Here is a 121,896-nt window from a genome sequence, read left to right as displayed (position 1 = left end):
TTGTAGTGTTTAAAGGAATCTGCTGAAAAGATGTAAGCCCTTTCATAATTTTTTAACTGAACTTGCTCGACGCCTGACTTAAACAAACTCAAAAAGCAGCAGTCCAATACATGGACTACAGCACTTTATGTGGCACTTGTCCCTAATCTGCACCCAGGGCCATCCTACGTTAAATTGAGGCCCGAAGCATCATTTTATTTGGAGCGGGTTATAAGGCGCACTGTCGATGTTTGAAAAAATTAACAAATTTTATGTGCGCCTTCTCGTCAAAAAATATGGTAGTGTTTATTTTTGTAATCAGCCCGAGCTGACCTGACCTAAGCATTGATAATAATCTTTGTGATTAACACAGTTTCATATTATTTCATAAGGAGTATCATGCTGACATGTAAGTAGGTTAGCTATAATTATTGAATACGATTAAATTCAAGAGTAAGATTGGTAGTTCAGTGTTAATATTTGAGTAGACCCCGGGCCACTCTGTTGTGGGAAAGTTGGGCCGTGGTTAGGAACCCCTGCTATAGGTTATAACGCCAGACAAGGGTGTTAAAATATTTTTTTAAACGGCAGACATGTATCCTTGAAAATATGGAGAAGCTGCTGATGGTACATTTGGCAAATAAGCAGCTCGCAGGAAATCCTGTAAAAATCTGCTCTTCAAATACCACTACTAAAAACAACGATTTGTAGATGTAGTACATTCTATTATGATGTTTTTTTTTAAACGAAATTAGTTGTCTTGAGGCAGCACGGTGGAAGAGGGGTTAGTGCATCTGCCTCACAATACGAAGGTCCTGAGTAGTCTTGGGTTCAATCCCGGGCTCGGGATCTTTCTGTGTGGAGTTTGCATGTTCTCCCCGTGACTGCGTGGGTTCCCTCCGGGTACTCCGGCTTCCTCCCACCTCCAAAGACATGCACCTGGGGATAGGTTGATTGGCAACATTAAATTGGCCCTAGTGTGTGAATGTTGTCTGTCTATCTGTGTTGGCCCTGCGATGAGGTGGCGACTTGTCCAGGGTGTACCCCGCCTTCCGCCGGATTGTAGCTGAGATAGGCTCCAGCGCCCCCCGCGACCCCAAAGGGAATAAGCGGTAGAAAATGGATGGATGGATAGTTGTCTTGAAGTTTGTTTTTATTATTAAAAAAAGATAAATGTTAAAATTGTGGCGTTTTGAGGGGCCCCCAAAACCGCTCAATAATAACGTAGAATTTCTGTATCAAATTTAGGAACGTCCATCCATCCATTTTCTACCGCTTATTCCCTTTGGGGTTGCGGGGGGCAACTGGAGTCTATCTCAGCTACAATCGGGCGGAAGGCGGTGTACACCCTGGACAAGTCGCCACCTCATCGCAGGGCCAACGCAGATAGACAGACAACATTCACACTCACATTCACACACTAGGGCCAATTTAGTGTTGCCAATCAACCTATCCCCAGGTGCATGTCTTTGGAGGTGGGAGGAAGCCGGAGTACCCGGAGGGAACCCACGCAGTCACGGGGAGAACATGCAAACTCCACACAGAAAGATCCCGAGCCCGGGATTGAACCCAGGACTACTCAGGACCTTCGTATTGTGAGGCAGATGCACTAACCCCTCTTCCACCGTGCTGCCCAATTTAGGAACGTGAAATACTTAATTCAATAACTATACTTCAGAAAAGAGCTGTACGCATCATCAACAAGGTTGGATATCTGGACCATACTCACTCACTATCCTTACAGTCAAAAATATTGAAATTGAATGATATAATTTCGTATCAAACTGCACAAATAATGTATAAAGCCAAAATAAATAAACTCCCAGGAAGCATTCAAAAATTGTTCAGCACACGAGAGGAGGGTTACAATTTAAGGGGGAATTTAAATTTCAAAATGCTTAGTTATAGAACGACCATTAAAAGTTTTTGTATTTCACTTTGTGGAGTGAAATGATGGAATGGTTTGAATGTGGAGTTAAAGCAATGTCCAAACATAAACCAGTTTAAAAAGAAGTATAGGTACATGGTATTCCAGAGGTACAGAGATGAAGAAGGGCTTTGATATTGGGTTGTTTAAGTTACAGAAGAGTGTGGGGCTGCCCATTGAGGCAGTGGTGCTGCTGTGGTGGCATGATACCATTTCCATGATCACTAGTGGTAATGGTGTGGCTATGTATGTGTGTAGTGTGCATATGTATGTATATATCTATAATTTATGTGTATACAAGTTCATTAAGTTTGTACATAGAGTGAACAGGTAGTTCTAGCTCAGAGTAATTTATGATTTAAAGAAAATGGGTGGGATTAAATAAGTGTAAACTTCTTCTCACTCCTTTTCAAATATGTAAAAAAAAATAAAAAAAATAAAAAATAAAAAATAAAAGTCCAATGCTCATTTGTTTCCGTTTTTTATTCTCCATTGTTTTCATTTTGTTATAATGGCTGTTAAGGCTATAGCACTGTATTGGATCAGGCTTGCTCTTGTTTTTATGCATATTTGAAATAAAAATATATCAATCAATCAATCACTGTGAACGAAATGGAACCCCCTAATAATAGGGCAGGGGATTCTTTGTTCAGTGCAAACATGGATCAAATACTTGCCTGTAGAGCCAACATGAAAAGGTCTGCAGGCTCCCTGGAGGAAACCTCATCAGGTGGGTGTCTTCTGGTTTGATGCGCCACCAAATAAAGCTGTGAAACACTAAATACAGCTGTGAAATCCACACTCGCCGAAGCTTCCCTTCCCCCCCATCAAAAGATGATTTTTTGTTGTGCGTGTGTAAGCGTGTGATGTTGAGTGCAGTGTGGGGTTGGCTTTAGCCCACAGAGGAGTGGGAGCCTCCACTCTGGTTGGCTCTCACTCGGCTAACTCCATTTTGGAACAACAGCTGTTGGAAGACACAACCTTTCGCCGTTGTTTGCTGACGGTACCGAAGGGAAGACGTCGGGGTTGTTTTTTTTACACTGCTTCGCCACCTTTCTTCGCTTTCGTCCGACTTCGGCCAGCTTCGTATTTTGTTCCAGCGCCAGGAAACTTAACCAGGGATCCATGGTGTTAAATCTCAATTGTAACAAGTGGATGAGAGGAACCGAGCGGATCAAGGTTGGTGACGGTTTCTTTAGCGCATATGTTTTTGTGGCGAATGATATTTATTGACCAAATGAACGTGTTAAATGTGTCCGTGGAAGTGGATTCGTGTCGCCACGACGATGGCTTTCCAAGGCGGTTATGGTTAGGCTCTGGCGATTTTTCCAGACCAGACAATAAACTGTCCTTCGCCTTCGTTGTCATTAGGAACATGTTCCGCGTACTGGGTGGCAATGATTAATCACGACAATGGATTACATTTGTTCACATTTCGTATTCGGCTTGCAGTCATCATGCATCATGCTAGCTGCCTCTGCGTCGCATGCACGTCCTTCCCAGACATTAGCCTGTGTGGACTATAGTTAGCTCATGATTACATGGAACACACACACACAACACACGTATTTCTTACCTTCTTGAGACCTCCGAAAAAAGCCTACCTCTTTAGGACCACCCTTTCTAGATATATAAATATATGTATTTACAAAATGAATAATATATACATACTATGCCAATATAAAAAAAGCTTTTTGTGAAAAATGAGTTGAAATTTCACAAGAAAAAGGTCACAATTTCACAAGAAAAACTTCGAATTTTGGCAGTATTACAATAAAAGTCGTCATTTTACTCGACGCAAGTCAAAATTTTACAAGAAAAACTGAACATTTGTGCAATATTGTGACAAAAGTTGGAATTTTACTCAATAACGGTCACAATTTTACAAGAAAAAGCTTAACATTTTGGCAATTTTATGAAGAGTCGTAATTTTAATCGACAAAAGTCACAATCTTATAAGAAAACTTCACAATTTTGGCAATATTGTGATAAAAGTCTGAATTATATACGACAAATGTCACCATTTTGCATTAAAAAGTAATAATTTTACATAAGAAAGTAATAGTTTTACAAGAAAATATTGCACTATTACAGAAACAGAAAGAATATGAGAAATTGTTCCCAATTTTATAAGAAAAAAGTCGACACATTGTGAGAAAAAGACTGCTTTTAGTAAATTTTTTATTATTTTTTATTATTTATTTACTTCAAGTTATTACAGTTTGTCTCTATAAACATATTTATTTTATTTTTGTAATTCATTTTGGCCAAAGGGGGCGCATATCAATTTCTTACACCCACTTGTTATTTCATATGTTGACCAGATGGGGAGCACTTTTAAAACCGACACACAGTCAATTTGAAAAATCCCTTCATTTTTGGACCACCCTAATTTTGATAGATTTCACCACCAGGGGTGCAAATGAGACATACTCTATTAGAGGCAATGGTTTTCCGTATTGGGACCATGATTTCGGTCCTAACTTGTTCACCGGTCCTCATATGGAAGGTACTTTTCCTTGTTGATGTCTCAAGAAGGGTAGAAATACAAGAACACACACACACACACACACACACACATACACACACACACACACACACACACACACACACACACACACACACACACACACACGTATTTCTTACCTTCTTTAGACCTCCGAAAAAAGCCTACCTCTTTAGGACCACCCTTTCTAGATATATAAGTATATGTATTTACAAAATTAATCATATATACATACTATGCCAATATAAAAAAAGCTTGTTGTGAAAAATGAGTTGAAATTTCACAAGAAAAAGGTCACAATTTCACAAGAAAAACTTCGAATTTTGGCAGTATTACAATAAAAGTCGTCATTTTACTCGACGCAAGTCAAAATTTTACAAGAAAAACTGAACATTTGTGCAATATTATGACAAAAGTTGGAATTTTACTCTAACAGTCACAATTTTACAAGAAAAAGCTTCACATTTTGGCAATTTTATGAAGAGTCGTAATTGTAATCGACAAAAGTCACAATCTTATAAGAAAACTTTACAATTTTGGCAATATTGTGATAAAATTCTGAATTTTATACGACAAATGTCACCATTTTGCATTAAAAGGTAATAATTGTACATAAAAAAGTAATAGTTTTACAAGAACATATTGTTCCCAATTTTGTAAGAAAAAATTTGACACATTGTGAGAAAGACTGCTTTTAGTTAATTTTTTATTATTTTTTGTTATTTATTTACTTCAAGTTATTACAGTTTGTCTATATAAACATATTTATTTTATTTTTGTAATTAATTTTGGCCAAATGGGGCGCATTTCAATTTCTTACACCCACTTGTTATTTCATATGTTGACCAGATGGGGATCACTTTTAAAACCGACACACAGTCAATTTGAAAAATCCCTTCATTTTGGGACCACCCTAATTTTGATGGATTTCACCACCAGGGGTGCAAATGAGACATTCTCTATTAGATGCAATGGTTTTCCATTTTGGGACCATGATTTTGGTCCTAACTTGTTCACCGGTCCTCATATGGAAGATACCGGTACTTTTCCTTGTTGATGTCTCAAGAAGGGTAGAAATACAAGAACACACACACACACACACACACACACACACACACACACACACACACACACACACACACACGTATTTCTTACCTTCTTTAGACCTCCGAAAAAAGCCTACCTCTTTAGGACCACCCTTTCTAGATATATAAATATATGTATTTACAAAATGTATCATATATACATACTATGCCAATATAAAAAAGCTTGTTGTGAAAAATGAATTGAAATTTTACAAGAAAAAGGTCACAATTTCACTGGAAAAACTTTGAATTTCGGCAGTATTATAATAAAAGTCGTCATTTTACTCAACGCAAGTCAAAATTTTACAAGAAAAACTGAACATTTGTGCAATATTATGACAGAAGTTGGAATTTTACTCTAACGGTCACAATTTTACAAGAAAAAGCTTAACACTTTGGCAATTTTTTGAAGAGTCGTAATTTTAATCAACAAAAGTCACAATTTTATGAGAAAACTTTACAATTTTGGCAATATTGTGATAAAATTCTGAATTTTATACGACAAATGTCACCATTGTGCATTAAAAAGTAATACTTTTACATAAAAAAGTAATAGTTTTACAATAAAATATTGCACTATTACAGAAACAGAAAGAATATGAGAAATTGTTCCCAATTTTGTAAGAAAAAAGTCGACACATTGTGAGAAAAAGACTGCTTTTTGTTAATTTTTTATTATTTATTATTTATTTATTTACTTCATGTTATTATAGTTTGTCTCTATAAACATATTTATTTTATTTTTGTAATTAATTTTGGCCAAATGGGGCACATTTCAATTTCTTACACCCACTTGTTATTTCATATGTTGACCAGATGGGGAGCACTTTTAAAACCGACACACAGTCAATTTGAAAAATTCCTTCACTTTGGGACCACCCTAATTTTGATAGGTTTCACCACCAGGGGTGCAAATGAGACATTCTCTTTAGATGCAATGGTTTTCCGTATTGGGACCATGATTTCGGTCCTAACTTGTTCACCGGTCCTCATATGGAAGGTACTTTTCCTTGTTGATGTCTCAAGAAGGGTAGAAATACAAGATCACACACACACACACACACACACACACACACACACACACACACACACACACACACACACACACACACACACACACACACACACACACACACACACACACACACACACACACACACGCACACAAACACACACTTCTTATCCTGATGGTACTGAACTGTCCACACAGCTGCTTTGCATGCATTACTGCAATGAACAACAAGCACGTTGCTCTGTAATTGCACAGAACAATGACAGCTAAAGGGAGATTTCGGGCAGCAGGCTGGTGGGGAGCCACCAGGGACCCCCGCTTTGGTGGAGTGTTGCTGGGCAAGTGCCAGCATCATAAGGCATGAGCATGAGTGAAGATAAACACTGGCTTCTTGCCTGTCTATGGTCTTTTTCTCTACTGTTGCCTCACTTGCTGTAACCCAAACAGTCATCTGGTCATGAAATGTATATTGAAAGAATAAATAGCAGTCCATCAATAGTTTCCTTAAGGGGATATGTTTTGGTTTGAATAAAAACTGGTTGAAAAATATATTGCTGTTAGAGGATTGTGCATGGCTTGGCCTGGGGAAACTGTTGCACATCATCAATAGAGATTTTGTTTCACATTGAGGACAACAAGGGAGGCAAAGTTAACCTGCTTCTGCTAGTCAAAAGATTTATACTACAGATAATGTGGCGTCAACAAGGTCATGCCATTTGGTAAATGTGTCCAAACAAGTTGCCAATTAGGGATATACCAATGTTTATATATTTGTTTATAATATCTAAATCAACCTAGATTTAAAATGCAATGTAAGCTTTGGTGTCCAACATGTATTTTGTGAATGGTTACTCTCCACTCTGTATTCTTGCTTTTGTGTGTTTTAAACCAATGAGCCAAACACGTCTGTTCTTCTTCAAATGGCTCGTAAGGAAAACTGCTGTCACATAAAAGACATTCATGTCTTGTTGACCTTGAACAGGACCCTGCATAACCTGCCTCCCTGACTTTTGATTATATCTAATGGAAGACATAACTCATTAAAACATCTCCTTGGTTACTATTACTACTATGCCTACGTGTGCTCATGTTGTGATCATACAGTATGAAGGCACACTGTCAATATGTTGTACTGTATGTTGGTGTGCATTGCACTGCTGATGATTTACACTTAAGTATTCAGTGAGTGGAAGGCATATAGTTTCCTGCGGAGCACTGCCCACAATACTACCATTACCATGAGAGCTTTTGGACCCATTTATACTATGGCAGGGGTGTCCACATTTTTTCCACCGGATATGCACACTGAAAAATCAAAGGATGCAGGGGACATTTTGATATATTTTAACATTTTCAAAGCCAATACTATATATGTAGACTTTTTGAAAAAAAAACAGCCTGCGTGTCAACTTTTTGTTATTAGTAAGGGTGCATTTATGAATACGGGAGAGATATTTATTGTGCCAATAGATATGAGGAATTATGATATCACAATGTTTAAAAAAACACTCCAATGTGCGGGATTAATTGCACTGTGCTGAAGGTGTGTCATTTTAGGCATACGCGGCGCATTAATTTAAAAGAAAGCATCACAATATCATGTAGGGCTTATTTACGCCCTAGTGATCTGAAAATGTTTAAAACATCACTTTTCACATAGAGCTGCAACAATACATGGAGATAGTAATTTGCAAACCATTATTAACTATGCGGGTAGCACGGTGGTAAAGGGGTTAGTGCGTCTGCCTCACAATACAAAGGTCCTGGGTTCGATCCTGCGCTCAGGATCTTTCTGTGTGGAGTTTGCATGTTATCCCCGTGACTGCGTGGGTTCCCTCCGGGTACTCCGGCTTCCTCCCACCTCCAAAGACATGCACCTGGGGATAGGTTGATTGGCAACACTAAAATTGGCCCTAGTGTGTGAATGTGAGTGTGAATGTTGTCTGTCTATCTGTGTTGGCCCTGTGATGAGGTGTCCCCCCCCGCCTTCCGCCCGATTGTAGCTGAGATAGGCTCCAGCACCCCCCGCGACCCCGAAAGGGATAAGCGGTAGAAAATGGATGGATGGATGTTAACTATGCAATTAGGGCCTGATCTACTAAGATCCAAATACCACATGCTAAGCAGCACATGGTAACTATAAAATTGCGTGTACTATTAGTTGGCATGTTGTGTGTAATCTACTAAGACTGTGTGTGCAATTGAAAAGCGGTGCATATCGCTTTATTTAAATTATGTTTTTGTGTGTGCTATGTGGGGCTTTCACCAAGGAGACACTCGACCATTTACTGCACATTCATATACATGTGGCGTTTTGCAGACATGTACTACTTTTTATGGCCATTTTAGAAGCAGTCCTGCAGTGCATCTACAACGGAAACCATTTTTTTTAGTTTACTGAATGTGCGCTCATTGGAGAGACTGTGGCACGAACTGCAAATGTTAACAAGATTATGCAAAAAAAGGCATATTGCAATCTTTTTTTTTTTAGCATAAGAGATATGTTAAAGGGGACTTTCATTTTTTGGGGAATTTTGCCGATCATTCACAATACCTATGTGAGACAAGCACACATATGTTTATTTTTTTTATTTTCTATGTATTCTAACTAGTTAATAAACATTACTGTAGCAGAAGTCAGCCAACAATGAACACAATGGCAGTCGCTTTATTTCTGCCTAAAAGATGCTCTAAAAAACCTCCAAAGTTTTATATAGATGCTGTAAGTGTATATGTAATTTAGCAACAGGCACATTGATAATAGCATGTAATACTTACGTATTTGGGTGCAATGGCTGCAATGACATCGTGACTTCATTAGCTCAATCGTTAGCTGACTTTGCCAGGGTTTATTTACGAGTTAAAATGATGTAAAAAATATACATATGCGTTCTTGTCTTACATAAAGTAAAGTGCAGTTCCCCTATAATAATATATATTCTATATGAAAAAACAAATGTCATTAAAAACACCAGCTGACATAAAAAAGCATCAATTAAATTTGTTTTAAGTCACAGAGCAGCGATAAAAATATAAAATGATTTTGCTGATTACACATTATGTGTGATATTTTTTATTTTTGACAGTCCATGTACATTATATTGCCAAAAGTATTTGACCACCCATCCAAATGATCAGAATCAGGTGTCCTAATCACTTGTATACTGGTGTATAAAATCAAGCACTTAGGCATGGAGACTGTTTCTACAAACATTTGTGAAAGAATGGGTCGCTCTCAGGAGCTCAGTGATTTCCAGCGTGGAACTGTCATAGGATGCCACCTGTGCAATAAATCCAGTCGTGAAATTTCCTCTCTCCTAAATATTCCAAAGTCAACTGTCGCCTTTATTATAAGAAAATGGAAGAGTTTGGGAACAACAGCAACTCAGCCACCAAGTGGTAGGCCACGTAAACTGACAGAGAGGGGTCAGCGGATTCTGAAGCGCATAGTGCAAAGAGACTTTCTGCACAGTCAGTTGCTACAGAGCTCCAAACTTCATGTGACCTTCCAATTAGCCCACGTACAGTACGCAGAGAGCTTCATGGAATGGGTTTCCATAACCAAGCAGGTGCATCTAAGCCATACATCACCAAGTCCAATGTAAAGCGTCGGATGCAGGGGTGTGAAGCACGTCGCCACTGGATTCTAGAGCAGTGGAGACACGTTCTCTGGAGTGATGAATCATGGTTTTCCATTTGGCAATCTGATGGATGAGTCTGGGTTTGGAGGTTGCCAGGAGAACGGTACATTGTGGACTGCATTGTGCCGAGTGTGAAATTTGGTGAAGGAGGAATTATGGTGTGGGGTTGTTTTTCAGTCGTTGGGCTTGGCCCCTTAGTTCCAGTGAAAGGAACTTTGAATGCTCCAGGATACCAAAACATTTCAGACAATTCCATGCTCCCAACCTTGTGGGAAAAGTTTGGAGTGGGCCCCTTCCTCTTCCAACATGACTGTGCACCAGTACACAAAGCAAGGTCCATAAAGACATGGATGACAGAGTCTGGTGTGGATTAACTTGACTGTCATGCACAGAGTCCTGACCTGAACACGATAGAACACCTTTGGGATGAATTCAAACAGAGACTGAGAGCCAGGCCTTCTCAACCAACATCACTGTGTGACCTCACCAATGCGCTTTTGGAAGAATGTTCAAAAAGTCCTATAAACACACTCCGCAACCTTGTAGACAGCCTTCCCAGAGGAGTTGAAGCTGTAATAGCAGCAAAAGGTGGACTGACATCTTATTGAACCCTATGGGTTAGGAATGGGATGGGATGGCACTTCAAGTTCATATGTGAGTCAAGGCAGGTGGCCAAATACTTTTGGCAATATACATAGTGTATGTTGACAAGCATACGTAGGATGGAGCTGCTTTGCAATCGCCTCCTTTCTCACAGCCATGTCTGTAAGTGCGTCAGTTGCACATACTTTTCAGACATGCTGAATAAAGTTGCAAAATAGCGCTCGCAGTTGAGTTTTTGTCTTGATAAATCAAACTGCTTGTGCAGAATAATCGTATTTGCATCCTCTCCTCCCAGTATTGTGGGCGTTTTGATATTCAGTATATATTCTACATGTTCATGAAGACCGAGACGCTTAATGGATTACACTCCTTAATCTGGTCACTTAAGAGACGCTAGGTTTAGTAGAGCAGCTCTGCGTGTGCTATCAAGTTTGCACGTGTATTAGTACACAAACCTTTAGACTTTTAGTCACATCTTTAAGTGCATTTCTTATCTCTGCCAGGAGATTATGTAATCTCTGTTGTTTGTCTGTTAATGAGTTAAAGGCCCTTCCATTTTCTACCGCTACCGCTTGTCCCTTTCGGGGTCGCGGGGGGGTGCTGGAGCCTATCTCAGTTGTATTCGGAGATATGAGTACCAATTAGAGCCATGAAGATTTTTTCAAATTGTTAGATGTGAGAAAGAATCGGTGCTTGCGCTGCTAAGGCAGACGATTGACAGAGGATCCTCTGTTAATCGAGTGTGTCAACAGATTTTTGATGGTCTGTCAAAACAACATACTTTTATAAGTTCATGGCTGCATGGTGGTGACTCAAGGGGCAGATTAAAACAAATTTGTTTTGGTGTCTGCTGCCGTTTTTTTTAATGCTGTTCGTTTTTTTTAAATTATCCATCATCCATCCATTTTCTACCGCTTGTCCCTGTGCTGGAGCCTATCTCAGCTGCGTTCGGGCGGAAGGTGGGGTACACCCTGGACAAGTCGCCACCTCATCGCAGGACCAACACAGAAAGACAGACAACATTCACACTCGCATTCACACACTAGGGCCAATTTAGTGTTGCCAATCAACCTATCCCCAGGTGCATAAAGGCCTGCATGATAAATCTATTTTTTAGTAAATTCAAGGTTTTTTTTAAATTGTTTACACAAATTGTTTTATAATCACAAAAATCTTTTGTTATTTTTGTATCCAAACAACAGAAGAACAAGTGTAGTAGAAGTGTAGCTAGAACATGTTAAAACAGAAAGTACCATATTTTCTAGACCATAGGGCGCACCGAATTATAAATCGCATTAAAGGAGTCATATATATACAGTATATATATATTTATTAAAAAAAAAAAATTGAAAACACTTCCTTGTGGTCTACATAACATGTAATGGTGGTTCTTTGGTCAAAATGTTGCATAGATTATGTTTTACAGATCATCTTCAAGCCGCTTTCTGACAGTATCTTCAGGATGTATTTACGCTTTAGCAATATTGCCAATAGTTTCATACTTACAAAATTCAAAATGTGACCAAAACAGAGTTTGTATGCTTAAAGACATCTAATGACAAGTGCGCATATGAGAAAGAAAAGGCTCTATTTTCAATATTAGTTCTTGTTAGCAAACATGCCAATTTTCCAATCCACTATTGTCAGCCAAACTACAGCCCAGTAGAGACTGAGAGTTACTGAATCAATGCATGCAGTAAATTAGCCTGATTTCTCATATTCGTTTTTTCTGTTTTCACACCTACATATGAAGTCCCAGTGTCCATGCACAATCTCTAATGTGACTATTGGTGATACACCATGTGCTTCCCGTAAACTGGGGGGTGGGGGGGGCTTATTTCCTTTTAGCGCAGATTAATGTATTGCTTTTCTGGTTCACCTATGACGTCACACTGAAACAAGGCATTGTTGCAACTCTTTACGGGTCAACAGATCAGTTCTTGTTATAGTATCTGATGTCCACTAATATTACGTCTCTAATTGCTATGCTGATGTTAAATAGCAAACAGCATCAAGAAAGGATCCAAGATTGAAAAAGACAGCGCAGCGCAACAAACTTACTTGCTGTATTTGAAACCGAAGCCTCCAGTCGGTAATACCACCGTTTAACAAACTCCGGGCTAAAAAGCAGTTTATTGTGGTGGATTCATTCATGATGATACTATGTATGATGAAAAAGAAGCACATTGCAGAGAGCGATCACGAAAGTACCGGTAGTCGCTCTGCATATCGCCAAGATGTGTGAATGAGAAAGCCTGCATTTATCCACTCACTGAAACAAACTAGTCTAGTGCTGGACGATTATGACAAAATTAATAATCACAATTATTTTGATTGATTTTGTAATCACGATTAATTACACGATTATTCATTGATTTAAAAAAAAAAAAAGAAGTAAATATTGTACCAATAAAACTCAACTTTAAATATAGTTTTAAAAAACTTGGATATGATTTAGTAAATTACAAACAGTAAAATAATAACAATAGCAAAAACAATACATTTTATTAAAAATTTCAATAAAAAACAATACAATTCAGTTTTTCCTTTTTAATTGTTTTTAATTCATTTGTTTACCTTTTACTTCTATTTTACCACCATAGAGTGTGTGCTTAATGTGCGAAATAAAATGTTTGTTAATTAAATGCAAAACATCCTCACATTTATTGGTACAATACATCTTTGGACAATTTCTACCATTATTTTAGGTCAAAGCATAATAATTTTGTAAATGTATCAATAAGTGCTTCAAATACATAATGTTTTTGTAAGGTACAGCAACACAAGCAGATGAGATGTGTTGTGGTTGTATGGGTTGTTCTCGCTAGCTTTAGCTTGGTAGTTTAGTTGCTGTTTCAATTGGCCGTGTCGACATTGTTTAGTTCAGCACAGTGCGGTTGAGTTTGTCGGGGATGAATGAGTGGTACCATACACATTATTTTTCCAAGCAAATGTTTTTTCTCCTCACAATGACAGTATTTCGCTCACATTTATGTCGATTTCCCTGATATTCTGTGTTTAACGTTATTGGCCAATTATGTGACTCTGTCCATGGTTACGTCAATGCGGAAATCAAATATGCCTTACCTTTTTTATTGAGTTTAGTGATTATTGATTAGGTATACTATAGCGCTGTGTCAAATAAAAAGTAACAACCTTGGAGACATCCCAAACTTCTAGTAGACGTGCACTTTTTTTCACTCATTTGCTCATCATCTGTTTCACCCTCATAAGGTTCGGAATGTGCATGCACGTTGCATGACCCATTTATTGTTTTTTGTTCATTATTATGCTTCCATAAGCGTGAGAAGCCATAATCGAAATTACAATTTGATTAATTGACCAGCCATAGTCCTCTCAATGTTTTACTTGATTATTTATTTGCATACTTTGTATAATACTACATTTTTATTTACGGAAATATTTTATTCAAGACAGAAGTTTTAAATGTGCACTTTATTGATCTCAATAATGGAGAGTATTATTTATTTGCATGCAATGTCCAATGCTACATTTTTGTTAACAAAGGTATGATTTTCAAGTCAGAAGTATTGCTTACCAAAGGAAGCTCTTAATTTAGTTTTAAGAAAATTATTCCATTAAAAGTATATTTTTTCTGGTCTGAAAAGAACAACATTATTCAAATTAGAATTCTGCTAAGGGTAAGCTGCAGTATATCATTTCCAAACGTTTTTGATCAAATGAACCAAAAACTTGTTTTGAATTATCTTTGTCTTTTGTGATAAATGGTTTCCTTTAAAAAGTAGGGAAAAAAATCGGACAAAATCATGAATCAAATTTTTTATGAAAAAATCAGAGATTTTATTTTTAGGCCATATTGCCTAGGCCTAATATGATGTTTCCATGGGTTGTAGCATGTTTTTTGAGCCAAATTATTTAAGAAATCTGACTTATTTAATGCATATAAACATAGTCAATGCTGAGCTTGAACAGTGCAAGAAAAAAGGCCATTTGTGAAGCTTTCCCTACAATGTATTTATAGTAGGGCTGGACAATCATGGAAAAAATATGAATCACAATTATTTTTGATATTGTAATCACGATTAATTACACAATTTTTTATCCATCTATCCATCCATCTTCTTTCGCTTATCCGAGGTCGGGATGTGGGTGGAGCAGCCTAAGCAGAGAAGCCCAGACTTTCCTTTCCCAAGCCACTTCGTTCAGGGAATCCCGAGGGCTTTCCCAGGCCAGCCGGGAGACTTAGTCTCCCCAACATGTCCTTGGTCCTCCCTGTGGCCTTCTACCGGTCGGGCGTGTCTTAAACACATCCCCAGGACAATAAAATTAAGTTTTTTAGTTTTGTTTTTAATTAATGTTTTTACCTAATCCTCTTTTAAACCCTTTTTTTTGCTATCATTGGGTGTGTGCTTTTTGTGTAAAATAAAATGTTACAAAAGTTTTGTTAATTAAATGCAAAAATCCTCACATTTATTGGTGAAATAGATCTTTGGACACATTCGACCAGTATTTTAGGTCAACGCATCATCATTTTATAAATGTATCAATGGTGTTTTAAGTGCATTATGCTTGTGCAACATACTTTTCTGAAACCTTTATTTTGTTGGCGCAGTCAGAACGGATGTGGCGCATCACACTATTATTGAGAAGGGGGAAGTGTGCTGTGCTGTTGTTCTCAGCATGACAAGTAAAGAGGCGACTCACGCTGTTAAAAAAAGAGAGTGCCTTTCAAGTTGCCACCACTATTTGTGCATTGATGTTACATCGATGATGTCGTTCACAACAACACAAGCAGATGAAATGGATTGTTCTTGCTAGCTTTAGATTCCTAGTTTAGTCGCTGTTTCACATGACCGTCTCAACATTGTTTAGCGCTACGGACACATTATTTTCCCAAACAAATGTTCCTTCTCCTCACAATGACATTTCAGTTAAATTTATGGCAATTTCCCTGATATTTTTTTGCATTTATCAGTGGATTCCATTTCATTGGTCAATTACGTGACGCCGTCTGTGGTTACATGAACGCAGAAATCATATTCATTACTTTTTTGTTGAGTTCAGTGTTTATTGATTAGGCATACCAGCGTCAAATAAAAGTAGCAACCCAAACATCTAAAATTTCTCGTAGACATGGTCTTTTTCATTCATTCGCACCTCATCTGTTTCATGGTCACAAGTTCCGAAATTTGCATGCACGTTGCACGGCACATTATTGGTCTTTTTTACCGATTATCATGCTTTCACAATCGTGAGAAGCCATAATCGAAATCAAAATTAAAGTTCAATTAATTATCCAGCCCTAATGTGTAGCAACCTATATGACATCTTACAGTATGTGGACATTGTGTTTTTGTTCTAAACCACCAATCCTAAAGACCAGTTGGGCACAATTATATTCTGTTTATAGGTGAATCTAACAATTTGAAAAAATCTTCATGGCTCTCTAATTGGTTCTCATATCTCCAAATGCAACTCCAGCATCCCCCGTTACCCCGAAAGGGACAAGCGGTAGGAAATGGATGGATGGATGGATCTCCTCCCACAGTTCAAAAACGTCCATCCATCCATCCATCCATCTTCTTCCGCTTATCCAAGGTCGGGTCGCGTGGGCAGCAGCCTAAGCAGTGAAGCCCAGACTTCCCTCTCCCCAGCCACTTCGTTTAGCTCTTCCCAGGGGATCCCGAGGCGTTCCCAGGCCAGCCGGGAGATATAGTCTTCCCAACGTGTCTTGGGTCTTCCCCGTGGCCTTGTACCGGTTGGACGTGCCCTAAACACCTCCCGAGGGAGGCATTCAGGTGGCATCCTGGTCGCATGCCGTGTCGAATGATAAATAACTGACATATTGGGCTAACTGTTAGAATTGTTTCTATTACTAAAGAGGATTGTGTTGGCTTCAGGACAAGTTCTGCATTATGTGCTTTATTTTAAATACAATGATAATCACAATCTCACTTCTATGGAGAAATCTATCGGATAATCAACATTTTAGGATTGGATGTGAGGAAAAAACTCACGTGTGTCAAGAAATAATCATTTAAAAAAATCACACCTATTGGAGAAATCTATAGGTTGGGCAACATTTAGGACAATAAGGACAAACCCTCTCATGTGTTTTAAGCAACACAGTCTTAGTCAAAACCCCATATTGAACATTTTGTAAACAATTGTCTTGTTTGTAATCTTAGAATAAATAAATAGAAAAAAAGTCCTTATTTAGATTGTAGATTTTTTTTAAACCAACCATTCGATACTGAAAAATAAAATTATAGAAACTAAATAAATGATAATACAGTCAAATTGCTCAGCAACATTAACTTAGGAGCACAATATATAAAAAAATTTAACCTACAAAACAAAAATGTATAAAAGAATTTGTGATGTTTTTTTATTGTAGTGCACAGTTTTTCGAAGTGGTCTTTGAAGCATGATATTGATTCCCCAGGGTCACACGCGCCCCCTCTGGCATTCCACCGTGCCCCCCCATGGGGGCCCCAACCCATTATTTGAGAACAACTGATGTAGGGTTTCACGGTGGCAGAGGGGTTAGTGCATCTGCCTCACAATACGAAGGTCCTGAGTAGTCTTGGGTTCAATCCCGGGCTCGGGAACTTTCTGTGTGGGTTTCCTCCGGGTACTCCGGCTTCCTCCCACCTCCAAAGACATGCACCTGGGGATAAGTTGATTGGCAACACTAAATTGGCCCTAGTGTGTGGATGTGAGTGTGAATGTTGTCTGTCTATCTGTGTTGGCCCTGCGATGAGGTGGCGACTTGTCCAGGGTGTACCCCGCCTTCCGCCCGATTGTAGCTGAGATAGGCTCCAGCGCCCCCCGCGACCCCAAAGGGAATAAGCGGTAGAAAATGGATGGATGGATGGATGATGTAGGGTTGTACGGTATGAGCGAGAATCTGTCAAGGGAGAACGAAGCGTCTACTAATACATGATCATTCAGCTCCGTGAAATGTGTCTATCCCGACGCTCAACAGTAGCACCGCATCCCCCATCTTTTCATTCGCACCTCCTGTGGTCTCTCCACACAGACTCAGGTGTGGCAGAGAGGCAGCAGCTGGTCTCAGGTGCAAACATGGCCATGGCTAAAAGATTCCCACAGGCAGATCCAAAAGTTCTCAAAAATGCACCGCAAAAGTCACTCAAGTGCCATCGCTTGTTGCGCAGTCCCAAAAGCGCTTGAACCAAAAGGCGAACCTTGAACTCACCGTAAAAAATGTTTCGTATTCTTCGGATTATAAAACGATCACTTGTTCTAGAAGAGCACAGTTTGTGGGTTCAAATACGTTAATGTTTCTTGTTTTATTGTTTGCATTTAAGCTAGCAAGTTGGTGTCAAATCAGTCCATGAGTTTTTTAAAAGTGCAGTTATAAATAACAGTAGTTCGATAATTTGAAGTTGAAACTAACCGTCTGTATTTTTACCACAGTTTATAATCAATACTGGTAACATCCTCAATTCATAGTTTAATCGCTAATTTAGTTGCCCATTTTTGATTTGAATGCATCAATCTGACTCTCAATCAGTGAACTTAAGTTTTTAATCAGAAGTATCTGTACGACACATAACGCTGAGGTAGTCTGCAAAAAAGGTATTTGTTAAACGTCTATGCTTGTCAATATTATTTTTAAAGAATTAGTTTTAGAATGGAGTATCTAGATGGTAAATAGCACAACAAATGTTAAGAGTTTGGGTACACATGAATATCGGGCGGATGTTGGGGGACGGCCGTGCCAGCAACTTAAGGGTTCCAGGTTTGATCCCAGTTTCCGCCAACCTAGTCACGGCCGTTGTGTCCTTGGGCAAGACACTTCACCCTTGCTCCTGATGGTTCGTGGTTAGGGCCTTGCATGGCAGCTCCCGCTATCAGTGTGTAGATGTGTTTATGAATGTGGAAATAGTGTCAAAGCGTTTTGAGTACCTTGAAGGTAGAAAAGCACTATACAAGTATAACCCTTTTTTTTTTTTAACCATTTATAGGGCCAATATCAGTAATTATGACATCATACCGATAATCCTGATAACATTAAAAAACTGTTTCATAAAAAGAGAGCCACAAACAAATGAGGCGAGATTACCCGTACTGTGCTGTTGGTGTGTTAAAGTGAGCACGTCAAGCACTCCTTTTCTCCTACCTACTGTAGGGTAGCTGATCTCAGCTTGTTGTAAACAGCTTGTCACTGTGAACAAATATGACGTTGTTCATGTGGGACTTCGTCACTATTTCAGAGGAAGACATTTTGCGTTCTATTTTCACCAGACGTTCTTCAAACATTCTGTGAGCGGGTTAAAACAATTGAACTTCAACACATCAAACCTTATCAGCCCCCTAAAACGCCAGCATCGCTACATCTGTGTTTTGAAAGCCTAAAAATACGCCTGCCCTGCTAAAGAAGCTGCCGCAAAGCAAGCCTCAAATATGCCCCAAAGCGAGGGCCAACGAAAGATGTCCACAAACCACAGTTAAATCGAAATCTTTTAAAAGAATAGCTATAAATAAGTTATGTGACAGTCTTGAGAAGCAGGAAGTTATGTTTATTGGTATTAGGGACAAGCGGTAGAAAATGGATAGATGGATGGATGGTATTGGCTTAAAAAAATGTGATCCTTAGATAAACGCATATTGTAATAAAACATGTTTTAATTGGCCATTTGCTGCACACATGGATAGCTGACATAGCTGACAAAGAGCACTGTAATGTGAGAAATAACTGTACAATGCATTGCGGTATTGATATATTGTCCCTAAACAAGTGTGTAGATGACTAATAAAGAGGTTACATTATTTAGTGTAGGTGGGTTGCATATGACGTCACATCCGTTTTTCTTCTTCGAGGCTTAATTCATACGATGATCAAGCATGTTGAGTGTAGCATTAAAACGAGTGAGTGTGGAGTTTGATCAGAAAATGCCGTATTGCTGTTCTGTTCTTTGTTGTTCCAGTCGTTCAAATAGAGAGATAAGAAATAGCTTCCATAGAGTCCCGAAAGAAGTGATTCATAAAGGTAATAAACACTGGCCAAGATTGATAACCTTATGCATATTTTTTTAGCATCATGCCAGCTAACTAAATGTAGCATACCCAGTTAGTTATGCCGTGTGTTCTTTCTGCAGAACATATTGGCATACATTTCACAGACAGGGTCTAAGAGTGGAATAATAACAGCTTTATATCTATTTGCTGTAAGGGGTTTTCATCCATGTAAATTGATTTGGAAGTAAAATAAATGTGTCCCTTTTTTGGACTTGCAGGTCAGTCTAAAATAATTAGATGCAAGTATTCTTAAAGAAAAAAATAAAATGTGCATGAATTATTGTGATTGCATTGATCTATTTGAAAATCATTGTGATGTGAATAAAGTACCAAAATGACAGAGCATTCAAATTGATGAAATGGAAAGTGTGTGAATGTGAGTGTGAATGTTGTCTGTCTATCTGTGTTGGCCCTGCGATGAGGTGGCGACTTGTCCAGGGTGTACCCCGCCTTCCGCCCGATTGTAGCTGAGATAGGCTCCAGCGCCCCCCGCGACCCCGAAGGGAATAAGCGGTAGAAAATGGATGGATGGATGGAAAAATGCCGAAGGGTACGAGGAGCAGTTAACTGTAAGACAGGAAGTAATTGGCTTGTGATCTGCTTTGTGCTTTGTATTCATCCACCTTGGGAATTTTCAGGACGGGTCTGCCTTAAACTGTACCATTGTTTTCTTGAGATTGCTTGTATTTTAAATCTCAGAGGATACTTGATTGATACTGGAATACTCAAAGAAACTAGAGAGCAAAATTGTTTGCTTTGTGTATGACAGAATATAATGTTTACTTAAAACATGCACATACGTAATGTTTCAGTATTTGTTTTACCCTTGTTTAATTAATGTTGTAAACATGCTCCCCCACAACACACCACCACAACAAAGCACCTTGTTTTGCTGCTTTTAGTGTCTTCTAGGAATTGACTGGCTGTCATTGTAAATTAGAAATGGTTCAGCCTGCACCCATAGGTGTTCCTAAATTTTCCCCCCCGTAAAATGATTAATCAATTTTTTTATGTCTCTCACCTATATGTATAAATACTGCTGCGGGGGGGAAAACAATAGTGTGTTTGGTTGTCTGTGTTAACACCCAACTAAACCCTTTGGTCAAATGAACAAAAATGACTACTGTGCACACGTTCCCCGTTTTTTCATATAAATAATGTGCATCTCCTTTTTTCAGACCATTTTTTCGGAGCAACTCTGTTAGGAATAGGGCATACAATAGGCCTTGCAATGAATCTCTTAAATGGACATTCATGCGGTGTGATGGCAACCTGAATCCTTATGTAAAATAGAAAGTATTGTCTGCAAAGATGCCAAATGGTCAGCGTTCAGCGTACAACTACTGTGGGGAGTGCTGGCATTGCTTCAATTTCCATTGCAGTACATTTCATTTGTCTGTTTTTGCTGTTAGAAACCGGAGTGTTAAATTGGTATTTTTTCCCCTGGCCTATTAGCTAACTTCCTGGTATTCCTTTTAAAGTTGTCGCCTTCATTAAGATTTAAATTTAGCATGTTTGCATGTGCAGTGTACGACATGTTTGCTGTTTATTTTATTTTCTATTATAAAGATTGTATTATTTTGGTCCAAGGAAAGTGCTTATTGAGTTTCCTCAAGGGGCAAGGCTTGTGTTGTCCCCTTTAGCACTGCAAATCCAATCACATGACACTTCTTTCTTCTACGACATGCTAAGTGATCATGCAGCTGAGTGAAATTACTTGATGCGGCATAACAGACGATGGAGGTTAAACTAATCATGTTTCTGGCTTAATGGGTTTTCTGGCATAGTTTGTCATTGTATTAGCAAATCCAGAGTAGTATCCTGCAACCAGATTTGGGCAAGTGGCAAATAGACTGAGGGAAAACCTAGTTAGCTGTTGTCTTTTGTCAGTTTCTTGTTACTCATCCTCTTCACACCCATCACCCTTTCCCTTTTCTCCCCCCTAATCAGGCCAAGTAGCCAAGCTCATGTGTGTGCTTTTGCGAGTGTAGAGCCTGGGAGAAGAATTGGGCATAAACAACACAGCCAAACAAGCCACCTGCTTCCTGCTGAGGTCTCTTGTTATTATATGTGGACAGAAATAGAAATGGGCAACTTTTCTACATAATTAAAGTAAAAATGATGGCCAGGTAGAAGAACATCCCATTGTGTTTTTATATGTAAATATTAATTAGGATACTATATTATATGTATTGTTTAATATAGTGCATTTCCAAGTGACTTAAGTACAGGTCTTGCATGATTTGTAAACTCATTCCCGTAAAAGTTTACATTTATAAAAAAAAATGGTACTAATGCAAGTATAAATCTACAGATTGAATCTACAGATTGCTCATTGATAGAAATACTTGCTGGCATCTGGGGGTGAAACAATTTCTTAAATACTTTGAATAAATCCATTACAAAATAATTTGAGTAGTTTTCTCTTGCTTAAGGAATTATTTATTTAATTGTAAAGCTAATAGCATGAACAATTTTAATGTTGTCCACCTCCACTCACGTAAGAAAGGAGGAAACAGAAGCAGTTTTTCCCATTATTTATTTGAGGTGGTTATGCACTACCAAATGAAATAAAAATGTGTATTTGCCGCTTCCGATTGCGCTAGCTCATTAACAACGTATAATGAAAGTGTCACGACATGCATCGGAACTGTACTTTTACAACACACCTCATATACTGTACACCTGCTTTGTCAGAGATGTAGCCGAAAAGATCTATGCTTCCAACTTATTGACTTTGTCACTTCTTACTAAGTTGTTTCAATGGACCCTGTTTGTCATAAAGCATCTCGAAGGTGTTAAAAAAATACCATATGCATCATCTACATCATTTTCACTGTAGACATTGTCCCAACTCTGTTTTGTCAGATCATTTTTGAGAGCTGTCAGACTTTGTTCTGTACATATTCTTCGAAAAGTCTTTTTGTCATCCATGTTCCTCTTCTTGTAGTTTTCGTCGTAGATTATGAAAACTGGCAGATGATCACTGACGTCGGATATTAGCAGGCCACTCGTGGTATTGTTATCAAAATCATTAGTAAAAATATTATCAATTAGTGTGGCGCTGTGTCCTGAGATTCTGCTTAGCCAACATCTCCTATGAGTTTACGCTTCCCTAGTTCAACAACAATCATTCCTGGAGTGCTTTGTAAAGGGCCAGTGTTGCTAGATGGGAAATGATAAATGGGGAATGATATGACTTTGCTACAGTAAAACATTACCCCGGTCCATGAATTGTAGAGCCAATGTACCACTGTAGCTATGTTTTGAAGGGAGTCAAATTATAGTGCAATATGGGATTTTTTTTAATTACTGATTTTTCATTGACCCCACCTACCACTCAAATGCAGCTGAAATAGGCTCTAGCACCCCCGTGACCTCAAAAGGGACAAGCGGTAGAAAATGGATGGATGGATGATTTTTCATTGTACAAAGTGTGAAATTATCATGTTTATATGTTAATTGTTGTATGCCAGGCAATGCTGATGATGGCTAATGCCAAGGGGCTGTTTCTATGGCTTGTCTGATATTTTGCAAAGTTTTCATTCAATGAAATAAAATATTAAATTGTAAAGCAGCAGACACCTTTTCAATTTGGTTTAAGTTAGTGTAAATGTATTTTGACTTTTGAGAACAGATTTAAAGTGATACAAGCCGTTAGTTTGTCTGGGTTGTGTGAAAGCATATGGCATAGCAGAATTGGTGGTCCCCAGGATGTCTCTTCCTGGAATATTAAATCTAATAGCAATGTAAATTAAAAAAAAGGGGGGAAAAATTAAAAGATGCACAATATAAAATCGGGTAAAAAGCTTACACGCTCTGAGAACAACATGGAGAGTGGATGAACCGTCAACTCATAGTGGCAAAAGTTTCACAGTACTGTATGGCCTCTCACCTGTCAACCTCATTGCTGTTCAACTGTTTGAGCAACTTTGTGTAGGTCCATTGCCGTTGCTGTCACCCTGCTTCTTTGTGGCTCCAGCTAGTCAGCGTTAAACAATTCCAAAGCGTCAAATCATAAGGTTGATGGGCTGTTCAAGGGCGTGAGCTTGCACACCGTTTTGGATGCTTCTGATAGCTATATTTTGGAGTCTTTTTTTTCCATTAGGCCATTTGTGACATCACCGATTGACATTTGCTGTGTCGGCAAGCCTCCTCCCCCTCTGCTGAGCTGACACAGGCGAGACTGCTGCATGAAGCTTCTGTGTCATTCCTTCCTGTTTAATGCCCTCCCGCCTGCTCTGATATGTATAAAATAAGTATGTCCGGGTTCTTTTGTCACTACATTTTACACATGACTGCTTTGTCAAGATGGGCCACTATGTCATTAGATTAACCGCTAAACTCCGACGGAAAAAAGACAGGGGCATTATGATTTAGTTTGAGAAAATACAAGAGAAGGTATGATAATGTCTTATTTTCATCCGATCTTGGCATGCACCCAATAACACCAATGTGCAACATGCAGTAAGATAAATGCTGGTAAAACAGCTTTTGTTTAAACCGCTCTGTATTGATTGGGGAGTGGGCAGGTGTACTAGTGTTGTGACCAGGGAATCTATATACTCTTTAGAGGTTTATTTTCGACCATGTCTGGAAAAAAAATAGAGATGACGTTCATCTTCAAGGTATATATTTAACATTGTGCATTTCCAAACATTTTGATACTTTTGGAAATGGTAGGTCAAGGAGAGTTTCAATTGCAATCTAAAGTGAACCCCTCCACAAACGAACTGTTTGCAGATATACTCAAAAAGAGGATGATAGGTGTGTTATTTACATTAGATGGAATGGATTAGAATCGTCATAGCTCCCTCTTTAAACATAAACTTAGTGTGTCCAGCTTTATAATAGTGACACTACAGGGGTCTCCACTAGGTCACTGGTGAGACAACAGTAACTTACCAAAGGGTCAATGAATATTTGCTTAAACTTTTGGTATTTTTCTAACCGTTCAATTCAGACATTATGTTTCTATTTAATGACAAATTGCCACAAGATAGCATAAAGACAATGATCACACAGTTTGGGTGAACATTTGCTTTGTAAAAAACCCCAAAACAATTTAAATGTTGCCAGTCATATAAATACAACTAATTTACTGACCTCTCCTTTTGTCAAAGTAGCAAATTGTTTAATTTGGAGACCCTGCTCTATCAATAACACGAGTATCAAACTTTCTAATCACATTTATAAGTCAGAAAAGATTTAATTAATCATTGGTCCCCTTTAAGCATGACATAGTTGTGTTAAAGGGAAACTACACTTTTTTGGAATTTTGCTTATCATTCATAATCCTTATGTAAGACAAGAACACATTTGTTTTTCTTTATTGTATGCATTCTAACCAGTAAATAAATGTGAGCATAAGTCCACTTACAATGGAGCGCATGGGAGTCACTCTATTCTGCCTATAAAGAGCATAAAACATCCAAACACCTCAATTAAGGTTTTATAAATGCTGTAAGTATATATGTAATGTAATAACAGGCACCTTTACAATAACATGTAATATTTACCTATTTTGCTCATTTTAAGCCGGCGCATTGGTTTCACAAACACATCAAAATGTTTGCTTTTTCCTTTGACAACATCTCTGAGTACTACTCACTGGAGAGTTCATGAGTCATTTACTACATGTAAGCGGACTTTTATTTACGAGATGGAATGCTTTAAAAAAACTACATCTGTCTTCTTGTCTCTCATAATTATTTTCCAATTAAATTAAAAAAAAAATGCAGTTCCCTTAAAGAAATATTTTCATTTGTATTCTGTTAAGCAGAAAATATTTCTTCCCTAAGAAAAATACATATTTCATTCTGTTCATTTTATTTTCCACTAAAAACATTATATGGAACAACTTTTATGGTAAAAAATATATATACAAAAGAAGTTGGGAACTAATGACATTGGTAAATGTGTCTTATTTATTTCTTTGTAGAGCAACACACACTCGTAATAAAATTGTTTTTCATCAACAAAAAATTCTTAACATATGTATTTGAAATGTTTCCCTTTTTTTAAAGAATAATGTATTGAGAGTATTTCATACCGTATCGTGAGTTTACTATTTTGTTAAACCCCTAAAATTGAATGATCTTTAAACATTGTATACTGCATGAAGACCTGCAAATGAGCCAACACAATTGTATCGTTTTACTGATCTAATAACTCAAAATTAGAGCAACAGAGTACAGTGGTATTATGCTCCTCCCTGTCCCCCCATTTTAAGCAATCAATTTGTAGTTGATCTCTGAATCTCAGAGTTCTAAACTAGTGGCAATCTGTCTAAGCAATATTGATTACATTGTGCTGTAGCATTTTGAAGAAGCAGCCTTTTGTCGAACACATTAGATCACTTAAGTCATTTCCACAGTAGCTGATGCTAATAGATTTGGTCAGCCTTCTTACCTCGTGGTCCTCAGCTGTTCAATATGCCTTCATGCGGGGGAGCTCTGTATGCTCATTTAGGATGGCAGTAAAGCTAGGCTGGTTGCAATAATCTCACTTTCCCAGCAAAAGGAGCATTGAGTATTCAGTGTTATCAATGTCTGACAGACAAAATGCTGACTTAACAGGAGGTGCAAGCTTGGTTTTAAAACACGTCATGAATTCCAGATTATTTTGTCTGCACTCTTTCCAGTGGTTCTGTGCATAAGTGGGTACTGTTGGTTTGCTAACCAGCTCTTAGCTCTTATTTAGGTTTGGATTAGGAAGTAACGATAAACCATAATAATGATAACTGCGATAAAATTCCCGACGGTTAATATCACCCTTTTAAATTAAACTTATCAAAATACATGAATGATACCTGCACTTTTATAAACTCAAACTGACTCGCGCCAGCTCACTACCTTAAATGCTCATGTGGAAAACAAGATACATTTACACCTTGTTCCATTTAAATAGATAAAACACAATTAAGCATAAGAAATGCAAAACATTCAAAATAGTGGATTTTCTAACGTGTCTATTTGAGTTTTTTTTTTTAACTCGGTTAAAAGATTACAATGTATTTATGTGTACTTTTTGAGCACATTCAACAATACCGCGATTGTAACGATAACCATGATGATTATAGTCACAATAACTGAGATATGAAATTGTCATATTGTTACACACCTTGTTTGAACAACCAGTCATGATCCCATAATAACAAGGATGATTGGAGGTAAACATGCACCCCATCACAGCTAAATGGACTTTGAATTATTTATCAGAGGAAGACTAGCGAACAACAACAATCCCAACAAGGAAGTACAGCTCCCTTGTGTTTAATTTTGGCTCTTTTATCAGCCAAGCAGCTACTAACTTTATAGCCTGTGCCCTGGCCACATTTGATGGTGGCTTAATAGGCAACATGCTAAAGGACAAAGAGCTGCCATGCATAATTAAAGTTAAAGTACCAATGATTGTCACACACACACGAGGTGTGGCGAAATTATTCTCTGCATTTGACCCATCACCCTTGATCACCCACTGGGAGGTAAGCAGAGCAGTGAGCAGCAGCGGTGGCCATGCCCGGGAATAATTTTTGGTGATTTAACTCCCAATTCCAACCCTTGATGCTGAGTGCCAAGCAGGTAGGTAATGGGTCTAGGGCTGCAACAACTAATCGATTAAATCGATTAAAATCGATTATAAGAATAGTTGCCGATTAATTTAGTCATCGATTCGTTGGATCTATGCTATGCGCATGCGCAGAGGCAATTTTATTTATTTTTTAATTTAATTTAATTTAATTTAATTTAATTTTATTTTATTTTATTTTATAAACCTTTATTTATAAACTGCAACATGTACAAACAATAATCAAAATAAGTATGGTGCCAGTATGCTGTTTTCTTTCTTCAATAAAATACTGGAAAGGATAGAAATGTAGTTTGTCTCTTTTATCCGATTATTAATCGATTAATCGAAGTAATAATCGACAGATTAATCGATTACCAAATTAATCGTTAGTTGCAGCCCTAAATGGGTCCCATTTTTATAGTCTTTGGTATGACTCGGCCGGGGTTCGAACTCACAACCTACCGATCTCAGGGCGGACACTCTAACAATTATAATGGCCCGGTCAGTGTTAGTTGATGGTACACCTCTTACCAAGAACAATTAACCAGCAACAACAAAATCATGTTTTTGTATATCCATTTGAATGCTTGTCTGTCAATCTTCTTTGGCCACGCAATGAGGTGGCGATTTGTCCAGGTTTTACCCTGCTTTCTGTCCTAGTGCAGCTGGTATAGGCTCTAGCACCTTACGACCCCGAGAGGGAAGAGCAGTAGAAACATAGATGGATATAATTTGTTTGTGTTCTTAACTATAAGCATTGGAAGCTGTGTTGGTTAATTGGTATACTGAAGTATTAATAATGGTCAATTGTCTACGTTGGCCAGCGACAAAATGTTTGGCTTGTGATAGGGACTTTATTTTACCAATTAAGTGTCATCATTTACCTCAATTAGTAATCTTTGGATAGTGACATGCATATACAGTCGTGGTCAAACGTTTACATACACTTGTAAAGAACATAATGTCATGGCTGTCTTGAGTTTCCAATTATATTTACAACTCTTATTTTTTGTGATAGAGTGATTGGAGCACATTAGCCACAACACAACCAGGCTTATATTTAATATGCCACAAATTAATACCGCATAACAAACACCTCCCCCCTCCCGTCCATATAACCCGCCAATACAACTCAAACACCTGCACAACACACTCAATCCCACAGCCCAAAGTACCGTTCACCTCTCCAAAGTTCATACAGCACATATATTTCCCCAAGGTCCCCAAAGTTACGTACGTGACATGCACATAGCGGCACGCATGTATGGGCAAGCGATCAAATGTTTGGAAGCCGCAGCTGCATGCGTACTCACGGTACCGTGTCTGCGTATCCAACTCAAAGTCCTCCTGGTAAGAGTCTCTGTTGTCCAAGTTCTCCACAGGCCAATGGTAAAGCTTGACTGTCATCTTCCGGGAATGTAAACAATGAAACACCGGCTGTGTTATCCGGCACACCAGTCAAGGGGTGCATTCTACGGCGGGGGTGCGTTATCCAGCACAACACCTGCCGCAATACACCGCTTTCCACCTACAGCTTTCTTCTTTGCTGTCTCCATTGTTCATTGAACAAATTGCAAAAGATTCACCAACACAGATGTCCAGAATACTGTGGAATTTTGCGATGAAAACAGACAACTTAATAGCTGGCCACCATGCTGTCCCAAAATGTCCTCCACAATCCGTGACGTCACGCGCTGACGTCATCATACCGAGACGTTTTCAGCAGGATATTTCGCGCGAAATTTAAAATTGCACTTTAGTAAGCTAACCCGGCCGTATTGGCATGTGTTGCAATGTTAAGATTTCATCATTGATATATAAACTATCAGACTGTGTGGTCGGTAGTAGTGGGTTTCAGTAGGCCTTTAATCAATTTTAAATTGTTATTCAGTTATGATGAGTTTAGATAAAAAGCATATCGTTAAATCAATTTTATTCTCTATCATGTCTTGCGCCTCCAAGCCACCTTATGGCTCCTTTTTCTTCAGGAACGCTCTCCAGTCTGCATAGACATATGGTGCTCCGCACACATGTCAATGTTTTTTATTACATAAAAAAGTAATTAATTGTAGTTACTCATTACTTAAAAAAAATAAAATAATTGTATTACTTACAAAATTGCTCTTTTATACTTAATTCATATTAGAAGTAATTATTGTGTTACTTAAAAAAAAAAAAAAATCAAATATCATAAGCAGTTGTGATGTTTCATGAGGCCAGTGTGTGTATATGCTTTTTATAAGGCGGTACCTTTTGCAAAGTGACGAGTGACACCAGTGCCCGGACAGAGCAGCTTTAGCTCAGCTGTGTTTGTTAGCTCAGACTCACAGTTTGTGAACAGTGACGGCAGCTCTGTTGAATGTTTTCCCTGGTTTCTTTTAGCGCTAGTTAATGAAAAAATTAAATGTGCTTTGATGGCTGTAGTCTCGATGTTCTTCTCTATCACGTCTTGCGCCTCAAAGCTAGGCTCCTTCTTCCTGCGAGGGTGCTCCCCACTTCAGTCTGCATACACATGTGCCCCCCTCCATTTATTGTAATTTCCAGACGATTGAGTGCATTTGTGTTTATGCTGCCCCACCACATTTTTACACATATTAGCCGCACCGGACCATAAGCTGCAGATATATACCAGTACACAAGATTTTTGAAATGATTTACATATCTTAATTGTTTCCAAATGGTGCCTGTAACACGGGAGTAAAACAGCTAATGAAACAAAACAGAAGTCATCGTCATGGACCCACTAGCCGTGGAAGCTAGCTCTCCAATTAACTAAGGAATCAATAAAGTACTATCTATCTAAACAGACTCAATAACTTTACGATGAAGTTTTGGTGAATTTACGAAATTAAACAATACAAAAACAATGTCATTGTAAGTTAATAACACCAACACAGACACTGATAGACATGTGTACATTACAATGGCACGTACAAATATGCAGGAACATACCAAAATACTCCACACATGGGAACATTTAGTAAGTATGAATTGTTTTAAAACTTTGCTTTGAGTAATGAATGAAGAATCCTTTCAAGCAGAAATGCTATGGATCAATATACTTCCGCCACATAAGAGGAAGTATGTTGTCAACCCACTGCACCAGCACTGAGAGAACTCGTCCAAAGGATGGCGCCATACCACAAACCTCCACTTTCACCTCCACCTGAATATAAAACATTGTGGCCGTTAGCGAAGAAAAATCCATAAATTAGCTGCAACGTTTCATAAGCTGCAGCGTTCAATGAGTTGGAAAAAAAGTAGCGGCTTATACACAGGAAATTAAGGTATTCATTTATTTGTGGCCACAATTAAATTCACAAATGCAGATTTGTCGCTTCCAAGTTCGCTCTTCTCATAAGCAAATTTAAATAGAAGTGTGGCAAATGTATCAATCAATCAATCAAAGTTTACTTATATAGCCCTTAATCACAAATGTCTCAAAGGGCTGCACAAACCACAAGGACATCCTCGGCTCAGATCCAACATCAGGGCAATAAAACCCTCAACCCAATTGGAACAATGTGAAGCCCTGGAAGGGACTGCAGATGTGGGGGACCCCCCCACGCTCTTTGACCGGTGCAATGGATGCCAAATGGATGTATCGTCATACCACATCACAAAATCTCATATACACATGCTTTGCCAATAAGACGCAGCTGAAGAGTTCTGTGGTACCCATTTTGCGACTTTGAAGTTATATTTAGTGAAGAAAGGTATGCATTAAAAGTGAAAAAGAGGAGTGTGTCTTTATGTTGTGCATTTATTCGGTTTTCAAATATACGGTCATGAAAGGCAAAGTAGTCGCCACACATGCACAGATCCTCCACCACACCAAGCATACAACCGCGTACAAAGTGTGCAGAATGTTATATTTGTTGCTTATATCAATAACGCACAGTGTTGGGACTAACGCGTTACTTTGTAACGCCGTTATTTTCGGCGGTAACTAGTAGTCTAACGCGTTATTTTTTATATTCAGTAACTCAGTTACCGTTACTACATGATGCGTTACCATACTTGCCAACCCTCCCGATTTTCCCGGGAGACTCCGGAATTTCAGTGCCCCTCCCGAAAATCTCCCGGGGCAACCATTCTCCCGAATTTCTCCCGATTTCCACCCGGACAACAATATTGGGGGAATGCTGTAAAGGCACTGCCTTTAGCGTCATCTACAACCTGTCATCACGTCCGCTTTTCCTCCATACAAACAGTGTGCCGGCCCAGTGACATTATGTATGCGGCTTTTACACACACATAAGTGAATGCATACTTGATCAACAGCCATACAGGTCACACTGAGGGTGGCCGTATAAACAACTTTAACACTGTTACAAATATGCGCCACACTGTGAACCCACACCAAACAAGAATGACAAACACGTTTCGGGAGAACATCCGCACCGTAACAAAACATAAACACAACAGAACAAATACCCAGAACCCCTTGCAGGACTAACTCTTCCGGGACGCTACAATATACACCCCCCGCTACAACCAAACCACCCCCCACCCCCCTCCTATGTCCCGAATTCAGAGGTCTCAAGGTTGGCAAGTATGTGCGTTACTGCGTTATTTTTTATATAGTATCGGCTAGAAACTGAGAAGATCTGAGTGTGTTTTATTGGAGAGCTGCGGTGTCATCCTTCTGATTCTTCCTGTGTCACAAGGAAGAGAAGTGGCGCGGTGCGGGGGGGCGGGCGTGTCTGTGTTTACTACCAAGACATCATGGCGTAGCCGAAGCCGAGTTTCTTAACATGGAGATATTCTCACTACTTTTATTTTGTCGAGCACAAAGAAAAGAACATTTTAGTTAAATGTAAGTTGTGTCTTGGATCAAAGATCCTATCTACTGGCCAAAACAGCAATTCAAATCTGCTGAAACAGCTACAAAAGCAACATGCTTCAACGAAGCTAGTAAAGAGAGACACAGACTCCGATGCCACTTCCACCTCCACTTCCACCTAAGGATTTTAACGGAGGGACTGCTAGCCAGGACAACATTGATAGAGCCATTGCAGCGTATGTGCTAGAAGACATGCAGGCTATTTCTACAGTGGGGTCACTCGCTTTCAGGCAGCTAATTAGCATGATAGCGGGCGTCAAACGGCAAATGGCACGAAAACATTTTCCAAGTTCCTGCACACAGTGAGCACATAAAAATGGAAAGCAAGCTAAAGAAGACACTCCAAACTCTGCCTCTGCTCATCATTCAGCACTGAAGGTACACACACTCTGTCAATTCTGTTATATACTCTTTCATTCTAGAGTGTTTGATTATCACATCACTCTAAATGTATAGACTATAAAGTTCACAAACATAAAGAGGGATCTAGTGGACCAGGCCAATCTTTCCTTTTCTCTAAACTAAAATTGGGCTTCAGTACAGTGTTGATCTCCTGAAGACATGATTTTATTTCACAATTCCTTGAGAGAAAAAAACGCCTGGTTAGGCGTGTGTATAGCAAAATGTGTGCTGTACATAGTGACATGACATATAATCATGTAATGTGTGCCTTCCTTGGGTGAAACCAGGTTTACAGCTCTGTTGTGACATGTTGTTATTATGCGGTTTGTTACTTATGTATGTTATGTTGCAGTTATTTAGAATAGTTTTGTCAATTTGTTCTGGCCCAAAATAAATTGTCCCTTTGAAACATATATTTGTCTTTGTGTGTTGTATGTAGACCACATGGCTTAGCAGAGTTCAGTGATGCAAATGCATTCAAGTTGATTCAACAGATTGTATTATTCTCCAGTGCAATAACAGTACTGAAATGAAGGCTAAAAGGGCATTAATGGGAGCCTTATTTTATTATTTTTTTAATAAGTAACTAAATAGTTACTTTTCACAGTAACACATTACTTTTTGGTGTAAGTAACTGAGTTAGTAACTGAGTTACTTTTGAAAAAAAGTAACTAGTAACTAACTAGTTACTGGTTTACAGTAACTACCGTATTTTCCGCACTATAAGGCGCACCGGATTATTAGCCGCACCTTCTATGAATTACATATTTCATAATTTTGTCCACCAATAAGCCGCCCCGGACTAAAAGCCGCGCCTACGCTGCGCTAAAGTGAATGTCAAAAAAACGCTGCGCTAAAGTGAATGTCAAAAAAACAGTCAGATAGTTCAGTCAAACTTTAATAATATATTGAAAACCAGCGTTCTAACAACTCTGTCCCAAAATGTACGCAAATGTGCAATCACAAACATAGTAAAATTCAAAATGGTGTAGAACAATAGCAACATAATGTTGCTTTAACGTTAATGTCACAACACACAAAATAAACATAGCGCTCACCTTCTGAAGTTATTCTTCATTCGTAAATCCTTCGAATTCTTCGTCTTCGGTGTCCGAATTGAAAAGTTGGGCGAATACGGGATCCAAAATGGCCGGTTCCGTCTCGTAGAAGTCATCGGGAGTCAGTGTCGCTGTTGTTCTGTGAATCCTGCCTTCCGGAAAGCTCGGACCACAGTTGTGACCGAAATATCTGCCCAAGCATTTACGATCCACTGGCAAATGTTGGCGTATGTCGTCCGAGGCTGTCTGCCCGTCTTAGTGAAGGTGTGTTCGCCTTCGGAGCTGTGTGAAAAAAGCCACCCGGCCTCTTCGCGTAAACTTCCCTTAACCACTCGCTCATCTTTTCTTCATCCATCCATCCCTTCGAGTTAGCTTTTATGATGACGCCGGCTGGAAAGGTCTCTTTTGGCAAGGTCTTCCTTTTGAATATCACCATGAGTGGAAGTTAGCATGGCAAGCTAGAACCACAGTGAAGGATGACTTCATTCCCTGTGGTGCGAATATTCACCGTACGTGCTCCCGTTCCACAGTGCGGTTCACAGGAATATCAGTTGCTGTGAAATACGGTAGTAATCCGTGTGCGGATGGAGAGATTGCGTCTTTTTATGAACCGGATCGCTTATTAGGAGCCATTTTGTGGTCTTTACAGATGTAAACAGGAAATGAAACGTACGGTGATATCCGCGCGTTTTTTCTTCTTCTTCCGGGGGCGGGTGAAGCGCTTCCTTTTCTATGGGGGCGGGTGAAGCGCTTCCTGTTCTATGGGGGCGGGTGCTTTCCTTGGCGGTTGCTTGCGTAGAAGAAGAAGCGCTTCCTGTTCTACCGGGAAAAAAGATGGCGGCTGTTTACCGAAGTTGCGAGACCGAAACTTTATGAAAATGAATCGTAATAAAGCGCACCGGGTTATTAGGCGCACTGTCAGCTTTTGAGAAAAATTGTGGTTTTTAGGTGCGCCTTATAGTGCGGAAAATACGGTAACCCAACACTGATAACGCAACTTTTTCTACAACTCTACAGGATACTCCTTACATGCTCCAATCTCTGCTAGTATTTCTATACTTCTTACTCTGCTCTACCGCTAGACTTCTGGGTAATGTAATAATACTAAAACACAGAAAACCTCCAGAAGCAACATAACCTTTTTCACTTCCATAAGTCCTAAGAACTACAATAGTAACGTAGATTATGACAGATTCGACAATATTAAGTAATATACTCATGCATTGAGTATCACCAATGAGTTAGTATTCACCTTTCTTCCTTTCAGACAGGAAGCTAAGTCATTTTAAACATAACAAAGTTTTGTTATGAACAAACTAGCAGTAAAAGACATGCAGAAAAAGTAGTATTAAATATAAGCTTTGCTTCTAACTACTCCTTTTCAGATATGTTGACATGTGCAAATGTAATACGTCAGGTTCGTTAATATAACTTGTTAAACATGTCTGAAATAAATAAATCATAATCAAATCATTCCAAGACGCAGCTTAGAGACTATTTTTCATCATTTGGCAACACTTTGCTTTCCTGGTGAAATATTTAATCAGTCAAGCATTTTCAAAGTGAGGAACGCAGCTTTTCTATGGACCCGTATAGCACATTGTAACAATAAAATCCATCAAATGTCTGAAATGTTGATGCAGCTAATAAATAAAGACACAAATATGTGTCTTTAAATTAGCCTTTTTATTTGCCTTTTTCAATACAAATTACATACTGTATGTCGGCAACCCCACCACTATGTTGTAGTTTGTACCAAAGAAATTGAAATCGCAAATGAAATTTGAGTTTGAGAAAAAAATCTGGATTTAATTTTTGGCCAATATCCTGCAACTCTAATACAACAGCATTCAAAGTTTGTAGAATGTTATGGTATTTTTGTTGCTTGTTTCAATAACGCAGAAACTCGGCAGGCTACTCATACGTGCTTGTCGTATGTCTGCTCGCACTATCGTCTATACTTCTAGTTTTGCAATACCTGTAAGACTTCTGGGTAATGTAGCTCCTTTACACATACCAAAATAGAAAAATCCTCCAGAAGCAACCTAACCATCATCACTTATAAGCAGTGTTGGGTTAGTTACTGAAAACCAGTAACTAGTTACAGTTACTAGTTACTTTATTTCAAAAGTAACTCAGTTACTAACTCAGTTACTTACACCAAAAAGTAATGCGTTACTGTGAAAAGTAACTATTTAGTTACTTATTTTTTTCTCCTTTTTTTTAAGGCTCCCATTAATGCCTTTTTAGCCTTTGTTTCAGTACTGTTATTGCACTGGAGAATAATACAATGTGTTGATCAACTTGACATGCATTTGCATCACTGAACTCTGCTAAGCAATGTGGTCTACATACAACACACAAAGACAAAGATATGTTTCAAAGGGCCAATTTATTTCAGGCCACAACAAATTGACAAAACTATTTGAAATAGCTGCAACATACATAAGTAACAAACCGCATAATAACAACATAGCTGTAAAGCTGGCTTCACCCAAGGAAGGCACACATGACATACACAAAGCCTAATCAGGCATTTTTTTTCTCTCAAGGAATTGTGAAATAAAATCATGTATTCAGGAGATCAACACTGTAGTGAAGCCCAGAAGACTCTACACATTTCCCCAGTTTTAGTTTAGAGAAAATGAAAGATTGGCCTGGCCCACTAGCATCCCTCTTTATGTTTGTGAACTTTATAGTCTATACATTTAGAGTGATGTGATAATCAAACACTCTAGAAGTCTAGAATGAAATAGTATATACGAGAATTGACAGTGTGTACCTTCAATGATGAGCAGAGGCAGAGTTTGGAGTGTTTTCTTTAGCTCGCTTTCCATGTTTATGTACTCACTGTCCAGGTACTTGGAACATATTTTCTGTGCCATTTGTTGTTTGACGCCGGTATCATGCTATTTAGCTGCCAGAAAACGGGTGACTCCACTGTAGAAATAGCCTGCATGTCTTCTAGCACATACGCTGCAATGGCTCTATCAATGTTGTCCTGGCTAGCATTGCCTCCGTTAAAATCCTTAGGTGGAGGTGAAGTGGCATCGGAGTCTGTGTCTCTCTTTACTAGCTTCGTCAAAGCATGTTGCTTATGTGGCGTGGCGAAGTTGGGAGAGTGGCCGTGCCAGCAATCTGAGGGTTACTGGTTCAATCCCCACCTTCTACCATCCTAGTCACGTCCGTTGTGTCCTTGAGCAAGACACTTCAACCTTGCTCCTGATGAGTCCTGGTTAGTGCCTTGCATGGCAGCTCCCGCCATCAGTGTGTGAATGTGTGTGTGAATGGGTGAATGTGGAAATAGTGTCAAAGCGCTTTGAGTTCCTGAAAAAGGTAGAAAAGCTATACAAGTATAACCCATTTACATTTATGTAGCTGTTTCAGCAGATTTGAATTGCTGTTTTGGGCAGTATTCCCGGGTGCGGTCACTGTTGCTACTCACTGCTCCCCTCACCTCCCAGGGGGTGATCAAGGGTGATGGGTCAAATGCAGAGAATAATTTCACCACACCTAGTGTGTGTGTGACAATCATTGTCACTTTACCTTTAAGTAGATGGGATCTTTGATGCAAGACACAACTTACATTTAACTAAAATGTTATTTTCTTTGTGCTCGACAAAAGAAAAGTAGTGACAATGTATCCATGTTAAGAACCTCGACTTCTGGCTTCGCCATGATGTCTTTTTAGTTGTTATAAGAGTAGCGTGTGTGTGTGTGCGTGTGGCCCTTTAAGAAATGACAGCATGTGAGGTGAGTGACGTCAGTGAGTGAGTGGGCGAGAGAGGTGAGGGAGCGCAACAGTGGATGCGTGCAGGTGCTCTAGCTTGGTGGATGGCTACGTGCAAGACACCAATAAAGTCACAAAATTGCAACAAACCGCCGGCCTCGTCATTCACCCTCGAGTCCGGAGCTGTAAAGACCCACTGCCGGGTAAAGTGAAGGGTGTTAGCCCCGAAGTACATAGGCCCTGGAGGAACGTCTCCCCTGCGCTCCGCTCCTCGGTTGAGGAAAGCACGCCTTTTCTTTTCCTTGTGAGACAGAAGGACGACACTTCTTCTGTTTCTAGCCGATACTACATTAAAAAATAACGTAAAATAACGCAGTAACGCATCATGTAGTAACGGTAACTGAGTTACTGGATATAAAAAAATAACGCGTTAGATTACTAGTTACCGCCGAAACTAACGGCGTTACAGTAACGCGTTACTTAGTAACGCGTTAGTCCCAACACTGCTTATAAGTGCTAAGAACTCGAAGACACAATTTAGCGACACTCTTTCCTCTTTTGGACACACACTGTCCTCTTGGTGAAATATTTAAACCATTGGTGTTCAAAGTGTGGCCCAGGGGCGATTAATGGAACACAGCTTATTTTATGGACCCGTAACACATTGTAGAAATAAAATAAATAAAATGCCCCTCAAAAATGGAAACATAAAGAAGTAAAAATAATGAGAAAAAGATTCATCGTTGATGAACAGTAATGAATACAGACAAGGATTTGTCTTTCAATATAATAAGGATGTTTCTTTAGCCTTTTTATTAGTCTATATATTTACAAATAACACAAACACTTCTGAATTCCCCACCTCTCTGATGGCTTTTGTAGTTTTTACCAAGAAATTGTAATCAATAATCGAGTTTTCAGAGAGAAAAAATCTGGATTATATTTGGTCAAAATCAAACCCTCTCGTATTAATAATACAATAATATTTTCTATTTTTGCACATTCGTTTTCTTCTAATTCCACTGTTTTCTGATTCCTTTTTTGAACGCACTTCAAGTTTATCTAGCTCCTCTCTATCACTATTGCTCCACACAATACTATAATTTGGTATGAGTTAGTTAGTTTAAAGTGTTTGATAATGCAAATTCAAAAATTTTTCTTGTGTCCTGGTGTTGTTCTTTTGTGACAGATACTTTATCAATAACTTGAATTAAACAGGCAATGCGTAGAACTATGTGCACACCTACACTGATATTTGTTGTTCTGAAATGCAGTGTCATTACAATAAACTTTCTTACTCACACACAGATACACAACTGTACATAAAAATGCATTCACCAAGTCTCGAGTCCATTTTGTCCATTTAGATGACTGGAATAGCATCATAAGCTGACTGCAAACTCATTCTGACACCTCTGTAGACTTATTAGTAGGCTGGGATGCAAAACATTAAAATGTTTTTTATTTCCAATTGTCTGTATCCCGCACAAGGTATTTTAGATGTTACACAATTATATCAGTGTGTGTAAGGCAATAACTTAAACATGTTTTGTTGCTAAATTGAATTTATATCAATTAGATTGCTTAGCACAGTTGAAAAGGACACAGGACAAACCTGTGTGTGCGTGTGGACAAATGGCCCAAACACAGAAAAAATATCTATGTACTTGTCGACATGACCTAAGTTTAGCCCAGTAATAGCCCTCGGGCACTGGCATCGTTTTCACACGACAGTGACTCACTGTTGTCTTAGGGAGAAAATGGTATTAAAAGATAGACAAGATAATGCTAAACAAAGCTTAAAAGTATTATATAAATTACAGATGACATCATACAAATTGTCGCATTTGATTGTCGTAAACAACCAAGTTTACTAAATTGTTGCAAATGAATAGTTTTATGGTCATTAATGTGAAGGCATTTTTCTTTATTGATTTTATCAGAAGTACTGGTTGAAAGAATAAGATGGCCTGTTAGTAGACCCTCAAGTGAGTACCTAGAAGCAAGAAGCCACTCTGTGTTGATTAATCCTGATAAACAGATCTTTATTACCGTATTTTCCGCACTATAAGGCGCACCGGATTATTAGCCGCACCTTCAATGAATGGCATATTTCATAACTTTGTCCACCAATAAGCCGCCCCGGACTATAAGCCGCGCCTACGCTGCGCTAAAGGGAATGTCAAAAAAACAGTCAGATAGGTCAGTCAAACTTTAATAATATATTAAAAACCAGCGTTCTAACAACTCTGTTCACTCCCAAAATGTACGCAAATGTGCAATCACAAACATAGTAAAATTCAAAATAGTGCAGAGCAATAGCAACATAATGTTGCTCGAACGTTAATGTCACAACACACAAAATAAACATAGCGCTCACTTTCTGAAGTTATTCTTCATTCGTAAATCCTTCGTCTTCGGTGTCCGAAGTGAAAAGTTGGGCAAATGTGAGATCCAAAATGGCCGGTTCCGTCTCGTCGAAGTCATCGGAGTCAGTGTCACTGTTATCCAGCAGTTCTGTGAATCCTGCCTTCCGGAAAGCTCGGACCACAGTTGTGACCGAAATATCTGCCCAGGCATTTACGATCCACTGGCAGATGTTGGCGTCGTCTGGCGCTGCCTCCCTGTCTTAGTGAAGGTGTGTTCGCCTTCTGTCATCCATTGTTCCCACGCAGTTAGCAGTCTAGCTTCGAATGCCCTGTTGACACCAATATCTAGCGGCTGGAGGTCTTTTGTCAATCCACCCGGAATGACGGCGAGTATTGAATTAAGCGCGTAAGCGTGTCTCTTAATGTGATGTTATGAGCTAGCAAATATAACAACTACACTACCCAGCATGCAACGATAGTTACGAGCATGCGCGGTAGCCCTGAGAAGCGTTGTATGCTGGGAGTTAGAATGTGGTTATGAGCACGCTGTGAGTAAACGTTGAGAACTCAGTTAACACGCCTCGTCTGCATTATTTATAATTAGACAGACAACACACTTAATAGGAGCCATTTTGGGGTCTTTACATAAACACACAAATGGAAATGAAACGTCACATATCCCAGCATGCACCGCGCTTCTTCTTCTTCCGGGGGCGGGTGGTTGCTTACAGTACAAGAAGAAGCGCTTCCTGTTCTATGGGGGCGGGTGCTTACCTTGGCGGTTGCTTGCGTAGAAGAAGAAGCGCTTCCTGCTCTACCGGGAAAAAAGATGGCGGCTGTTTACCGAAGTTGCGAGAACGAAACTTTATGAAAATGAATCTTAATATTTATCCATATATAAAGCGCACCGGGTTAAAAGCCGCACTGTCAGCTTTTGAGTAAATTTGTGGTTTTTAGGTGCGGCTAATGGTGCGGAAAATACGGTACACATAAATCAGACATAAAAGTCTGCGTTGGGATGGTAGTCAGCCTTCCTGTCTAATGACCTTAGTAACCACAATTGATTTATACAGTTCCATTGTGATTACCCCACTTTAAGTGTAGAGCATTTGGTGCTTTCATGTACAAACCCCGTTTCCATATGAGTTGGGAAATTGTGTTAGATGTAAATATAAACGGAATACAATGATTTGCAAATCTTTTCAACCCATATTCAATTGAATGCACTACAAAGACAAGATAGTTGATGTTCAAACTCATAAACTTTATTTTTTTTTTGCAAATAATAATTAACTTAGAATTTGATGCCAGCAACATGTGACAAAGAAGTTGGGAAAGGTGGCAATAAATACTGATAATGTTGAGGAATGCTTATCAAACACTTATTTGGAACATCCCACAGGTGTGCAGGCTAATTGGGAACAGTTGGGTGCCATGATTGGATATAAAAGTAGCTTCCATGAAATGCTCAGTCTTTCACAAACAAGGATGGGGCGAGGGTCACCACTTTGTCAACAAATGCGTGAGCAAATTGTTGAACAGTTTAAGAACAACATTTTCAACCAGCTATTGCAAGGAATTTAGATATTTCACCATCTAAGGTCCGTAATATCATCAAAGGGTTCAGAGAATCTGGAGAAATCACTGCACGTAAGCAGCTAAGCCTGTGACCTTCGATCCCTCAGGCTGTACTGCATCAACAAGCGACATCAGTGTGTAAAGGATATCACCACTTGGGCTCAGGAAGACTTCAGAAACCCACTGTCAGTAACTACAGTTGGTCGCTACATCTGTAAGTGCAAGTTAAAACTCTACTATGCAAGGCGAAAACCGTTTATCAACAACACCCAGAAACGCCGTCGTCTTCGCTGGGCCTGAGCTCATCTAAGATGGACTGATACAAAGTGGAAAAGTGTTCTGTGGTCTGACGAGTCCACATTTCAAATTGTTTTTGGAAACTGTGGACGTCGTGTCCTCCAGGCCAAAGAGGAAAAGAACCATCCGGATTGTTATAGGCACAAAGTTGAAAAGCCAGCATGTGTGATGGTATGGGGGTGTATTAGTGCCCAAGACTTGGGTAACTTACACATCTGTGAAGGCACCATTAATGCTGAAAGGTACATACAGGTTTTGGAGCAACATATGTTGCCATCCAAGCAACGTTACCATGGACGCCCCTGCTTATTTCAGCAAGACAATGCCAAACCACGTGTTACATCAACGTGACTTCATAGTAAAAGAGTGCGGGTACTAGACTGGCCTGCCTGTAGTCCAGACCTGTCTCCCATTGAAAATGTGTGGCGCATTATGAAGCCTAAAATACCACAACGGAGACCCCCGGACTGTTGAACAACTTAAGCTGTACATCAAGCAAGAATGGGAAAGAATTCCACCTGAGAAGCTTAAAAATGTGTCTCCTCAGTTCCCAATCGTTTACTGAGTGTTGTTAAAAGGAAAGGCCATGTAACACAGTGGTGAATATGCCCTTTCCCAACTACTTTGGCACGTGTTGCAGCCATGAAATTCTAAGTTAATTATTATTTGCAAAAAAAAAATTAAGTTTATGAGTTTGAACATCAACTATCTTGTCTTTGTAGTGCATTCAATTGAATATGGGTTGAAAAGATTTGCAAATCATTGTATTCCGTTTATATTTACATCTAACACAATTTCCCAACTCGTATGGAAACGGGGTTTGTACACGTATGTTATCTTTTCTTCAGATATTTTTAATAAAGCATTTTTTTGCCCTTGGTGCAACAAGATCGGTATCAAGGTAAGTGCTCTGATAGTCAGGTGGAAAATAGTGTAACCACATACTTTACTTACTTTAAATGGCAGAGCATTGTTATCATGGTCTTTACTTTTCCTTGGAAACCTGCTAATGAGCTCATGCTCGGATTTGATCTACATGAGCAGGCAAGCCGACTAATTGTGTACACAGATCGTAATTAGATGGGAACTTGTATGAGCAATGTACTAACTGCGCCAGTGAAATAGAAAAGATTAAGACCGTAGGCTGTTTGCTGGTGTTGCTTGAGTATGTTAGTATATTAGCATTGCAGTTAAGGAAGTCTATTAGACCAGGGGTCCCCAACCTTTTTCCCACCAGGGACCGGTTTAATGTATGCATTATTTTCACGGACCAGCTTTCCATGTGTGTCAGATAAAAACAGCAAAAAAATGAGCATGAAAAATCTATTCACTATAATACTGAAGTAGTGGGAGCCCTGGGCGTGTTTCTCTGCGAAGAGATGGTCCCCGGTACGTTGATGGCATACTGTATACTATATACCAGTGTTTCTTAACCATAGGGTTGGGCCGCGAGCGCCCCCTATAATGTATGTGTTTTTCAGCTGTGGTCTGTATAGGCAGCAGCGGTACTCAGTTGTAATACACGTTTCCAACACTTGTGGCAGTAATGACAATATAAAACAAACAAAAGAAGTCTGGCGCTAATGTCATAGAGACATTTTTTATGCGCAAAAAATATGACTAAAGTGGTTAAACTGTATTTTCATTTGCACTTTAATTTTATTGACAGTTTAGTAAAGAAACATATTTATTCTTAGTTAAGTTTACCTCGATGAAGAACACAAACGAAGGACCCAGATTTCCCTCGCCCGGATGCGGGTCACCGGGGCCCCCCTCTGGAGCCAGGCCCGGAGGTGGGGCACGATGGCGAGCGCCTGGTGGCCGGGCCTGTCCCCATGGGGCCCGGCCGGGCACAGCCCGAAGAGGCAACGTGGGTCCCCCCTCCAATGGGCTCACCACCCATAGCAGGGGCCATAGAGGTCGGGTGCAGTGTGAGCTGGGCGGCAGCCGAGGGCAGGGCACTTGGCGGTCCGATCCTCGGCTACATAAGCTGGCTCTTGGGACGTGGAACGTCACTTCGCTGGGGGGGAAGGAGCCTGAGCTAGTGCGTGAGGTGGAGAAGTTCCGGCTAGATATAGTCGGACTCACTTCGACGCACAGCAAGGGCTCTGGAACCACTCTTCTTGAGAGGGGCTGGACTCTTTTCCACTGTGAGAGGCGACGGGCTGGGGTGGCAATTCTTGTTGCCCCTCGGCTCAAAGCCTGCACGTTGGAGTTCAACCCGGTGGACGAGAGGGTAGCTTCCCTCCGCCTTCGGGTGGGGGGACGGGTCCTGACTGTTGTTTGCGTTTACCCACCCTTTTTGGATTCACTCGAGGGAGTACTGGAGAGTGCTCCCCTGGGTGATTCCCTCGTTCTACTGGGGGACTTCAACGCTCATGTTGGCAGCGACAGTGAAACCTGGAGAGGTGTGATTGGGAAGAATGGCCGCCCGGAACTGAACCCGAGTGGTGTTCTGTTATTGGACTTTTGTGCTCGTCACAGATTGTCGATAACAAACACCATGTTCAAACATAAGGGTGTCCATATGTGCACTTGGCACCAGGACACCCTAGGCCGCAGTTCCATGATCGACTTTGTAGTTGTGTCATCGGATTTGCGGTCTCATGTTTTGGACACTCGGGTGAAGAGAGGGGCGGAGCTTTCTACCGATCACCACCTGGTGGTGAGTTGGCTGCGATGGTGGGGGAGGATGCCGGACAGACCTGGCAGGCCCAAACGCATTGTGAGGGTTTGCTGGGAACGCCTGGCAGAGTCTCCTGTCAGAGAGAGTTTCAATTCCCACCTCCGGAAGAACTTTGAACATGTCACGAGGGAGGTGCTGAACATTGAGTCCGAGTGGACGATGTTCCGTACCTCTGTTGTCGAGGCGGCCGATTGGAACTGTGGCCGCAAGGTAGTTGGTGCCTGTCGTGGCGGTAATCCTAGAACCCGTTGGTGGACGCCGGCGGTGAGGGATGCCGTCAGGCTGAAGAAGGAGTCCTATCGGGTTCTTTTGGCTCATGGGACTTCTGAGGCAGCAGACAGGTACCGACAGGCCAAGCGGTGTGCGGCTTCAGCGGTCGCGGAGGCAAAAACTCGGACATGGGAGGAGTTCGGGGAGGCCATGGAAAAAGACTTCCGGACGGCTTCGAAGCAATTCTGGACCACCATCCGCCGCCTCAGGAAGGGGAAGCAGTGCAGTGTCAACACCGTGTATGGTGGGGATGGTGCTCTGCTGACCTCGACTGCGGATGTTGTGGATTGGTGGAGGGAATACTTCGAAGACCTCCTCAATCCTACCAGCACGTCTTCCTATGAGGAAGCAGGGCCTGGGGAATCTGTGGTGGGCTCTCCTATTTCTGGGCTGAGGTTGCCGAGGTAGTTAAAAAGCTCCTCGGTGGCAAGGCCCCGGGGGTGGATGAGATCCGCCCGGAGTTCCTTAAGGCTCTGGATGTTGTGGGGATGTCTTGGTTGACAAGACTCTGCAACATCGCGTGGACATCGGGGGCGGTACCTCTGGATTGGCAGACCGGGGTGGTGGTTCCTCTCTTTAAGAAGGGGAACCGGAGGGTGTGTTCCAACTATCGTGGGATCACACTCCTCAGCCTTCCCGGTAAGGTCTATTCAGGTGTACTGGAGAGGAGGCTACGCCGGATAGTCGAACCTCGGATTCAGGAGGAACAGTGTGGTTTTCGTCCTGGTCGTGGAACTGTGGACCAGCGCTATACTCTCGGCAGGGTCCTTGAGGGTGCATGGGAGTTTGCCCAACCAGTCTACATGTGCTTTGTGGACTTGGAGAAGGCATTCGACCGTGTACCCCGGGAAGTCCTGTGGGGAGTGCTCAGAGAGTATGGGGTAACGGACTGTCTTATTGTGGCAGTTTGCTCCCTGTATAATCAGTGTCAGAGCTTGGTCCGCATTGCCGGCAGTAAGTCGGACACGTTTCCAGTGAGGGTTGGACTCCGCCAAGGCTGCCCTTTGTCACCGATTCTGTTCATAACCTTTATGGACAGAATTTCTAGGCGCAGTCAGGGCGTTGAGGGGATCTGGTTTGGTGGCTGCAGGATTAGGTCTCTGCTATTTGCAGATGATGTGGTCCTGATGGCTTCCTCCGGCCAAGATCTTCAGCTCTCACTGGATCGGTTCGCAGCCGAGTGTGAAGCGACTGGGATGGGAATCAGCACCTCCAAGTCCGAGTCCATGGTTCTCTCCCGGAAAAGGGTGGAGTGCCATCTCCGGGTTGGGGAGGAGATCTTGCCCCAAGTGGAGGAGTTCAAGTACCTCGGAGTCTTGTTCACGAGTGGGGGAAGAGTGGATCGTGAGATCGACAGGCGGATCGGTGCGGCGTCTTCAGTAATGCGGACGCTGTATCGATCCGTTGTGGTGAAGAAGGAGCTGAGCCGGAAGGCAAAGCTCTCGATTTACCGGTCGATCTACGTTCCCATCCTCACCTATGGTCATGAGTTTTGGGTCATGACCGAAAGGACAAGATCACGGGTACAAGCGGCCGAAAAGAGTTTCCTCCGCCGAGTGGCGGGGCTCTCCCTTAGAGATAGGGTGAGAAGCTCTGTCATCCGGGAGGAGCTCAAAGTAAAGCCGCTGCTCCTCCACATCGAGAGGAGCCAGATGAGGTGGTTCGGGCATCTGGTCAGGATGCCACCCGAACGCCTCCCTAGGAAGGTGTTTCGGGCACGTCCGACCGGTAGGAGGCCACGGGGAAGACCCAGGACACGTTGGGAAGACTATGTCTTTCGGCTGCCCTGGGAACGCCTCGGGATCCCCCGGGAGGAGCTGGACGAAGTGGCTGGGGAGAGGGAAGTCTGAGCTTCCCTGCTTAAGCTGCTGCCCCCGCGACCCGACCTCGGATAAGCGGAAGAAGATGGATGGATGGATTGATGGATGGTTAAGTTTATTTATTTTAGCACAACATAATACATATTGTTTATCAATGTATTGTTTATTTGGTTAGTAATTCTTCTTCTAATTAGCCTGACCTGAGCCTAAGGTTTATTTGTTGAATTAGTCATGTAATCTTTGTGATTAACACATGCTTTTATATAATTTGACAAGGTAGTAAACTGTAAGTAGTTTGGATATAATTATTAAATATGATCAAAAACAAGAATAAGATTACTAATTCAGTGTTAATATAGGAGTGGTACCCGGGCTCATCTGTAGTGGAAAAGTTGGGTCCTGAAGTCAAAAGCATCAAGAACCCCTGCTATATACAATGACCCTGCAGGGCACTGCAGATGGAAATTAGCCTTTGGCTACCATCTGGCACATTAACATTTTATATGTCCATTAATGTGCATTGTCCCATGTACTGTAACAAAGGTGTTGTACATCTATTAACAAGCATATTTGTGTGTTTAGTGGGACAGGCGAAAGTTAAGGCGGAGAAAATGTGGTAGTTTATAAATTAATTAATGTTTCTGTGCGGCCCGGTAGCAATTTGTATTTACCGGTCCCTGGGACGGTAGTTGGGGACCACTGTATTAGACGGTATGCCCTTTCCCCCAAAAAAAGATGGATGATGACATGAACTGTTTGAGTAAGAAAAAAAAATCTGAGATATGCTTATTTTACGAGAGAGCATCAATCAACTGTGAAAATTATGTCTTAGACCTAGACTGAAGATGCATACAAAGCCAGCTTACCAATGTTCTAAACTCCTGATCACCCCCTGCTGGCTGGGTTACTGTGAAGTTTATGCATCCAGTGAATCCACAGTTGTTAGGGTGGGAAGCTTGTGGGGAAAAAAATTATGAACCTGTGAGACTGTGATTCATCTCACCAGTACAACGTGTCTGTTGTGGTGACTAACAGATGATCACACTACATTAGCATTCCAAATTCTGAGTCCTTTTGTAGAGTGGTGTGGCCTAAAAATAAAATCTCAGATTCCCCCCCCCCAAAAAGTTAGATTTACAATTTTTTTTCTTTCCCCCTACTTTTTACAGAAACCATTGAATACAAATGACAAGGATAATTCAAAACGTTACTATAACTAGTTGTTTGAAATGACACTGCATGCACTGCGTCTTTCCCTTAGCAAAATTCTAATTTAAATATTGTTCTTTTTAAACCAGATACAATGTTTTACTTTTTATCGATTTTTTTTTAAAAGAATTAAAGAGCTTCTTCTAAGAAGCAATACTTCTGTCTTGAATAATATACTTTTGTTAACAAAAATGTAGCATTGCACATTGCATGCAAAAAAATTATCTCCAAATTGAGATTATCAAAGTGCAAAATTTAAATTCTTCTTAAATAAAGTACTTCTGTACACAAAATTGTTGTGCAAATTTCTGTCTGAATAAAATAATTATGTAAATACAAATGTAGTACTTTGTATTGTATGCAAATAGATAATCCAGTAAAACATTGAGATGACTATAGTTTTACTAAGTGCATAAATGCAGGCTTTTCCATTAAGTATTCTGGGCTCCTTATTAGTGTGTATGGAATGTTAAAATGTAGTAATCTACATTGTATGCAAATAAATAATCAAGTAAAGAAAGACTTTTTCATTCACACATCTTGGCGGTGATCACTGCTTCAGTGATCGTATTTTATTGTGCTTCTTTTTCATTAGACATGGTATCATCATGCATACCTTTTGTAAATGATTCCACCATAGTAAGCTGCTTTTAACCAGTAGTTTGTTAATAATAATGGATTAGATTTTATATAGCGCTTTTTCTATTATTAGATACTCAAAGCGCTCACAGAGAAGTGAGAACCCATCATTAATTCACACCTGGTGGTGGTAAGCTACATTTGCAGCCACAGCTGACCTGGGGTAGACTGACGGAAGCGAGGCTGCCAATTTGCACCTACGGCCTCTTTGACCACCACCGATCATTCATTCATCATTCATTCACCAGTATGAGCGGCACCGGGGGCAAGGGTGAAGTGTCCTGCCCAAGGACACAACGGCAGCGATTTGGATGTCAAGAGGCGGGGAGCGAACCTGCAACCCTCAGGTTTCTGCCACGGCCGCTCTACCCACTACGCCTGTTTGTTGTCACAGCCTTGTAAAGAGTTGTATTTCCCGCACTCGACTGAGGGTTCGAGTTCAGATGAGAGAGAGGTGTATGGTCAGAGAGTGTTTGTGTGTTTGTGTGTTGTGTGTGTGTGTGTGTGTGTGTGTGTGTGTGTGTGTGTGTGTGTGTGTGTGTGTGTGTGTGTGTGTGTGTGTGTGTGTGTGTGTGTGTGTGTGTGCGTGCGTGCGTGCGTGCGTGTGTGTGTGTTTTTTGTCTCATCTTGTCTTGTCTCACAGTAACAGTGGTACTATTGTATTGTTAGTGTACAGGAGCTCTTCTTGTTTTTGTTTGTATAGTATTGTTCTTGTATTATATTGTTTATGTTAAATGTGGAGTGAGTGAGAGGGGTTGGGATATTATAAGCATTTGTTTCATCCAACCCCTTTTCAAGCCTTGCATAAATGTCACTGCCAAAATGTAAAAAAAAAAAAAAAAATGTGTGTTGTTGTACTGTGCAGGTTTGAAATAAATAATTCAATCAATCAATCAATAAGTTTGTTGTGCTGCTTCCATTTTTTAAACTAACTTTACAGCATGCAGTTATTTGTTACACTTTTATAACCAATAAACCAAAGAACTGACAACAGTTTTCTTTTCTTTGGAACAAACGTCTCGCTCTCGTTACCGTTAGCATCAGACATGTTTTTCTAGGTGTGCCGCTAAGGAAGTATGGGGGACGGTGCAAGTTACAAAAGTATGCGAGAGGAGAGAAAAAATATATTTAAAAAAAATGTTTATATTGTCTGTAACTAAAATCTCGAATATATCAATAACATCGATATATTGCCCAGGCCTAGTACCTCCAGTGCAAAACATTTCAGTTTGCTAAAGAATGCGGCATTCATTTTTGTGACTTTAGTGAGAGTGACCCTAAGGCTTTCTTTTTGGCACAGTGCTCACATACTGAACATTGGAGAAACAAAACGGCATGGATGGTTTAATGTTACAAAAGGAATGTGAGTTAAAGCGTCTGGGAACGGACTGACCCGAGGTCAGTGTCTTGTAACTGTGCCTGCCAGCTCATTTTTATTCCCCCCCAATTCCTTTCCTTTGAGACTCAATAATGTTTGTCACCGATTAATCTCTGCTCAGCTGTTGAGTCACGGCTTGTTGCATGTTTTATTCCAGTGGCCAACTGTGAAGCTGTCAGAGGTCACGCCTCCCTTTCGCTCGATGAGGACATCTTCAGAGACTGAAGCCCACAGGGCGACTGTCTCGAGCCACTTTGCCACTTATCCCTGGGTAGTTGGTCCCATCACTGCCCCCTCACATCTCCAAATGCAAGCTAATCATGCAAAGCGTCAGGGAAAGACAGCTTTATGAAGGAGGATCAGCTGTGACAGTGTTTGAACACAGTTTCTGTCATCTTTCTCGACTGGTCTTTTTTTGCGCTTCCTCTTAGGAGTTAACAGCTGTATAGTGTGGTGGTGCTTGGCAGGTTCCTGACCTACTTTAATATAGACTGAGAACAGGAAACAGAATGGGAATGAATGGCGAGGGGGTGGGGGGGTTCTTCTAACCCCACCTCTCCTTGTCCTTTGAATAGTTTCAAGCTCTTTTACATAGACCAGTGGTTCTTAACCTGGGTTCGATCAAACCCTAGGGGTTCGGTGAGTCTGCTTCAGGGGTTCGGCGGAGCCTCCACCACGAAGGTAAAGAGACATCCGACTTATCGTGTAAATAAAAACTTGTCCCTATCAGCGTATTATGGATACCCCCAAACAATGTTCCCTCTAATTTTCCATCTGATTTGCAGGTTTTTTGATTGATTGATTGAAACTTTTACTAGCAGATTGCAAAGGAATAGAATACATTATATGAAACAGTGCAGTTTACACAGTACAGTACATATTCCGTACAATTGACCACTAAATGGTAACACCCCAATAAGTTTTTCAACTTGTTTAAGTCCACGTTAATCAATTCATGGTAATGTGTGTAAGGTGTGTAATTTGTTGTGAGTTCATGCACTGTGTTGGTTTTGTTCTTTGAACAAGGTGATGTTCATGCACGGTTCATTTTGTGCACCAGTAAAAACATATAACTTTGCCTTGAATTTGAAAAAAAAAAACATTTTATTTTTCACTAAAAAGGGTTCGGTGAATGCGCATATGAAACTGGTGGGATTCAGTACCTCCAACAAGGTTAAGAACCACTGACTTAGACTGTTCATATTCATCAGGGCTTCTCCAGTGCCGCCTTTTTCTTCTGAGGACGGACAAATGGACCCATGCTTAGTGGTACAATTGTTCATGCAGAAAGCCGTCAGAGATTTGAAGAACTTTTTGTTTTGTTTTGTTGCAATTAGGACATTTATTTAGCACGCATGTCTACAGTATAAATCAATTATTCCCATGCAGAAATAACAATACAAATTTAGGGAACATTGTTACTTTTGCCATTAAATGCCAACAAATATCATTAGTAATGTATTAGTAGTAGATTTTAAAGTTTCTGCTCTTCTTTATCCTAAGTGATTAGCATTGTGTGAATAAGCTTTGCTGCTAACCAAAAAAAAAGAGTACAACAGTTTTTCTACCGAGGGATAAAAAAAACTATGGCTTTTAAAAATCATGTGTCAACATGAGACTAGACAGATGTAGATAGATTGTTTATTTTTATATAATAGCATATTTTTACGAAAAGGTAAATCTATCACCCTGCACAGCTGATCATGTAGCCGAGTCGACTCTTAAAACCGTCTGACCTCCACCCTCTTCCTTCTGATACAGGTGTAATGAGAACGCTGGTCATGGACAGATGATGGACGTGGAGGCGTCGTACTCCGATTTCATCAACTGTGATCGCAGCGGCCGTAGGAATGCAGTGCCAGACATCGCAGGAGAGGAGAAAGTAGCAGCCAGCACCAGTGACGTCACTAAAGACTTGGCAGGGATGGAGCTGAAGGATGCAGGTCGGTACTGAATCTGATACTTTTTTGGTACCAACTGAATCCTGCCAGTCCTGCCGGGCACCGTTTCATGTAAAATCTGTGTCATTGTACCTTGAGTTTTCATTGAATGCAGAACGGCTGCGGAATGGCGGCGCTATCGCGGTGAACTCTTCCCGTCTCCAGTCTAGTCAATGTGAACAGAGCAGCCATGTCGGTGCAGTACCGCATCCCTGCGCTAAATATGCACAGAGCTTCTAATTGTTTCTCCTCGCAACACGCCGGACCAATTTAGCTAAGATTTGCTTGTGTCGGACAGGAAGTCATGCACAAACACAAAATAAATTATCCAGTTTACTTTCACAATAGGACTTGAACATGTACATGAAAACGCAATGTATTGTGGGTCTTGCTGGCATCTAAATAGCTATTTACATGGTTGAATGCAAGACACTGTCCTAAAGTTTTTTCTTTTCTTTAACAAGTTTGAAACATGGTGCAAATGTGCTTCATCAATAACTGCTGCAATGGTTGTCATAATTACTTATAAAAAGAAATAATAAACGATTTGGGGAGATGTGTCTCATTTCCAACGTAGAAGCAAGGCCAAGGATGTCGGGTTAGTAAGCTAATTAAAAAACAGCGAATGGCCTGGATACCAGCCATGACACGACCAAACATCACCCGACACATTTTGGAGTGTTCACGTAATTTTCAGACTAGTAAGTTTGAATCTACGCATGTTTGATTCAGTTTCATACGTACCATTAAGTAGGCTAAGCTAGCTGCGGGCTACAAACAACTGACAGTATTTTGGGAAAAAAAAGCAATACCTCTATTCATAGATCAAAAAAATCAGTCTAAGCCTGGGCCCCTGGAGAGGGGGTCCAAACTGAGGCCAAGGGGGAAAAACATCATAACCATAGCACACATAAACATATGTGTAAGAAGGAAACATCAAAGAACACAAAGGACATTAAAGACATTAAAAGAGCAGAGCTAAGGCAACCAGCCACTTCTACACAGCCACAAAAGTTAAAAAATAAATAAATAATAAAACATAGACTGTGGTGGCCTCTGCGGTGTACCACGCCATCGTCTGCTGGGGTGGGGGAGCATGGCCAGAGACAGGAGCAGACCAAACAAAGCAACCAACTCTCGGCCAGTGTCTAGTCCGCATGGATGAGCGAGGATGCGTCTAAGGAGACTGAGGTGTCCAATACCTGCTCATTCAGCAAGGAAACTGTGAAACTCCGCAGCCCTGTCTCTTCATCCGCATCTCCTCCAGTCTCTCCAAACAGACTCTGATGTGGCAGAGACTCAGCAGCTGGTCTCCATGGCCAAAAGGCTCCTGGGAGGCAGATCCAGAAGTTCACAAAAAAGCACCGCAGAAGTCACGAAAGTGCCACCTCTTGTCACACAGTCCCAAAGGGTCCCGAACCAAAAAGCAAAACAAAAAAAAACATGAAAACAAAAAGGGAAACATCAGGAACACCAAAGGATGACAGAAGAGCACAGAGCTCCTGCCACCAGCAGCCACTACAGCGGCGCCAGTGCTTGTTTGCGTGTGTATGCACGACGCTCGTCAGGGAAGATGTTACTGTTGTGTTGTTACTTGCTACTAGTGCTGCAACTAACGATTATTTTGATAGTTGATTAGTCAACAATTATCTTAAACATTAGTCGGATACTAAAGCCTACACATTTAATGGCTCAAATTTTTCCATCGACTTCTAAATGCAGCTTAAGTTATTTTAGGCATGTGCTTACTAACAACAAAGATGACTTATTCATTCAGAAATATTAATTTGTCCTGTAACTGTGCTGCTCAATTAGCTGTTACAAAAATGAATATGAGAAAGAAAGTTTAGCTGGCTGACATTGGCTAAATTGATAGTTATTTTTTACATGACTTTATCTCACACTTGACCATACTTGCCAACCCTCCCGGATTTTCCGGGAGACTCCCGAAATTCAGCGCCTCTCCCGAAAACCTCCCGGGACAAATTTTCTCCCGAAAATCTCCCAAAATTCAGGCGGAGCTGGAGGCCACGACCCCTCCAGCTCCATGCGGACCTGAGTGACGTGTCGACAGCCTGTTTTCACGTCCGCTTTGCCACAATATAAACAGCATGCCTGCCCAATCACGTTATAACTGTTGAATGGTCGAGAGCGAGTTCTTGGTTTCTTATGTGGGTTTATTGTTAGGCAGTTTCATTAACGTCCTCCCAGCGCGGTAACAACACACAACAACAGCAGTCACGTTTTCGTCTACCGTAAAGCAGTTTGTCTGCCGTAAACAGCAATGTTGTGACACTCTTAAACAGGACAATACTGCCATCTACTGTACATGCGTATGTGACAATAACATCTAGGGCTTTTAGAGAGTGCTGTGCACAACTGCGCACACAACAAGGAGACGAAGCAGAATGCATCATCAGAGAGGGTGTTCAGCATGGTTAGAAAAATAGTGACAGAGAACAGAACAACCCTTAACTCAACAATGAGTAGATGAGTGTTATGTGTAAATAAATGAACACTGAAATTCAAGTATTTCTCTTATATATATATATAGCTAGAATTCACTGAAAGTCAAGTATTTCTTATACATATATATATATATATATATATATATATATATATATATGTATATGAAATACTTGACTTGGTGAATTCTAGCTGTAAATATACTCATCCCCTCTTAACCACGCCCCCAACCAAGTCGCCAAACATGGAAATGGAAAAAACAACTATTGCACACTCACATTCATACCTATGGACAATTTAGAGTTTGCAATGAACCTAAAACACATATTTTTGAAATGTAGGACAAAGCCAGGAGTGCCCGAAGAAAACCGACACACGCACAGGAGGAACATGTAAACTCCACACAGAGATGTTAAAACGGAGATTCAAAGACGTAAATGGCACAAAGTTAGACGTTACCGCCGGTACTAATGTCAAATTGTGGGTAGTTCTTACAGGCTTGAACAAGAAATGCATTATTTAAGTTGAAATACCCTTTTCTGCCAACTTTGTTCCAGGGTTTATCAGGTGCGCGACCAGCTGTAGCGCTTATTATAACAGCCGATTCAGGAGCATGTTTTCTTAAAATAATAAAAAGTGTTATGATATTTGAACCAGCAAACAGAAAACGAGGAACTAGGAGACAGCAAGCTGCAAACAGCTATCAGCAACCAGCAAACAGGAACAGCTCACAGCAAACAATACTCCAGCACTAACTGGAGGGTGAGGCAGGTATAAATAAGTAGCCTGATTGGCAATTGCCACCAGGTGTGCTAGACTGCCAATCAGGTACAGGTGAGGGAAACAAGCGCTCAGGTAACGTGCAGGAAAAGAAACCAAAATAAGAGCGCTGACAGAAAATAAAACACAAACACAGAGGAAAAACCAAAACATAACCAAACTGTCAGTGACAAGCCTGACAACAATATGCTACTTAAATGTGTTTTCATGTTAAAAAAAACAACTATTTTTTTTAAGGTGTAGCGGCATTTCTTTTGCTGTGGCAGCTTTTCTTTTGCTGTGGCAGCTTTTATTTTGCTGTGGAGGGGGAATAACATGTAGGGGAAACCCTAGATATTTAAGTTCCCGTGACATAAGAACCAGTTTCACTGATCACACTCCCATTGTTGGTGTGGCAAAGTCTTTCATTTGGATTTCCAATTGTCATATTGTCACCAGAGGAAGTATTTCCTTCCGCAATGCCTCTTTGTTCCTCGTAACCCTGTGAACATATTTATTTCCTGCAGCACTGAATGATTTATCATTCTACAGCTTGTGTATATATTGTGTTATACTGAACCCTGCTCAATTATTTGCCTGTGTTTCCTTCCTTAAGGGGAGCCTGGGGCCTCTCCAGCCCCTGAGGCTGAGGGCTCCACCAGTGAAGATGCCCAAGGAGGCGAAGGTCCGTCCTAAAATGTGCCACACACTGAAGGTGGGCCAGAGGCAAAGAGACAGCAGTAGAGAGTGGAGGGAGATGGAGGCAGCATCTCTCACCGATGGCTTGTTAGGAGCCTGCCGGCACCAGTTGCATGGGATGGTATGATTACAACCAGTAAGAAGTAGAACTGCTTCTCTTCTGCTTTGGACTCTGTTAGTCCCTTTATATTCCTGATAGGACAAGAAAGCAAAGACACTTTGGATTTATGTGAAGACTGAGCGGACACCATTTTGATTGGTCGAAACATTTTCCCAGCCTAATGTGGAGCTCTATCATGGAGGGTGACCTCATAACCATCTGTCATTTTCTTTCTCTCTATGTGTTTGTGACCCTCTCGAACTGTTGCATTATCGAGTGTCGCCAGTTTTTAGTATGAAACCTAGTCGCCATTATACCATCGTGTATGGACTTGGTATTTATTGCTAAATGTTCAGTGATAACTTTGTGATAGCGACTTTTCTTTATGTAATAAAATACTTATGACTCTATGGTAACGTTGGTGTTTTATGGATCCACAGAAGTCAGTTAGCAAGTTTGTGCTGAAGACGGCATATGGAACAGCCCAAGCAAGATTGAACACCTCTTTAGTGCAGTTCTCCACAGACATAAATATTATTGAATGCAGCTTTTGTGTACATAAGGTGGCAACATTTCCACTCAGCATTGCCTCCTTTGTTCCCATGGTTCCACCATACACAAACAAAAGATGACACTGCAGTTTCTCTGCAAAGCTGTGTAGGGTTTTCCTTTTTCACCCATTTCCCTTGCTAAGCTCTGTTCTGCCTGACTAAATATTTCACAATGAAGACAAATTGAGGACGCATAAAGAAATACGCTGCAGGCAAGTTTCTTAACAGCTTTATTTTAGTCAAAGGTGTGTTGTCTTAAATGTGGCAGTAATAAATGGAAGTGCTTTTTATTATTGAAATTACTAAACAAATGTTTTTAAATAAATACATACACCACAAGTGATTGAAAGTTGATTCTGAAAAAAACGAAATGGTTTGCGTGGCTCTATGACAGTAGTACGCTACCTAATAATCAAATGTAAGACTTTGGGTTTTGAATTGTTTTACCTGATAAATCCTGCATCCATGTTGGTCTGACATTGGATCTTTTTAACTACTTTTTCACAGTGATGTCTCCTTTTTTAATATACCTTAGCTTGCATTTCCTCTTCACCACAATCTTCCCATAGCCATAGAATAAAAGAACATTGTACCTTTTGGAATTGCAGAGTGTTTCTGTACAACGTTCTGTACTCCTGACATGTCCACTGATGTAAACACAAAGAATGCTAGTTGTAAATATTGCATAACACTGTTTATAAATCGTCTCCCTTTCAAAGGGCAGCACCAGCAGACAGCTGCTCTTTAAACTGAGGTACATGAGCATTAACACCTGGAAATAACATAAAGTGATGGCAGTGATATGAAAGACATATTTCATATAGTGTCCAGAAGCAGGCAGGAGAGGATCAATACATTATTTTGTGTCTGCTGTGGAGGTAAAGGTTACAGAGCAGCATCGCGTCAGGGTTCAAAAGGCAGTGCTCTGTATCATACCATAGGCCTGGTACAGTTTGACCAGCAGCTCCTTCTTTTCCACTTCAGGTAAGAAGCAAGACTCCGCTGAACAAATGTTCTACAAAACAAACCCAAAAAAGCAAATTTTTACTGCACACATTTGATTTTAGGTAGTACAATTAATTTCACAAATCTATTTGACTAATTGTACACCCACACACACAATCGATTTACTTAAATAGATACATAGTTTACATGGTATTCCACCTACGTAACACTAGGTGGCGCTGGACTACCGTGTGAATCTGGGAGAAGTTGGGAGGTGCTAGTGCTAGTGCTAGCCAGTATTAGTAGCACACCTGTTAGGTTTGTGTAAAGTGTCAAAATACATTGTGTTTTTTATTTTATTTTAGAAATCACACTGCTCTTGGTAAAGCCGACAGATAGTGAAACCTGTAGTTCATATTGGTGAGAAAAATTGTATAATTACTGTGACTCAGTGGCGGGCCGTGCGTTTCCCACCTAGGCCTTCAGTGATCTTTGACTGCAATGATTACCTCTCAAAAAATATAATTAATGTCACCACATAATCATTGGAGAAATACTATACAGGAAGACATTTACACCCTACTGGTCATTGAATCACATCAACAGTATACAAAACGGGTTATTTTCTGGCGCATTTAAAAATAAATTATAACGCATCAGCAATTAAAACATATACCGTAAATGTATCTGCTTGGCTTATGCAACTTTTCGGTCAATAAAGTTTGATTCAAAGTACACACTTCTCAAAGATATATCAACTGCCCTGACCACATGCCCTAACAATGTTAATTAAATGACAAGCATGACACACTTAAACAACAAGAGTTTACAACATTTAGTTGTAACAGAACAGCTACTGTCAACAACTTGTGATCTGATTGGCTATCGCAACTATCTCTCAACTCTATGTGTTCTCAAATTTATCCGCTAACAGTCCCGATGAGTATCCAATCACAGGACGCGTAAATGTCACTTTCAACGTGAGGCCGTCTAGAAGGCCTTACTGACAACAACTCGTGATCTGATTGGCTATCGCAACTGTCCGTCAACTGTATGTCCCCGATCGCCTAGAGCAGTGGTTCTCAACCTTTTTTCAGTGATGTACCCCCTGTGAATTTTTTTTTAATTCAAGTACCCCCTAATCAGAGCAAAGCATTTTTGGTTGAAAAAAAGAGATGAAGTAAAATACAGCACTATGTCATCAGTTTCTGATTTATTAAATTGTATAACAGTGCAAAATATTGCTAATTTGTAGTGGTCTTTCTTGAACTATTTGGAAAAAAAGATAGGTTTTTATTTATATTTATAAAGGATTTTTGAATTGTTGCTATTTTTAGAATATTTAAAAAAAATCTCACGTACCCCTTGGCATACCTTCAAGTACCCCCAGGGGTACGCGTACCCCCATTTGAGAACCACTGGCCTAGAGTGCACGAACGCTCACATTGTTGATTCTGAAGGCAGATTTGGTACAGCATGGCAACATAAGCTAGCTAAATTCTGATTGGATACAAACTAAAACTAAAACCAACAGCACTGGAACGTGCATAATATGACATGAAAAGAATATGAATACTTTTAGATATTTAGGGTGCCGGTAAGTAAATTTAAAAATAATTGTATCTTTAATTATGATCATGATTTCTGGTTATGTTAGGCCAGCAGAGAAAGCCTTGCTGGCCCTGACGGCACACCACTGCTGTGACTAATATTTTTATGAGCAGCCATATTAAAACAAGCTGGCTTGTTATGTCTTGTGTTTGTAATGCTAATGTAATGTGGCCTTGTGGTTAGAGTGTCCGCCCTGAGATCGGTAGGTCGTGAGTTCAAACCCTGGCCGAGTCATACCAAAAACTATAAAAATGGGACCCATTACCTCCCTGCTTGGCACTCAGCATCAAGGGTTGAATTGGGGGTTAAATCACCAAAAATGATTCCTGAGTGCGGCCACTGCTGCTGCACACTGCTCCCCTCACCTCCCAGGTGAACAAGGGGATGGGTCAAATGCAGAGGACACATTTCACCACACCTAGTGAGTGTGTGACAATCATCGGTACTTTAACTTTTACTTTAACAAGAACACAGTTAACTGTAGTAAAATGGGTAAGGTGCCTTGCTCATTGGCTGCTTAACAAGTTTAGCCAACAGTTTTCCAACAGCATCACACAATCAGTTCATTCCTTTACACATTCATGTTTTTGTTGTGATCTATCGGAGCAATAAATGAGAACCTTGCCCCAAGCATCTGGGCAGCTGATTGTTAAAGAGAACGTCAAAAACAACCTAACTCAGGTCCAAGTGACTGCAGGAGGAAAAGATGGCCGAAACTGCTTAGACTTCAGTTGTTGTCCATCGATTACTTCCATACAGTAACATAGACACATGTGGCGCTTAGATGGTGGAAAAAATGACCTGTGAATGAAAACTGCTTTAAATTTGACCTCACCAGTCTTTTAAATTCCTCCTGGGTGAAGCCCATATGCTCCTGAGCGGTACTGTAGTCAAGGTTCAGGGTAGAGTTGAAGATCATCGGGTCGTCAGTGTTTAGGGAGTAGTTGGCTTTGTCCTTTCTGAAACTGCATCAACAAATGTGTGTATAGATTGTATATGGTTTCCTCAGGTTGGGCATGTTACTTCAGAAATATAAAATATTTTACATAATCTGTTATTGTAATGTGGAAGTACCGAAGTTTCCGGACTATAAGCTGCATGGATATTTAAGCGGCAGCCAGTAATCTTCGTAAAAAATATATTTTCATACATTAGCTGCACTGGACTTTAACCCACAGATATACACCGGTATGTTGTGAAATTGGATATTTACGTACCTTAATTGTTTCCAAACGGCTAATCAAACATAACAGAAAAGTCATTGATGTGTTGATTCATCCTTTATGAGATAAATACGATTGTGTCCATTTTTAATAAGGTACAATACAGGTAAAAGCCAGTAAATTAGAATATTTTGAAAAACTTGATTTATTTCAGTAATTGCATTCAAAAGGTGTAACTTGTACATTATATTTATTCATTGCACACAGACTGATGCATTCAAATGTTTATTTCATTTAATTTTGATGATTTGAAGTGGCAACAAATGAAAATCCAAAATTCCGTGTGTCACAAAATTAGAATATTACTTAAGGCTAATACAAAAAAGGGATTTTTAGAAATGTTGGCCAACTGAAAAGTATGAAAATGAAAAATATGAGCATGTACAATACTCAATACTTGGTTGGAGCTCCTTTTGCCTCAATTACTGCGTTAATGCGGCGTGGCATGGAGTCGATGAGTTTCTGGCACTGCTCAGGTGTTATGAGAGCCCAGGTTGCTCTGATAGTGGCCTTCAACTCTTCTGCGTTTTTGGGTCTGGCATTCTGCATCTTCCTTTTCACAATACCCCACAGATTTTCTATGGGGCTAAGGTCAGGGGAGTTGGCGGGCCAATTTAGAACAGAAATACCATGGTCCGTAAACCAGGCACGGGTAGATTTTGCGCTGTGTGCAGGCGCCAAGTCCTGTTGGAACTTGAAATCTCCATCTCCATAGAGCAGGTCAGCAGCAGGAAGCATGAAGTGCTCTAAAACTTGCTGGTAGACGGCTGCGTTGACCCTGGATCTCAGGAAACAGAGTGGACCGACACCAGCAGATGACATGGCACCCCAAACCATCACTGATGGTGGAAACTTTACACTAGACTTCAGGCAACGTGGATCCTGTGCCTCTCCTGTCTTCCTCCAGACTCTGGGACCTCGATTTCCAAAGGAAATGCAAAATTTGCATGGTTGGGTGATGGTTTGGGGTGCCATGTCATCTGCTGGTGTCGGTCCACTCTGTTTCCTGAGATCCAGGGTCAACGCAGCCGTCTACCAGCAAGTTTTAGAGCACTTCATGCTTCCTGCTGCTGACCTGCTCTATGGAGATGGAGATTTCAAGTTCCAACAGGACTTGGCGCCTGCACACAGCGCAAAATCTACCCGTGCCTGGTTTACGGACCATGGTATTTCTGTTCTAAATTGGCCCGCCAACTCCCCTGACCTTAGCCCCATAGAAAATCTGTGGGGTATTGTGAAAAGGAAGATGCAGAATGCCAGACCCAAAAACGCAGAAGAGTTGAAGGCCACTATCAGAGCAACCTGGGCTCTCATAACACCTGAGCAGTGCCAGAAACTCATCGACTCCATGCCACGCCGCATTAACGCAGTAATTGAGGCAAAAGGAGCTCCAACCAAGTATTGAGTATTGTACATGCTCATATTTTTCATTTTCATACTTTTCAGTTGGCCAACATTTCTAAAAATCCCTTTTTTGTATTAGCCTTAAGTAATATTCTAATTTTGTGACACACGGAATTTTGGATTTTCATTTGTTGCCACTTCAAATCATCAAAATTAAATGAAATAAACATTTGAATGCATCAGTCTGTGTGCAATGAATAAATACAATGTACAAGTTACACCTTTTGAATGCAATTACTGAAATAAATCAAGTTTTTCAAAATATTCTAATTTACTGGCTTTTACCTGTATATTGGCCCTACGATGAGGTGGTGACTTGTCCAGGGTGTACATCGCCTTCCGCCCGAAAGCAGCTGAGATAGGTTCCAGCACCCCCCGCGATCCCAAAAGGGACAAGCGGTAGAAAATGGATGGATGGATGTTTATGAGGATTCTTCTTCCTTGTACTTTGTAAACACTTTGAGCTTGAACAGTTTCTTAAAGTGGATCACTTTAGTACACCGTTTGATATATTTGCTTAATCCATTCCAGAATTTAGCCGTTAGCAAAGAACAATGCATAGACTAGCCCAGGGGTCGGCAACCCGCGGCTCTAGAGCCGCATGCAGCTCTTTAGCGCCGCCCTAGTGGCTCTCTGGAGCTTTTTCAGAAATGTATGAAAAATGGAAAAAGATGAGGGGAAAACAATCTATTTTTTGTTTTAATATGGTTTCTGTAGGAGGACAAACATGACACAAACCTCCCTAATTGTTATAAAGCACACTGTTTGTATTAAACATGCTTCACTGATTCGAGTATTTGTCGAGCGCTGTTTTGTCCTCCTAATTTTGGCGGTCCTTGAACTCACCGTAGTTTGTTTACATGTATAACTTTCTCCGACTTTCTAGGACGTGTTTTATGCCACTTCTTTTTCTGTCTCATTTTGTCCACCAAACTTTTAATGTTGTGCATGAAAGGTGAGTTTTGTTGATGTTATTGACTTGTTGGAGTGCTAATCAGCAGAGGTGTGGACTCGAGTCACATGACTTGGACTCGAGTCAGACTCGAGTCATGAATTTGATAACTTTAGACTCGACTTGACAAAATGTAAAAAGACTTGCAACTCGACTTAGACTTTAACATCAATGACTTGTGACTTCACTTGGACTTGAGCCTTTTGAATTGACATGACTTGACATGACTTGCTACTTTCCCCAAAACCCAAAGATGAAAAAGTTATTCGGGAGCGCTCCGTATTTTTCATTGTGTACTTGTCTATCAGCGTTGCGTGTGTCAGCATGTGTGCTCTCAGTACAACAGCCAATCAAATTAGATCTACTTTGTTTTCATCACACAGCATTCATCCAATCAAATTGCAGGACAACCAACGAAGAAGACATGTCCAAACCACACGCCAGTGAACAAAAAATGATACCTAAAATAATTTCGTTTGGGTATAAAAATTACGAGGTGGTCAACACAAAACGGTTTGCAGTATGCAGCACATGCGGTTCGAAAATTACTGATGGAGAGGCAACAACTTCCAACTTCGTCCGGCATTTGAAGTTGCACAAAGAACGGTAAGTTTTGAATGTAAGATAACGTTTATTGGCTAAGTAACGTGACTTTTATTTGCTGTGTAGTTAAATCAGTGAGGCTGTAAACTCACTGCTAACGTTATAACGTTATTGCAAACACGGGAATCTGTTGCAGTTCACTACCTTATTCATACTTTTTGTTCAGTGATTTTTTTTAAGCAGGGTTACGTTAGTCAATATATCACACGTAACGTTAGACGGCGGTCAGCAGCACCGCGTATTTTAGCCACCTAAAAAAAGACAAAAATAGTAAAATAAAGGTCAGTTAAAATGTATACTATATTATGAATATGTGTACCGTTTTAGCTAGCTTTCTGACATACTGTTGGTTGTTTACCTCAGTGGTCCCCAACCACCGGGCCGCGGCCCGGTACTGGTCCGTGGATCGATTGGTATCGGGCCGCACAAGAAATAATTTTTATTTTTTTTATTAAATCAACATAAAAAACACAAGATACACTTACAAGTAGTGCACCAACCCAAAACAACTCTCTCCCCCCTTTTGTTCTGGGCATTGAACATGAAGACTCTTCCTTCACTGTTCCGAGTGGCCATGAGAGTCTTGGCAGTGCCTGCCTCCAGTGCTCCAGTGGAGCGAGTTTTCAGCCATGGTGGCAGCATACTACGTCCCCATCGTGCACAAATGACTGACAGACTCTTGGCTAATTTGGTGTTTTGCAAATGCAATGCAGCATAGGGCCCTGACATATAAAAAGTACAACTTTTTTGTTATGTTCACGTATATGTCATGTTTTTTCAATGTTAACACTTTTGTACAAATAAGTACATTTGCACTTTATTTTTCAATTTGTTTGTTCTGTAAAGGAATGAGTTAATGTTTAAAATGACTGGTTAATAGTGCTATCATAAAGTGCAATGTCAGCACAATTTTCTTTCCTGCAATTTAAAATGCACTTGTTTTAATAAATAAATACAGCGTTTGAAAAGCATACACAATCTGTGTTAATATATTAGTCTGTGGTTAAAAGGACTTGAAAGGACTCGAAACCCAAAATGCAGGACTTAGGACTTGACTTGAGACTTTCCAGTCTTGACTTTGGACTTGACTCGGGGCTTGCCTGTCTTGACTCGGGACTTGACTCGGACTTGAGGGCAAAGACTTGAGACTTACTTGTGACTTGCAAAACAATGACTTGGTCCCACCTCTGCTAATCAGACATATTTGGCCACTGCATGACTGCAAGCTAATCGATGCTAACATGCTATTTAGGCTAGCTATATGTACATATTGCATCATAATGCCTCATTTGTAGCTATATTTGAGGTCATTTAGTTTCCTTTAAGTCCTCTTAATTCAATTTATATCTCATGACACACTACCTGTATGTAATATGGCTTTTAATTTTTTGCGGCTCCAGACAGATTTTTTTTTGTATTTTTGGTCCAATATGGCTCTTTCAACATTTTGGGTTGCCGACCCCTGGACTAGCTGTACCTTTGTATTGTATAAGCCGCAAAAAAGTAGCAGTTTGTAGTCCGAAAAGTATGGTAATTACCTATATTACAATTATTGAATTTGAATGTAAATGTAAAAATACACTACTTGTGTGTTGAATTGAATTACTTTCACTCATTCTAGAGAAGGACTTGAAAACACCAATGGACTGAGTACCGGTATGTCTCTCTATTTAACATCGGGCCATGTATTTGCCAAATGCTCCATGCTTAACATGCGCGCCCACACATACACACACACTGAGTAATACAACAAATCAGTGGTATTGAAGTGCAAAGCCATCCAAGTCTGACAGTATAGGAAGGCGGGATTGAAACAGAAACCTAACTCACAGTGGGAGAAAGAAACACATGCAGACTGACTTGATGGAATTGCAAAATTATTAAAAATCCGAGCAGGGCACTTTAGTGTAACAAAAAAGACATAGCAAAAATGGATCACACACTGACTTTCGTGCTAAATTGGGAAAAGCTTACGTGATGACAGGGTGCTTGGTGAAGTCTGGGTTGCAGGCACCTGTTAGCTTGCTAGAGATGGGACACACCTGGAAGTAAAGAAGCAGTGGTAGGACAGTCCTCTTATTCTCCGCTGGGGGGCAGTGTATGGCAACATGGGAGGGAAATCTTCTTCCATAATACATTAGGATGCCTCCTCACCTCAAAGTGCATGTTTTGAGCCAATAGTTGTTTGTAAAGCGCTGTGTCCTCCAGGGTCCTGTAACCGTGTCCTACTCGTTCAGCCTTCAGCACCTCTACAGCCTAAAATATCAGACAGGGGCCATGATGATGTGTACATAGTATACAATCCCCCCCCCCATTTTTTGTATATATTGTTTTTCAAATCACCTGACATGTATACTGTGTATATCAGGGGTCACCAACCTTTTTGAAACCAAGAGCTACTTCTTGGGTACTGATTAATGCGAAGGGCTACCATTTTCCATCCATCCATTTTCTACCGCTTATTCCCTTTGGGGTCGCGGGGACGCTGGAGCCTATCTCAGCTACAATCGGGCGGAAGGCGGGGTACACCCTGGACAAGTAGCCACCTCATCGCAAGGGCTACCAGTTTGATACAGACTTAAATAAATTGCCAGAAATAGCCAATTTGCTCAATTTACCTTTAACTCTATGTTATTATTAATAATAATTGATATTTATCTTTGTGGAAACACTGATCATCTTAATGATTTCTCACAATATATATATATATATATATATATATATATATATATATATATATAGAAACAGATAAATATCAATATGCAACACTTTATTTTTATATTTTCTCTAAGTGCACATTTCTCAAATTGAACATTTTCAAATGATCACTTCTAAGACAGTCTTGTGAAATCACAATATCCCATTTTAACTAGCTAGCCACTAACATTTTTTAACAAATCATGAATTACTTTGCACCATGTTTCTACAAATAATAACTCATGTAAAATACAAAAGTCAACTCTGAAATGTTTAAATAAATCATGTCACACTTTGAACTGGACACCACATCTGTTATCTGTTTCTTTGTCAGTTAGTGAAGACCAAGTCTTTAAAATATTTTCTTGGATTTTCAAATTCTATTTGAGTTTTGTCTCTCTTAGAATTAAAAATGTCGAGCAAAGCGAAAACAGCTTGCTAGTAAATAAATAAAATTAAAAAAATAGAGGCAGCTCACTGGTAAGTGCTGCTATTTGAGCTATTTTTAGAACAGGCCAGCGGGCTACTCATCTGGTCCTTATGGGCGACCTGGTGCCCGCGGGCACCGCGTTGGTGACCCTTGGTGTATATGTACATAATTTATCAATATTTTAACATATTTTTTTACATACACGTTACAGGTTATATATCTTTTATTATTGAATGTATCAAATGTGATGAACATTTATTGGACCACAATGGAAACAAACCTTTTGGCTTTTTGTGACATCCATTTGCCTTTTTAAAGCATTACATGGATTAAATTCTTTAAGATGTCAATAAACTTCTCAATCAATCAATCAAAAGTAGAAGTGACTAAATCCTGTCATTAGATACATTTCAGACAAACCTGGCAATGTGAAGTGTGTGCTACCCTGGACACTTTCAACAACAATATACAGTACACTCAGTAATATATCCAACTAAACAGTTCTACATTGTACGGTGCTGCGTCTTTTAACACATGGTCTCACACGTTTGTCAACTGCAGCTTCATCAATATATGTTAGGAATGTCTCATGTTATTGTCCTACCTCCTTCACCACAGAGGCCGGTCCCACCTCTCCTGCATGGACTGTTCTGTGGATCCCACAACGCACCGCTTCCTGTCAACAAAGACCAGCAGAGAAAATATCAGTAAAATCTACCCGAGAATACGCCACACTTTCGCAAAACAACGGTCAGTTAGCACAGCACCCTAAGTTAAGTTTGCTTTGTAAGATGCATTGCTTTGCATATTTGACAAGAGGATCTGAAACCAAAGCCCTTGTTTGAGTTCCTTTTTGTACACTCTAGGTCTAGGTCTATCCTGAGGCCAGCTGCTCACTGTGTGAGAAAAGTTTCAATATTATGCTGGCTTTACAACCACCCTAATAAATAGATATAAAGCTATATTGACCCTTTTTTATCAAGGAGATCCGATTGCTGGTTCAACTAGTTAGTTACTCAATCTGATTAATGGTTTTAGGAGTCAAGAAACAAGTCAAGAATGTTTCTGGTAATAGAATTATGACCCACTTAAACATTTTCAGAACATCCATCCATCCATTTTCTACCGCTTATTCCCTTTGGGGTCGCGGGGGCGCTGGAGCCTATCTCAGCTACAATCGGGCAGAAGGTGGGGTACACCCTGGACAAGTCGCCACCTCATCGCAGGGCCAACACAGATAGACAGACAACATTCACACTCACATTCACATACTAGGGCCAATTTAGTGTTGCCAATCAACCTATCCCCAGGTGCATGTCTTTGGAGGTGGGAGGAAGCCGGAGTACCCGGAGGGAACCCACGCAGTCATGGGGAGGACATGCAAACTCCACACAGAAAGATCCCGAGCCCGAGATTGAACCCAGGACTACTCAGGACCTTCGTATTGTGAGGCAGACGCACTAACCCCTCTTCCACCTTGCTGCCCTCATTTTCAGAACAATGACCACCAATTAAAGCCACATTGAGCAACATTAACATAATGTACATTCTATGTACTCCCTTTAAAAGATCAAATAGTCACACCCAAAGACCAACACCTCTTCACAGATCACATAATATACCATCTTAAACATGGTGATAAGGGAAAAACTTGCATTTTTAAAAAACATTTTGAATGATGAATGCTCTCTCTTTTGCTAGTCTTCGTCATCTCTGATTAGTTAGATTTGTGCCTTAAAGTGGATGTGCGCAATAACGTACAATTTTATGACTATGTTTATTTATTTACAGACCAGTTATATGCCTATTCTGAATTGTGTTTCGTTTTATTACATGTCATTATCATGGTGACGGTTACAAGAACAAGCCTCCACTATTGCAACCTTATGAATTAGAGGTTCTCTTTGTGGTAACGTAAAATGTCTCATAGAGGAACAGGGCCAGATATACAGTAGTAGTGGTTTTGACAGTTGTGTGAAAACATTGAAACTCAAGCGGAGTGCTTCGGACAAGGTTTTTATATCTACAATTAGGTGAGGTTCACCAGAAATTACATACATACAAACCCCGTTTCCATATGAGTTGGGAAATTGTGTTAGATGTAAATATAAACGGAATACAATGATTTGCAAATCCTTTTCAACCCATATTCAATTGAATGCACTACAAAGACAAGATATTTGATGTTTAAACTCATAAACTTTTTTTTTTTTTTTCAAATAATAATTCACTTAGAATTTTATGGCTGCAACACGTGCCAAAGTAGTTGGAAAAGGGCATGTTCACCACTGTGTTACATGGCCTTTCCTTTTAACAACACTCAGTAAACGTTTGGAAACTGAGGAGACACATTTGTTAAGCTTCTCAGGTGGAATTCTTTCCCATTCTTGCTTGATGTACAGCTTAAGTTATTCAACAGTCCGGGGGTCTCCGTTGTGGTATTTTAGGCTTCATAATGCGCCACACATTTTCAATGGGAGACCGGTCTGGACTACAGGCAGGCCAGTCTAGTACCCGCACTCTTTTACTATGAAGCCACGTTGATGTAACACGTGGCTTGACATTGTCTTGCTGAAATAAGCAGGGTCGTCCATGGTAACGTTGCTTGGATGGCAACATATGTTGCTCCAAAACCTGTATGTACCTTTCAGCATTAATGGAGCCTTCACAGATGTGTAAGTTACCCCTGTCTTGGGCACTAATACACCCCCATACCATCACAGATGCTGGCTTTTCAACTTTGCGCCTATAACAATCCGGATGGTTCTTTTCCTCTTTGGTCCGGAGGACATGACGTCCACAGTTTCCAAAAACAATTTGAAATGTGGACTCGTCAGACCACAGAACACTTTTCCACTTTGTATCAGTCCATCTTAGATGAGCTGAGGCTCATCTAAGATAAACGGTTTTCGCCTTGCATAGGAGAGTTTTAACTTGCACTTACAGACGTAGCAACCAACTGTAGTTACTGACAGTGGGTTTCTGAAGTGTTCCTGAGCCCATGTGGTGATATCCTTTACACACTGATGTCGCTTGTTGATGCAGTACAGCCTGAGGGATCGAAGGTCACGGGCTTAGCTGCTTACGTGCAGTGATTTCTCCAGATTCTCTTAACCCTTTGATGATATTACGGACCGTAGATGGTGAAATCCCTAAATTCTTTGCAATAGCTGGTTGAGAAAGGTTTTTCTTAAACTGTTCAACAATTTGCTCACGCATTTGTTGACAAAGCGGTGACCCTTGCCCCATCCTTGTTTGTGAATGACTGAGCATTTCATGGAATCTACTTTTATACCCAATCATGGCACCCACCTGTTCCCAATTTGCCTGTTCACCTGTGGGATGTTCCAAATAAGTGTTTGATGAGCATTCCTCAACTTTATCAGTATTTATTGCCACCTTTCCCAACTTCTTTGTCACGTGTTGCTAGCATCAAATTCTAAAGTTAATGATTATTTGCAAAAAAAAAAAAAAGTTTATCAGTTTGAACATCAAATATGTTGTCTTTGTAGCATATTCAACTGAATATGGGTTGAAAATGATTTGAAAATCATTGTATTCCGTTTATATTTACATCTAACACAATTTCCCAACTCATATGGAAACAGGGTTTGTAATTACGGTTACTGATGCTTTCTGTTGTCTGTATTTCTTGAGGCAGACGCTCACCTCATAGGCTTTGCGGTGTCCTGGATAGGCCTCACAGTTGAGTGACTCGTCACCCGCCAAGTCGATGGCTACCACTCCTTCGTTGCGAAACTTCTTACACAGATCCACAACATCTGCGGACCAGCCTGCACACATACAAAACACATACAGGTAAGTAGATCAAAATGCATTATCACTTGATATGAACAGCCAAAATGTGTAAGCATGAACTTTGAGACATTCTACTGTTTTAGGTAAGATGACTCAAATGCAGATGTGTGTAGAGTACCCAAAAATGTTACTCAAGTAAGAGTACTGTTACTTTAGAATAATAGGACTCAAGTAAATGTAAAAAATAGTCATCGAAATAATTATTTAAATAAGTATTCTGTAAAAAAAAAAAATTCAAGTATTGAGTAATTTGTGATTAACTTCTGATTAATTTAGTAGTTATTTTTTAAGGTTCTTGGACAACAATTGTAGTTGGCGTGTGTGTCTGTAAAACATAAAATGTATTTACTATTTACTTCAACATGTTTTCTCTAGTTGGAAGTAGAATTATTGAAATGTGAACATTTCTACTGACACACATGACAACACATGGTCTAAATGTTCTTTTTACTAGCTTAAAAGTTATCATTGATTTGGATTTTTTTTCTGCCTTGTCTGACGTCATGTCACTTTTTACAGTCAGTACATTTCTATGTACTAAATTAGTCTGATTTGTAAATTAATGCAGTTTCTTCTATTTTCACAACTGTATGTGAAGTTTTAGTTTCCCTGCTCTTCTCTCTAATGTGACTGTTGGCCATACACAGTGTGCCTTTCGTACACTAGGGGGCGATTGTGGTCATTTCAGCTTGTTTAGCTATGTTAGATGTAAATACAGTAGAAGAAGATAATGCTACATGCTAATGAGCTAGTTACTTTGAAGCTACGGATCTAACAAATAGGTACAACTTTCCACTGCTTTTTAATGTTGTTGGTAATGTTTTAATGTGCTTAATGATGCTTGTGGTTATTAGGATCATCAAAGACATACAAAAAGATTGCTTTTTAGTCAACTGTTTTAGGAGGTTTCTGACCCCGAGAGGGACAAACGGTAAAAAATGATTGGATGGATGGATGGATGTTCAGCAGTTCTCTCAAACAGCTGGGATGTGCTCGGGTCATGTCATGCAATTAAGGTGTCTTCTTTGGGAACATTCTGACACTTATTAAACCAGTAAAAAGGTCTCTATTTTATCATATACTTTAAAAATACTGACCTATTTCAGCTTCCTATAGCTATACTTTGTGCTTGTTTGATTTGTGAAATGGAATTAAACTTCACTACTGCTTACGTTGGATTGGCCAAACAGAGTCATGGGACAGTGCCTGCCGGAAGCAGGGTCACTGACATAAGAATGTGTCTTTGCAAGCCATGATTGATCATTATAAATAATTGTTATATAAATAAATGTAATGATCGAAATTAAACTCAATGTAACAGAGTAACAGTAATATTTCTTCTTCGCAAAAATACTCAAGTAAAAGTAAAAACTACTCTTGACATATACAATTTATCCAAAAAGTTACTTAAGTAAATGTAATGGAGTAAATGTTGCCCGTTACTACCCACTAATGCTCAAATGTTGCAATGAATGACGTAGAAGTAAATGTTCTTGGTGGGGTTTTAGTGCTACTAATTGGTGGAAACTATATACAACAGTTGTTTAACTTTTAACAGCTGGGGTAAACTGATATTTTACTACACCTCATATTAACACCCACAACACAAGTTGTGTTGCCCTCACTGTACCCTCGAGTCTTCCCTACTGTATGTTATCATTGCAAACCACCTGCTTGTGCTATCAAGACACAAGAGGCAACTGTTGGTGTATCTAATGTTCTGTAGCAAATCAATAAAGGGATATATAATAAGCACAATTTACAATACTGCATTTTGTATACAAATATTACTCAAATCCGCTAAATTAAAATTAAAAGGGATGATTCTTTATACTGTTCAGCAGGCCATACGAAGTATAACAGCACAGGTCATGCAAGGACAATGACATCTTGTATAATGACCAAAGCAGACATTCAGTAAACTGCTAAAAAAAAAAAGAAAAAAAGGCAGTGCTGTGGACAGGAAGCAGCTGCAGAGTTCACATGTGTACTATCCGATATGAGCTATTGCTCATGTTTCCAGTTTCATGTTCATTTATGCACTACAATGAGCTTCTGCTGATGTTTTTGCTCCTATTTCATCTAAAACTGTTCCCATTATACAATTGATCAACATTTTTGTAAAAGGAACAATTCAATGAATTCTATGCGCCAAGCGTTGTGGAGTGTTTGATGAGGCAATTTAAGAGATCCCCAAGTTGTATATTCATTAGAAAAATGGTCAGTAACTTATGGGCAGTTGGTTTTGCTTGATGGTGGCCATGTTTTTTCAACCAATTTTGTTCAAACATGACACCTGACATTCACGCCAAAAAGTTAAATCTTTGTCTCATCAGATCAGAGAATTCTGTTTCTCATAATCTGAGAGTTTTTCAAGTGCATGTTCGCAAACTTTTTACTAAGAAATGGTTTCCGTCTGGCAACTATACCATACAGGCCTGATAGGCATACTTGCCAACCTTGAGACCTCCGAATTCGGGAAATGGGTGGGGGAGGCGGGGTAGGGGGGGGGGGGTTGGTAATAGCGGGGGTGTATATTGTAGCGTCCCGGAAGAGTTAGTGCTGCAAGGGGTTCTGGGTATTTGTTCTGTTGTTATTATGTTGTGTTACGGTGCATGTTCTCCCGAAATGTGTTTGTCATTCTTGTTTGACGTGACGACAGGTTGTAGAGGACGCTAAAGGCAGTGCCTTTAAGGCACACCCCCAATATTGTTGTCCGTGTGGAAATCGGGAGAAATTCGTGAGAATGGTTGCCCCGGGAGATTTTCGGGAGGGGCACTGAAATTCGGGAGTCTCCCGGGAAAATCGGGAGGGTTGGCAAGTATGCTGATAGGTAGATTGCTGCAGAGATGGTTGTCATTCTGTAAGGTTCTCCTCCCTACAGAGGAATATTGTAGCTCTCACAGAGTGACACATCAAGTTCTTGGTCATCTCCCTGACTAGACTATAATGAATTCAGCAATGTACAGCAACATCCTGGAAGAAAACCAACGCTTCCCATCCAACCCGATTGAGGTTGAGAAGCGCTGCAAAGAGGAATGGACAAACTGCCCAAAGATAAGTGTGCCGAGATTGTGGCATCCATCCATCCGTCCATCCATCCATCCATTTTCTACCGCTTATTCCCTTCGGAGTCGCGGGGGGGCGCTGGAGCCTATCTCAGCTACAATCGGGCGTAAGGCGGGGTACACCCTGGACAAGTCGCCACCTCATCGCAGGGCCAACACAGATAGACAGACAACATTCACACTCACATTCACACACTAGGGTCAATTTAGTGTTGCCAATCAACCTATCCCCAGGTGCATGTCTTTGGTGGTGGGAGGAAGCCGGAGTACCCTTAGGGAACCCACGCAGTCACAGGGAGAACATGCAAACTCCACACAGAAAGATCCCGAGCCCGAGATTGAACCCAGGACTACTCAGGACCGTCGTATTGTGAGGCAGACGCACTAACCCCTCTACCACCGTGCTGCCTGAGATTGTGGCATCTTTTTCAAAAAGACTTGAGGCTGTAATTGCTGCCAAAGGTGCATCAACAAAGTATTGAGCAAAGGCGGTGAATACGTACATATGATTTTTATATTGAATACATTTTCATTTTTAAAATATTATTTAAAAAAATCACATTGTATTGTGTGTAGAATTTTGAAGGCAAAAATGGATTTATTCCATTTTAGGAAAAGGCTGTGACGTAACAAAATGTGGAAAAAGTGAAGCACTCTGAATACTTTCCGGATGCACTGTATTTGTCAGAAAGATGATAGCACAGGTAATGCACAAGGGATGCATGTTTTGACATAGTTTACCCTTTTGTATAAAGCTGTTCAGGAATAGAGGGAGTTAGCTTCCAGAAAAAAAACCATTAATTTTTTAGAAGTTAGTATTTTGCCACTGAATTATTTTGAGCTGAGCAATATTATATATTTCTGAATTTTGATCTGTGTGGTGCTCCTGCGTATTATCTAATCATTGCAGTAGAGAGCCTTATCTTACAAGGCTTTTTGGGCTGACGGGCGCGTGAGCAGTTCATTACTTGGCATGTGGCGCATGCAGCATAGAATGGACCTGGCTTTGACATTGAAGGCCCTCTCCCCCTCGCTGAGGCCCTCGTTGACAAGTCGTACCACCTCATCTGGGCTCACGTTGCCCCTGTGTTGAAGAGCAATAGTGGGAAAAAAAACATACAGTTAGCTCTGATGTCAACTCTGTGATAATGTGGTTGAAGTTAGTACATACTCTTCCTGGTTCCATGGGATGGGCTCCACCTTAGTATTGGCTAGCAAGTGCGGGCTGTATCTGACCTCCACGTAAATCACTCCTTCTTTTGCTTTATCCTCCACAAACTCATATGCTATCCTCTTTATGGCATCTCGGTCTCCACTGGAAAAAAAACAACTAATAAACCACTTTGCCCTTTGGTGCTGATAATCTTATCACATTGACTCAAAAACCCTCACCAGCTACTACTTTTGAAATGCAATGAGTTGTTAGAGGAGTTTGTCTGTTTAAACTCCTCATCTATCTTCTGTTCATACCTACCAGGTTCTTGAATGCAATATTGGATGCAATGATTTTTAATGATTATTTACAGTACATTCAATTAAATACAAAATGTGAACATGTTCTTTACACACAAAATGATTGGTTATTTTTGTGAGGGAAAATTAGGGAATTGTGAATGTATTATCTAACAACAGAGCTAATAGGTTTAAAGTAATGAAAAAAATGTTGAAATGTTGCCCCTAAAAAATGGAATGCATTATGAATATTTTTTTCAAGCTGATACTGATGCAAATTGCTTTCTGCTTTCCAAGTCCGATACCGATAACCAATTGCCTCATTTATAACTATTAATTTGTAATGATGATTTAACTGTAGTTAGTGCACCCCTTCCTTTGCGGCTATGTTTTCTTTAATAGCAGGCGTCTTTGTAGGCTTTCAAAATACCGTCGGAGCAACGATAGCGTTTCAGGTGGCTGATAAGGTTAGATGTGTTGTTTTTTCCTCTTTGTGGAATGTTTGCATAACATTTGGTGCAAATGTATTTCATGAAACAATGAAGAAGTCCTACACGATCAACGCCATGTTTGTTCACAATCAGCTCAGGGGGATTTTACAACAGACGAGCAGGAAAACAGGAGCGCCTGATTCAACCCACCTTCAGTACAGTCCGGGTAATTTATTTTAATGTTATTTGACTTATTGGTAGGATGTCATAATTCCTTATATCGGCACAGTAAATATCTGTTAGATATTTATCATGCATCCCTACTAATAACGCAAAGCTGCCATGCAGACTTTTTCTTAAAAAAATCTATATATTGTATTGGCTTGAAAACTAAAATATATCAATATGGCCCACACATCCTTTAAAGGCCTACTGAAATGAAATGTTTTTATTTAAACGGGGATAGCAGATCCATTCTATGTGTCATACTTGATCATTTCACGATATTGCCATATTTTTGCTGAAAGGATTTAGTAGAGAACATCGACGATAAAGTTTGCAACTTTTGGTCGCTGATAAAAAAAAGCCTTGTCTGTACCGGAAGTAGCGTGACATCACAAGTTGAAAGTCTCCTCACATTTCCCCATTGTTTACACCAGCAGCGAGAGCGATTCGAACCGAGAAAGCGACGATTACCCCATTAATTTGAGCGAGGATGAAAGATTTGTGGATGAAAAACGTGAGAGTGAAGGACTAGAGTGCAGTGCAGGACGTATCTTTTTTCGCTCTGACCGTAACTTAGGTACAAGGGCTCATTGGATTCCACACTCTCTCTTTTTTCTATTGTGGATCACGGATTTGTATTTTAAACCACCTCGGATACTATATCCTCTTGAAAATGAGAGTCGAGAACGCAAAATGGACATTCACAGTGACTTGTATCTCCACGACAATACATCAGCGAAGCACTTTAGCTACGGAGCTAACGTGATAGCATTGTGCTTAACTGCAGATAGAAACAAAAGAAATAAGCCCCTGACTAGAAGGATAGACAGAATATCAACAATACTACCAAACTCTGGACCTGTAACCACACGGTTAATGCTGTACCGCCTGACGAAGCCTAGCTAACGACGCCATTGAAGCTAACTTAGCTACGGGACCTCGATAGATCTATGCTAATAACATTAGCTCTCCACCTACGCCAGCTCTCATCTGCTCATCAACACCAGTGCTCACCTGCGTTCCAGCGATCGACGGCGCGACGAAGGACTTCACCCGATCATCGATGCAGTCGGCGGCTAGCGTCGGATAGCGCGTCTGCTATCCAAGTCAAAGTCCTCCTGGTTGTGTTGCTGTAGCCAGACGCTAATACACCGATCGCACCTACAGGTTTCTTCTTTGCAGTCTCCATTGTTCATTAAACAAATTGCAAAAGATTCACCAACACAGATGTCCAGAATACTGTGGAATTTAGCGATGAAAAAAGACGATTTAAGCTGGCGACCGACCTATTCCAAAATGTCTGATTCAACTACTGACGTCACGCGCATACGTCATCATACCTAGACGTTTTCAACCGGAAGTTTAAAATTGCACTTTATAAGTTAACCCGGCCGTATTGGCATGTGTTGCAATGTTAAGATTTCATCATTGATATATAAACTATCAGACTGCCTGGTCGGTAGTAGTGGGTTTCAGTAGGCCTTTAATTTTCAGTGTGCGGCTCTCAGTGGAAAGGGTTTGGACACCACTGATTTAATCCAATGTGTCTTGATGAGACGCCGTCAAAAATAATATAAGTACAGGTGCCTTAAAGTGCTGATAACATGAACATCTATTAGTGATATCATTCTAGTACCAAATGCAAGTTGGAAAACCAAAGATTATAAAGAGCAAGCCTTAGCCATTTCAACCTGCTTGACAAAAGTACACACCCTATTATTTAGTATTGAGGAAAGACACAGTTTACATTTCCTTTACACTCTTACAGTAATGATGTCACGTCACATGACAAAGAGCAACAAAGCTTCCAGCATTTGCACTGCGTTCTCTCAATGAGGGCCCAAACGCACTCTGACACAACATCCACGAGCTCACACAGCATTTCTCCATGAGCTACACTCAACTAGCATGTTCCCTATATTATTATCCCAACCATACTGAGGCTCAGGAGTCTCCACACACAGGGTTCCATTCAACATGGCAACATTGTATTGTTGTGAGCTTTCATCGTTTTGTGAACAATTAAGCCCTGAAATGTGGTGATCCCACGTCTCTGGTTGCCATGGTGACTGAATTAATCAGATGCTGCAGACCATGTCCTGTATTTCATTTCAACTAAACCCTCTTCCCACATCTTATATTCCAGCTGTCACTGGGTCTCCAGAACAGCCCTGTTGAAAAAAAGATTTATGGAAGCACATGCACAATAACAATCGAAATGAGTTAAGTTTGACCCACACTACACACACTAAAGAGGTGGACCCTGACTCTTGAGCACATACACACCGCACACAGAGGAAATGACTCATTATGAAGCTTTATCAACACAGGCGACTTGTAACCACTTACGCAACAACGTGCATGTACTCCGCAAACTTCCCCAGGAACTCTGTAAGATTGGTCGGCTTTTGGACAATAATAATCTGCCTCAGCTCCTCCACCGTGTTGACCGTCAGAGCGATGCCGCGTCTCCTGGAGAGACAAGGCAAGATTCAGGTGACTTTATTAATGCCTGTGGGTCATATTGTTTTGCTGTCCTACGATGACGTCCATTCAGCCACACCATTATAAACATGTGTAGAATTAAATAATTAGTAGAACATCAAATCATAAAGTTGAAACATTTCAAAATGCTCAAGTATCCACCAATCAGGACTTGAGAGAGCAATAACTGAATTAGATTTAGAGCCTCATTTCCACCTAATAATGCATGTGTGTTTTTAATGATTACTGTTCAGTTACTACTATCATAAACCAACAGACAGCCGCTGATTATTTACTTTTAATTTTCAACAGGTTGTAAATTTTTCTCAGCCAAGTGTTGTTTTACAAATCAGGTTACACCATAAAGTTACTAAATTGTGTGTGAATTGTCATTGTTAGCAATCTATGTGCCCCAATTATAACTTAACTAGTTCAGGGATTCTCATTAAAGACGATATTAGGGACTTTGTGTACTTTTTTAAAGCAATCTCAGTCCCAACCCCATTGTGGATGCTATCACACAATACAGTATGTGATAAAACATGGTGAGGCAGGTGAGGTCAAAGTTTGACTCAATGTTTTTCCTTTCTATTGTGTTTTTAATGAGGTGTCTCTACATTCAGTGATTTAATGCACTGTTTTTGGATTATTTTTTATACTACAGTAATATCTTCGTTCACAATTGGTTCTGTGAAGAAGTTCTTAATTGAAAACACTTGTATCTCAAGTCAAAGTCGCCTATTGAAATTAATTGAAATCAATTTAATTGGTTTATAGCCCTCGAAAAATGCACAATTTTAACATTTAACATGCCTTTTAAAAAGAAAACCTAACTTTTAGATAGAAGTAGAAAAACTAGGACTGCCAACGTTACCGCATTAACGCATGTGATTAATTTAAAAAGATTTTGCGTTATCGTAAATTAATCGAGATTAATCACACTATTTGTTATGGCCGCACGTAAACCCGGAAGTTGGCGCTTATTGTGACACGGTGCAAAGATGAGTGATGAGAGGCGGCCAATGTCACAACACACTCCAATGGAATTTTAGATTAAACTGAGGTCATTTGTTGGCATTGCAGTGACAAACTTTCTCATCATCAGCGCACAAGTTTAAAATAGCATCTTAAAGCAAAGCACATACGTGAGGATGACGCTAGCGTGAGTGCTACATCGACACCAACTTGACTACGCAAAGAACGATAAACAACTTCAACGCTGGTGGAGTTTACCCGCGTCAATGTTGTCAACAAAAGTATCACAGATAAGTCATACACAACCTTCACTAAATAGACAGCAAGCACATGTACGCTACTTAACATCGGTGAAGACAAAGTGCTGCAAAAAGATGTCATTAATATCAACACAGCTGATAGTATTGTACCAAAAAAAGAGATCAACACTGTCATCTGAAAGGGTCCATAAGCTAAGGGTACACACACACACACACACACAAACACACAAACTATCCATCCATCCATCCATTTTCTACCGCTTATTCCCTTCGGGGTCGCGCTGGAGCCTATCTCAGCTACAATCGGGTGGAAGGCGGGGTACACCCTGGACAAGTCGCCACCTCATCGCAGGGCCAACACAGATAGACAGACAACATTCACACTCACATTCACACACTAGGACCAATTTAGTGTTGCCAATCAACGTATCCCCTGGTGCATGTCTTTGGAGGTGGGAGGAAGCCGGAGTACCCAAAGGGAACCCACGCAGTCACGGGGAGAACATGCAAACTCCACACAGAAAGATCCCGAGGCCGGGATTGAACTCACGACTACTCAGGACCTTCGTATTACTAGCGCTACACATTACATTAAACTGCGCCAACAAAATTAAAACTGGCTTACATATGTGGAAAGGGGAATTGCACTTTAAAAAAAAATTGCCTATGATTCTCTACCATTATGTAAGACAAGAACATATGGTTTTTATTTTTTTGTACATTTTAAACAGTAAATAAATGTGATCAAAAGTCCACTTATAATAGAGCCTATGGGAGTCACTCTATTCTGCCTATAAAGCAGACACTTTCCTAACACCTCATTGAGGTTTTATATATATATATATATATATATATATATATATATATATATATATATATATATATATATATATATATATATATATATATATATATATATATATATTTTATTTTTATATATATATATATATATATATATATATATATACAGGTAAAAGCCAGTAAATTAGAATATTTTGAAAAACTTGATTTATTTCAGTAATTGCATTCAAAAGGTGTAACTTGTACATTATATTTATTCATTGCACACAGACTGATGCATTCAAATGTTTATTTCATTTAATTTTGATGATTTGAAGTGGCAACAAATGAAAATCCAAAATTCCGTGTGTCACAAAATTAGAATATTACTTAAGGCTAATACAAAAAAGGGATTTTTAGAAATGTTGGCCAACTGAAAAGTATGAAAATGAAAAATATGAGCATGTACAATACTCAATACTTGGTTGGAGCTCCTTTTGCCTCAATTACTGCGTTAATGCGGCGTGGCATGGAGTCGATGAGTTTCTGGCACTGCTCAGGTGTTATGAGAGCCCAGGTTGCTCTGATAGTGGCCTTCAACTCTTCTGCGTTTTTGGGTCTGGCATTCTGCATCTTCCTTTTCACAATACCCCACAGATTTTCTATGGGGCTAAGGTCAGGGGAGTTGGCGGGCCAATTTAGAACAGAAATACCATGCTCCGTAAACCAGGCACGGGTAGATTTTGCGCTGTGTGCAGGCGCCAAGTCCTGTTGGAACTTGAAATCTCCATCTCCATAGAGCAGGTCAGCAGCAGGAAGCATGAAGTGCTCTAAAACTTGCTGGTAGACGGCTGCGTTGACCCTGGATCTCAGGAAACAGAGTGGACCGACACCAGCAGATGACATGGCACCCCAAACCATCACCCAACCATGCAAATTTTGCATTTCCTTTGGAAATCGAGGTCCCAGAGTCTGGAGGAAGACAGGAGAGGCACAGGATCCACGTTGCCTGAAGTCTAGTGTAAAGTTTCCACCATCAGTGATGGTTTGGGGTGCCATGTCATCTGCTGGTGTCGGTCCACTCTGTTTCCTGAGATCCAGGGTCAACGCAGCCGTCTACCAGCAAGTTTTAGAGCACTTCATGCTTCCTGCTGCTGACCTGCTCTATGGAGATGGAGATTTCAAGTTCCAACAGGACTTGGCGCCTGCACACAGCGCAAAATCTACCCGTGCCTGGTTTACGGACCATGGTATTTCTGTTCTAAATTGGCCCGCCAACTCCCCTGACCTTAGCCCCATAGAAAATCTGTGGGGTATTGTGAAAAGGAAGATGCAGAATGCCAGACCCAAAAACGCAGAAGAGTTGAAGGCCACTATCAGAGCAACCTGGGCTCTCATAACACCTGAGCAGTGCCAGAAACTCATCGACTCCATGCCACGCCGCATTAACGCAGTAATTGAGGCAAAAGGAGCTCCAACCAAGTATTGAGTATTGTACATGCTCATATTTTTCATTTTCATACTTTTCAGTTGGCCAACATTTCTAAAAATCCCTTTTTTGTATTAGCCTTAAGTAATATTCTAATTTTGTGACACACGGAATTTTGGATTTTCATTTGTTGCCACTTCAAATCATCAAAATTAAATGAAATAAACATTTGAATGCATCAGTCTGTGTGCAATGAATAAATATAATGTACAAGTTACACCTTTTGAATGCAATTACTGAAATAAATCAAGTTTTTCAAAATATTCTAATTTACTGGCTTTTACCTGTATATATACATATACAGTATATATATATATATATATATATATATATATATATATATATATATATATATATATATACTATATGTATATATATACATATATAATATTATATCTATATATATATATAATATTATATACATTGATTGATTGATTGAAACTTTTATTAGTAGATTGCACGGGAAGAGAATACATTATATGAAACAGTACAGTTTACACAGTACAGTACATATTCCGTACAATTGACCACTAAATGGTAACACCCGAATAAGTTTTCAACTTGTTTAAGTCGGGGTATACTGTATACATATATATATATATATATATATACAGGCCCGGCCCTAACCAATGTGGCGCCCTAGGCAAGATTTTAGGTGGCGCCCCCCCACATCGGCAGTGAAGTGTATATACTCACAAGAAACCGAATAGCTTTGTCTTTGACCTTTTTTTTACTCACAACTATACCTAATATATAAAGGGGTGGAAAAGTGACTATTACCTGCAGGGCAAACATTAGCTAACCAAAAGGCAATAACAATGTAAACAAAAAACACCTGCTTAAAAGATCTAATACAAATGTCCCTAAGGAATGTAAGGTGGGAGTACTGTAATTACCTAACGTTACATTATTATTTTCCATAACAATTTAGCCCCCTCCACAATATTAACCCGACGTTAAAACAGAACTAGCTATTTATTGATTAGCAATTGCCGAATCATGTAACATTAGCTTAATGCTAAAAAGCCAGGTTACTTCACATTCTGTAACAGACAAATAATTTCATGTAGGCTAACGTTACCTACCTGCTACCTCTGTCTTTTCTCGTTTCTCCTCCTCTTCTTTTCTCTTTTTTCTTCCCTGGGCACCTGACAGTTTTGGCCGTTTTGACATCTTGTGTTGATTTTTTGATGTGGTGACGTCCAAAAAGAGTCATGATACGGGAAGGGAGGGGGCGCACCGTGCGGGGGCAGGGGGGGGCGTAATGTTGTTACGAATAATATTTCTATTAAATAGGCTTTACTTTCCATTTTAATTAACGTGGGATTAGGGAATAAGCGGTAGAAAATGGATGGATGGATGGATTATTTTTTGTATTTAGAAATAATAGTACCAACTTTTTTTTTTTTTTTTTTTCTCCAATATTTGTGGCACTGGCGTGGCGCCCCCTGATGGACGGCGCCCTTAGCATTTGCCTATACGGCCTATGCCACGGGCCGGCCCTGTATATATATATATATACAGGGCCTACTCAGTGGCCTAGTGGTTAGAGTGTCCGCCCTGAGATCGGTAGGTCGTGAGTTCAAATCCCGGCCGAGTCATACCAAAGACTATAAAAATGGGACCCATTACCTCCCTGCTTGACACTCAGGATCAAGGGTTGGAATTGGGGGTTAAATCACCAAAAATGATTCCCGGGCGCGGCCACCGCTGCTGCCCACTGCTCCCCTCACCTCCCAGGGGGTGATCAAGGGTGATGGGTCAAATGCAGAGAATAATTTCGCCACACCTAGTGTGTGTGTGACAATCATTGGTACTTTAACTTTAACTTTAACTTTATATATATATATATATATATATATATATATATATATATATATATATATATATATATATATATATACATATATATATATATATATATATATATATATATATATATATGTAATGTAGTAACTGGTGGACTTTGTTCTTTAAAATACAGTCGTTGTCATGATTTTTATAATGATTGTGAACGATGGGCAAAATTCCCAAAAAAGTGCAGTTCCCCTTCAAACAACATGCAGATGTAAATGGTGCACTATGTAATGTTGTTAAATGGTGTGTTTACTATCTGTACCTTGTTTGCTATGTTATAGCAAATACTTTGAAAATGTGCATTTAATTCTTACTATATTTATTGTCACCAAGTTTTGAGCAAATCAGAGTCGTGTATAAATAGAGTATGGCCAACTAAACAACAGGCGTCATGACTGCTACCAAGGATGTGTGCGGCTGTCTTTTTCTGACGAAATAAACCAAAAATAATATGTCTATTTCGACTTCCAAACATACTTCAGCTCATAAACTTACAATAAAACATGCTTTTATTTTATGAAATTATGATTTTGCAGCCGCATTTAATGCACTCTGCTGCTACATTCCTGCAGTGTTTAGTGACCAGCAGGCACTCTAAAGCGCACTCGACATCTCAAATAACGTAAAAAAAAATACACAGGACGACCAAAAAAATAATTTATTACCCTCATTTTGCCAAAATCTTCATTACTTTTGGATCAAAAATCACAGACAAATTGTGACTTTTGTGTGAAGTATGTCAACTGTGGTGGTTGCCTCCAATGTATTCGTAATCAGTCTATGTATCACTCATCATGTATTATTATAGTTGATCTTTTTTTTTTGTAACATGATAAGTGAATAAGTGTACTTTTGTACTTATTTACCCATATTTCTGCACAATAATTTACATACAGTATGGTGACACTGGCAAGCTTTAGAGGATATGGAGTGATTTTTGGTCCAGAACATACTTTGCTTTATTCATTATTGACGTATTTCTAGACACTTTATGTTGTATATTTTTATGAGATTTCTAGGTATTTTTATAATCTATTAGTACAACCAAGATTTTATTTATTTTATTCTTTCAGTGTCTGTCTATTTGTATTTGTGTTTGACTTTCTCTTCTACTGTTACCGCCTTGCATTATTTTAGTTTTACAGAGTCGTTTTATTTTCTCTTAAATTCATAAATTTCTTCTGTTATTATTTATATTAGCTTCTGTGGGTTTTCTCCTGGAAAAAACGCAGATGTTGTGTTGTGTGTTTACCTCGCAGAAGTCGCTGTGTTGTTCGTGAACCTTCACTTCCCATACTTGTCTTCTTTCCGGTAAAAGCTTTTTACAATTGTCGTGGGTGGAGCAACCCCATGCTGATCAACAGGGCATTTTTACACGTCGAAAAAGTAACAAAGAAGCGCCATGAACACATTGCATCAGCTCCAAATTAGTAGCAGTCATGGTGCTCTATAGCAGACCTGGGCATTCTGCGGCCCGCGGGCCACATCCGGTCCTTTGTGCGTCACTGTCTGGCCCGCGTGAGGCCAATCATAAATTACAAAATTAATTTTAAAAAGTATCTATGTCGAGTGTGCAATACAATGGTGCTGCTTTTGTTTTGAAAAGCGTTATTTGTATTACTTCCGTGTGGACGTATGCGCGTGAGTGAATGTGAACAGCTGCAATCACAAATTACAAAATAAAGTTTAAAAAACATCTGTGTCGTGCGCGCAATACAACTGTGCTGCTTTTATTTTGAAAAGTGTTATTTATGAACGTATGTCCGGGTGTAACCTGTCAGTGAAGGTGCACAGCGACAAGTGATGCACGGTTTACACCCGAGACGCTAAAAAGAGAAAAGTTGATGACGAATGCCGTGTTTTCAACAAGACATGGACTGCCAAGCAACGTTCCCTCTAAGGTGCGCGCCTGCGCAATTGCGCACTGCTCAAGCGTCCTTTGCGCACAGCAAATATATGCCGCGCACCAAATCAATTCCCATCTGAATTCTAAACAAAATAAACACATTTATTCTGTGTAATTTTGCAATGCAACTCTGAGTGACAGTGACAACAAGCGGCCCGAACGGTGTTCGTCAACACCGTTCAATTGAACACCGTTCAATTATTGTAACGTCTATCGAGATGCTTCGAGGACAGGAATTATATCGATCACTTTATTGAGCAAAACTGGTTATATTCGGCCATAACCACAACAAAAACATGAGTAAAAAACTTCTCTATCGAAAAACTAGTCATTTTGGCCAAAAGCAACTTGTCATCTGTCACCAACACGCATACCACTAAGCCACTGGTGCGTTTATGGTCACACAAAAAGTCGGACAACTCAAACACCACACAAAGTTACACTATGACTCCTCAGTCATACGTGTGCTTATTCTACTGCAGTGGTTCTTAACGTGGGTTCGATCGAACCCTAGGGGTTCGGTGAGTCGGCCTCAGGGGTTCGGCGGAGCCTCCGCCACGGAGTTAAAGACACATCCGACTTATCGTGTAAATAAAAACTTCTCCCTATCGGCGTATTATGGATACCCCCAAACAATGTTCCCTCTAATTTTCCATCTGATTTGCAGGTTGTTTGATTGATCGATTGAAACTTTTACTAGCAGATTGCAAAGGAAGAGAATACATTATATGAAACAGTACAGTTTATACAGTACAGTACATATTCCGTACAATTGACCACTAAATGGTAGCACCCGAATACGTTTTTCAACTTGTTTAAGTCGGGGTGCACGTTAATCAATTCATGTTAATGTGTGTAAGGTGTGTAATTTGTTGTGAGTTCATGCACTGTGTTGGTTTTGTTCTTTGAACAAGGTGATGTTCATGCACGGTTCATTTTGTGCACTAGTAAAAAAATATATAACTTTTTCTTGAATTGAAAAAAACATTTTATTTTTCACTAAAGAAGGGTTCAGTGAATGCGCATATGAAACTGGTGGGGTTCGGTACCTCCAACAAGGTTAAGAACCGCTGTTCTACTGTCATTTATTATTAATGTTAATTTATTTATATTACTCATGGAATGCTGTTACTAGCGAAAGTTACAGGAATGCATACTTCATCCTATGCTTACATTTCATTGTGCAACATGAGGATGTTTAAGGGGAACCAAATGTGATCTCTGAAAGCGTTACAAATGATTTCCAAAGCAGGACCCCCACCCAGACATATTGTACAATACTAATCCATAGCTTATGAAAAACAAGATTTCCTTTATTTTCAATACAAGTGGGCCAAATCACTAATATTACAAAATAATCTCATGAAAATGACTCCTCTCATTTGAGTGTTATTATAAAAGATTGGTTTGAGACAGGTGTGCTGCTGGTATTGCCACGTGTGATGTTGCTCACATGTGCTCCACTGAATGCTCAGGGAGTTTTTGTGTTTGCTCACACACATGAACAATTAGAGGGAACATTGCTGCAAAGTATTTATTTACAGAAAATAAAGGTAAAACCGTGTGCTTAATTTGTGGTACACAGCTTGCTGTGTTTAAAGAATATAATTTGAATCGCCACTACATGACGAAGCACGAGGAAAAATACCGGAATCTGTCCGATGAAGAGCGCGCAAGGGAGGCTGATGCGTTGATGGTAAAACGGCAAACCCAACAAGGACTTTTTGCCATATTTCACAACCCCAGAATGCAGCCGTCAGGACAAGTTTCGTCATTTCTCCCAAAATCGCCAGAAAAAGTAAGGCGTTTTCTGACGGAGTTTATTAAGGAGTGCTTATTGGACTCTGTTGCACTAATATGTCCGGAAACTTGGAGCTTCAGCTGAAGAACAGAACGGCCGACTTTGACTGTTTTTCGCTGGCTTTGGATGAGAGCTGTTATGTACGTGACACCGCCCAGCTGCTCATCTTCTTACGTGGGATAACTGCTGACTTTCAAATCACGGAGGAGCTGGCAGCCATGCAGTCAATTAAAAGGGACAACCACAGGTAATGACTTGTTCACATAGGTAAATGCGTGTTTGGACATGTTAGGACTGAAATGGGACAAGCTGGCAGGTGTGACAACAGATGGTTGTCCAAATTTGACGGGGAAAAATGTTGGACTTTTAAAGAGGATGCAGGATAAACTTTAAATTAACCCTGTGCAGAAATTGACATTTTTGCATTGTATTATACATCAGGAAGTGTAGTATAAGACAGTGTTAAAAATAAAACCATCAAAAGCAATCTGCTTTTGTATAAAGTTAAGTTAGGTTAAATGAAAGTATTATTATTAATTATTATTAGTATTATTATTATTTATCTTATGGTATATCAAAAATAATATTGAGCAAAATTTAATTGAAATATTGTCGATGTGGCCCTCCAGCAGTGCTCGGGTTGCTCATGCGGCCCCCGGTAAAAATTAATTGCCCACCCCTGCTCTATAGTCATGTGAGTGCCTTTTGACCAATCATTGAGGAGATTGCCTGAAACCGAGTTGGTCATACTCTCTTTATACCCGACTCTGGAGCAAATCAATGACTTGCAGTTAAGTGAAATGTTGAAAAACATCCCTGGATTACATTCTGACAACAAAATTGTATTTGTGTCCAAATATTAGGGTCTTTTCTAAAGCAAATTGTAATCATGCAAGTGAGTAATAACCTGTGATTAATCATGATGAATCACAATTCAAGAGCGTGAATAATCTGATTTAAAAATTTTTACCACTTTACAGCCCTAATAAAAACAATACATTATACTACGGTAGTTTTATGAAGTACACAGGAGCCACATTGGCTTTTGAAATTTGACAAGACGGGCCAGCCGAACACATGATGCATTTCAAAGCATATATCTGTTGGAATTAAGAGTAGTAGACTTTCCAAACATGGGTTAGACATCTACAAACGTTTGTATTTTTAAAAATGTCATATCAGAACTTCAAAGAAACAACAAAAATGGTATCACAGGGTTAACACTTACATTCTCCTTCAGTGGCAGCAGTGTTGTTTATCACCCTTTTTTGCCAATGCGTCAACGTCTAGTATCAGTTTTGTTGTGGCAATTCTCACAACAGATATTTGCCTAATTTTGTTCTAAAATTTGGCGGGCCGGATTAAAAAGACCAATGGGCCGGATGTGGCCCCAAAGGCCGTAGTTTGCCCATCCTTGATGTATTTTAATAATGTACAGCATTTACTTTGGAGTGTGGACTTATACATTAACTCCTTCAAGATTATTCTTATTCAAACACACCATCAGCAGATTCTCCATATTTTAATGAGTAAATGACCAACGTTTAGATTTTATGTTAACATCATTCTGCTTCAGTATGGTGCAGACTTGCAGTGACACACTTAAACTGCTTTGCCAATTTGGCTGCACGCTCTATCATGTTTTTGATTATTTATTTCTTTAATTCAATGAATATCATCAACGTATCAGCGTATAGCCATAGCATAAGTTGAAGATAAACACTTTCTGAAATGAATTTGTTATGTTAGGTAATTTAACTGACTAGTTTAAAGAAATTTAAGCATTTAATTAATTTACCTGGCAACATCGAGAATTGTTTCCACCCGGATAGCTCCGTCAAGGTGAACATGGAGCTCGATCTGTGGACAAGACAAACACAATACAATTGAATAAGCTTGTAAATAACAAATAGTAATAAATATTTTTATTACAGTGTCCGAAAAGTTGTTACTCAGAAGTATTTTGATGGTTGACTACAGTAGATGTGCAAGAAAGAAGTGGTGAAGAAGTCATTTGAGCAAGGGAGGAGTCAGGGAGGACAGTTGTCCTTTCTGTATGCTGAGTGCTCAAATTCATCACAACAGGTGACAAGGACAGACGTTTAAGTTCAAAGGGTACTCAATCTAATGAGATCCAATACAAGCAGTGTGTCCCTCTCATTGATAACAATGCTCAGATATGTATTTTTACTGATGCTGTAGTCTGCAGTGATGTGCAACTGCATATTATAATACTGTGAGTCAGGGCCGGCCCGTGGCATAGGCCGTATAGGCAAATGCTAAGGGCGCCGTCCATCAGGGGGCGCCACGCAAGTGCCACAAATGTTGGAGAGAAAAAAAAAAAAAAAGAGAAAAAAAGGTGGTACTATTATTTCTAAATACAAAAAAATAATCCCACGTTAATTAAAATGCAAAGTAAAGCCTATTTAATAGAAATATTATTTGTTACAACCCCCCCCCGCACGGTGCGCCCCCTCTCTTCCCGTATCTTGACTCTTTTTGGACGTCCCCACATCAAAAAATCAACACAAGATGTCAAAACGGCCAAAACTGTCAGGTGCCCAGGGAAGAAAAAAGGGAAAAGAAGAGGAGGAGAAACGAGAAAAGACAGAGGTAGCAGGTAGGTAATGTTAGCCTACATGAAATTATTTGTCTGTCACAGAATGTGATAGTAGCTGGCTTTTTAGCATTAAGCTAATGTTACATGATTCGGCAATTGCTAATCAATAAATAGCTAGTTCTGTTTTAACGTCGGGTTAATATTGTGGAGGGGGCTAAATTTTTATGGAAAATAATAATGTAACGTTAGGTAATTACAGTACTCCCTACATTCCTCTGGGACATTTGTATTAGATATTTTAAGCAGGTGTTTTTTGTTTACATTGTTATTGCCTTCTGGTTAGCTAATGTTTGCCCTGCAGGTAATAGTCACTTTTCCACCCCTTTATATATTAGGTATAATTGTAAGTAAAAAAAAAAAAGGTCAAAGACAAAGCTATTCGGTTTCTTGTGAGTATATACACTTCACTGCCGATGTGGGGGGGGGGGGGGGGGGGGGGGGCGCCACCTAAAATCTTGCCTAGGGCGCCAGATTGGTTAGGGCCGGGCCTGCTGTGAGTTGTTTATATCATTTTGCCTCATTGTGTAGCAAAATTGACGTGTTTGTCATCCCACATTGTGTTCTCCCGTTGTTTTTTTAATACTAGACTAAACATCTCCAGTGTTCTCGTTCCTTTTGTTGATTTACACTTTTACAGTTTGGTTGTGTTATTATCATGCCGTATATGCTTGCGTGATAATGATCTTTTTTCTTCTTCTTTTGATTGTAAATAAAATGAATTATATTATGATTATTCTTGTGTTCCAGCTCCACAAACCTACAGCAGTGGCAGCTCTGAGACCATCTTGTAATAGGATGACAGCACCAAGAATGGACGGTGTACCAAGGACCGCAGCAATTTATTTTTAATGAGTTTAACTCTGCTTGCCCCTGCGCGTCCCCAGCAGGTTTGTCGTTTTACACTTGCCCTGGGCATGCGCAGTTGACCCACTCCAAAGGGCACATGTGCAGTGAAAGTACAGTAGCAGGAAACACAAAACATTACAGTTGTAGTTGTAATGTCCCTACAAGTATCAAATATGAATAACACAACTCTACATGAATAGTTACTATTGAAACACACGTTGAACATAAAAACGAGTTCGTTTGCTAAATGAAAAGTGTGATGACAGTTAAGAGATGCGGCTGTGTTCTTCTTTGTAATTACAATGAAACGGAAGAAAGAGCGTATTGTTTCATTTTCTAGACATTCGAGTTGTTTGACATCGTGCGTAAAAAATAAAAAAGGCAGGAAAAAAGCGCGCCTCGCAGAGGTCCTCTGCGCTCTCAGACGTCATCTTGGGGTGACTTGACGTACCTTGGGCTTGGTGAACGCGTCCTGCCGGGCACACAGCTGAGACATGTTAGCGGAGTAGTGGAGCAGTGGGGCGCAGAGGCGCAATGCAGCGCGACTCGCTAATATAAGCATTCCCACTGACACGCCTTCACACAATACCGCACACTGCCGCTACGTACACAACGCACTGTAGCACATATACACGCGATTGAATGGAAACGCCTTTTCTGCGTCTCTATGGCCGTGGACGGATTAACTGCACCAGCTTTGTGACGTCATGTGATGAGCCTAATTATCTTAAACCCGAGTAGGACATTTAAGCGACTACAAGTGGGGCAAGTGCGTCCCTAGATCCAGGAGATGGTGCTCAAGTGTGCATTTTTATTTTGGACTCTTTTCATCACGGTTATAATACATTAAAGGGGAACATTATCACAATTTCAGAAGGGTTAAAACCATTAAAAATCAGTTCCCAGTGGCTTGTTTTATTTTTGGAAGTTTTTTTCAAAATTGTACCCATCACGCAATATCCCTAAAAAAAGCTTCAAAGTGCCTGATTTTAACCATCGTTATATACACCCAGAGTTAAAGTGCCCATGATTGTCACACACACACACTAGGTGTGGCGAAATTATCCTCTGCGTTTGACCCATCACACTTGATTACCCCCTGGGCGGTGAGGGGAGCAGTGGGCCGCAGCGGTGGCCGCGCCCGAAAATCATTTTTGGTGATTTAACCCCCAATTCCAACCCTTGATGCTGAGTGTCAGGCAGGGAGGTAAGGGGTCCCATTTTATAGTTTAGTTTAGTTTTTTAAGGATCCCCATTAGTCTACACCGTAGTGGAGACTATTCTTCCTGGGGTCCAGGCAAAAAACATCACACAATCACAAAACAAAAGATTACAATGCAGTACAACATGATCAATAATATAATGTTGTAATACAAAAATAGCAACAACAAAAAACAAAAAAAAACAATAACTTCAAGTTGACATAATAATGTTCATACCAAAGATAAAAAGAGCAATATAAAAAAATATATATATATATATTTTTGCAAAAATAAAACAAAGAACCAATGGCCTATATAGTCTTTGGTATGACTCGGCAGGGGTTTGAACTCACGACCTACCGGTCTCAGGGCGGACACTCTAACTGTGAAACAGTGCTCGTTAACAAACGTGTGTTATTATTGTTAAAGTGTGTTTCTTGTGTGTTGGGCAGCAGGGGCAGCGTTAGATGGTGGCTACTTGGGCTCAAGCCCCTGGATGTTTTCTGAAAAGGCCTGAATTTACTTTTGAATCCAGAGTCGGGTATAAAACCAACTTTTCTTATTAATTGGTGTTTATGTGTTTGGTATCTGTTTAAGTCCCATCCATCCATCCATCTTCAACCGCTTATCCGGAATCGGGTCACGGAGACAACAGCTCCAGCAGAGACCCCCAGATTGTAGTCAGCTGGAAGCGTGTCTTAATGAAATTAAACATGTCAAGACTTGGACTTAGGTGTAGTATACGGCGTGGATTGTTTTCCCGGAATGCAAAGGAACTAGACCAGACATGGCGTGAAGGTAAATACATGTTTAATCTTGTCACTAAAAAAAGGCAAACAAAGGCGCGCACAAGGCGGAGACACAACTTGACTAAGGAAACAAAACTTGCGCTTAGGCAGACTATGGGTACGAAACAAAAACACTTACTGTGACACGAATAAAACAAAAACTTACTTGGTCAGAAAAGAGCAGAGCAGCATGAACTATTAAATCCAGGACTATGGCATGGGCAGAGCACAAACAGAGTACACAGAGTGATGACGCCAGGTCGACTACCTGGCAACTATGGCTTAAATAATAGTGACGTGATAGACAACAGGTGTGTGAGTCCGAACACATGACAGGTGAAAACTAATGGGTCGGCATGGTAACTGAAACAATGGAGCGTAAACAGAAACTAAACGAGTCCAAAACCCAAACAGAACATAGCCAAACAAAACATGATCAAAAGACATGACAAAACAATGGATGTCCGCTAACTATTTGCAACTCAACGCTAAGAAAACGGAAATGCTGATTATCGGTCCTGCTAAACACCGACACCTATTTAATAATACCACCTTAACATTTGACAACCAAACAATTACTCAAGGTGTCTCGGTAAAGAATCTGGGTATTATCTTCGACCCAACTCTCTCGTTTGAGTCACACATTAAGAGTGTTACTAAAACGGCCTTCTTTCATATCGCTAAAATGTGTTCCATTTTGTCCACTAGCGACGCTGAGATCATTATTCATGCGTTCGTTACGTCTCATCTCGATTACTGTAACGTATTCATTTCGGTTCTCCCTATGTCTAGCATTAAAAGATTACAGTTGGTACAAAATGCGGCTGCTAGACTTTTGACAAGAACAAGAAAGTTTGATCATATTACGCCTATACTGGCTCACCTGCACTGGCTTCCTGTGCACTTAAGATGTGACTTTAAGGGGGGGTTGGGGGGGGGGGGGGGGGTTAAGTTTGGTTGGAATCAACACTTCAGTCATCAACAATTGCATCATCAGAGAAATTGACATTGGAACAGTGTAGGTCTGACTTGGTACATATGTACAGCAAGTATTGGACACAGAGAGAGAGATCAGAAATTATAAGAAAAAGTGACTACATTTGATTGTTTACATTTGGTTATTTACAATCCGAGGAGGTATGATGAGGAAGGGAGGGTGTTAGTTTAGGGTTGAAGTTGCCTGGAGGTGTTCTTTTAGTGCGGTTTTGAAGGAGGATAGAGATGCCCTTTCTTTTACACCTGTTGGGAGTGCATTCCACATTGATGTGGCATAGAAAGAGAATGAGTTAAGACCTTTGTTAGATCGGAATCTGGGTTTAACGTGGTTAGTGGAGGTCCCCCTGGTGTTGTGGTTATGGCGGTCATTTACGTTAAGGAAGTAGTTTGACATGTACTTCGGTATCAGGGAGGTGTAGCGGATTTTATAGACAAGGCTCAGTGCAAGTTGTTTTACTCTGTCCTCCACCCTGAGCCAGCCCACTTTGGAGAAGTGGGTAGGAGTGAGGTGTGATCTGGGGTGGAGGTCTAGAAGTAATCTGACTAGCTTGTTCTGGGATGTTTGGAGTCTAGATTTGAGGGTTTTGGAGGTGCTAGGGTACCAGGAGGTGCATGCGTAATCGAAAAAGGGTTGAACGAGAGTTCCCGCCAGAATCTTCATGGTGCTTTTGTTGACCAGAGAGGAGATTCTATAGAGAAATCTGCTGTTTATTTTCTGCTCTGCACAGATTCGGTGACCACAGATGAGGCGCGAGCTGTTCAAAGTCGGGACCCAGGGTGGACCACTCATCTGTGCATCAGTTGGGGACGTCTCAGCGCTGCTGACCTGTCTCCACTAAAGATGATCTCCTGCTGGCCCCACTATGTACTGGACTCTTACACTATTATGTTAGATCCACTATGACTGCAGCGTGACCCCAAGGATGCAGAGATAGCAGGTGGAATGCAAGTAAAACTAATTTAATTGTCACAAGAAGCAGGGAACAAACACTAAGCAACAATCTAGAAAGTACAATGATCTATCCCTGAAGAAGGAACCCATGTAGCACTAAATAGAACTGAATAATGAGAATCAGGTGTGATGGCAGTCCATGGAACAGAAAGTAAAAGTGTTTCAAAACACAGAGAGCAAATAGGAAATACTGATAAAACAAGCGCACCAGGACAGGAAGTGCTTCTAAGCACAGGATGTTGACAACAAAACCAAAATGGTTATGAAGGATCTTGACAATTTTGCTTCTTTTGTAAGTATAATCCAGTGCTTTTTGTCTGCTTTAAATGGGAACTGCACTTGTTTCTATTTTTTCCCTATCATTTGCAATCCTTATTTTAGACAAGGACACATATCTTAGTTTTTTTTGTGCAGCCTAAATTGTAAAATACGGCTAGTCAAGATAGTTAACAATGTACAGTAGTTAAAGGGATTCACTTATTCAGCCTACAAAGCCCTCTAAAAACATTCAAAATCCACCAACAATACTTCTCTTACATGCGATGACCTCCATATTAACCAAGTGTCCAGGGTGTACACCGCCTTCAGCCCGAATGCAGCTAGGATAGGTTCCAGCCACACTTGCGACCGCAAAAGGGACAAGTGGTAGAAAACGGATACATGAGTTGGATTAGCAACATTGTTATTGTAACAACTAATGCAGAGGAACTACTTTTAGGAGCATGGCACCTACAGGTGTTGACATACTATCGCCTCTGAGTTGGTAGAAGTCTCTGCTAGATTAAAAATCATGCCTCTCACTTGTATAGTATATTGTTGTAGTCAGCCGAGAAGTTGGTCAACTTTGCCATTCAACTTAGACCCAAAGACATCGCTAGGAATGCACATCAAGATGCTTGTTTGCTCCCACCTTTTTGTTACCTGAGGAATCAGGGTTAAATGAATTCATCGTCTAAATGGGGAACATCTGCTGAAATATATAAACATCCCATAGGTCCCATTGACAGCAGACATTTCACAGATTTATTGTGTTTGTAGTTTGTATTTCTTGTTATGCACTAAGCACGACTGCTACATGATGCTTAGCCTTTCATCTTCTAAAAGTTGTAGCTCATCCTCTGTATATTTAGAGTGAAAATAGAAGTTTCTGGCTCATCCTTTGTCTCAAAGTCGCTATCATTTGCGATTAGTAGTTGTTGAAGGAAATAGCAAACGTGCGCTGTGTGAAATCAATGCGCCCCCTAAAAAAGTTCCAGCAATGCTTAAGATGACCAAAATACGGTAAATATTACATGTTATAATGAATGTGCCTGTTACTACATTACACACTTACAGCATGTGCATAAAAAAATACTGGACTTTATAAGCAGAATAGATTGAATTCCCTACCTGAATTGTTAGCTGCTCTTGCTAGCGATTTTTTATGATTTAGATAGCACAAAGCAGAGAAAGACATAGTGTACATGTTTTACATAGGGACTGTAAATGATAGGCAAAATTTCCCAAAATGTGCAGTTCCCCTCTAAAGTGGGCACAATGAGAATGTTGAGGATAAAAATGCACCATTACTTCTGCACATGCTAAAAAATTCATTGCTCATCTGGGCTAAGCATCAAATCTTTTTCAAACCTAAATACGCCCCTGTTTGGCAGAGTCTGCTGCCCAAACAGCTAGGAACAGCATAATAATGACTGTTATAATGTATATTTAAGGAACAAACCATTTTAGTCAACATTCTACAGAGGCACTATAGAGAGCCTACTGACCAACTGCATCTCTGTCTGGACTGGAGCCTGCAGTGCCTCAGACTGGAAGGCTCTGCAGAGCAACTTGTTTAAGTCGGGGTCCACTTAAATTGATTCATGACACAGATATATACTATCATCATAATACAGTCATCACACAAGATAATCATCAGGGTGTATACATTGAATTATTTACATTATTTACAATTCGGGGTGTGGAGGGGGGGGGGGGGGGGGTTGGTTGTTATCATCAGTCATCAACAATTGAGAACAGAGAAATGGATATTGAAACAGTGTAGGTCTGACTTGATAGGATATGTACAGCAAGTAGTGGACATACAGAGAGATAGAGAGATCAGAAGGCATAAGAAAAATATCTGCATTTGATTGTTTACGTTTGATTATTAACAACAATCCGGGGAGGGCGTTAGTTTAGGGTTGAAGTTGCCTGGAGGTGTACTTTTATTGCGGTTTTCACTCCTACCCACTTCTCCAAAGTGGGTAGGAGTGAGGTGAGATCTGGGGTGGAGGTCTAGAAGTAATCTGACTAGCTTGTCCTGGGATGTTTGGAGTCTAGATTTGAGGGTTTTGGAGGTGCTAGGGTACCAGGAGGTGCATGCGTAATCGAAAAAGGGTTGAATGAGAGTTCCCGCCAAAATCTTCATGGTGCTTTTGTTGACCAGAGAGGAGATTCTATAGAGAAATCTCGTTCGTTGGTTGACCTTTTTGATTACCGTGGTTGCCATTTTATCACAGGAAAGATTAGCCTCTAGAATGGAACCTAGGTAGGTGACCTCATCCTTCCTGGTGATAACAATGTCACCCACTTTTATAGTGAAGTCATTGACTTTCTTAAGATTTATGTGGGACCCAAACAGGATGGATTCTGTTTTACCCAAGTGTATGGATAGCTTGTTGTCAGCGAGCCAGGTGCAAGTTCTACAGAGTTCAGCACTGAGGATTTTCTCCACCTGTGACTTGTCCTTGTCTGATACCAGCAGGGCTGAGTCATCCGCAAACAAGAACAATTCACAGTTGCATGCTGATGACAAGTCGTTTATGTATACTAGGAACAGTAAAGGCCCCAATATACTGCCTTGGGGGACTCCACAGCTCACTGAGAGGGGGGGCGGGGGGACACGGTGCCGTTCACCTCTACCACCTGTTCCCTTCCCTCCAAGTAAGATTGCATCCAGCTCGATGAGGTTTTGTCAAATTCGATTGCTCTGAGCTTATCCAACAGTATAGCGTGGTTAACGGTGTCAAAGGCCTTCTGAAGGTCCAGCATGACCATGCCCCAGTATTTGCCCGCGTCCACCTCATGTTTGATGTGGTCGGTCAGATAGAGAAGGCATGTCAGTGGAGTGGTTAGTTCTGAAGCCGGATTGGAATTTGTACATGAGTTTATTGGTGGCAAGGTAACCATGTTCATAAACTATTTTTTCCATTACTTTCGAAATGGAACTGAGAATAGAAACAGGTCGGTAGTTGCCAGGTTCCGATTTGCTTCCTTTTTTAGAGAGGGGAGTTACTCTTGCTATCTTAAAATTGTTTGGTACTTGGCCTTGTGAAATTGAGAGGTTTATTATGTGCGTGATGATTGGGGCAATGATGGAGGCAGAGTCCCTGAGGAATCTGGAGGAGATATTTTCAAGGCCGGTGGCCTTGTTTGGGTGGAGTGCGCTCAATTTTTTAAGCACCTCATCCGCTGAGACCATTTCTAATTTGAAATCATTGTTGGATACTCCTAGCTTTCTGTAGAAGGCCTTAATGTGTTCTACACCAAAGCGACCAGAGTGGCGGGAGAGCTTGTTGACAAGAGTTGCGGCTATGCTGGTGAAAAAGGCGTTAAGTCTGCTTGCTACCTCCATTTTGTCTGCAATGAGGGAGTCACCCACCTTGATGCTGATGTTGGTGAGTCTGGTTTTAAGTTTTTGGCTGCACCCGGGAAGCTACTTGTTGAGAATTTTCCAGAGCTCACGTGGCTTATTTGTGTTTTCCTCTATTTTGTCGTTAATGTAATTTTTTTTAAAGGATTTAGTCAGGTTAGTTGACTTATTTCTCAATTTATTGCATTGCTTTTTGAGAGTTGAAAGGAGTGATTTGAGGTTGTTATTGGGTTGTTTATCTACTTCTGTTTTACACTTTTGGTATTCGGAGTATTTTCTGTCTCTGTCTTTTATGGCAGCTAGTAGGTCCGAATTCATCCATGGTTCAGAGCGGGCTTTGATCCTGACTGTTTTCACGGGAGCCATGTCATTTAGTATCTTTAGGAACGCTGTTTTGAAGCGATCCCAAGCAACATCGACCAGGTTGCTCGCGAGCACAGGGGACCAGTCCCACTCATCTAATTTTAAATTGAAATTATCACTGGAGTATTTTTTAAGGGATCTGGATTGGGCTGTTATGTGGCCATTGGCTTTGGATTTAGCTATTTTGCAGGTGCAGAAGGTTAGATAGTGGTCGCTAAGACCACAGGTCATGACCCCACTATTTTTTGTTTTAAGCCGGTCTGAAGTGAGAATGAGATCTATGGTTGATTGGGTGGAATCACACACCCTTGTAGGTAGTGTTATTAGCTGGGAAAGACCATGTAGATTATAAAACTTGCTGTAGGATCTGAAGAGAGGCACATCTCTGCGTTGAATATCTGTATTCAGATCCCCCATAGAAATCACTCTGATTAGGGGGTCTGTAAACAGTCCCTATCAGTACCGGCTTAGCGTTTTTAAATTTGATTTCCGCCCACACAGATTCAAGGTCATTGTGGTTAAGATCAGTGCGAGTTATGTATTTTATATCCTGGTGAATATACATACAAACGCCCCCACCATGTTTATTCCTGTCCTTTCTGATAACCGAAAAGTTTTCTATTTCTATCTCTGAGTCAGGGGGTCTATAGTGGGGGGGAGGGAGGAAGGTAACAGCTTCTTCCCTCAGGCCATAAGACTCTTGAACGCATCATAATAATCCTCTCAATTTCCCCCCAAAAATGAATTAACTCGCTGGAATATAAAGACAATATAACATACATCCATAAACGTTGATGCATATGCAAAAGTGCAATATATTTATCTGTACAGTAATCTATGTATTTATATCTACACCTTATTGCTCTTTTATCCTGCACTACAACGAGCTATTGCAACAAAATGTTGTTCTTATCTGTACTGTAAAGTTCAAATTTGAATGACTAAAAGGAAGTCTAAGTTTCTGCCTAGCAACAAATGTCACGCATATGACATGAAAAAAGGAAAAGCAGTGGATACCCTATGTAGTGACATGAGCTATCAAATGCTAGTGTTAAATCGTAATTGCACTTATACTTTCATTTTGTTTGCTTCAGCTAAATGCGATTCCACACAACACTCTATCTTCTGCTATGTCATGAGAATTTGACAATGCCTTTTCACTTCTTCTTCAGACGGCTTCTTGTCTTACGTCAACTGAGAAAACCCTCTTTTGCATCAGTCGGCATCTTAATGACAGCAGACAATGTACAGTAAGGTATGTACGTTGTGATGTGTATTTGAAATTAATGTGCCGCCGAAGGCTTACAATGATCAAAATACGTAAATATTAGATGTTATTATAAATGTGCTTGTTACTACATTACATATATACTTACAGTGTGTATATAAAACCTTAATGGATTTGTTTGGTGCAATGAGGTGGCGACTTGTCCAGGGTGTACCCCGCCTTAGATAGGCTCCAGCGCCCCCCGTGACCCCGAAGGGAATAAGCGGTAGAAAATGGATGGATGGATGGATTTGTTTGGATGTTTTTTGTAGGCAGAATAGAGCGACTCCCATTGGATCCATTGTAAGGAGACTTTTAATCACATTTATTTACTATTTAGAATGCATCAAAAAAAGAAAACCATATGTGTTCTTCTCTTACATAAGGATTGTGAATGGTAGGCAAAATTCCAAAAAAGTGCAGTTCCCATTTAAGTTGTGATCGATTCAATACCCTGAAAATTCCTGTTATGACCTTTGTCAAATATCCATCCATCCATTTTCTACCGCTTATTCCCTTTGGGGTCGCGGGGGGCGCTGGAGCCTATCTCAGCTGCAATCGGGTGGAAGGCGGGGTACACCCTGGACAAGTCGCCACATCATCACAGCCTTTGTCAAATAGGATTTTAAAAATGAGAAAAGGTTTGTCATGAGAATGATAAATCATTATCTTTTTACGCATGGAAATCAGCAGCTGTTGTCAGCACTTGTTTCCATTGACTTAACACTTGAAGGTGCAGTTTTCTTACGCATATCAGTTTTCGTCATCACATGTATGAAGATAAGCTCAGGGACTGGCTTTTAACATGCAATAAATCCCTTATCCAAGGCAGGGCCCTGTTGAAAAATGTTAACGTCAGCTGTAAAACGATGCAGGTGTAGTCGTAACAGTCTTCAAAAAAAACATAAATGTGTATTAATTAGTGCACGTTGCACACGGTAAAAAAAACAAAACTGGAATAGCAGAAGAAAAATCCAGAATATCAGAATTCATCTTTTTTAGTCCCACATTCAGGCTACTGAATACCATCTTCTTACCTGTCTAAATCAGGCATTTACAACCTGCATCTCTTTTATCCCTGTGTTGTGGCTCCAGTTAGTTTACGTTTCTGTGTACTGTAGTTACTACAATCTTTCAAAGTTCTGCATAAGCCATTCAATTCTAGCGACAGTGTTTTCTAGTGCGAAACCATGACACTAAAATTGTCATGATTTAGCTTGTTGGCTTCCTTTGTTGCTAATAAACAATGGTGAGTAGAGTGGGATTAAGTGTTTTAGGGCCTGGTGCTGTGTTACAATACTTTAATTGCAAACAAAGAAGGCATTTTTTGAAAATTGGGCAGTATACCTTGTGATTGAATCACATGAACACAGGACAAGTACTAAAAGCCAACCAATTACAGCCAATCCCACAGCTTTTTTTTAGGCGCACTACCCAAAAGGATTTGAAGGGGGACGAGAGCTCGCCTTAACGCAGCAGCATAAACTAGATGTAAATATAATACAGCAAAAGTACAGAACCTTGGAAATAGCTAGTAAAGAAAAGAAGAAAACGAGATGTGTGACAACCAGTGTTAGGCACAATGTCGTTACATAATAACAGCGTTAATAACACACAAACAGTTTTTAACTACTACAGGGGAATAATGAACAACAATTCAATGAAGTGATAATCACCACAATACCCTGTTTATGGACAAGGAAGGATGTAGCCACCAAAGCAGTGTGAACTATAATTAATTATTTTTTTCAAAGTAATTTGCCTAATGTTGGTGAAAACACAACAGATCATGATTAAAAAATCCGGCAAAGTCGGCACTTGACTAATTGTCGGGTGGCGACAGGTGTGAAAAAGTACAAGACAGGAATGTAACGTGACAATACATTACAGGACACTGTATATGTAGCATTAACTTCAATATAGGGATCACATAGGTTTTGTGGCTCCAAGTGGGATTTGATTTGGTGGAAACGGGCCAAAATTGCTCTTTTGATGCAAAAGGTTGCCGACCCCGGGTCTAAATAGTTCAATGATAGTCAGATAAATGTTAAATTTATGTCAAAATATTTGTTCTATCGAGGTGTGTGTCCAAATATTTTTTTGAGATTTTTCACAGATCACACTTCAATGTGTGATACAAAGGATATTTTATTTATTAACAGAAATGTATCACATGTTCATCATTTCTACGTTCCAGTGGAGGTCAGGCAGCAGTGAGAGAAATGGCCACTAGAGGGCTCTTCTACCTACCTAAAATACTGTATCCTCAAACAGTCCTGCTTCAAAACAAACAATATACCATAATGTTGAGTTGAGTTGAGTTTGAGTTTATTTCGAACATGCAAGCACACAACATGATACATCACAATTTCCAGTTTGTCTTTTCAACATGTTCGAAAAGGAGTAGGAAGAAGCAGAGCTTATTTAATCCTACCCCTTTTCTTTTACATAATAGTTGCTAAAACTTTTGTTCACTTCCTGTTCTCAATTTATTCACAATATACTCCATAAGTAATCACAATAAAAATAAATAAATAAATAAATAAATAATAATTGGTGAAGTAAGTTATATTTCATATTGCATATGATTGGATGATCTGATCATTAATATGTATCCTTAGAATACACACACACATATACATATATCATCAAGTGCCATCTGCATCATTCATAAAATTGGGATTAGAGGCATGCTGTTGTAAATAGTATTTGTACACACATCCAAGCAGGTTTCATCACTTCATCATCACAGATTTAGATAGAAGAGCTCTTGTCTGAGGACATGATGCAGGATCCAAAAGATGTATTCATCCAAAACCACTGTTGTTGTGCTGGCAGAGGTCACACTCCATTGTATCCCAAAGTGTGTTGTTGGGCTTAACATCCCAAACCTATTACATATAGCAAAATATGTAGTAAGAACTGTAGTTTCAATATAGTCAAAATCAGATGTTTTCAAAACCAACCATGCTATAATGGCATTTCCACAATGATGAAGCATGTTTGTGTGCACAGTGTATTTTTCCTTCACCTGCAAACAAGAGCTGCAAAAAATATTATTGACCCTGTGGCAGGAAGTGGTTGCAAACATGAAGTCAACCTGTGTTCCTGATGTGTGTGTGTGTGTTTTGGTTTATTTTTAGGATGCTCAAAATCTTGTTGGTTAGGGAGTGTCCATAAAAACAGGAACTATTTCCACACTGTGTTGCTGTCTCGCACAAAACAAGTAAACGAAATAATACAATCTCACACTCGCATTACATCACATCTCAGTCGTGTAAAATATTTTATGTTGGAATATCCGTGAAGAAATTTAAAACCTACTGTAGAAAATGAGTGCAAGAAATGTGGACTTAAATCTGCCCTCTGTGTGTGTTACTTCACTTGGAAATCTGTCAAGGTTGACTCATCACATTCCGAACAGTTTGATATAACATGTGATGGGGTTCATGATGTTTCTACCTGGGTGATGAATGTGTCAGTAATGCTGTCATGGGGCAAAAGGTGTGAACAAGCGTCTAGGCCGTCCGTGCGGCCTTGACCTCGACCCACGTGTACGTCAGGAAGAAACACTTGGCCGGGAATATGTCCTTCTCTGGGCGTTCCTGTGGCAACATGGTGGGATTTTCACACGTCCAGCTGGAATGGCTGGAACTTCAGGTGCAATTTTAGGAAAAACATTACGTCTGAGTTGACGTTATTGGTGTTGGAAGGGTCTTGCTGTAATGTGTGAGGGTCCAGCATTTTGAGGACCATCATTTCATGTTATATGTTGCAAACAACATATAACATGACAACAACATAACATATGCGGTCCTCTCCAAGGTTTCTCATAGTCATTCACATCGACGTCCCACTGGGGTGAGTTTTTCCTTGCCCTTATGTGGGCTCTGTACCGAGGATGTCGTTGTGGCTTGTGCAGCCCTTTGAGACACTTGTGATTTAGGGCCATATAAATAAACATTGATTTGATTTGATGAAATGGCACTTGCACAAAGTCATTTGGACACATGAGTTGTGCTTGAAATGCTTTGGAAGACTTGCTATGATATATGTGAACGATATATCCTCAAAGTTTTTTGATCATTAGACTATGGTCAATGATTTAGGGCCAATTAGGTAGTAAGTCCTCCCCTGCCACTGCAAATATATTTTGGTTGATGGAGGCCATGTTTTTTAAACCAATCTGGGTGAAATTTTAAACATGTGCCTGTGAGAAATTTTAATTCAATCATATTAATGGGGTCAAACTTTTGGGTTTAATAACAGTGCCACCATTTGTTTTATATATTTCAGAAAAATAATAGCACAGGCTACGTGGGATTGGGGAGCATGTTTTGAGAAATTATATTTTTTTGTGTGCAGCACTTAAGTACACAAATAAAAATGTGGGATGTTTGTACACAACAGGTGCCTAAAGTGCACAGTTCGTTTTTAGAAATAAGGAAGAAATACAATCTAACAAAATAACAGCAAAAATGTGAACAATCGAGCACAATGAAAATAGGAAAAGTAGAAATGCTATCTTAATCACTAAAAATAACACCATACATACTGGATATGTACTTGTAAAACACTTTTTACCCTTTTTCTCCAAGACAGGGTCAGAGGGGCTTTGGCTATTATTGTAGCGATTTACAAATGCAAATCAATATGTGCCTCTGTAATCTAACTCACGTGAATGTCAACTGATGTATGTGTCTGTACTTCAATGTGTGTGAGAGTGTTTTCAGTTGTCTGTCCCTATTATGATTTGTCTGCGGGTAAAAAGAATATGTGTGTCTGCATTTTCTTGATTGGCTGTCTTTTTACATGTGACTTTTTGCTACGTTTCTGCCGTTAAAGAGTTGTGTGTCAGTAATCAGACGTGTGTATGTGTAAAGCAGTCTTTATCCAAGACTTGTGTGAGTCATGTTGTTTTTTTCCGTTTGTGTGGTGTTTTGGTTCCTGTCCAGTAGTCTTATTTTGGTAGTTTCACTTTCCTTGTCTGTCCTCAGTACCGTATTTTCCGCACTATAAGGCGCACCTAAAAACCACAATTTTTCTCAAAAGCTGACAGTGCGCCTAATAACCCGGTGCGCTTTATTACGATTCATTTTCATAAAGTTTCGGTCTCGCAACTTCGGTAAACAGCCGCCATCTTTTTTCCCGGTAGAACAGGAAGCGCTTCTTCTTCTACGCAAGCAACCGCCAAGGAAAGCACCCGCCCCCATAGAACAGGAAGCGCTTCACCCGCCCCCATAGAACAGGAAGCGCTTCACCCGCCCCCGGAAGAAGAAGAAAAAACGCGCGGATATCACCGTACGTTTCATTTCCTGTTTACATCTGTAAAGACCACAAAATGGCTCCTACTAAACGATCCGGGTCATAAAAAGACGCAATCTCTCCATCCGCACACGGATTACTACCGTATTTCACAGCAACTGAACCGCACTGTGGAACGGGAGCACGTACGGTGAATATTCGCTCCACAGGGAATGAGAAGTCATCCTTCACTGTGGTTCTAGCTTGCCATGCTAACTTCCACTCATGGTGATATTCAAAAGGAAGACCTTGCCAAAAGAGACCTTTCCAGCCGGCGTCATCATAAAAGCTAACTCGAAGGGATGGATGGATGAAGAAAAGATGAGCGAGTGGTTAAGGGAAGTTTACGCGAAGCGGCCGGGTGGCTTTTTTCACGCTGCTCCGTCCATGTTGATATATGACTCTATGCGCGCCCACATCACAGATGGTGTCAAAAAACAAGTGAAGCACACAAATACAACACTCGCCGTCATTCCGGGTGGATTAACCAAAGAACTCCAACCGCTGGATATTGGTGTCAACAGGGCATTCAAATCACGACTGCGAACTGCGTGGGAAAAATGGATGACCGAAGGCGAACACACCTTCACTAAGACGGGCAGACAACGCCGGACAACATACGCCAACATCTGCCAGTGGATTGTAAATGCCTGGGCAGATATTTCTGTCACAACTGTGGTCCGAGCTTTCCGGAAGGCAGGATTCACAGAACTGCTGCACAACAACAGCGACACTGAATCCGATGATTTCGAAGAGACGGAGCCCGCCATTTTGGAAGCCACGCTAGCGCAACTTTTCAATTCGGACACCGAAGACGAAGAATTCGAAGGATTTACCGGTACGAATGAAGAATAACTTCAGAAAGTGAGCGCTATGTTTATTTTGTGTGTTGTGTGTTGTGACATTAACGTTCGAGCAACATTACCGGTATGTTGCTATTGCTCTACACCATTTTGAATTTTACTATGTTTGTGATTGCACATTTGTACATTTTGGGACAGAGTTGTTAGAACGCTGGTTTTCAATATATTATTAAAGTTTGACTGAACTATCTGACTGTTTTTTTGACATTCACTTTAGCGCAGCGTTTTTTTGACATTCACTTTAGCGCAGCGTAGGCGCGGCTTTTAGTCCGGGGCGGCTTATTGGTGGACAAAATTATGAAATATGTAATTCATAGAAGGTGCGGCTAATAATCCGGTGCGCCTTATAGTGCGGAAAATACGGTACTTCTTCTTGTTCTTCTTCTTCTTCTTCTTTACAGATTTACGGCAGTCCATATTGTCCTCAGTAATGGCCTCCATACCTGTCCTTGATTGGTGGACACACATACTTGCCAACCCTCCCGAATTTTCCGGGAGGTTCCCAAATTTCAGTGCCTCTCCCGAAAATCTCCCGGGAGAACCATTCTCCCGGGAGAATCATTCTCCCGAAAATCTCCCGATTTCCAGCCGGACAACTATATTGGGGGCGTGCCTTAAAGGCACTGCCTTTAGCGTCGTCTCTCACCTGAAAAGGAGACTATTATATATGTCTCCGTTATCCATAGGTTTATTTATAACCCATAAAGTAGGCAGGCACGGAGCTTTTTCTCAGCGTGTGTTTATTCCAGCTGGCACGTGAATACACTGACACACAACATCCGAATTCCCATCATGCATTGCTTCAAAACCACGGCAAGTTGTAATATCCAAAATTTCCAATTAAATCTTTACAGATTTACGGCAGTCCATATTGTCCTCAGTAATGGCCTCCATACCTGTCCTTGATTGGTAACCAGGACACACATACTTGCCAACCCTCCCGAATTTTCCGGGAGACTCCCAAATTTCAGTGCCTCTCCCGAAAATCTCCCGGGACAACCATTCTCCCGAAAATCTCCCGATTTCCAGCCCGACAACTATATTGGGGGCGTGCCTTAAAAGCACTGCCTTTAGCGTCGTCTCTCACCTGAAAAGGAGACTATTATATATACAGGTAAAAGCCAGTAAATTAGAATATTTTGAAAAACTTGATTTATTTCAGTAATTGCATTCAAAAGGTGTAACTTGTACATTATATTTATTCATTGCACACAGATTGATGCATTCAAATGTTTATTTCATTTAATTTTGATGATTTGAAGTGGCAACAAATGAAAATCCAAAATTCCATGTGTCACAAAATTAGAATATTACTTAAGGCTAATACAAAAAAGGGATTTTTAGAAATGTTGGCCAACTGAAAAGTATGAAAATGAAAAATATGAGCATGTACAATACTCAATACTTGGTTGGAGCTCCTTTTGCCTCAATTACTGCGTTAATGCGGCGTGGCATGGAGTCGATGAGTTTCTGGCACTGCTCAGGTGTTATGAGAGCCCAGGTTGCTCTGATAGTGGCCTTCAACTCTTCTGCGTTTTTGGGTCTGGCATTCTGCATCTTCCTTTTCACAATACCCCACAGATTTTCTATGGGGCTAAGGTCAGGGGAGTTGGCGGGCCAATTTAGAACAGAAATACCATGGTCCATAAACCAGGCACGGGTAGATTTTGCGCTGTGTGCAGGCGCCAAGTCCTGTTGGAACTTGAAATCTCCATCTCCATAGAGCAGGTCAGCAGCAGGAAGCATGAAGTGCTCTAAAACTTGCTGGTAGACGGCTGCGTTGACCCTGGATCTCAGGAAACAGAGTGGACCGACACCAGCAGATGACATGGCACCCCAAACCATCACTGATGGTGGAAACTTTACACTAGACTTCAGGCAACGTGGATCCTGTGCCTCTCCTGTCTTCCTCCAGACTCTGGGACCTCGATTTCCAAAGGAAATGCAAAATTTGCTTTCGTCAGAAAACATGACTTTGGACCACTCAGCAGCAGTCCAGCTCTTTTTTTCCTTAGCCCAGGTGAGACGCTTTGCGCGCTGTTTCTTGGTCAACAGTGGCTTGACACGAGGTATGCGGCAGTTGAAACCCATGTCTTTCAAGCGTCTCTTGGTGGTGGATCTTGAAGCACTGACTCCAGCAGCTGTCCACTCCTTCTGAATCTCCCCCACATTTTTGAATGTTTTTTTTTCACAATCTTGACCAGGGCGCGGTGATCCCTATCGCTTGTACACTTTTTCTGACCACAGTTTTTCCTTCCCTTTGCCTCTCCATTAATGTGTTTGGACACAGCTCTGAGAACAGCCAGCCTCTTCAGCAATAACCTTTTGTGTCTTTCCCTCCTTGTGCAATGTGTCGATGGTTGCCTTTTGGACAGCTGTCAAATCTGAAGTCTTCCCCATGTTTGTGTAGGCTTCAGAACTGGACTGAGAGACCATTTAAAGCCCTTTGCAGGTGTTTTGAGTTAATCAGCTGATTAGTTTGTGGCACCAGATGTCTTCAAAATTTAACCCTTACACAATATTCTAATTTTGTGACACACGGAATTTTGGATTTTCATTTGTTGCCACTTCAAATCATCAAAATTAAATGAAATAAACATTTGAATGCATCAGTCTGTGTGCAATGAATACATATAATGTACAAGTTACACCTTTTGAATGCAATTACTGAAATAAATCAAGTTTTTCAAAATATTCTAATTTACTGGCTTTTACCTGTATCTCCGTTATCCATAGGTTTATCTATAACCCATACAGTAGGCTGGCACGGAGCTTTTTCTCAGCGTGTGTTTAGTCCAGCCGGCACATTAATATACTGACACACAACATCCGAATTCCCATCATGCATTGCTTCAAAACCACGGCAAGTTGTAATATCCAACATTGCCAGCCGGACAAACAATATTGGGGGCGTGCCTTAAAGGCACTGCCTTTAGCGTCCTCTCACCTGAAAAGGAGACTATTATATATGTCTCAGTTATCCATAGGTTTATCTATAACCCATAACACGGTGGCCGAATGGATATAGTCACTCATGATAGTACTTTATTGATTCCTTCAGGAGAATTAACGGTCAGAGAAGCACAAGGCGGCGGCAACGCAGTATTATGGGCCACCTTGCAAGCAACATTCCGTTCTCATTTTTCGGATGTTTTCAACAAATCCGTGAAGGATATGTTCCTAGTTTCAGAGATCGCTCGCCAGTACTCAAATGGCAGAACAAAAGCTACTCAAATAGTGAAAGGTAAGTGTTATTTTTTTTTTTAAGTAAGCAGCAAGTACAGTACAGTTAGTAGAACAACTGTGTTTTCATTATTGTTTACTTGACTAAATATATATATATATATATATTAATATAAAAAATACTTTAATTTCAGTGAATTCTAGCTACAAATATACTCCTCCCCCTTAAACCCCCCCCCCCCCCCCCCCCCCCCCCCCCCATTCTCCCGAATTCGGAGGTCTCAAGGTTGGCAAGTATGAGGACACACCTCAGCCCGGTTGCCAATCAGTCTCCTGTTTAGTAAAGTTCATTGTTGCATGTCAATGCTAGTTGCTGTCATCTGTTTTATTATTCCTGCATAATTTTATGCTTAATATTCAGCAAGAGAAGTTCTGTGACCTATTAATTTACTCACCTTCTGTCTGGGTCAGCACGGTAGGACAGGGGTTAGTGTGTCTGCCTCACAATACGAAGGTCCTGAGTAGTCCTGAGTTCAATCCCGGGCTCGGGATCTTTCTATGTGGAGTTTGCATGTTCTCCCAGTGACTGCGTGGGTTTCCGGCTTCCTCCCACCTCCAAAGACATGCACCTGGGGATAGGTTGATTGGCAACACTAAATTGGCCCTAGTGTGTGAATGTTGTCTGTCTATCTGTGTTGACCCTGCGATGAAGTGGCGACTTGTCCAGGGTGTACCCCGCCTTCCGCCCGATTGTAGCTGATATGGGCTCCAGCGACCCCGAAGGGAATAAGCGGTAGCAAATGGATGGATGGATGGACCTTCTGTCTGCTGTCTGCTGCATCCTAGGCTAAAGTTGCCTTCAACTCTTGATAATGACATATAGCGGCCCACATTATCGTGTTTCCTGCAAACTTAAAACTTCTGTCTTGAGTAAAACACTTCTGTGAGTACAAATGTAGTATTATATGTTGTATGCAAATAAATAATCAAGTAAAACATTGAGAAGACTATAGTTTCAGTAAATAGGCTTTTTCATTCACACATGTTGGCGGTGTGTAGAGCGGCTACTGCTTTAGTGAACCTTCTCCACTGTGCTTATTTCTCATCATACAAACGTGTACATGGTATCACCATACATACCTGGTGTAAATGATTCCACTACAGTAAGTTGCTTTGTAGCGGAAGTTTGGTTGTTGTTGCGGTCTTGTTCGCCTCGCAAGGAGTTGCATTTCCCGCACTCGACTATTTGCTACGGTTTCAAATGCTGGATAAGCAAACTTTCAACAAACTTTGCAGCATTCAGTCATTTGTTCCATGCCTGTAGCCACAAAACCAAACCACTGACAACACTTTTTTTTTCTTTGGAGCAAATGTCTCACTATTGTTAGTTATTGTTGTTATTGCTATTGGAGGGCGGAAGTTACGGAAGCTCATGCGGGCAAAAGGTAGGCGAGAGCAAGACGGAAAAAAAAAGAAGATTTTTTGTATTTTTGAAATCGTTTGCGGCAAAAAACACTAATTTATCGAAAAATCGTCAAATCCTATAATAGCACAAGACATTGTAGTAAGTACCACCCTAATGGTTGAAAAATTAACAACTACGTTAACTATAAACAGATAACATGACCAACGATTTACACAAGTGCCGCAAGGCATGCTGCCAAGCCAGCATCACTCCCAGTGGCGCTACAATATATTACCATAATCTACTTTTTTCCCACGCTTTGAACCCTCCGCTTTATATAGTGCAGCAGCTAATGTTGTTCCTGTTGAATGACAATCTGGGACTCGGGATCTTTCTGTGTGGAGTTTGCATGTTCTCCCCGTGACTGCGTGGGTTCCCTCCGGGTACTCCGGCTTCCTCCTACCTCCAAAGACATGCACCTGGGGATAGGTTGATTGGTAACACTAAATTGTCCCTAGTGTGTGAATGTGAGTGTGAATGTTGTCTGTCTGTCTGTGTTGGCCCTGCGATGAGGTGGCGACTTGTCCAGAGTGTACACCGCCTTCCGCCCGAATGCAGCTGAGATAGGCTGCAGCACCTCCCGCAAGCCCGGAACGGACAAACGGTAAAAAATGGATGGATGGATGGACAATATCAGCTACTCCACTGAGCTGCTCATCAGCAAATCTCAGTCCTTTAATTGACTGCAAAGTTCTCAGGTGGCTTTGGGACCAAGTAAAAAAAGACAAACATTACTCAGAGTAAAAGTACATTTTTGTCTGATGAGGCACTTTTGAAGTTTCCTCATGCGGTCATACAATAAGTCCAGTCATGAAGCCCTTCCCTTTCAGACAGGATGTTAATCAGAGAAAACGGGAATTTGTTGTTGTAAGTGGAAACTATTTGACATAGTGGGTGTTTAAAGGCGAGACAGACAGACCCAAAAACAGAGCACTTTGGGTATTTTTCAAAAGATTTAGATATTGTTGATGTAGCAATGACCATCCCACTCCAATCTGTCCTGGAAATAATGAGTCACTGCAACATCCTAAATATAAAACTTTTAACTTCATCAGACTATTTTTTGCAATTTGCAACAGTTCTGGTGGCAGCAACTGACCAGATGTCTTCTTTATTGGCACAGCCAACCTGCTAAACTCTTTAGAAAATTGCAGCAGTTCAAATGTGCCAAAACCTCAGACTGCCATCACCAACTCTTGTTGGAGGAGCTTTCTGTGTGCATATATTGCTCATTAATTGTGGCTCTTAAATCTCACCCCCTGTTTATTTTTGAGTTACTCTCAAATCCTGACATCTTTTTGGCATCACCCAAACCCAAAAAACTGAAAAACATTGTCTGACTTTCTGAGGCCACAAAGGTTTGGGGGCTGCAGAGTAAACATCAACTGTAACTATTGGTGGAATGCTGCACTTAAAAGTCTAAGGATGAAACATTACATCCGGAAACCAATTTGGCATATTTTATTTTCTGGCCTAGGGCTCGGTATCGGAGCAAAGTTTTTATTGGACAAATTACCATTACACATTGAATTTGCAGACCATACAATACATTTTCTGTCAATTCCTTAGAATTGTAGTTTACTAGTTATGTAATTCACAAATGTCAGTCTTCTAGAATAAGATTACATTAAGTAAAGTGTAAAATGAATGATGGAAATGTCCAATACTAGTCTTTAGGTTACACAACATTTAAAGTCCCGATTAATAATAACAAGGCAACAGACATTGATTTATATTTTGAAGTTACAGACAAAAGCAATCAACATAGTATCTAAGAGTTTCTGTCCTTAATGATCTCGGAAAGCACCAAAACTACAAACACTTAAAAGAAGACTTAAACGTGTCCACGAGTTCAAGATGTTAAGTGCTCTGAGACATGGCCAGAGTAAAGAAGGCTGAAAATGACCATCACTGAATTAAGATTCAGAAGTTAAGACTGGGCAAAATTACATGATTTTCATGTTTTTGGAATGTGGGAGTACCCGAAATAAACACAAAGCAAAATCATGCAAACTCCACACAGAGATATCCAAATGGAGATTTAAGCCGTCCATCTTCTGAATGTACAGCTAACTTGCTTGCTTGAGAGGTGAAGTCAGACTAAATAGGCCATCACTGAAGGCCTAAGTGGCAAACTCACGGCCCGCCACTGCACTTGCAAAATGTGTTGCACTTATTATAACACTTATATAAGGCTTTCAGTTTTTTGCGGCTTCAGACAGATTTTTTATTTATTTTTATTTTTGGCCTAATATGGCTCTTTCAACATTTTGAGTTGCCAACCCCTGTGCTAACCACTTGGCCACCGTACGTCCCTGTTTGGTCAATAGTCAAATGACAATGTAATTTCCCTAATTATTGTACATTGGATGTGTATTCTCAATTGTTATTATCTTAATACATTACAGCTCTGATGTATTTTCATCTTGTTGTGTAAATTCTAGCTATCCCATTTTTCTTGCAATATTTGGACTCTATTATTCTTTAACGTTCAGACTTTCCCCCCGTAAAGTTTACTGACTTAATTCTAATAATTGTTCTTGCCTTTTGGAAAAGGATGCCTTTGTCGCAATATAGCAGATGTTTTCCTCTCCCTTCTGGCTTTATTCTTGTAATTCTATGACCTGGTTCCGTCTAAATTCAATTAAATGCTCTAAAATACAAAAAATGAACGATGTGTGAGACATCAAAATGCAATTAAATGATTTGTGAGCTCATTTAAGATGCATTAGTTCTAATGATCGCGAGGACAGACAATGTTGAGGCCAGCGGCAAACACTGTCACTTCTTGGACAGTTTTCACTCGGTCCTTAAGGCTTTGCAGCCAACAAAACAAGACAGCTCACACTTGGGTCACTTCCACTGCTTGAGTCTGCTTCGTATTACGTGTAATTGGGTCTGATCCGGCCCATTGATGGTTGGCTCAGTCTTAAAAGTCCTGATGTCCCTCCGAGTAAAATGTGCTTTTGGGCCATCTTTGCCAGAAGTGACAGTGCAATAACATACTAATATAATTCAAGTATAGTATAGAGTGTATAACATCGTAATGAAAATCTGGGGCTCTGTTGTGATGAATGATTTCAGACGGAGATATCATTTCACCGCTTTAGTCAAAAAGTATAAAAACATCTGGAGTTAATTATTTTTTGCACAGGAACAATGTGCAATACCGTACGAAAGTGTTGGGCCACAATTAGAATTGTTATTTTAGCGATGCTATAGTAATCATACAGTCTGGTGATATAAGCTTATGCCACTATTGGATACTTTAATGACCACTCTGACACTCCCCGCACGCCACCAGGGTTGCTTTGCTGCGCTCTTGCTCTCCCCCTCTCCAGGTCCAGGCTTAGAGTGAAGGGATGTATAAAGTCAACTCCCTACACCTTGCCAGGGTGCAAGATTTTGCCTATCACAATTATTATGAGTGTCAAGAACAAAAAACCCTTCATCAACGTGGAGGGTTTTGAACACTAGTATCCAACATTTCTCTTTACTAAAGTAAATCTGTACAGCAGATATAATCATTTACATCAACTATAAAATGTGCCTGGGTGGCTGTACAGGGTCGATTAAAAAAAAAAAAAAAAATTTTTAAATCGATTTTTTTTTTAAATTGACTGAAATGTTCTCAGTCTATTTGTGTTGGCCCTGTGATGGGCTGGCGACTTGTCCGGGGTGTACCCTGCCTTCCGCCCAAGTGCAGCTGGGATAGGCTCCAGCACCCCCGCGACCCCGAACGGGACAAGCGGTAGAAAATAGATGGATGGAAATCACTTCTTTTTTTTTTTTTAATTGACTGAATGTTGTCTGTCTATCTGTGTTGGCCATGTGATGAGGTGGCGACTTGTCCAGGGTGTACCCCGCCTTCCGCCCAAGTGCAGCTGGGATAGGCTCCAGCACCCTTCGCACCCTCGAGAGGGACAAGCAGTGGAAAAATGGATGGATGGTGTCATGTCTGTGTGATCATGTTTTGTTTGGCCATGTGCTTTTTTGGATTTTGTCAGTTCCTGTTTTTTCACTCTTTGTTTTGTTTCCATGACAACCCATTAGTTTTCACTTGTCCTCATGTCATACACCTGATTCATTTGCACTCACGCACCTGTTGTTAATCATGTCTGTGTTATTTAAGCTTTTCATTTTCTGTTGGTCGGCCTGGCGACATTAACTCTGTGACCCCTGTTTACCTCTGATGACTTCTGCTACCCATGTTTCCATAGTTCCATGCCAAGTAAGTTTTTGTTGTTAATGCCACAGTTAGTGACGTTTTGCTTCATCTTCATAATTTCTGCCTTTGTGCGAGTTTTTGTTTCATTAGCCAAGTTTTTGTACTTCCGCCTTGTGTGCGTCTTTTGTTCCTTTCTTATAGTAATAATTAAAAGATGTCTTTACCCTCACGCCTTGCCCGCGCCAACTTTCCTTTGCATTCCGGGAAAACAAACCCCACAGTCCACGTCTTGACAGATGGATGGATTAAGTATTGTTACAAATAAGAATCGCGGTTAATGCAAAAATAGATTTTTTTGTTTTTGACACCCCAACTATTTAAGTGTACAAATGAAAAGAAACACATGTAAGGCTTTTACTTCTAAATGTTGAAAAAATAATAGAAATAATAACATCACTAATACTTGGTTAATATTCAAGTCACAACATTTAAATGGAGTATTGTTGGTGCCTTTTGGATGTTTTTTTAATTGGGTTTTATGGGCGGAATAGATGTCCCATTGGCTCCACTGTAAGCAGACTTTTATTTACGTTTATTTGCGAGTTAGAATGTTTTTTGTTTTTTTTAATACATCCGTGATCATGTCTTTCATATCGATTGTGAACGAAATTCTCCCCAAAAAGTGCAGTTCTCTTTTAAAGACAGAAAGCTGTCATTTGAAATGACTATAATTTTGTGTCCTGTCTGTTATTTGCTCTTTTCTACAAAATTAAACAACTGAATGAACATCCTGCAAGGCTGGTGATTCAATTTTCCCCCCCAGAAGTTGTAGTAAAGAATTATTTTAAACAAGTCCTGAATCCAGATCACCCACAAAATGTAACCACTTGCACCTCATTCCATTTCTGACATTGAATATATATATATCCGTCCAATATTTTTTGAGCTATGTTGCTAACCAACAAACAGACATACAGAGAGAAAAACAAACCCCAGCAAATTGTATTGTGATGTATTGTACGTATTTTTTTCGTCTGTCGCTTTCAAACAGGCTGCAAGAGAGTTCATTTTTTGCATTAGTCTCAGCTGCTGAGCATGTTCTAAAGCAGAATGAAAAAAAGGAATGAATCCTTGTGTCAGTCATCTACTCTTTTTAAAGTCTCTGTAGGGGGAGTTGGGGCCGGTATCACACACACACACACACACACACACACACACACACACACACACACACACACACACACACACACACACACGATGCACGCACGCACGCACGCACGCACACACACAAGCTCAGGCCAATCATACTGTTGATGAAGATGCCCATATATGCTGTACAGATTTACTTTACAAAAGAGACGTTTTTAAACCAACCAAGACTTTAATAAATGTTTGGATATATTTAGTGTTTGGTGCAGCTAGATAATGGGTGTCAAACTCTGGCCCGCGGCCCAAATTTGGCCCGCCGTGTCATTTCACTTGGCCCGTGAGGTGATATCAAATTAACACTAGAGCTGGCCCGCCGATTATATACAGCAGCGGTGCCACGGTACACCGCTAATTCTCATACTTGCCGAACCTCCCGGGAGACTCCCAAATTTCAGTGCCCCTCCCGAGAAATGTAACGTCCTCTTTTCGTCCAGCCCAACGAGTGATGGCCTAGTTACATAATATGTGCGGCTTTGGCACACACACAGAGGTGAATGCAACGCATACTTGATCTTCAGCGATACAGACTACACTGAGGGTGCCAGTATAAAAAAACTTTAACATTGTTACAAATATGTGCCACACTGTGAATCCACACCAAACAAGAATGGCAAACACATTTTGGGAGAACATCCGCACAGTAACACAACTTAAACACAACAGAACAAATACCCAGAACCCTTTGCAGCACTAACTCTTCCGGGACGCTACAAGGTGTGTGTGTGTGTCCCGGAAGAGTTAGTGCTGCATGGGATTCTGGGTATTTGTTCTGTTATGTTTATGTTGTGTTACTGTGCGGATGTTCTCCCAAAATGTGTTTGTCATTCTTGTTTGGTGTGGATTCACAGTGTGGTGTATATTTCTAACAATGTTAAAGTTGCTTATACGGCCACTCTCAGTGTAAACTGTATCGCTGTTGATGAAGTATGCGTTGCATTTACGTGTGTGTGCTTACAGGAGCCCCTCATATCTTCTGACTGGGCGGGCACGTTGGTAGAAGGGATGAAAAGCCGACGTGACATCAGCTCGTAGAGGACGTTAAAAGCAGTGCCTGTAAGGCACGCCCCCAAGACTGTGGAATACGAGAAATAATGACTGATGAACACCTTTGTTCGATAATAAGGGTTGCTTCAGCTCAAAGCCTGAGCCCCGACATTAATGAACTAGCATCCAAGAAAAGATGGCAGGTATCTGGCTTGGGCACATCAGATTAGATCAGTGTGTTGCAAACTGAGCCGTTTAAAGTCCTGAATAGTTGGTTTATTTATTTATTTATTTTTTCAAATTTATTAGCCTTTGGAAAAAGTTAATGTGGATATTTACCTCAAAAGGCAGCAAATAGAAAAGAGGCATTCAATTTTTATTTCAATTGTATTTGATATGCCATTGATATTTTTTAATTATTATTATTATTATATGAAACTCGATTTTGCATGTCACTATAAAGTTATATAAGCCTTGCTTGTTCAATATTTAATGCAAAACTTGTTTGGGTCCCTATCAAAAAGGTTAATTTGTTCAACCTTGGCCCGCGGCTTTGTTCAGTTTTAAATTTTGGCCCACTCGGTATTTGAGTTTGACATCCCTGAGCTAGATCATAGAGAAAGGGGATAGAAGAAAGGGGGAAAAAGGACAGAGGGGAATTGTAGGGACAAGAGAGAGACAAAACTGACAAACAAACCCCAGCAACTACATAACCTCCCGGTCACAAGAACAATTCTTGGCATCCCCTTGACTTCAGAGGAGGTGCAGTTATGAGCCATGTTAAGATAGCGGCAACACTTTCGTATTTCGACTGTCAGGTTTGTCACTGACAGTTCAGTTAAGTTTTGGTTTTTCCTGTCTTTGTTTCCTGTCAGCACTCTTATTTTGGTTATTTCCTGATTATCTCCCTGAGTGCTTTGTCCCCTCAGCTGTGGCTGATTGGCACCTGGCCACACCTGGTGTCAATCAGCCAGCTGCTATTTGAACCTGCCTTCCTCTCCAGTCAGTGCTGGATTATTGTCACTACTACCTGTCATAATACTTGTTGTTGTAGCTCTGTCTACTTTTGTTCACTCTGCTCATGTCATAGTTCCTTCGTGTCACGGTAAGTGTTTTTGTTTCTTGTCGACAGTTAGCCTTTGTGCTATTTTAGTTCATAGCCAAGTTTGTTTTCCGCCTTGTGCGCGCCTTTTGTTTGTACCCTTTTGTTTGTTTTTTTGCTATAGTGTTAAATTAAATCATGTTTTCCTGGACAAAGCCTGCCATCTCTGCATCTTGGGGTTCGTCACCAACATACTCTGACATAGACACTACGTACTTATGCTGGTTATTAGTGATAGACAGAGGTGGGTAGTAACACGCTACATTTACTACGTTACATCTACTTGTCTACTTGAGTAACTTTTTGTTGTGTACCGGGCAAAGGGAAGGAGGCGACACCAAGGCAGAACTGCGGTTTATCAGGTTTATTGAAAACCTTGATGAGTGTGTGGGGTGTGTATGCTACCACAAGTGAATGAGTGCAGACGATGTGTAGTGTTAACAATGTAAGTTTTACCAGGGGGTGTTGTCGGTGCGTGTTGTATGAATCGTTCGTCGAATCCAAGGGGCAAGGCGAAGAGGCAGTCAGCAGGGAGGCAAGCAGTCGGGGGCTGGAGAAAGGCAATGATGTCCGAGTCCAAGCAGAGGTCAAGGGTCGAGGGAGGCAAGCAGAGATCCAGGTGGAGGTCGTGAGGCAGGACACGATCACAGGCAACAGGGAAGACACTGTGGAAGACACAAGGGACATCAAACACGGGAACGAGGAAGAGTACAAAGAAGGCGAGCAAGGAACGAGGGAGTGGTGCCAGACGTGATGCTTACTCAGGAAGATTGGCTATGTTCTGGCGAAGGTCCTCTGGGTCCGCTGGCTTTTATGTTGCTCCCTCTCATCAGGCCCAGGTGTGCTGATGCGAAATTGCTTGCAGCCTTGTCGCTGCGTGGGCGTGCTGTGCCCAGCGTGAGCAGGGGCGTGTCCAAGTGTGCTGCCAGCAGAGGTCCCGGCAGCTCCAGCTGCCGAGGAAAAGCGGGTTCGAATCCGCGCCGTGACAGTACCCCCCCCCACCTAGGCGAGGCACCCGACGAGCGCCGGGGAGCATCAGGATTGGCACGGTAGAAATCCTCTAAAAGAGAGGGGTCGGCAAGGTAGGAGGCCGGCACCCAAGATTTGTCCTCCGGTCCAAAACCCTCCCAGTCGACTAGATAAACAAGCCCCCTACCCTGTCGACGGACCCTGAGGATCTCTTTGACGGTCCAAACCTGGTCCCCGTTTTCCAGGAACCTAGAGGGAGGAGGGGACAGAGTGCTCTCCGCTACCGGTTTTATCTGGGACACATGTACCACTGAGTGTCTCTTGACCGAGGGTGGGAGAGCCAGTTTGACAGATACGGGGTTAATGATAGAGATGATGGGAAATGGACCCACATAGCGTGGTGCGAATTTCTTGGATGGTACCTGGAGATTTAGGTCCTTAGCCAGTAACAATACTTGCTGTCCCGGGCGATAGGATGGAGCCGGAACGCGATGACGGTTGGCATTGCGGCACATTTTAGCCGAAGCTCTCTCCAAGGCTGCTCGAGCTGCTCTCCACACCCTCTGACATTTCCTGATATGGGCCTTAGTCGAGGGCACAGCTATCTCTTGTTCTTGCTGGGGAAACAAGGGGGGTTGATAGCCCAATGAACATTCGAATGGTGACATACCAGTAGCGGAGCTCTTCAAGGAGTTGTACGAATACTCCACCCAAGGGAGGAACTTGCACCAGGTTGTGGGCTTCTTACTGGCCACGCAACGGAGCATGGTCTCCACGCTCTGGTTTGCCCTTTCAGCCTGCCCGTTGCTCTGGGGGTGGTATCCCGAAGTGAGACTGACCGAGGCCCCAATCCCCTTACAAAAGGCTCTCCAGACTTGAGAAGAAAACTGGGGACCCCGATCAGAGACGATGTCTACCGGGATACCATGCAGCTTGATGACGTGTAGAGTGAGGAGGTCAGCCGTCTCCGAAGCAGAAGGTAGTTTGCGCAGCGGGATGAAATGGGCTGCTTTGGAGAAGCGGTCCACAATGGTTAGAATAGTAGTGTTACCTTTTGAGGCAGAAAATCCCGTGATGAAATCCAAGGCGATGTGTGACGGGGCGGGCAGGAATGGGAAGCGGGTGGAGGAGAACAGCCGGAGGTCTGTGAGAGGCCTTGCTGCGGGCACAAGAAGAACATGCTGCGATGAACTCACGTGTATCCTTGGCCATGGATGGCCACCAGAAGCGTCTTCGCAGTAGAGACAGGGTTCGTTGGAAACCAGGATGGCACGAGAACAGACTAGTGTGGCCCCAATCCAGGACTCTGGATCGCAGTTCCTGATGGACAAAAAGTCTGTTGGGGGGTCCACCCCCAGGTCCTGGATTGGAGCGCAGCGCCGACTTTACGAGTTCCTCCACTTTCCACGAAACCATCCCCACGATGCGAGAGGGAGGGAGGATGGGAATGTCCACTGAACGCTCGGAAGGTTCTTCCATAAAGATTCTGGAGAGAGCGTCCGCCTTAGCGTTTTTCGACCCGGGTCTAAAAGATAGCAAATAGTCAAAGCGAGAGAAGAATTGTTGCCATCTTGCCTGTCGATTGTTCAGCCTCCTGGCAGAGCGGATGTGGAGGAGATTACTGTGGTCGGTCAGAATCTGGAACTGGTGACGGGCCCCCTCCAGCCAATGCCTCCATTCTGCAAGAGCCTCGTGGACCGCTAACAACTCTCTATTCCCGGCGTCGTAGTTCCGCTCTGCCAGGGACAAACGTCTGGAAAAGAAGGCAACGGGGTGAATCAGATTATCAATCTTCGACCGTTGGGAAAGAATAGCACCAATCTCGGGTCGGAAGCGTCCACCTCCACAAGAAAGGCAACATCCAAGTCAGGGTGGACGAGGACAGGGGTGGAGATGAAGCTCCTCTTTAGGTCCTCAAAGGCGTTGTTGGCCTTATGAGACCAAACAAACGAGCCCTTCGGTGAAGTGAGGGCATGGAGTGGTGCGGCAATCTGGCTGAAGTCCCGGATGAAGCGTCGGTAGAACCCAGCGAAGCCGAGAAACCTCCGCAACTCAGTTCTGGAGGATGGCTGAGGCCACTCTACCACAGCATCCACCTCCTTGGGGTCAGCTCTGATGTGCCCCTTCTCGACCACAAAACCAAGGAATTCGACAGAAGAGGTATGAAAGCTGCACTTCTCGGCTTTGACGAACAGGCGGTTCTCCAGAAGTCTCTGGAGCACGAGTCGAACATGATGCTGGTGTTCAGCCATACTACGGGAAAAAATCAAAATGTCATCAAGGTAAACAACGACGAAAAGATCCAGCATGTCACGCAAAATGTCATTCACAAGGGCCTGAAAAACGGCTGGGGCGTTTGTGAGTCCAAAGGGCATGACTCGGTATTCGAAGTGCCCTAAGTGGGTGTTGAACGCCGTCTTCCACTCGTCTCCCTCTTTAATCCGCACAAGGTGATAGGCGTTGCGGAGATCCAATTTAGTGAAGACAGTTGCTGGGGCCAACGGCTCAAAAGATGAGTTAAGCAGCGGTAGTGGGTACTTGTTCTTTATAGTAATGTTGTTGAGGTGACGGTAGTCTATGCAGGGCCTGAGTGAACCGTCCTTCTTGGTTACGAAGAAGAATCCCGCTGCCAGTGGAGACTTCGATGGTGTGATGATCCCTGAAGCCAGGCCCTCCGTGATGTAGGTCTTCATAGCCTCTTTCTCTGGGAGTGACAGGTTATAAAGACGGCTGGAAGGTAATTTAGCCTCTGGGAGAAGCTCAATGGCACAGTCGTAAGGTCTGTGTGGGGGTAGACCCTGTGCTTGCTCCTTACTGAAGACCTCCGCTAGGTCATGGTAGCAGGCTGGTACTAGTGACAGGTCCGTCTGAGGAGCACTGGTACTGGGGCGGTGGACCGGAGGGGAAGCTGACCTGAGACAATTAGCGTGGCAGAGTGTGCTCCAAGCCAAGATCCTGCCAGAGGTCCAAGAGACGTGGGGGTCATGTTGACGGAGCCAAGACCTACCCAAGACCAGCGGGGCAACAGGTGCTTCCAGAATCCAAAGACTGATGGTCTCGACGTGATTTCCCGAAATGGTCAAGGAAATGGGTTCAGTGCGAAACCTGATGGGTCCCAAAGGTCGCCCGTCCAGGGCTTGGGCAGGAAGAGTCTTGTCCAAGTGGACCAGGGGAATGCCCATCTGTCGGGCGAACTCGAAGTCCATGAGACTCTCGTCGGCTCCTGAGTCCAAATATGCGTCTACTTGAATAGATCTTGAGCCCCAAGCAAGGGTAGCGGGCAACAGGAAATTGGGGTTCTCTTTCTTTTGGGGGAAAGACGTATGGCTCACCAGGACCCCCTCAGCTGGTGAGCCTGGTCTTTTGGTTTTGCCGGACAATAGCGGAGGATATGTCCGGCTAAACCACAGTAAAGACAGA

At 40.8% G+C, this 121,896-nt stretch overlaps 2 protein-coding genes and 1 long non-coding RNA gene across 3 annotated transcripts; 2 read left to right on the top strand and 1 right to left on the bottom strand.

The window, feature by feature from the left end:
* Positions 1–2,743: 2,743 nt before the first annotated feature.
* Positions 2,744–56,008, top strand: pkig (protein kinase (cAMP-dependent, catalytic) inhibitor gamma). Its single transcript, XM_061982827.2, has 3 exons — positions 2,744–3,085; positions 51,396–51,577; positions 55,416–56,008. The coding sequence occupies exons 2-3, from the start codon at positions 51,424–51,426 to the stop codon at positions 55,493–55,495; spliced, it is 234 nt and encodes a 77-aa protein (XP_061838811.1). The 5' UTR covers positions 2,744–3,085; positions 51,396–51,423; the 3' UTR covers positions 55,496–56,008.
* A 355-nt stretch (positions 56,009–56,363) lies between these two features.
* Positions 56,364–90,706, bottom strand: ada (adenosine deaminase). Its single transcript, XM_061982814.2, has 11 exons — positions 90,479–90,706; positions 88,360–88,421; positions 77,359–77,481; positions 74,073–74,216; positions 73,870–73,985; positions 69,684–69,808; positions 66,619–66,690; positions 65,042–65,143; positions 64,862–64,929; positions 59,541–59,670; positions 56,364–57,164 (listed from the first exon to the last, which is right to left on the bottom strand). Exons 1-11 carry the CDS (start codon positions 90,587–90,589, stop codon positions 57,060–57,062), a joined length of 1,158 nt encoding a protein of 385 aa, XP_061838798.1. The 5' UTR covers positions 90,590–90,706; the 3' UTR covers positions 56,364–57,059.
* On the top strand, positions 77,402–94,533 carry LOC133621046 (uncharacterized). The gene is made up of 3 exons (XR_009817598.1): positions 77,402–77,505; positions 89,929–90,068; positions 93,742–94,533. It is a non-coding gene; the product is annotated as an uncharacterized lncRNA (long non-coding RNA).
* The last annotated feature ends 27,363 nt before the right edge of the window (positions 94,534–121,896 follow it).

Source organism: Nerophis lumbriciformis, linkage group LG01 (assembly GCF_033978685.3).
Source record: "Nerophis lumbriciformis linkage group LG01, RoL_Nlum_v2.1, whole genome shotgun sequence".
In the NCBI taxonomy this organism is placed as follows: domain Eukaryota; kingdom Metazoa; phylum Chordata; class Actinopteri; order Syngnathiformes; family Syngnathidae; genus Nerophis; species Nerophis lumbriciformis.
The sequence above is the reverse complement of the archived record's forward strand: the minus strand, read 5'-3'. Positions and strand labels throughout refer to the sequence as shown.

Bases quoted from the DNA above. Each gene is read 5' to 3' on its own strand.
- pkig (XM_061982827.2), top strand. From the start codon at position 51,424: ATGATGGACGTGGAGGCGTCGTACTCCGATTTCATCAACTGTGATCGC. The intron at 51,578-55,415 runs GTCGGTACTGAA...TCCTTCCTTAAG, and splicing joins GATGGAGCTGAAGGATGCAG to GGGAGCCTGGGGCCTCTCCA.
- ada (XM_061982814.2), bottom strand. From the start codon at position 90,589: ATGCTTATATTAGCGAGTCGCGCTGCATTGCGCCTCTGCGCCCCACTG. The intron at 88,422-90,478 runs GTACGTCAAGTC...TCTTGTCCACAG, and splicing joins ACGCGTTCACCAAGCCCAAG to ATCGAGCTCCATGTTCACCT. The intron at 64,930-65,041 runs GTGAGGAGGCAT...CTTTACTTCCAG, and splicing joins CTCAAAACATGCACTTTGAG to GTGTGTCCCATCTCTAGCAA.